The following is a 121,896-nucleotide window of genomic DNA, read 5'->3' as shown; positions in this document are numbered from 1 at the left end:
TCATCAAAGGTGTGTGCAAACTCCAATCCATTCCCACGGGTTCCAGTTCATCCTTGGAAGTTCCCAGCTTTCTGTGCTTCCTCCACCTAGCCATTTGTGATCTGACTTTTGGTAGTAGTCCTGCTCCTCTGACAGAACTCTAACACTACTTGATGTCTTTTTTCTGCCATTAAAATCTATAAGCTCTGTGAGTAAAAACGTGGACCTGCTTTGCTTACAGCTCTTACCCCAGCACCTAGAACAGGGCCTATGTATGGTAAGTAGTAGGAATTGATTACATATTTACTAATGAACAATTCTTAAAAATATAAGGCACAAAGAATAAACATCAAGGGTGGCAAGAAAAGGGAGAGACTAATAGATATTCTAGAAGAAAAGCTCCTGTAAAAAAATAAAAACTGAAATGTGTCTTAAAGGATGGCTAGGAAGGAAATATCATCTACAGTATGAAATAGCATGAAAAAAAATAGAGAGGAGCATGCTAAATGTAACAGACATTGTATGTTGTCCAGGGATGAGAAATTTGACCTGGGTAAGCCATTACAGTCTCTGTAGCAGGTGACTAACATGGAGAAAACACAATTTCATTAAATTTAACCTTTCAGGAATATACTCACTTGATTGGAAAGGGGGAATTAGAAAAGTAAGGAGACAACAGAGATATGTTATCTTAGATTAGCAGTATGACAATAGAGAAAAAGGGTAGATATAAAATTGTAAAAAAAAAAAAAAAAGGTTGTAACACTGTAACTGTATAAATCATTAGTGCTATTTGTTGACATATCTGATTCTCCTCCTAAACACATAGTATGGTTCCATTTCCCCACCCTTTTGAAGTTATGCATGGCCATGCAACTTGCTTTGGTCCCAGAAATATGAAGCAATGTGACAAGGCCCACTTCAAAATGGAAGCCTTTAATAACAAGTGTGATTCTCTGCCTTCCCTTCTCCTTTCATGTTGCCTAGAAACATTACAAAAGTGAAAGTCTCACTGGTCTGAATCCCTAAATGGCCAAGAGCATGACGAGAAACAAACCTTTCTGATTTTAAGCCACTGAGACTTTAGATTGTTCCTAACTGCAACACAGTCTCACCCATTCTGATTGTGGCAGCTTTAACTTAAGTTGACAGATACTTACATTTCCCTCTTTAAGAGATGAAGTTTAATTTCCCTCCCTTTTTGTGGAGTTGAAGCTAATAACTCACTTCTAATAAGTGTGTGCTTGTGCGTGCCAAGTAGCTTCAGTCATGTCTGACTCTTTGCGACCCTATGGACTATAGCCCACCAGGCTCCTGGGATGGTCCAGGCAAGAATGCTGGAGTGGGTTGCCATGCCCTCCTCCAGGGGATCTTCCTGACCCAGGGATCAAACCTAAGTCTCTCCTGCATTGGCAGGTGGGTTCTTTACCACTAGCACCACCTGGCAAGCCCTCTAACAAGTGGTAGTGCTTAACTTCTCCGAGTAGGTCATAAAAAAACATTGGGACTCTTTTGTCTCTTGGATCACTCACTTTGGGGAAAACCGAACTTCGGTACCTTGAGGACGCTCAAGCAGCTCTAGGGAGATTCACCTGAGGGTTTGAGTCCTCCTGCCAACTATTAGCATTCACTTGCCAAGCTGGGAGTGAGCTTGGAAGAGGATCCAAGAGGATCCCACAGCCCCAGCAACATACTGACTGCAACTTCAAAGATACACTGAGGCAACCTAGGTGCTATGGATTCTGATCTACAGAAATTGCATGAGATGATAAAAACTAATTGTCTTAATCCACCATGCTTTAGGCTAATTTGAAACTCAGCAATAGATAACAAATATGTTGAATGATATAGAAACACACTAGAAATTGAAAATGGAGGATAGAAACAGGGGCTCTGTGACAATCTACAAGGGTGGGATGGGGAGGAAGATGAGAGGATGGTTTGGGAGGGAGGGGACATGTGTGTACCTATGGCTGATTCTTGTTGATTTTTTTTTCTTTTCTCTTGTTGATGTTTGACAGAAAACTGAAAAATTCTGTAAGCAATTATCTTTCAATTAAAAAATAAAGTGGCAAAAAAAAATCTAAGATAACTCCTAGGCTTTGAGCTTGGAATAATTTGAGAAAGTTGTGATTATCACTGACTATAAGTTACTCAATTTCATTGTAGTTTTGAGGCAAGGGACATGTTTGATAAACAAACATCTGCTGGAGTCTTATAAACATTTAGGGCTTCCCAGGTGGCACTACCTGTAAAGAACTTGCCTGTCAATGCAGGAGACATAAGAGACGCCGGTTTGATTCCTGAATCTGGAAGATCCCCTGGAGGAGGGCACAGAAGCCCATTCCGGTATTCTTGCCTGGAGAATCTCATGGACAGAGGAGCCTGACTGAAAAAAACAAATGTCCAGAACTGAAAAAAACATTTCAGTAAAAATAACGGAGAAGGAATTCATTACATATTTACTGATGAACAATTTTTAAAAACATAAGGCACTAAGAGTACACATTAAGGGTGGCAAGAAAAGGGAGAGACTAAGAGATGTTCTAGAAGAAAAGCTTTTCTATCTCCTCCTGTCTAAATACTATGCTTCTATCACAATTTGTTACCAGCAGTATCACACTGCTGCTGCTGCTGCCAAGTCACACTGCTAGTGAACACCAGTTGCAAGTTTAAGTTTCCTAAGTGTCTGAATGTGAAAACAGACTCGCAGGCCATTTCCTGACTGTATTTTCCCCCACTTATCTCAACATTCATATGAGAGATGTGCAGTTATGTAAATTTTGCTTCCCTGATGATTACCAAAGTTTCTACCCTAAAACCCTAAAAGGAAGAAGGAGGTAGTATAGTTGAAGAATGAGTATTCTATAACAAATGTACAGAATCCAGTCCATGTAGCCAATGCAGAATTTAAGTATTTTCCAACCATCATTTTACCAGTCTGATGGCTCCACCTCCAGTCTACCTTTAAAGTCCTTAAACTAAACTTTACTTATAATCAATTTTTAATTCCTCTGTTGCCACATTCTCTCTCCTGAGAACTCACTCTAAGCCTCAAAGATTGAACAGCAGCTAAACTCATTAGGTATGATCTTGAATCCCCTCAAATAAATGTAGAAATACTGCCATCTTAGCCACAAATTTCACACTGAGAGATATCATCACAAATGTGCCACTTCTTAAAATGAAAATAAAATAAAAATCACGACTTTTTATCAAGCTTTATTGTAAAAATAGTTTCAGATTTACAGGAAAATGTACAAAAATGGTACAGGGAGTTCCCAGACACCCCTCATCCAATATCCCCTACTGTTAACATCTTATGACACCATGTACAACTAAGAAACCAGCATGCCTGCAGGCTCCGTCACTAAGTCCTGTCCAACTCTCTGCAATCCCATGGACTGTAGCCCACCAGGTTCCTCTGTCCATGGGATTTCCCAGGCAAGAATATTAGAGTGGGTTGATATTCCTGACCCAGGGATTAAACCTGCATCTCCTGTGTCTCCTGCATTGGCAGGCGGATTCCTGACCACTGAGCCACCTGAATGGCACATTACTGTTAACTAAAGCCCACACTTTATTCCAGTTTCACTAGCTTTCCATTAATGTCCGTTTTTGGCTTGAGGATCCCACATTGCCTTTAGTCATTACGTCTCCTCTCCTCTGGTGTTTTTCAGAATTTGTTTTTCATGAGCATAACAGCTTTGAGCACAGTTTAGAGAATCCTAAAGTATGCCCATCAATTTGATGTTTTTTCTCAGTTCAAGTTTAATAAAACTACAAAAGATCAAAAGTGATATCGTACTACTGCACACATCAGCTAGCCTGCCCCACAACACAGCTCAGGCCTTCTTCAGAGGAAGAAAGGCTGGCCTCCAGCCCCTGCAGGAAAGTCCAGTGTTGTCCCACACATCTGGACTGAGTGTGTTTTCATGACAACAGTACAAAAGAGGTTTTGCTCTCATGGCCACCTACTGCAGCCTGGCCCTAAAATGGCCCAGCACTCACTTCCGCTTAGAGAAATATTCTTTGCTCTGGGCATCAGGCTTCTTGGTATCACCACCAGGCTTCCAGCCAGCTGGGCACAGGTCCCCATGTGTGTCAGTGAACCGGAAAGGCCTGAACTAGTCTCAGTCTCTCATCCACAGAGCGGCCAACAGGAAGGTCATTTATGGTAATCTGTCGAAAGATACCTTCATCATCAGTAATAAAAAGGTTCCTGAATGAGAAGCCCTCATCAGCCTTTAAGACCCCACAGTACTGAGCAACAGTGTGCTCAGGCTCTGATATCAGGGAATGTGCATGTCCCCAGTCTTTCTTTTTTCTTGGGTATGCTGACCCACACCAGGTGACAGAAGTGAGAACCACGGAAGCACCAGTTACCTGGCAGCTGAGTTTCTTAAATTCTTCCGCCCTATCGCTGAAAGCAATGCGCTCCACGGGGCACACAAAGGCTAAGTCAAGAGGGTAAGAGACGAACACGTCGTATCTCCCTTTGTAGTCAGATGGACTGGTATCTTTGAATTGATCATCTGGCATAACGCTTGTTGCTTTGAACTGGGGGGCAGGATGCCCAATTTTCAAATTTCCTTGAAGACATATTGCTATTGGCAGTTCTCAGAAAGAAACCACACAGACCAATCAGGAGGAGGACATCCATCAATTTGCTTTTGGCTGATGCTTTTCTCATGGATAGACTGAGGTTAGGGCTTTGAGGAAGAATAACACAGAAGGAGGTGAAGTGTTCTCATCATATCTTATCAGGGTTCGAACTATTGATATGACTTATCACTGTTGCTGATATTGCTTACCTGGCTTAGATAGTATTTACCAGATTTCTCTACTGTAAAGTTATGCTTTCCCCATTTTGCCTTATCCTACCCTTTGAGAGAAAGTTGCTAAGCACAGCCCATATTAAAGATGGTATGGGGGTAGGGAAGGGAAACTAAACTCCATCTCCTGGAGATAAGTGACTTTTTAGAATAAACATAAAATTTACTAAATTTCTGAAATACATATTGAGTACCCAAAGCATCTGATAATGCAATTAAGTGCCCATTTAACATGAGTCACTCTGCTAGGCATTTCAAATAAGTGTTAGACACAGTCCTGCACCACAGGGAGTTTATAATGTAGTTAGGATACCATAAGAAAAATGCTGGTTAAGTACTAAAGCGTCACAAAAAGGGAAAAAAAATAAAATCCAGTTGGAGTAATGAAGTAATGAAAAGTTTCACAGAACAAGAAATATTTAAGCAAAGTAAAACTGAATATAATTTTGACAGATGAAAACAGATGGAAATTCACATCCATTTGCAATTTAAAACTCTCAACAGTGGACATAAAGAGAATGTACTTCAACATAACAAAAGCCATATATATCAATCCCACACCTAATATCATATAGTGAAAAACTGAAAATTTTCCTTCTAATATCAGGAATAAGACAAGGATGCCCACTCTCACCACTTTTATTAACATAGTATTGGAAGTCCTAGTCAGAGCAATTAGGCAAAGAAATAAAAAGTATTCAAATTGGAAAAAAAGGAGTAAAACTGTCACTATTTTAGAAGACATGATTTCATATACAGAAAACCCAAAGATTCCACCAAAAATTGTTAGAACTAATAAATGAATTCAGTAAAATTGCAGAATACAAAATCAACAAACAAAAATCTGTTATATTTCTATACATTAATAATAAAGTATCAGAAAGAGAAATTAAGAAAACAATCCCATTTACAACTGCATCAAAAAGAATAAAATATCTAGGGATAAATTCAACCAAAGAGGTTAAAGACCTGTACACTGAAAACTATAAACATCTTTGAAAGAAACTGAAGACACAAATAAGTGAAAAGATCGTCCATACTCATGGAGTGAAAAAATATTGTTATAATGTCCATACTATGCAAAGCAATCTACAGATTCAACAGAACAGAGACCTCAGAAATGACCCCACATATACACAATCAGTTAATTTATGACAGAAGCCAAGATTATACAATAGGGAAAGAATAGTTCTCTTCAATAAATGGTGTTGAGAAACTGGAAAACCATGTGCAAAAGATCAAAAGCGGGCCACTATCTTACACCATACACAAAAATGAACTCAAAATGGATTAAAGACTTGAATATAAGACCTGAAACTATAAAACCGCTAGGAGAAAACATAGGTGGTAAGCTACCTGACATCAGTTTTGGTGATGATTTTTTGAACCTGACCCCAAAAGTAAAGGCAACAAAAGCGAAAATAGGCAAGTTGGACTACATCAAACTAATAAGTTTCATCACAGCAAAGGAAACCATCAACAAAATGAAATGATAGTTTATGGAACAGGAAACAATATTTGAAAATCATATACCCTGATAAGGAGCTAATATCCAAAATACATAAAAACTCATAGAACTCAATAGAAAAAAAAATCCAATTAAAAAATGAGCAGAATATCTGCTCATTATATGCCTGGAGACACCTAAAAAGATGGTCAATATCACTAACACCAGAAAATGCAAATCAAAAATATAATGGGGTATCACATCACATGTTAGAATGGCCATTATCAAAAAAGATAAGAAATAACAAGTGTTGGTAAGAATGTGGAGAAAAAAGAGCTGTCATGCACTATTGGTGGGAATGCAACTGGTGTAACCACTATGGAAAACTACATGGGAATTCCTCAAAAAAATTAAAAATAGAGTGTGATCCAGCAATTCCACTCCTTGGTATTTACTCAAAGTAAACAAAAACATGAACTCAAAAAGTTATATGTACCGCCATGTTCATTTCAGCATTATTTTCAATAGCCAAGATATGGAAACAATCCAAGTATCCATTGATTATGTAATAATATGAATGAAGAAAGATGTGGTGTATTCACACACATGGGAATATTAAGCTATAAACAAGAATGAAATCTTTCCATTTGTGACAAGATAGATGATCTTAAAGGTATCATGCTAAATGCAATACATCAGAGAAAGACATTGCATGATCCCACTGATATGTGGAATAAAAAAAAAATAGATTCATACTATAAACTATCAGTTATGAAGCAAGTCCTGGGGATGTAATGTACAACACAGTGACTACAGTTAATAATACTGTACTGCATATTTGAAAGTTACTAAGAAAATAAATCTATAAAAATTTCTCACAAGGAAAAAAAAAATTTATAACTGTGTATGAGGATGAAGATTAACTAGACTAACTGTGGTGATGATTTCACAATATACACAAAAATATCAGATATTATGTTGTACAACTGAAACTAATATGTCAACTACAGGAAGGAAAAAAAAACTAGATGGAAAGACATCCAAGATGGAGAAAAGAGCATAAACAAAATATAAGAGCTCTTTCTCATTCATTCAGTGTTTTTGCACTGTAACCCAATGGAAACATTCATTTTAAGATCTTCAGTAAATTTTCATAGCTTAGCATAAATGGGTGGTGCTTAGTCTCCCCATGATTCATTATGTTGATGTTCTAACCTTTGGTACCCCATTATATGACTATACTTGGAGATAAGATCTTTAAAAAGGTAATTAAAATTAAAAGAAGTCATTAGGACAGACCCTAATCCAGTATGACTAGAGTCCTTCTAAGAAGCTATAAAGATATAGGCACAGAACAAAGATAGAACTATAGATCAATGGAACAAAATAGAAAGCCCAGAGATAAATCCACGCACCTATGGACACCTTATCTTTGACAAAGGAGGCAAAAATATACAATGGAGAAAAGACAATCTCTTTAACAAGTGGTGCTGGGAAAACTGGTCAACCAGCTGTAAAAGAATGAAACTAGAACACTTTCTAACACCATACACAAAAGTAAACTCAAAATGGATTAAAGATTTAAATGTAGGAGCAGAAACTATAAAACTCCTAGAGGAAAACATAAGCAGTACACTCTGACATAAATCACAGCAAGATCCTCTATGACCCACCTCCCACAGTAATGGAAATAAAAGCAAAAATAAGCAAGTGGGACTTAATTAAACTTAAAAGCTTTTGCATGACAAAGGAAACTATAAGCAAGGTAAAAAGACAGCCTTCAGAATGGGAACAAATAATAGCAATCAAAGCAACTGACAAAGAACTTACCTCAAAAATATACAAGCAGCTCGTCAATACCAGAAAAATAAACAACCTAATCAAAAAATGGGCCAAAGAACTAAACAGACATTTCTCCAAAGAAGACATACAGATGGCTAACAAACACATGAAAAGATGCTCAACATCACTCATTATCAAAGCAATGCAAACCAAAACCACAACGAGGTACCATCTCACACCGATCAGAATGGCTTCTATCAAAGTCTACAAACAATATATGCTGGAGAGGGTGTGGAGAAAAGGGAACCCTCTTACACTGTTGGTGGGAATGCAAACTAGTACAGACACTATGGAGAACAGTGTGGAGAGTCCTTAAAAAACTGGAAATAGAACTGCCATACGATCCAGCAATCCCACTGCTGGGCATACACACCAAGGAAACCAGGATTGAAAGAGACACGTGTACCCTAATGTTCATCGCAGCACTGTTTATAATAGCCACGACATGGAAGCAACCTAGAGGTCCATCAGCAGACGAATGGATAAGAAGGTTGTGGGACATATACACAATGGAATATTATTCGGCTATTAAAAAGAATGCATTTGAGTCAGTTCTAATGAGGTGAATGAAATGGGACCCTATTATACTGGGTGAAGTAAGTTAGAAAGAAAAACACCCATATGGTACATTAATGCATATACATGGAATTTAGAAAGATGGTTATGATGACCCTATATGCAAGACAGCAAAAAAGACATACAGAACAGAGTTTTGGACTCTGTAGGAGAAGGCAAGGGTGAGATGATTCAAGACAATAGCATTAAGACATGTATATTATCATACATGAAACAGATGACCAGTCCAAGTTCCATGCATGAAACAGGGCACTCAAGCCGGTGCACTGGGACAACCCAGAGGGATGGGATGGGGAGAGAGGTCAGAGGGGGGCTCAGGCTGGGGGCGGCCCTGGACACATGTACACCCATGGCTGATTCATGTCAGTGTATGGCAAAAACCACCACAATATTGTAAAATAATTAGCCTCCAATTAAAAATAAATAGTTTAAAAAAAGATATAAGCACAGAGAAGAGGATGTGAAGAAACAGTGTCATCTAAAGCCAGGGAGCGATCTCTGAAGAACAAACCTATGGACACCTTGATCTGACTTCTTGTCTCCAGAACTGTGACAAAGCAAATTTCTGGTGTTTAAGCCACCCAATATGTAGTAAATTGTCATATCAGCCTCAGCAAAATAACACAGATGCTCAGTTATAGATTCTAAAAATCACACCCATTTTGGCAAAATTCCCCTCTGTGATTTCTAATTTAAGCATTGTCATTCAACAGTTCTTTCCATTCAACAGTGACATGAACAGTAAAGGTAAGAAAAGTGATGTAAGGTCAGCCTTAGGAACAGCTCTAGCTCTTTCAAATTAAAATTTATTATGCCCTTATAAACTTGTCCAGTCCCAACCCTAACCATAACAAGAAATTTTACTCTAATTTCAGCAATTTCAAGAAGCTTCAGGGATCTCTTTTGTAGCACTTGATTCACCAGGTATTGTTCTTATTTAGTCACTCAGTCCTATTTCGCTCTTTGCGACTCCATGGGCTATCGACCACCAGGTTCCTGGCCATGGGATTTCCCAGGCAAGAATACTGGACTAGGTTGCCACTTCCTTCTCCAACGGATCTTCTCAATCATGGGACTGAACCTGCATCTCTTACACTGGCAGGACGATTCTTTACCACTGAGCCACCTGGAAAGTTCAGACCTCGTGATACCAGTATGCCTGACAACTGCTGCAACATAGTGCTCCAACTTGTCCACTACTAAGTAAAAGCTTCACCTAGCTCCACCTTTTTGTTTCACACGAGGTGAAAACTAAAATGGAAAACAGAAAATAAATTTCAGTGACATTTAACAAGCACAAGTGCTCACTCAGTCCTGCTGACTCTTTGGGATCCCAACGACTGCAGCCAGCCAGACTCTCCTGGGTCCATGAAATTTTCCAGGCAAGAACACTAGAGTGGGTTGCCACTTCCTACTCCATGCACATGCCTAGGACTAAAAGTATTCCTAAATATCTTTAATTTCCTTTTACAAAAAATAGATTTATGCTTTACTTTCACCCTTAAAGAAACGTAAGTCACGGATGTTAAGACCCAGGTGAACTCTTTCAAAAGTCAACAGCAGCTCTGGAGACGCTAACTGTAGACCACAAACTGTGGGCGAGCAGGCAACAGACGAAATGTCCACAGACGCACGAAAAAGCATCTCCCTCACGCTCCTGTTGTCTTCTGCTAATCTGTGTACAAATTCGTGTGGCAAGGCTTTCAAAAATGAGTGCAAATACTCCTAAGAGCTCAGACTCCCGAAAAACAAAACAAAATAACTTATTGTAGACCACTTACACCTGCGCTCAGAAACAGTAATTTCAGTGGAATACAGGAAACTATGGACTTCCCTCGTAGCTCAGTCGGGAAAGACTCTGCCTGCAGTACAGAAGACTCGGGTTTGATCCCTGGGTTGGGAAGATCCCCTGGAGAAGGAAATGGCTAACCCACTCCAGTATCCTTGCCTGGAAAATCGCATGGACACAGGAGCCTGGTGGGCTACAGTCATGGGGTCGCAAAGAGTCGGGCGCGACTGAGCGACTAACACTTACTTAGGGGAGATACGAAGTTTTTTAAGCAGAGAAAAAAAATAAAAAGGTAGTTCCACAGAAATCAACCTACCAAAAGGTTAAGAAGAGAACTATCGAACCGGGCGTTTTGGTAACAGCGACTTCTAAGGTAACTGTCCTAAAGTATACAAGAAACAACACAACCCTTCCACCTTTTTCACACAGCGTACGCGCGAGATCTGAAAGATTTCCTTCACGGGAGAACTCTGTAATGCGCATGCGTCAAACTCAGAGGCCGCGCTAGCAGGGAAGATCTAGAAGACGCGCGAGAAGAGAGGCGCACTGAGGCAGGGGGGGAGGGGCCTGTATGCGCATGCGTCAAAGTCAGACGCCGCGCTAGCAGGGCAGATCTAGAAGACGCGCGAGGAAGGCGGAGCACTGAGGAAGGGGGAGGGGCCTGCATGCGCATGCGTCAAAGTCAGACGCCGCGCTAGCAGGGCAGATCTAGAAGACGCGCGAGGAGGGCGGAACACTGAGGAAGGGGCGGGGCCATCAGGGAGGCGGTGGCCAACGGAGCGGGCGGAGCCGCGAGGGCGGGGCGGAGGGAGCAAGCGCGCAGGCCTCGCCCCTCGCGGCACCTCCCCGGAATGGCGTCATTAGCGCTATAAGAGAGCTTGTGCAGACGACTCCGGCCTTTTACATCCGGTAAGCGTCCGGTTTAGGGACAGGCGGTTGTTTGTGATTGTTTTGTGAGGTAAAGTAACAAGGAACACGGCTTTTCGGCCTAGTTTAAGATGCAGGCGATGCAGCGGTCTTGTAGTAGTAGACCGACGTTAGCTTTGAAAACGTCTAGGTTCAGAAGCTTGAGTGAAATTTCATGTTCGTTAGCGGGGCGGCCACGTGCAGCCCCGGGAGTTGAGTCGGAAGCCAGTCGCGCGTGGGTCGTGGGCCCTCCGGCAGAGGTTAAATACCGCCGATGACTCGGGTGAAGAAGGTCGTGCGTTGTACTGTCGGTGCCATGTGGCCATCTTGAATCTGTTACTCTGCCACTCTTGAAGAGCAACACGGCATCCTGACGGTTTGATCCAAGTGGTGAGTAGTATCTGTAGTTGCCTTTGCTGGTCCTTTCTGGGATTACGAACCTCCATGTATCTTTGGGACCTGTCGGCTGTGGCAGTCTCCCTTCCTAGCCATGGAAGAGCATATTCTTGTTTATTGGCAAAGCTGTCACCATTTAATTGGTATCAGATTCTGACTTGCACAAGTAACATTCTTCACTTTAAAAACCTGCAGTGTGCTGGGTTATTGGGCAAGCATTAAACTACTGTTCAAATGTTTCTAGGAAGCTGAGCTAATGGTTCCAGTGGATGATGGAAAGCATAACGAGGTACGTTCCTGTTCTATGTATCTCAAATCCTTAGAACTAAGGATTTGGAAGGCCAGAACTGGCACATTGTGCAGGCGTTTTGTAACCTACTAGCCAACTGAAGAGACTGTAACTGCTTTAGTCGCTAAAATCTTAACACTGTACACAAATCAGTCTTGTTAAGCTGGTTTTCTCTCTTGCAGATATACCAAGAAATCCAAAGTGATGTGGGTGAAGTCTGATTGAGCATCCTGCAGGACACTGCTAAATGTGATTTTAAATCTCGTGTATGGTATTTAAATAGAGAATAAGTGCATGCTGCTTTTATTTGTATAATAAAATGCTCGATTTGTACTTACAGTGTTCCAGGAGTGAATGATTTATGAGTACAATGGCAATGGTTTAGTGATTAAGTCATGTCCAACTCTTTTGAGACCCCATGGACTGTAGCCTGGCAGGCTCCTGTGTCCTTGGGATTCTCCAGGGGATCTTCCCATCCAGGGATCAAACCGAGGTCTTGTAAGTGCATAGGTAACTGCAGAGAACAGATGCGACCTGTTCTATTGTTACCAGCTCCGGTGGTGGCAATATGAGTTAGTTCTGTATATGGTATTTAGGGACCACATAGCATGTGCAGTTGACACTTGGGTCTTCAAGTCATTTAATGAGAAAAAGTTATAATAAAGGTTATATTTTATGAAGGGAGCACTCTACCTCAAGGTTGATAAAACTGAAGATAACCTGTTACCTGACCTTTTAGGTTAACCAGTCTCTGGTCTGGTTGCAAGGAGGAAGCCAATTATGACTCTATTTTATTGGAAATTTTATTTGGCTTGGCTTTTATTATAATCATACTCAATGGCTTGCCTGGAAGTCCTTGCCCACCTGTGAATAGAAGAGATTAACACACTTCTGAAGGCTAGATACTCCTTGCAAGACTGGAGACCTTTTCACTTCTCACTGTATCTCCCTCTCTATTGTGCCTTTTGACTTTAGTTCCTAATTGGTTCCTTCTCTCTGATCTATTAAAGAACCTGGCATCCAGACCCCAAGAAGATGGTTATTTTGAGGTTCTAGCCTGCCATCTCGGTCTGCTGGCTCCCCAATTAACTCTCTTCCTTGCCTCAACACCTCATTTTGGATGCGCGAGGCTGAACTCGGTAACAGTTAGAATTCCACTATGAATGTTTACACCAGCACTGCAGTTTAATTACAAGGATGGCCCATGAGAAACTAGTGAGAATTTTCTTCACCTGCACTGTTTGTTTTTCCCAGGCCCTCATGCATGTGTGCACTATGGTTCTGTCATCTCTAAATGTAAATGCTTGTATAGTTCCTTTATCAAATGTTTTGAAAAATATAATGGCTTGGCATTGCAATTCTGCAAAGTAGTAAATTATAAAGCACTTTCAGATTAGCACCAGTTTTTTACATACCTCAGTTTACAAAAGGACACAGTATGATGCAGAAGAGAAAGGAAATAAAAAGGTCCCTTTGTGATCAGCCATTTAAAAGGATTACTTAGCATTGTTAATTCTATAGTTTTGCACTCACCTCTTCACCTGTCTTATGCGTCTATCCCTTGTATACACAATTCCTTAAACTACATATTGGGACAGATTTTTGTACTGCTACCAAGAATGCCCTGTAAGGCTGCATAGATAAAGGCAGCACCAAGTCCAATTCGCGATCCCATGAACAGTAGCCTGCCAGGCCCCTCTGTCCATGGGATTCTCAGGCAAGAATACTGGAGTGGGTTGCCATTTCCTTCTCCAGCAAGGCTGCATAGTAAGCAGCTATCCCTTACTCCTTTGAGAAATGGAAAACTAGGTGGAAAGAGATTCCCTTGTCTTCCTTGTGACTCTCCTGGTGCTTGGACTGAAAACCCTCCCAATTGTCTCATTGGCCTCTGCTTGTTAACCCATTTAGAAACTAGGGACACTATAAAATCTTACCTGCCTTTTATAAATTGTCAATGAGGTGCATAGTTACCTAGTACATAACTGGCATATGGATTAAATATTGCAGTTATTTTAGAGCTTTCCCACGCTACAGACAGGAAAGCATTGTTAATTGTGTATTTTTATTAGGAACAGAATGAGATGGGTGAGCATCAGTGCCACAACAGACGTGAATTTGAGTGAGTTAGAGGACAGGAGCATGGCATGCTACAGTCCCTGGAGTTGGAAAGAAGACACAGCAACTCAGCAAAATCTTTACTAGATGGGACTGTGTCAGGATGACAGGCTTCTCTGGTGGCTCAGAGGATAAAGCTTGCAGTGTGGGAAACCTGGGTCGGGAAGATTCCTTGGAGAAGGCAGCAGTGGCAACCCACTCCAGTACTCTTCCCTGGAAAATGCCATGGACAGAGAAGTCTGGTAGGCTACAGTCAACTGGGGTCAGAGTCAGCACGACTGAGCAACTTGACTTCTTAACAGGACAGTCTTAGGAAATCTGCAGGTTTCAGTTAGTTACCAGAGAGTTGCAATAGGTGGCACTCTTACACCACAGTCTAGAAAAGAACATGCTGCTAAGGAAAAAAAATTTTGTTTTACCAAGCAGCAAATCTGAAGTCATTAAAAGTAACCATATAAATGTTGGCAAGTACACAGTGGATGAATCAGGTTATGTATTAAACTATTTGAAGATATTCTTAATGTCATCAGGAATGCCAAATTGTGCTAGCAATATACAAGGTAGCTAGAATGTTTTTCTCTAGTTGCCATAGTGCCTTGGTATAAAGGCTTCATTCAGAAATGTACTGTGACATGATATTCCTCATCCAGTCTGTTTGTAATAGGATTGCTTTACCTTTTTGGATTCTATACTTTTCTCACTTGTGAAAAGCCAGAAAGGCTCATCTGTGGAGATTGCTTATCAACCTTCAGGGGAAAAAATCAGCTTAAAAATTACATGAACAGAAAACACTGCCACTTTTATTTTAACTGTAGTAAAGGGTATTTTTTTATATCAAAGGTAGGCCCTTAATATGAATATATACCATACTAATTCAGTTACAAAGGAGTTCTCAATCCAAATACATGTAAAAACAGCCCTATTGCACAGTCAATATACAATAATCTCTGGAGAATGCTGAGAAATTGAGACAAGACAGAATAACGAATGTAGTCTCCCATAAAACTAATTTGGGTAGACAACAGTGCTAAATAAGAATAGTCATCACTACACTGAGGTATCTGTAACCAGAATGTTCACATCATGAATTCTCAAGCAGCAAAGAGGTACATCACTTTTATCAACACAATACAAAAACATAGATCTCCGCTCCCATTAGTTGGCATCTCTGGTTAAATGCCAATGTTGGAAATTTTCCTACATGTTCTTTAAATACTATCTTCTTGACATTTCCATGAAGGATTACAGTTTGGTGACCCTTTTTATCCAAGGTACAAAGGCTGAGACTTTGGTATAAACACCAGGGGAATCCTTGGCTCCACAGCCGTATCCCCAGGAGGTCACCCCATACACAACCCAGCTCCCTCCCGGTCGTTGACACACAAGTGGTCCTCCGCTGTCTCCTTGGCAACTGTCCACACGTTTGTGTTCATGGAGGTTTCCAGCACAGAGCATCCTTCGTGTAAACCGACCCTTATAACGATGTTCACAAAACCTCTTGGCAAGTAAGGGGATGGCTGCTTGTTGTAGAGTTCTTGAGTAGGCTGGTCCTATGCAGGCCAAACAACTGGATTAGATTCCAGCTAAAGATCTTAGAGAAAGAGCTATATTTAACAGTTAAATGAACATTTAAGAGTCTTGAAGATAAAAAAGCCCTATTGTGGCATTAGTGTAGTTTAAATGAGTATAACTATAAACTATAGTAGTAAACTATAAACTATAGATAACTATAAATGGTTTTTTTCTTCAATGTTTGCAGTTGAAGTGAAATGAAGTCACTCGGTCGTGTCTGACTCTTTGCAAACCCATGGACTGTAGCCCACCATGCTCCTCCATCCATGGAATTTTCCAGGTAAGAGTACTAGAGTGAGCAGTTAACCATACTCTAATCCTTCATTGATCTGATTCTCAGTTCTGAAGTTCTTGAAGAATAGTTGAGTAACATTTACGAATTTGCCTGCTAGAAAAGGGTAATCTACGGAAAGCACGTCTGTGTAGGCTTTAGAATTTAACTTCTCTGTATTAAAATGCTGAGAGTGCATTCATGCTACTTCTGTATTAGCATATCCATTGCTCTAAAACTCATCTATGTCAGCTGGCAAGTACTATCCTCAATATTTCATGAAGATGATTCAGAAACAACTTTATATACAGACAGCCTTAAGTTTAACCTTTTGATGTTAAGGTACTGTATTTACTGTAAGCTACTCATTCTTTGTTTAGGGGCTAAAATGCATAATTGGTAGGTTCTCCATGATAGCCTTTACTTGCATCTAAATTCCACCATTATTGTCCAGTATACTCAACTGCAGTGATTTTCATAATAAAATCATTTGGTGAAATTTACTTCCTGTGTTACCTCTGTTCAGATGTAGTGTCTTAAGGAAGATGATTGAACTCTCCCTGAAGAAGTAATTTTAACACCTACACTTTAATCTTTGATTTGCATCATAGCTCAGCATAGTGTTTCCTTGAGAAAGCATTTACTCTGACCGGATTTTATTACATCATCCAGGAAATGTTTCCATTTTTTATGGTTTCTCTCAGGATTGGTCCCAGTATTCTGTATCTGCTACAGGTGTTTCTACATTTTGCTGCTATGAAATAATGTTGAATCTAAAGAAAGTGAAAGTGTTAGTTGCTAGGTCTTATCTGACTCTTCACAACCCCATGGACTCCCAGTCTAAAGCCAAGATTTAACAGTTAAAATGAACACTGAAATATAATAAATTTACTAGGTAAAACCTTATTGAAATCATCACCTGTAGAAATATGTATTAGATGCTGTTTTCAAGAGTACAGTTAACAGTGTTAATTATTTTTAATGCAGAGCAGTCAGCCCAGTCATTTCTCCTTATTCAGCAGTCACTTGTGAATCGAGTACCTGATCCAAGCGAGACTTAAGAGTTCTGCTTCAAAGACTATCCTGAGCAAGCACTCTTGTTGTTTAGGACATCATGTCCAATTTTTTGTGACCCCATGGACAGTAGCCCACTAGGCTCCTCTGTCCATGAGATTCTCCAGGCAAGAACACTGGAGTGGGTTGTCATTTCCTTCTCCAGGGGATATTCCTGACCCAGGAATCAAACCCACATCTCCTGCATTGGCAGGGGGATTCTTTACCCCTGAGCTCCTGAGAAAGCACTAGCTGATGTTAACTCTAGCAAGACAATACAGAAAGCTGTTTGCCTAAGAAGAGCATAAGCTGAACACTATCTGTGGGAAGAATAGAAGGGAGAGTGGTGAAGGAGAAACCCAAGTGGGGTGGATGCTTCCTCTTCAACCTCAGCAGCTTTGTTTTGTTTTTTGGCTGTCCTTTATATAATCTCCTTAAGCTTTAGTTTGATAAAGGGCTCCATTACAAAAAAAAAAAAGAAAGAAAACCTAATACCAAAGCCCTTTGCTGGGTTGTGTGTGTGTTAAGTCACCCAGTAGTGTCAGACTCTTTGTGACTCCATGGACTGTGGCCCACCAAGCTCCTTTGTCCATGGGATTCTCTAGGCAAGAATACTGAAGTGGGTCACCATTTCCTCCTCTATTTGCTGGGGTAGCTACGTCCAAGTCATCTGGGAAAACTTTCAAACAGAGACAGCTAGGCCCAAGTCCTAAGGTAGCGTCTGCGTCCTAATGGAAACCATAGTACCCTCAGGATAGGAATCCAAACTGCATGCAAGCATCTCACACTTGGCGGAATTTCCAAACAACTAAGCCTGAACCCCCTTTTAAGATTTTGCTACCCACTGTACTGAATGGGGTACTGATGCTGTACCCCATGTACTGATGCTGAAACAAGCTCCAATACTTTGGCCACTGATGCAAAGAGCCGACTCACTGGAAATGACCCTGGTGCTGGGAAAGATTGCAGGCAGGAGGAGAAGGGGGCGACAGAGGACAAGACAGTTGGACGGTATCACCAACTCAATGGACAGGAGTTTAAGCAAACTCCAGGAGATGGTGAAGAACAGGGAAGCCTGGTGTGCCTCAGTCCGTGGGGTCGGAAAGAGGGACATGACTTAGCGGCTGAACAACCCACTGCATACCCAAATGGATAATCCAGACGCAAGAAGGTGGCCATATCTTCACTGTTTCCTTGGGTTTTCTATGTTACCTGTATCTCCCCATCCTGTTATGTAGCAGCTGGGGGCTCCCTTCTGTGGCCTCTCTTTCCAGCGTGGCAAGCAGGCCGGCAGAACGTGGCTGCTGAGTCTGGCACACTGCTCCTCCGGTCCCTGTAACCTAACCAGGGCGATGTCATAGTCGTTGCTGTGTGGGCAGTAGTGCCGGTGGGTTACGATCTGCTTGACTCCGATCTCTTCTTCAAACTCCTCTGGCACCAGCGTATGATAATCCCCAACCCGAACCACGTAGTTCCTAGTATTGTTACCGTACCTGAGAGGCAGAAAGAGCTAATGGGAGGCTTGTTTCAAACACTGTAAACTGGTCACTGCCTGCCAGGAAGCTTAACAGAGATGCTTGTAACCCTTTCTTCCAAATCATTCACTCCTTTTGTGAGTTTCACCTTCTCTCCATTGCTCTGACCCCGCTGCGCTCTGTCTGGTACTCATGTTTTCCCTTCGTTCATTTCACTGTTTAACCCATGTTACTGTCTAACTTTTGAGAAGGATCAAATGTGGAGGATGAATGGAAAGTAATCACTAACCAGTCACTTTCCCACCACGAAAAAGGATCAAAACAGGAGCGAATGCAATAGGGCAAAAGGACAATCCTGCCTTTGCTGTCATCACTTTCCTGTCATTTCCGAGATGGTGACTTTCCCATGACGTTCCATGAGGGCAGAAACCATGTTTGGTCTAACTCTGTATTTCCCAGGTCACTTAGTTAGCACAATCCACTTTACTACCCTTTCCTGTGAACTGAACGTAAACCAGAACTGTTATCTTCAGGCAACATACATTCGTTATATGCTCTCATCTCTTAAATCTTTGTTCAGACGGTGAGACCTACTTTGACGCTCATTTGAAATTATAGCCCACCTTTGTTTGTCACTCCATTCCCCCAGCACTCCCACTATCCTTATCTGCTCTACTTTTTCCTTTTCTAAAAACTCTACTTTCTAACAAACTATCTAGTTTACTTATCATATTTATTATTCTGTCTCGCCCTGCTTAAACAAAAGGTACTCAAGGGCAGGGATCTTTTATCTGTGTTCACTGATGAATCTTACACATCTAGTATAGCAACGCCAGTTAAGTAGAAATGCAGCATAGATCGGTTGATTTAATGAATGAACGCAGATTTTTAATGAATGTCTTTTTCCATAGGAACTACTCACATAAAAAATAAGCATAATATTTACTTGATTGATAGGTCTCGGCCTGTTTTTCAGCCAACATACCTTGATTCTGATACATCTACCTACAGCAGTTTCTCAAGCTCAGCACTACTGACATTAGGGACCAGATTATTCTTTAATGGAAAGGGGAGTCCTGTGCATTGTAGGATGTTTAGAAGCATCTCTGGCCTCTCTGTTCACTAGATGTCAGTTGCACACACACTCACATACACACACCCAAGTGTGACAACCAAAAATGTCTCCAGACATTGCCAAATATTCCCTATGGTGCAAACTGTCCCCCACTGAGAACCACCAACCTACAAGATCCAGTCCACGTCCTGATCACTTCCTCTTTCTCACTGAAGATACAGCACGTCGTTCACTTCCACCTGTGCGTGCGCGCTGAGTCACTGCAGTCCACTCTCTGCAACCCTGTGGGCTATGGCCTGCCAGGCCCTCCTGTCCCTGGGATTCTCCAGGCGAGAATACTGGGGTGGGTTGCCACGCCCTCCTCCAGGGGATCTTCCCGACCCAGAGATCGGACCCGTGTCTCTTGAATCTCCTGCATTGGCAGGTGGGTTCTTTACCACTAGCCCCACCTGGGAAGCCCCCACTTCTCCTGTGGCTACTTAAAATGTTCTCAACAGGACTTCCCTGGTGGCTCAGTGGTAAAGAATTCACCTACCAATCCAGGAGACAGGGGTTCAACCCCTAGTCCAGGAAGATGGAAGATCCCACATGCTGCGGGGCAGCTAAGGCCGTGCACCTGGAGCCCCAGAGCCACAGTCATGAAGCCCACTCTAGAGCCTGTGCTCCCCAACAAGAGAAGCCAGCACGGTGAGAAGCCCGCACACCTCTACTAGAGAGCAGGCCTGCTCACTGCAGCGAGAGAAAAGCCACACAGCAGCAGAGCCCGAGGTGGGCCTCCGACAACACTTCAAAATGTAAAGTGGTTTTCGTAACCATGTCAACTCAGAAACCTGAACAATGCAACAAAGATGATCACCTACTAGTGATCGATGAAACTAACAATTTCCTGCGATTCCTTGAAATTCTCCATTTTGAACATTAAATCATCACATATCTTTAAAGTACAGAACGCTTTTCATATATTGTGCTTAGACTTCTTGTGGGTTCTACTTCAAACTTTGAATTTAGGATTATTTCACATCCTGAAACTGTAAAAATTAAGTCATGAAGAATCAGATATTTAAATAACTCATTTCTACTTTCTGTGTATTGATACTGTTGTATTATAAAATTCAATGTCTCATTAATATACAGGTTTTTAAAGAAAAATCCCAAGTGATTAACTGTCACTGCATCCTTGAAAGTGCTGCTGAAAGGTTGCCTGTATCCCTGGAGTGGAATTTAAGAAATTAATCTCAAGCTTCACTGTTCAGCTCAGGAGGCAGTGGCCACATGTGCTATCAGAGCACTTGAAATGTGGATGGTCCAAAATGAGATGTGAAGTGGATGAAACTGGAGCCTATTATACAGAATGAAGTAAGTCAGAGAGAGAAACACCAGTACAGTATACTAATGCATATATATGGAATTTAGAAAGATGGTAATGATGACCGTATACACAAGGCAGCAAAAGAGACACAGATGTAAAGAACAGACTTTTGGACTTTGTGGGAGAAGGTGAGGGTGGGATGATTTGAGAGAATAGCACTGAAACATGTATATTACCGTGTGTGAAATAGGTGACCAGTGCAAGTTCAATGCATGAAGCAAGGTGCTCAAAGCCCGTGCTCTGGGACCACCCACAGGGATGGAGTGGGGAGGGAGGTGGGAGAGGGGTTTAGGATGGGGGACACGTGTGCACCGTGGCTGATTCATGTCAGTATATGGCAAAAACCATCACAATATTGTAATTAGCGTCCAATTAAATAATTTTTTAAAAAAGAAATATAGTGGTGAATATTTACTATAAAAAAAGTACAAAATGTGCACAGGATTTCAAACATTTAGTATGAAAAAGAATATGAAATATATTGTTTCTATAGATAATAGGAATATAAAATATCTCAATTTTTTATATATTTTGGATATACTAAGTTATATGAAATATATCATTAAAATTAACTTCACCCACTTAGTTTTTTAATCTTTTAAGTGGCTACTGGAAAATATAAAGTTACATATATGATTTATATTTGTGGCTCACATTATATTCCTACTAGATAGCACTGGTCTAGAGAAATAGTCTGGCATAAAGTAGGCATCCTATTTTGTTTTTTTAATGCAATCTCTTATGTTGCTTATAACTCTTAAGCTCCAGTTATGAGACATTCCCTATGTATGTCAACTTTTTATATTAAAGATAATTACATTACTGTTCAACCTAAAAACTTTTTTTACTGCAACAATATTTTCTGTTCTTCAAAAGAGGGCTTTGACACTTAGCCAAAATAACCCTTGCATCTAAAAAACCTACATAAATATGTCCTACATTATCTAAAAATTTAGCCAGTGAACAAAGAAACAGGACATTATTACCTGGAAATTTATTTTGTAAATATCCCAGTCTTAGTCTTGGACAGTCTTGCCTTCATGTGTCACTTCTTGCCTGGATTACTGCAACAGTCTGCTAAATGGCATCACTACTTCAAGTTTTAACTTTTTCAAGCCATCCTTCACATTGCAGCCAGAGCAAAATAGAAATAGCCAGATAGAAATATCTGGTAATATAACTGCTCTTCTGGATACCCTTCAAGGGGTCCCAACTGTGTCTACATGACAAAGTTCAAACTTCTTCAGTGATAACAAATCCATCCAAGAACGGCCCTTGTCCACCACTCTAATACAGCTTCTGTGCCACAGTCGTTTTAGTGGCTTGAAGAGGTGTCTGACAAACCTGTCTTTATTCAAACTATTTGCAATATTATTCAAACTATTTGCAATATCATTCCCCCCTCCTTCACCCTAAGATGGCAAAAACTGATTTTTTAACTTTTAAGTCTCAAGATCTAGGACACTCTTCCTGCCCTCCCAGAAAGCTGCCCAAGCCTTCCCCTGAACACTCCCAACAGCACTGTCAGAGCATTCACAACAGCTTCTAGGACTTGTTGGGCTTCCCGGTGGCTCAGCGGTAAAGAATCCGTCTACAGTGCAGGAGACGCAGGTTCCATCCCTGGGTTGGGAAGATCCCCTGGAGGAGGGCATGGCTTATTCTTGCCTGGAGAATCCATGGACAGAGGAGCCTGGTGGGCTACAGTCCATGGGGTTACAAAGAATCTGACACAACTGAGTGACTGAGCATGCACACACACTAGGACTTGTTAAAGTGTCAGGTCTACCCTGTTAAAGGCTCCCTAAGTGTTAAGACCATGTGATGCTCACATCTGTGAGCAAAGTCAGCACAGAGAAAGCTCTTAATAACTGTATGCTAAATGACTTCTTTTGGAAGACACACACATACACTCTCATCCCTAAATTAATGAAGTGAAAGAGACATCTCACCAATTGCTATGTTGTAACAACAGCATCACAGAAGTTTTTATTTCTTTGGAAAAATAAACAAAGGTCCCCACAAAGATCTACTGTTCTCATTAATGCTGGTTGTTCATGAGAACCACCTGTACCACTTTTTAAGACTACAAATGTCCAGGCCACACAAACTCTGAGAACGTAAAATCAACAGAGATGATGCAGGACCACAAATTCACAGTAGGACTCGAGAACCACCAAAACACAGACTGAAAGGCACCGGCTCAACTCCGTCCCTTCAGGCCTGGAATGTCACTGAAATGAAGTGAGTCTCCTAAAAGATGACTGCAATAACACGAACATGTGCACATTCCACACACACACTGTTCTCAGGCCAGGTAGATTTCAGCATGTATTTTCGTGTACTGCAGTGGTTGTTTAGTCGCTAAGTCGTGTCCAACTCTTGCGATCCCATGGACTATAGCCTGCCTCCACCCGTGGAATTCTCCAGACAAGAATACTGGAGTGAGTTGCCATTTCCTTCTCCAGGGGATCTTCCTGACCCAGGGATCGAACTTATGTCTTCTGCATTGGCAGGTGGCCTCTTTTAATGCTGAGCCACCAGGGAAGCACATTTTTGAGTATATCCCAAAATTAATATGCTCACCAACCAGGAGTTGACATTAAACTGAGAATAAAAACAAAATATTTACCTGACAAGAAGGAAGAAATGCACCACTCTTGTTAAAATGAAATTCTTTATACTTTTAAAATCCTGATTTAAGAAATGGACCAGCTAAACCCAAGAAGTGATTCCCACACTCCTTTCACTCCAGTTATTCTTAGAATAGATTTATGCTTGGAATTTGAAGGTCATCTGACATAAGACTGGATTAGTTTGCTAGCCAAATATTTGTCCCCAGTGTCACCTCTCTTAGTGGTATGACTATATACCTCACAGATAACACTCCGCTGAGGTTACCAGTATAGTCTTGGGCTTAGAAAGCATTTTCTATGGTTCTAGACTTCTCAAGAAAACTTATCAAGGAATTTGCTTTTTCAATGTATTTTAAGGTATTTCTAGTTGAACTTTTGTTATTTTGATAGATTATTTTCAAAATTGCTTCTAAAACAAACATTTCAGATTTTGGCTGACACACCATTCAGTTGTTTGCTTTGCTGAAATGCCTTCCACTCCCCCTCAAATAAAAACTGGATGAAATTCCTGGACAAGTTTGAGCAAAAGAGTATCTAAGACAGGGCAGATCCTCTATTTCAGTTTTTCTGAGACTCTAGAGTTGAACAACAATTTAAAATTCCTAGAATTAAAAAGAGAAGAGTTAATTCGGATGGCAGGGTCATTTCCTTTATGTGTGTTCTCTCTATAGATTTATCTATTCAAAAAGACAATATTTTACATCAGCCTGTACACATCTGCTACTACTAGAATCTGTCCTTGTCTGCTGTCTGAAAGTCAAAAAGTGGCTGACTAAGTTGCTTGGGTAAATGATTCCAGTTGCTCACAGGAGTGACCTTCTCTGTAGAATCTTTCACTGCCCCTTTTACACATGTGGTGTGTGTTCAGGAAATGATTTTAGCATGATTGATGCTATTGTGTACATCACCAAAGACCTTGTTCTTAAAAGAATTCTACCATGTTCCAGGTCATGCTGGAACACAGGTTTAAGTACAGGACACATTTTGTTTTTAAAAAGTAAGTGCCATTACTTCTGTGCCTCATCTTTATAATTTCTAATAATTGAGATATTTCTTATTTTCAGAGCACTAGTCTCTTGACAATTTCCAGCTGCTATGGTGTCTCTAGGCAAATAGTCAAAAAGATAAAATCAGGTCAAGCTATAATTCTTGATAAAATCAACTTTGCTGCAGAACTACAGAAATAAAAGAATCCTTTTATTGAAGTACATTCTTTTCTCCAAAATGGTGTTTGTTATCAGAACAAGCAATTAAAAGAAATTAGTTTAACATTCAGGAATTTTTCTCTCGATTATATTCCCATACTACCACAGACAGAGGATCATTTTATTGTACTTGAATAATTATTTAAAATAGGAAACAGCAAAAGCAAGCAATTTGTATTTTCTAAAATTCACAGGGTAACTACGAAACAAAAACTTCATTTATCCAGGTTTCTGCTTCAAACTGCCAATGGGATATTGCATTCCTATTAACACTAGGAAAAATGTGAAAAATGGGAAAGAAGGCCTTTAAACAGTGATTCACTAACTACCTCAGTTACCCCTGTTAGCATAAAAGAATGTTTTGGACACCTCATAACATGTGAAAGCTATGAACATAGAGCTGGTTTACTAAAATTCTGTCAGCCTGCCAATAAAGTACCTTTATCATATAGAGACGCTATAGGAAATGAGTATAACAGGATGGTGGATGTGAGTAATTGTGTTCTGATCTCATCATCCCCAGGCCATCATTCCTAGATTATTCTGATATGAGGATTACATAAAAGAGTGAATATTTTACAGAGCCAAAAAAATAAACATTTAAGAAACTGTCATCCTATAGCATAAAATAACACAGATGGTGAGAGCAATCTATGCTGTATTGTTCAGAACGGCTGTTCAAGAGCACTGGCCCACATCACTGCAAGAATTAGGCACCAAAAAAGGCCCCATGAATAAGAAACTATAGTTAAGGCTTCCCTTGAGGCTCAGCTGGTAAAGAATCCACCCACAATGCGAGAGACCTGGGTTCAATCCCTGGGTTGGGAAGATCCCCTGGAGAAGGGAAAGGCTACCAATGCCAGTATTATGACCTAGAGAATTCCATGGACTATATATATAGTCCGTGGGGTCACAAGGAGCTGGGCACGACTGAGTGATTTTAAAGCAAAGAAAATTTGGCTTTTGGGCTTCCCTCATAGATCAGTCGGTAAAGAATCTGCCTGCGGTGCAAGAGGCCAGTGACTGATCTCAGGGTCCGGAAGATCCCCTGGAGAAGGAAATGGCAGCCCACTCCAGTATCCTTGCCTGGAAAATCCCATGGACAGAGAAGCCTGGTGGCTGAGTCCATAGGGTCGCAAAGAGTCGGGCACAACTGAGTGACTGACACTTCACTGACAGTTAAAGCAGCAGAAATACAAACGGAAAGGAAACAGGTGGGAGAGCTAATTTCAAAATATGAGATCTAGGCCCCTTCCCAGTGGGCCTTAAGTTAGACTCCCCAGAATTTAAAAGGGAGTGAAAGCCGCTCAGTCGTGTCCGACTCTTTGCGACCCCCTTGGAATGCTCCAGGCCAGAATACTGGAGTGGGTAGCCTCTCCCTTCTCCAGGGGATCTTCCCGACCCAGGGATCGACCCAGGTCCCCCGCACTGCAGGGGATTCTTTACCAGCTGAGCCACAGGGAAGCCCTTAAAAGGAAGAGACCCTCTCAGAAGCTAACCACATCACGTCTACACCACAGTGGGCTGTGTGTGCTCAGTTGCTCAGTCGTATGTGACTCTTTGTGACCCCATGAGCTGTAGCCTGACAGCTCCTCTGTCCATGGAATTTTCCAGGCAAGAATACAAGAGTGGGGGACCTTCCTGCTGGTCCAGTGGCCAAGACTCCACACTCCCAATGCAGGAGGCCTGGGTTTGACCCCTGGCCGAGGAACTAGATCCCACGTATCACAACTAAGACCCAGTGCAGCCAAATAAATAAATACTTATGTATATTAAAAAAAAAAGGAATACTGGAATGGGTCTCCATTTCCCCCTCTAGGGGATCTTCCCAACCCAAGGATTGAACCCATGTCTCTTGCATCTCCTGCACTGGCAGGCGGATTCTTTACCACTGCACCAGCTGGGCAGCCCCTTCTACACTACAGTGTCTACAATTCCAGAGGAAAATTCTCTATTTTTGCACATTTCTGAGTTTTTGATTATTAAAAGAAGGTTGTTTTAATCTAAAGTCCCTGAACCTAGAAGACAAAATTTGGAGTTTGTTCTAATCACTGGTCACTGTCCTCTTAATCACTGGCTTTCAAAAAACTTACCGTAATAAAGATGTGAGTTGTAGCCTTCTTGGGCACTTGAAAACAACAGACCAAGTCAGATGGATGTGTAACACCTTTGCAAAATAGATTTCTCCCTGTTAACATTAAAGAGTCCTGCATTCTATCCAAAGCAAGTCAGAATGCTGCATACCATCAACTGCCCCTCTGCTTTTTAATCAACTGTCTTTATTTTATACTGTGCAGATAATGGGAAGAAATTCAGAATGACATATGGAACGAATTATCCAGTGATCTAGGTTTAAAATACCACCATCTTCTAAAGAGTCCAACATTCTTAAATATATCCACTATCTGGCAACTGATCCCCCACTTTCATCATGTAACTATCATTTAGGGGGTCTGTTTGTGCCAAGTAATATATTAGACACTTAGTTAATAAACACAAATGAGATGATTACTGACTTGAAGCAATAATCTAGAAGGAGCAAGCCAAGAGAGGAATAATGACCTTTAAACAAAGAAACCCAAACATGTACCTTTAAAAAAAAAAAAAAAACCTCTGAGGGAACTCAAAAGTCAGATCAAAGTTTTCAACCTCAAGTGGAATTTTTGGACAATTTCCCTACTTTAATACTCTAAGCCTTGAACCCCAAGGTCTATAACTTTTAGCAGAGAGAGATCAACTTGAAAGATAAGGAGTCCTGAGCAAGAGGAGGAAAACCTAAACTGAACATACTGAATTATTTCGCTTAAATTCTTAGCCCAAGAATCCAGTTTCTCTGCAGTTTCCTACCTTTTTCTCCAATAGTCAGTGGGATGAAACTATCCTGAATTCTCTACTTTTGTTAATAATAATATTTGCTTCCTGTTTTTGAACCCTCCCATAATAACAACCAACATTTGTTCTTAACAGACATAAAAAACCTTTACATATTTTGCAGATCATTTGTTCCTCACTGTGGAACATTATTGCCTTCATTTTACAGATGAGAAAACTGAGACTGCTGGAGGTTAAACTAATCTCCACAAAGTGCAACAATGACCAGTTGGAGGAGATGGAACTGTAACTTTGGTCTTTTTTTCTTTTTTACTGGTGGTATTAAGGTTGCCATTTATTTTTTTTAATGTATTTATTTTTTTATTGAAGGATAATTGCTTTACAGAATTCTGTTGTTTTCTGTCAAACCTCAACATGAATCAGCCACTGGTACACATACATCCCCTCCCTTTTGACCCTCCCTCCCATCTCCCTCCCCACCCCACTAGGTTGATGCAGAGCCCCTGTTTGAGTTTCCTTAGCCATACACCAAATTCCGGTTGGCTATCTATTTAACATATGGTAATATAAGTTTCCATGTTACTCCTCCATTCATCTCACCCCCTCCTCCCCTCTCCCCAGGTCCATAAGTCTATTCTCTATGTCTGTTTCTCTATTGCTGTCCTGTAAGTAAATTCTTCAGTACCATTTTTCTAGATTCCATATATAGGCATTAGTATATGATATTTCTCTTTCTCTTTCTGACTTACTTCACTCTGTATAATAGGTTCTAGATTCATCCACTTCATTAGTACTGACTCAAAGGCGTTCCTTTTTATGGCTGAGTAATATAATATTCCACTGTGTACCACAACTTCTTTATCCATTCATCTCTTGATGAACATCTAGGTTGCCTCCATGTTCTAGCCACTGTAAATAGTGCTGCAGTGAACAATGGGATACATGTATCTTTTTCAATTTTGGTTTCCTCAAGGTATTTGCCTAGGAGTGGGATTACTGGGTCATATGGTAGTTGTATTCCTAGTTTTTTAAGGAATCTCAATACTGTCTTCCATAGTAGCTGTATCAATTTACATTCCCACCAACAATGCAAGAGCGTTCCCTTTCTCCACACCCTCTCCAGCATTTATTCTTTGCAGACTTTTTGATGATGGCCATTCTGACTGGAGTGAGGTGATATCTCATTGTAGTTTGGATTTGCATTTCTCTAATAATGAACGATGTTGAGCATCTTTTCATGTGTTTGTTAGCCATCTGTCTTCTTTGAAGAAATGTCTGTTTAGGTCTTTTTCCCACTTTTGGATTAGGTTGCTTGTTTTTCTGGCATTGAGCTGTATGAGCTGCTTGTGTATTTTGGAAATTAATCCTTTGTCAGTTGTTTCATTTGCTATTATTTTCTCCCATTCTGAGGGCTGTCTTTTCACCTTGCTTATAGTTTCCTTTGCTGTGCAAAAGCCTTTAAGTTTAATCAGGTCCCACTTGTTTACTTTGTTTTTACTTCCATTACTCTAGGAAGTGGGTCATAGAGGATCTTGCTTTGATGTATGCCATCGAGTGTTCTGCCTATGTTTTCCTCTAAGAGTTTTATAGTTTCTGGTCTTACATTTAGGTCCCAGAGGTCTCTGACTATCTCTGACTCTCCTCAGTTCTCTTCCTTCTTTTTACTTTATTCGGCTCTTCAGAAGCTATTTCCACCATTTTATCTTCCAGCTCACTGATTCGTTCTTCTGCTTCAGATATTCTGCTACTGATTCCTTCCAGGGTATTTTTAATTTCAGTAATTGTGTTGTTTGTCTCTGTATGTTTATTCTTTAATTCTTCTAGGTCTTTTCTTGCATTTTCTCCATTCTCCTTTCAAGGTTTTTGGTCACCTTGACCATCATTATTCTGAATTCTTTTTCAGGTAGTTTGCCCGTTTCCTCTTCATTTATTTGGACTTCTGTGTTTCTAATTTGTTCCTTCATTTGTGTAGTGTTTCTCTGCCTTTTCTTTTCTTTCTTTTTTTTTAAGTATTGTGTTTAAGCTCTCCTTTTCCCCGGCTTCAAGGCTGAATTCTTTCTTCCCTTTGGTTTCTGCCCTCCTAAAGTTGGTCCAGTTGTTTGTGTAAGCTTCACACAGGGTGAGATTTGTGCTGAGTTTTTGTTTGTTTCTTTGTTTTTCCTCTGATGGGCAAGGCTGAATGAGGTGGTAATCCTGTCTGCTGACCATTGGATTTGTATTTTTGTTTTGTTTGTTGTTTAGCTGACATGTCCTGCACAGGGTGCTACTGGTGGTTGGATGATGCCAGGTCTTATATTCCAATGGTTCCTTTGTGTGAGTTCTCACTATTTGATACTCCCCAGGGTTAGTTCTCTGGTAGTCTAGGGTCTTGGAGTCAGTGGTCCCACTCCAAGGCTCAGGGCTTGATCTATTCCTCAAGACTGGGAGCGCTGCTGCTCAAAGGACGTCAGACCCACTACGTACTGCCCTACTCACGCTTTCCAGGGGGCAGGTCTGACCCAATTCTGGATAAAAGTCCCTGGATGCCAGACAGAGTGACAACATCAAACCCTCCCTGTCTGACTCCTTCTGTATAAAATCCGTCAACAGGCACACCAGAGGACTTTACAACTTCAGTGGCTTTCTAGACCAGTGTTGTTTTTCCAGCCCCTGGGGCCCAGTCACAGACATGTGCCGGGCCATTCTAACCTTGGTCTTAATGGCCAGATCTCATTCTCTGGTTACCCAGTACCGAGCTCTACTGATTTCTCTCGGGGTCTCTACCTTTCCTCCCTCCTCTCCTTTGCAACCTTCTACCGCTGTTACAGTAGCCTTACAACCAGTCTCCCTTCAGTTCCTACCACAGTGGGTTTAATCACTTGGTAACAGGGTCAATTTGAGTCACTCTAGAAAAAAGGATAGAAGCATGTATGCAAATATTTTTCATATAATTTGAAGCTTGTTCACAGACTCCTAGATTAATAACTTTGCTTCCCCCCTCAGATCTATCCCATATATCTCCAATGACATATCTCCTAAAACTCCTCTTGATCATATTTCAAGGCTCAAAAACCTTTAGTGGTTTTGCACTACCGAGTAAATGAAACAGAGATTCACTACCCTGACATCCCAGACCAATCCTGCTTCTTTACTGTAACTCCACTATACACATTCTGGATCCATGATCCTAGTCACTGCCATCCTTCAAATATGCTTTATGCTTTCTCACCACTGTGTTCTCAACATTAGACGTTCTCTGCCTCCAGCCTCTACCAATACATGAATTCAGCCTCTCTGCTTGAACAGACTCCATAACAGAACTCACTCTTCCTCCCACATACATCCCACTCCAGCTTGGAACTGTCCAAACAACAGACCTCTTTCCTATGCTAAAATGAAAACTACCTCCCATTAGCATCTGTGGTATTTGAAGCAACACATAATAAATTTGATCTGATTCCTGACACTCCCCCCTTCCTGCTTGCCTTCCGTGGGGCACCATGTCGCTTTCTCATAGGATGTCTCAGAACTGAGCACAGCTCTCTCTCTTTCTGCCCCGACAACAGCTTGGCCACAGCCGGGCAGAAGAGCGAGGCTCTTCACTGCTTGGTGCTGGCACTGTTCCGGCAGGGCTGCCCAAGGCTGATTAACTTCGCGGGCAGCCGCACTACCTCACTGACTCTATTAAGGTTTCGTGCGTGCTCAGTCACTCTTAGTCATGTCCGACTCTCTGCGACCCCATGGACTATATATAGCCCACCAGGCTTCTCTGTCCATGGGATTATCCCAATACTGCAATGGGTTGCCATTTTCTCCTCCAGGGGATCTTCCCAACGCAGGGATGGAGCCTGCGTCTCTTACATCTCCTGCCTTGGCAGGTAGATTCTTTACCGCTGAGGCTGCAGGATGCTAAAACCTGTAAGGTCTTTTTCACTTGTGCTGCATTTAAGTCGTGGTTCCCGAACTAAAGGCAGCATTTTATTCTTTATGCCACATTACTTGTTAGAACCAGCTTATCAAGATTCTTTGCCACGATAGACCCTATCTTCCAACCTGTTATGTGTCCCTACCAATCTCCCGGCATCAAAAAATATAATTAGCTTGCCATCGGTGTCCTTTTTCAGCTTAGCTATTAATATGTTGAATAGGGCAAGGATAAGTATCCTGCTAACTCCGTTATATTCTTTCTCATCATCTTTCTTCAAATGTCCAGACCATATGCTATCCTATCCAGGAGCAAGAGGGTCTTAACTTTTAATGTTCATAAGAATCATCAAAGAAGCTTGATAAGAATGCAAACTCCTGTGTCTTAGCTCCGAAGATTCAGAAGATCTAGGATAGTGGCTCAGGAATCTGGGTTTTTAATAAGCTGAATGTATCTAAATAATATTATGGAGAAAAGACCTCATTTTAAAAATGACACTCTATACTTTTTCTCATCCTATATGTCTCCCTCCCCTGGGTTCCTATAGCTGCAAGAAAACTTCGTGCTAACAAGGGTGCTATCTGTCTTATTCTCCAAGATATTTCTAGTGCATGGCACATTTCTAGGAATATTACAGGCTCAATAATTTTTTTGTTAAGTTAATAAATGGATCTAAAAAAAAAAAATAAAATAATAAAATAAAAAAAAAATAAATGGATCTATATTGTCTGTACCACTCATGTAACACATGAGTATATTAAACCTACTAGTATACAGGTGAACTCTCAAACTCAACTATTACCCAGGAATGACAGAAAATATGTAAAACACAGACTTGTGTCTTTCGCAGCACTTTGAGCATGGAACATTAGTCCATAAGTATTTATCAAGATAGGTAAGAGGAAATGAATAGAGATTCTAGAAACAAGGATATATGAGAACTTAACAACACAACTGACATATCAGTGGATAAAGAATGGAATGTTTAATTTTAAAAAGTACTGGAAAAATGAGCTATCCATAAGGAAAAATATTAGGTCCCTTCCTTATACCATATACCATACACACACACACACACACAAAAACTGTAACCAGATTAAAAATCTAAACAGGAAAAACAAAACTGTAAAATTTTTTGTAAAAAACTAGGATAGTATCTTCTTATGGGGCTAAAGAAGGGTTTTTAAAAAAAGATATACAAAGGTTTTATAGAAACTGACACACTTAAAAATATTAAAATTGAAATATCTTCATAAGAAAAAGACGTTAAGCTAATGAAAGCACACACCCCAGACTGGTAAAAGGTATTTTTAACACATAATAACAAAGCCTCTGTACAAAGAATATATCCCAAAAAATTTAAAATCAATTATAAAAGACAATTTAATAGAAAAATAAGCAAAGGATACAAACAAGTAATTTACGAAAGAAAACGACATGAAATCAGGAGAATAGAATTAAGAGAGAAACCCAAAAACTCTTTAATGCTGGCAAAAACTGAAATGTTGATGGTATCAAATTGAGACAGGGATGTGAGGAAACAGGAACTTACAAACTGCTGTGATATAAACTGATACCATTACTCAGAACATAAACTAGTAGTGCCCAGTAAATATTACTGGCACCCACACTCCTGGACCCAGAACGATCCTCCCACATGTATGTGCCAATCAGACACATGCATCTACTGCAGCACTCTTTTTAGTAATGACAGAATGGAAGCCACCTAACTGTCCACCAGCTGGAGAATAAATACACTGTGGTTGGTTGCATCTTACAATAGGACTTAACACACTCATATGGCAGTTAAAACGAACAACATCTACATGGATGGACTGTAAATACACAATGAAGCCACATAATCTCACAAATGAAAAAATACAAAACAAATTTTTGGTTGTAAGAATGTTTTAACACTATGGTAGTGTTCTGTTTAAAACATTTTTTGAGTATTTTTAAATACACAAAATTAGAATAGTGAAACCCCCTGTATTCATCACCTTGCTTCAGTCATCATTAACATTTGCCAAGCAACGGTACACACTTTTAAACACTAAACTCATGCTGAGGATGTGGCCACTCCCAGGGCCATTACAGAGCGCAGGGCGTGGAGAAGGGACCAGCAGGTCCCTGCAGGGCTTCCCCTCCGAACTGGAAAGACTTCCGACTGGGCTGATAAAATGCCTGGTTTAGTCGCTAAGGCACGTCCAACTCTTTGTGACCCCATGGACTGCAGCCCGCCAGGCTCCTCTGCCCATAGGATTTCCCAGGCGAGAATGCTGGAGTGGTTTGCCCTTTCCTTCTTCAGGAGACCTTCCCAACACAGGGATTTAAGGCGGATTCTTTACCAATTGAGCCACCGGGGAAGCCCAAAATGTCTGAGACAACAGGAAATAACCAGGATGCAAACTGACAGGTACACATAGAGAAGTCTTTCTCGAGAAGACACAAAACACCAAGCAGACTCAGAGGTTCTAAAATTCAAATCAAAACACTAAACATGGACTCCCTATTCCTCAGCATTCAGGAGCAAATAATTTGAGGTCTCTTCGAGCTCTGTGGGCACATGATTTCATCCTCTTACATGTTCTTGGAGAAGCAATAACATAGCTGCCTCCCCTCCAAAGACCCATCTTCTCTTCTCCCTAAACCTAGAGTTTGCTTTAATACCAGGGTAGCAAGTGACTTTCTGAGAGCTCTCTTTGCTCCTAATGTCACCCCCTTGCTTCCACGGCGCCACTGGAGGAGACGAGGAATGCCTCTAGCCTATCTCTGACACTCCAAGTGTCCAGTATGCTGTAGACCAGGAAGGGCTTGGAAGAACTGGTAAGCAAGGGCCAAACTGCATTATCTGGAAAGGTACACACATACCTCTTGAAGCAGTGTGCTGCTGTAAGGACCCAGCAGCTACTCAGAAGCGTGGCCCCACAGAGGAGCCTACCGTCTCCATGGGATGACCTCAGCCGGAGGGATACTTGCCAAGGCCAACTACCCCTAAGAAGAAAGTAAGCCACTCATCAGAAAAGCAAGGCACATCATCCAGTAAAACAATGACTTAGGCATGCAGGTAGGAGGAAAGGAGTATAAAAGGGACTTGAGAATGTGAACTCCTCTCCTACTTTGAGAATGATATTCCTACAACTTTGAGCAGAACACCCTGAAGATTTGCCTATAGCATCTGTGTGCATCGCCCCTAACTCTGACATCCTTGCAAACAATTTGTGTCTTCTTTATATTTTGTGATTTGAAGCATATTTTCTCCCTCACCTAAACACCCTAAAGAAGTTGTGTTTTTTCTTTTTTTTCTGTTGGTCATGCCACATGGCTTGCGGGATCTCAGCTGCCCAATGAGGGATTGAACCCGAGTCATGGCAGAGAAAGCGCAGTCCCAACCATCGGCACGCATGCTAAGTTGCTCCAATCATGTCCGACTCTTTGTGACCCCATGGACTGTAGCCCGCCAGGTCCAGGGAATTCCCCTGAAGACATATTTACTAAGCAAAGCACTGGTTTTCCATTTGTAAATTCAATAAACAAAAAAATTATATTAAGAATCAGTCAAGTCCAAAACAAATATATTCTAAATTAAGTAAACGTGTAGTTATACAATTTTTCAGACTTCCTGGTAAATCAGTTTGTTTCTGCAACAACAAATATATATATATATATATATATATATATATATATAATATATCAGGGGATAGTGATTTGAAGAACATGGTCTATATAAATAAATATAGGTCAAAGGGCAGTGAAATTATTGGTGTAATCTGTATTTAGTTTAGAAAATAAAATAAGAGAAATCCACTATATAATAGTAGAAAATGCCCCAATTTGTAACCCCCTCTCTGTATAAATAATTCTGTAATATGGAAAATCACTTCTGAAGAAACTTTTACCTTAAAGAATTCTTCCCACCAACGATCCGCTTCTGCCGAGGGGACAATAATCTCAAACCACAAACAGATGAGAGGGACTCTGAAGCAGAATGAGGTTTTTAATTAAACTACCACATTGCTGATACTGGAGTAGAGATACAAGTGACACATTTCCCTGCAGCTGCTTCCTCTATTTTAAAGTGCCTTTTCTCTTCAAATTATAGGCTATTTTTCTTATAATAAAAATTAAACGTTGTTTTCTCAGTTAACGAAGGCAACAATAATTCACAAGTAGACATGGAACTTTATGAGGCTTCCCACAATCAGCTCTGATGAGGTTTCATGGACTGTTGAGTGGTCTGGCCCTATCTAGTGCATCGTCCTTATGGTACCCACACCTACTCCTGTTCAGGAATTCGGAAATACTAAACAAGAGGACTACAAAAAATGATGATGATCTGAATTATTTAGTTTTCACAGACAACACTCTTCCAAGCTACATATACAAATGTAACTCAGAGAAGCAGAGCACATTCCCAGGAAGAAATTCTGACACAGATTTACATTTATTCAAATAGCATATTAATATATGGAAAGGATTTACTAAGCCAGTTTAAGTGGCAAAATGGATTTAAGGCTATACAGTCAAACATCTCAAAATAACAGATTTCTGTCAAGAGTATTAAAAAAAATCAGAGTTAAATTGAAAATATATGAAAAGGTGATGTATAAAAGAAGAGTAAATAAGGTATGACTAATTTTAAAAATAATTTTAGAAAGTGTGTGTGCGTGCTAAGTTGCTTCAGTCATGTCCAACTCCTTGTGACCCTGTGAACTGAAGCCTGCCAGGCTCCTCTGTCCATGGGACTTCCCAGGCGAGAATACTGGAGTAGGTTGCCATTTCCTCCTCCAAGGGATCTTCCCAACCCAGGGATGGGTAAGTATACATGTATAAAATACAGTATATACTGTTTTTCTATCAGAGTAGGAAGAAAGCGTAGGAATTGTGCCAAGACCACGAATGTCTAGTCAGCATTAATAGTCTCCATAATAACCAGGTAAAAGGGAGCAAACAGGAATCTCAGTACTAGGTATTTCTTCATGGAGGAAGAGGTTCAGCAATGTGTACCAAGATCACTAATTTGTCAAATGATCTCAGAGACATGCTGTCAAACCTTAATCCTCATCTCTTATGATATGAGTCCTCTACATGACCCTGTAAGTTAGAAGATACCAGAAAAACACAAGTTTCCAATAATGTTCCAAGTCAGGTCAATGCATATAATGCCAACACAAAGAATGATGTGCTATTAAGCAAGCAAAACCAAAAGTTTACATCATTCTGGGGCAAAGTACCAGATTGCAAGAAAGTCAAATTTAGTGAAAGCCATAAAATTCACTATTATAAAAAGGTTATAAAGTAAAACGAAATTCATTTATGAAAGGATCCCATCAGATGACCAAAAACTGATGGCTTGAGTTTTAATCACCTTATAGAAGTTAACAGGTCTTTCACCTCAACACAAAATCAACAAGTTAATAAGTCAGATTCAGTAATCCAGCTGGTCTAAGATAAAATCTTTTTATTTCAGATATGGTAGCATTGGGACCATGGAAAGGTATCAAAATGAGCACTGCTACACCTTTGGAAGGCATTAAAGCAAATGTATTAATAATGAAGAAATAAATATGGCATTTCATATTTTAAAATAGGTTTATTTTACATAGAAATATACTAAAATATTTCAGTTACTGAATTTTTATGTATCTCTACTGCTTAAGAAATTTTCCATAATCGAAAGACTTAGCTATGTTTACTTTCTAACTGTATTTAAATTACTGAAGGGAATTTAATTAAGTTACAGTCTATAGTTAGGAAAAACTGGCTTACCAAATCATGTTTATTTCATGTAATATATATGTGTGTATATATATATAAATATATATATATAAATATATATATATATATATATATAAAACAAAGCATAAAGGGTTGCAAATATTCTTCACACTCAAAAATGACTCTCAGATAATGAAGAATCATATTAACAATATCCAATTTATTGGATTGTCTTTAATGGTTATTAAAAGATGTTAGAAAAAGAGGATACTCAAGTATAGATATACATAAACAACTGTTCTTTTCATAAAACATAACCACAGTTTCCTCCAAAAGAGCTAGTTTTTCCCCTTCTTCACTTAAAGCAGTATTTGTTTCATAAAAATTAAGCTCAGTTTGTATGAACTCTTCTATTTATATAAGTATGAACTATCCATCACTGTATTATACTGAAAGATTACTTCTCATTTTCCTTACATTTTTAAATTTCAGAGAGTACAATCTACAAAAGATAATTTTCTTTTTGTAATTAATTTCAAAAACTATCCCTGTTAAGATATTAATAAGAGTGGAAGAAGTGCCCTTCTCTGATTCACCTTTAAATTTTCATTTCTTTCCTGCTTTTATGAAGCAAATATCATTTCTAACCTTCAAGGATACCAGCAAGTTTGACACTTTATTACATTCAAAGAAGGAATGGTTATAAATGGCTAAGAATGTCAAAGGGGGACAATCTCAGAGATTACAAAATCCTCTGAACCACTCCTTCCCCTGAACTCTGCCCTCTCTGGGAGTCCCACACAGGAAAGTTGGAGAAGAACCACTGCCTCTAAATACTAGCAGAAGGAAGAAGAGTTGAATATATTCTTATGGAAGGGAGTTCATTACCCAAGTGCTGCTCAGAATAATGACGTGGGGATGAGTATTCTTGGACCTTCAGAGACACGTCCCAGAAGGTGACATACCTTTACTACTGTTTCCTGATGCTTTTTTCCCAAAATAATCACAAATAACTCCCGCGTCTTCATTGTGGCGGCAGTTGTGATCTCCGATGTCTTGTTTGACACAGTCAGCCAGGGACCTCTCGTTTCCTGTGCACTTCACGTTGTCCATGTGGATGGGTCCCTCCCCTTCCCCAAAATACGCCATGCTCCTTGCTCTGGCTGGGCCCCTGGAAACAGAGCATTCTTGAGGATGTGGAGAGTCAGTCAATCGTACATTTGAATAAATCACAACATTCACTCTCATCCAAGTATATTTCTTAACTTTCATATATTAACATTGGCATCAATATGTGCTAAAAAAATTATTTTATGACTATCAAAAAAAAAGCTTGAGAGGTAATAACTATGCATTCTTTGTTATCATATTCCACGGCTTCTTGATTACATCTTAATTTCTAATAAGAAAGTCGCATGTCAAAATTTTAAGTAGGAAAAAAAATCTTCTCAAAAATATCTACTCTCTTCCAGAGCATAATACTCTCTTAAAAGTGGTTTCCAAGAAAATTATGAGAATTAAATAAATAATTACCTAGGGAGCTAAGAATTTTTAAAGCCCACTTTAGAAGTAAAAATGCACAATTTTTAACTGAGAAAGAGAAAACCAGGAACCATAGTTAAGAAGGCAGAATTACTTTAGGCATATCACTTTTCTTTGGTTTCTCTCTTTTTTTAATAATATATTACTTCTTATTAAATATCCAAATACAAAATTTTCAGTGAAGTATTTCAAACTAACACCATATTCAAAACTCAGTTCCTGTTAAATTAATGACATGATTATGAATGGCCAAGTTTTAATGTTTGAATTATAGGAAAATTATCCTTGTAACTTCAAGTTAGGGAAAGATTTGTTAAAAAAAAAAAAAGCATAAATGGTATACCTTAAATTAAAAGACTGATAAGCTCAACAAAAATTAAAAAATGCCACTTCACTAAAAACCACCAAAGAAAAGTGAAAAGATGAATTTTAAAGTTGATGAGTATGTATACTATATGTGTGTGTGTGTGTGTGTGTGTTGATGAATTCATTCTCTAACAGAGGAAAATAGCATATAATATACAAATAACTCAAATTTCATTTATAAAATAAAAAACCAGCAACCAGTAGAAAAGCAGGAGGGTTTTAAATCAAAAGAAACTGTCTTATTAAAAATGACAATATAGACTAGATTGCTAATATTAAAATAGTTTCTACTTAGTTAAGATAAGGTTATTATCCTTTCCTTATAGTTATGCAAGGAACTCAGGCAAAGTAGTTTATTGATATGGATTATCTGAGGAATTTGCTTGAATAATCCCCTTTCAGCTATGAGACCTGGCCTCACAGGCCTGTAGCTGGCAGTACACTCATTTCAAAAATGTACCCTAAAATTTCTTCTGTATTAGTAACAGCTACTCTGACATAAATTGCAAATAAAAATAAGATTTAACCCATCAGAAATACTTATAGTCATGGAAGATCAAATAGGCAACTTTAAAGTTACTCTTTAATTCTTTCTACATATAAAACTTTCAATAGTTGTATAAGTAAAAAATGCTCATTGTATCAAGTTTGCAAAAAAAAAGCATTAAAAAACCCCAACCACAAACTGCTAGCATCTGGAACACATTTATGGGAAAAATATTAACTACGATTTTTAATTGTTAAAAAAAAACTCTGTACAGACTAGTGGATCTCAAACTAAGTGGACAATTCTTATGAAGGTGGTTCTGCATCAAATTTCAGTGTAGGGGAAAAAAAAAGTATTTATTTCCTTACTGCTGCACATTTATTTTAAAATTTTTATAGGTTTTGCAAGTATATACATCCTTATATATTAATCTTTGTGGGCAGCTTAGATTTCTTCCCAGAAGTGAAACTTTTTATTCAACAGATATAAACATTTCTTAAGATTCTGGATATATACATTGTTTCATATAGGACAAGTCTTTGGAAAGCAAATTATGCATTTGAAATATGTACAATAAAATATGACTATTTAAAGGAAAGGTATTTTTCTGATTTACTTTGTACATCACAGTTCTGATCTGTCTGGAATTTATCTCTGTTAATATTAGTGAGGGATCTAGCTTTCTTTCTGTCCCTAAGTAACTGTCCTAATAACTCTTCCTGCTGATTTAAAGGGCATTTTTATTCACTTATTTATCATGCTTGTTAAGTACACAGGCCACCTCTCGGTCTTTATAGCTCAATAATTCTGCACATTAAAATTACCTTTGGGCACCTTTAAAATACAGCACAATCTGAACCCCACTGGATGTCAATTAAAGCAGAATTAAGATGTGAAGCACAGTGGGAGTGGGGCCAGGCCTGGGTAATATTTTTTATGTCCCAAAGTGATTTCCATGCACAACCAAGGCTGTTAACCATCACTGACCTCTTTGCCTCTTCCTATGCCAGTATCACATAGACTTGATTTCAGATGAACTTGGAAGTTAAGCCCTTCTCCCCAACCGTCAAACACACCAAGAAAAACTTGGTGTTTTTCTTCGAAGTTTTTCTTCTTTTTCATTGAAAAAGTTTTTCTTTCTTTCTTTCTTTTTCATCGAAAAAGACTTCGATGAGGAGAGCATTTAATGTACAGATTAATTTCTATTTTGTCTTCCCATTCACAGTTGTGGAGTATCACGAAGTCTTACAGCTTCTGTAAAGATTTACTAATAGCTTTTGTTCACATAGACCTCAATTTTTGTGAAATTTATTCCTTGAATTTTTTTGAGTTTTGTAGTGAACCCGGGTCTCCCGCATTGTAGGCAGACGCTTTACCATCTGAGCCACCAAGGAAGTCATAACTTTTATAAAGGACATTTAAAAAAATTTTCTACTTAGCATATAGGAACATTATTGCTTTTTAAAAAATATTTATATTTCATATTGTTACATTAATAAACACTAGTTCCAGTGTCTTTTCAGATGATCCTCCTGGGTATTCTAGGTGGACACTGCATTATTCATATAACAATTCTGGCTTTTTAAAAATTCTAGTACCTCAGTTCTTCTTAATGATTAGTGGAAACTCCAGATAATACTGAGTCATTGCAGTAAAAACGGGCAAACTTACCTGTTCCTATTTCATACTTGTTTGTGATAACACAGTTAAGGTAGTTTTATGCTATTCTCAACATCCTAGGAAATATGAGGCAGGAATATTGATTTTTATCATGTAACTTTTCAACAGTACTATGATAATCATATATGTTTTCATTTATAGACAATACGCCAAAATACAATAAATTGAGTGCTTCAGCTGAACTACTCTCATATTCTTATAGAAAACTTGTTTGAGTGATAGTGTTCTAATATACTGCTGATAAATTCATTAATATTTTGTTTAGAATTTTTAGTATAGATTCATGAGTTTTCTTTTGTGTATGAATCCTTGTCTAGACTTAAAATCAAGTTATATTAACTTCATAAAGTGAATGGAAAGACTTTCATCTGTTTTTTTGCTATACAACAACGTTTATATTAATAACTCAGGAGCAATCTGTGTCTTAAAGACTGGTCAAAACTCTTCAGCAAAGAGTCAAGAGTCAGTTCTCCTGTCATTAGTAATTTATTTTAATTTATTTGGGTTTTCTATCTTTTGTATCAACTGTAAAAATTTTTTGTTTTGGTTTGATTTTTTAGGTTTTTTTTCTTTTTTTATGGCTATGCTGCATGCTTGTGGTATCTTAGTTCTCCAACCAGGGCTTGAACCTGGGCCCCCGCAGTGAAAAACCAAGGCCAAACCACTGGACTGCCAGGGAATCCTCTTGATAATTATATTTTTTGCTGAAATGTACAGTTTCCTAGACAATTGTTCATTTCGTCCAGATGTGCAAATTCATTAGCTAAAAGCAATTTTATAGTATTCTACAATTTTTAACCGTCTGTATCTGTGCTTATATTTCTTTTCTCTAACGTTTACTTATATTCTCTCTTTTTCTTAATCAGAATTGACAGAAATTGTTATCTCATTAATCTTTTTTTAAAAATGGAAATAATTGCTGATAAATGCCTGTGTAATGAAGAGCAATTTGAAATTCAAATAGCCATAATTTGAAGAAAATTGAAAATTAATAACATCCTGAAACTAATATCCAAGATGATTCCCATCAGTTTTGGGTGTGAGGATGAGCAAAGGTAGAGAGCAAATAACAATAAGCTAAATGTCTTGGTATTTTTCAAGAAGGGGAAATTACAGATAATTTGTGAAATTGGTAAGAAAATATCTGAATATCTTTGCTAAAAATTTAAAGAGAATTTCTAGTAAAACAAGAATGCTGAAATTTCAGACAACTAGAGGTAGCAAAGAAAGAATATTAGATTGCTTGTGAATCAGAAACTGGAAGGTCATATAAAGAACCAAAAATAAAGCATGATAAATAGCATAAAAGTAGATGACAGGTGGAAATAAACATGTTGAAAATAAAACTAGACTCATTAAATAAACCAAAAGGATGATTTCTGAGCAATTTACCAATCAATGCACAAACTAAAGAGAATGTACCATTTTAGATATATCAACAAGTAGAACTAGAGAACATTCTAACTAATAAAAGTACATAATTAAAGACATTCTCAAAGATACAGTAAAATCTAATACATTTTTCTTTGACTTAAAAAAAAAAACTAAAGACTGTCTCACCTATAGGGACTTCTGAGTTACAAGCATGAAGTAATTCATAGCTGATAATTTCAGTGAGACAATAGGCTCTAATACACAAGTCTTTAAACTGAGACCTGGGTTTGATCCCTGGGTTGGGAAGATTCCCTGGGGAAAGGAAAGGCCACCCACTCCAGTATTCTGGCCTGGAGAATCCCATGGACAATCCATGGGGTCGCAAAGAGTCGGACACGACCGAGCGACTTTCACTTCACTTCACTTAAACTGAGTATCAAGTCCTCCTGGGAGCAGATGATGATTTTCCAAGAGATATGGGAACTGATATGGAGATCATCAAAATCCATGTGTATTCTCTCCTAAAACTGGTCTTGCTAAGTCAAGATCAACCTCTCTTTCAAAATTTCCCTTTCCCCACTACACAAAGGAAAGGCATGCATGCCTTTCACTCAGCCAAATCCAGCCACAGTGCACTGCTCCGAGATGTAAAAGCCTCTGAAGTGGCCAAAAGGACAGTTCAAAACAATGATAGCAACGATGCCTCCTGTATCCAAGGACCAAGAACCCAACCCACAGGTCTAGGAAAGTTTTGTCAACTTTTCTTTCCATGTTGAAAAATCATTTATCAAATTTGTTGTTCTTAATTAGTTGTGTACCAGAAATCATAAAATCCTGAGAGCAACTTGTTAGAAGAATTTTTCTCTATCTCACTCTGCATGTGTACACACACACACACACACACACACACACTTTTAAAACAGTAACATTAGGATTCTGTGGGGAAAGAAAATTTAAACTAAAATTTCAAGGACAAAAGGAACTATGCAAAATTTGTGAAGGTCAAAGAAGAACTTATTCATGTATTTTTTAAATGAATGACAGTATCAAAACACTATATTTATGTTTTACTGCATATAATTAAAAGAATGATGTAACCTCAACTTTTAAATGTCACATACAAATATGCCAGAAATTAAACTCCTTGCAGCTATTTAAATGTAAGATTAAAAATTAGATACAGTTACTTTTAGGTCTCTATTAAGGCAATAGGGATGGGCTTCCCAGGTAGTGTTAGTGGTAAAGAAGCTGCCTGCCAGTGCTAGGAAACGTTAAGAGATGCGGGCTCAATCCCTGGGTGGAGAAGATCCCCTGGAGGAGGGCATGGCAACCCACTCCAATATTCCTATCTGGAGAGAGGAATGGTACTCCTGTCATGGACAGAGGAACATGGTGGGCTGCAGTCCACAGGGTTGCAAAGAGCTGGACATGACTGAAATGACTGAGCACACAGGCAAAGCAATAAGGATACACCCTGTGAGGATTCTTTTAGGGGATATAACTCTAATAAACACAGAGTGCAAGAGCAATGTCACACTGAAGCATGCACTAATGGAATCACACAAAGTTCAAAAAGAATGGAATCTCCATCATGACTATTTAGTCCTAATGAGGTTAGCTGATAGCAACACATTCTCTCTCAACCCTCTAAAAGCAATGTGCTCATATGCTAGACTTTGTCAGACATTATGTAATATACGATTAAAGAGTGCCGTTTACTTTCTGTTCACTCTAAGTGCACCTATATTAGTTGCCATTCATGTTCCTGATTTTTATTACTTCATTTCTGTTTCTTACATTATGAAAAAGCTAACGTTCTTTTGATTCTCAGTATTTCCAAGTACTAATCCTCAGGGGCAATATAGCTGGTGGGGGAACAGTTCTCTGGTATTCTTATTAAGAAACCTCAAGTCTTCTGACATCGTCAAAGCTTTCTGGATTGATTTCTACAAATAAATGCTTTATTAAAGATTTTTAATAATTCAAAGTAGACATGGGGGAAAAAATCCCCTATTCTCATCACATACTTATTTATAATTATAAGCTCTTATATGAAATTCTATCTCCTCTCAGTGGGAAATTATAAAAACAAGTATACGTTCAAATATATGTAGACTGATCAAAAGCTAAATGATTCTCTTCTAAATACTATTTGATGGCAAATTGTAGCTTGTACACTAGAAGATGACCCTCCACTTTGTCACAGTAACATTAAATTACTGATTTATGTATCAAGAAGCTTTATTTTAGAAACAATTATAAAGTAAGGGGCTTCCCTGGTGGTTTAGTGGTAAAGAGTCTGCCTGACAACGCAGGAGACATGGGTTCAGTCCCTGACCCAGGAAGATTCCACATGCCAAGGAGCAAATAAGCCCCCAAGCCACAACTATCGAGCCTGCGCTCTGGAGCCCGGGAGCCGCAACGACTGAGGCCACACGCTGCAACCACTGAAATCCAGGCTCCAGAGCCTGAGCTCTGCGGCAGGAGAAGCCCCCACCGTGAGAGCCCACGCGCCATTCCTGGAGGGCAGCCCAGCTCGCCGCAGCCAGAGTCTGCACCACGGAAATAAACAGATGCTTTTAAAAATAAAAACCACCATGAAGTAGGATCTTTTAATGCTTTTCTTGATACTTGCTACAGAAATATTATTGAAGCAATTGGAATGGCAACTAGGTCCAAAACTGAGCAGTAAATTGAAGTAGGATCTAAGTAGTCGAAAATAAACTTTGGGTTAAAACTTCAGGGAAAAAATTTGAATTTTTATCAAAATGGAAATAGTTTTAAAAATAAAAGAATATTCTGCATGGGAATAACCAGTTAAATTTATCAATGTTTAAGATACACACAGATGTGTAATTAAGGATATATTTTAAAATTCACACCACTATTAGTAATCCAAAATAAGCCAGGCAAATTGTTTATTGGCTTAAATTTCATAGACCTCTAAACTGTACCATATTCTATATATATTTGCAACTCTAAAATCAATCAGACTTTTCACTGTCATTTGTGGACATGCATAAAGTCTCCAACGATTTTGAGTTTCCCAGTTGAGGTCTCTCAAGGAGATAAACTACCTTTCTAGTTCACCTCAAACTGGAAATAAGTGTCTGTTTCCCACCTCATTTAGTGTCACATTTTTCATGCTATATAACTCATGCCTGAATGAAGCCTAACACACTTATTTCCTTCATAAGGCACATCACAGCCTTCTTCATTCAGGAATACTAGCCAGCACGGCAGCACAATGCCTCAGTTCAGTTCAGTTCAGTCGCTCAGTCGCATCCGACTCCTTGCGACCCCATGAATTGCAGCACACCAGGCCTCCCTGTCCATCACAATGCTAAGGGGCATTTTAAACAGAGAAATCGTTAACAAAAAGGTGCAGAAATGCAGGGGAGGGGAAAGCATTAGGAGACTACAAAAAGGGCAACTGCTTGCAAGCATGAGAGTTAAAACAAGAAGGCAGAACATCGCTTGGTTTGACCTCAGCTCTAGAAGCAATGGCTCAGTATTTCCTAACTTAATGTTCACAGTGACTTTACAGAACGTAACTACTGCAAATAACAAGAACCAACTGTAATTTCAGTAACAGCAGAATCCCTTATAAAACTACTGTGTTGCAACATAAATCACAGAGAAAAGGTTAATATGTTTGGCTGACAGAAGCATTGTTAGGAATGCTGTTGTTTTTGTTTAGTCACTAAGTTCTGTCCGACCCTTTTGCGACCCCATGGACTGTAGCCGGCCAGGCTCCTCTGTCCATGGGATTTCCCAGGTAAGAATACTGGAGTGGGCTGCCATTTCCTTCTCCAGTGTTATGAGTAATCAAGAGTTATTGGACTATTTGTTATTAGATAAAAGCTATATTTCTTAAGTAACATAATGTATATGTCTTGTAAGAGTATAGAAAAATTTAAACAGACTCTACTTCATATTTCTTTACCATTCTGAATCAAGCCAGCAGGTTGCCAGTATTTTCAACTGAATCATAAATACTAATTTTATACAAGAACAAGAGTAAAAAATCATACATTTTGTCAAGCAACCATCCCAAATAATAAGGTTTTCTTACTTGTAGCCAAGTTGTCGACAGATCACAGTTGCATCCTTATCAGTCCACCCATCATCACAAACTGTTCCCCACTGGCCATTGATAAAAACCTCCACTCGTCCTTCTTTCTTATTTTCTCCATCCATCAGTCTGATGGGGAAACCTAAGTCGAAGTTAAAAGTAATACTCATTATTATTTTTATAAGAGCCAAAACAAGTTAACTGATGTTAAAGCATCAGAGACTTTATAAAATAGTATTTGCTTTTGAAATGAACTAAATATTAGATGGACAGTGAGAGAGAGAGAGGACATACCAATTTAGGAAAAAAAACAAACTGTATCCACTTCTGCAATATCTTTTGAAGCCTTGAGGTCAGAGTGCTTATCTTGCTCAACTTTATATTCCCAGCACTTGAAACAGTGCCTGGCATTATAGAGTACACATAACATCTGTTTATTGAATAAATGAATATATAGCACTGTAAAACTGTGTATTATTTTATTACCTCTAACTTCTAGTTAGTAAAAGACATTAACTTGGAATTGTTTTTGTTCTACATCTACTCACTTATCCACGAACATACCTAGAAATTATATTCCAAAGCTAGGATTTTTAAGAAGAATTTTTAGATATACTTCAGGATGCATGAGTAACTTGAATGATGGAAGAGAAGAAAAAAAAAATGCAAGCAACTAATAAGGACAATTTCCATCTCAGGCTTCCTATTTACTATTGATTCCCAAGAAAGGGCTTAAAGTCATAAAAATCATTAAAGATGTAAAAGTTGAGAAACCGATCTCTAGCAAACTGGGGATTTATCTGAATTATGCAAAAGAAATGATTTGTAGAGTTTTTCATACATCTCTACTGACACCAATAAATATGGTTTTGTTTAATTAAAAGCCCTCATTATGGCTTGCATACTGCCTGCGGTCGAATTGTGAAGCCATTAGAATGGGTTCTAATCCAATTTGTACACAGAGATACACAGAAGGAAGATGTTGTGAAGAGACAGGAGAAAACAGCCACCTACAAGCTGAAGAGAGAGGCCTGGAACAGATCTTTCCCTCCCAGTCCTCAGAAGTACCCAACCATTGTGCACACCTTGATTTTAGACTTCCAGATTCTAGAAGTGTGAGACAATAAATACCTGTTGTTTAAGCCACCCAGTGTGTGATTTGTTACAGTAGTCCAAGCAAACTAATACACTTTCTTTACATTATCTAGTTACTACAAGGATTTCCAGCTTGCATCTCTAAGATTGATAAGGATTCAAAGAATACCATCCAACATGGTGAAATTATCAGAACCTAGGGAGGTGAGGCAAGCAGCTAACAAACCAAGTATCATTCAGTATGTGTTCAACCCCATGTATGTAATCACTAGATGACATTATTTAACTGAAAGAAAACACAGTTGGCAAGATAGATACATCCTACTTTGATTGCTCGAATTCTTTGTTGCCCCAGAGTTGCTGGCTCTCTAATCTCTGATCATACCCACTTCATGGAACAGGCATCATAGTGGAATACAGCAAAGTCAAAATAACAACCTTCTCTATGCGTTGTTTACATTAGCTAAAAAATTTTTGTAACAGGCATGTTACAAAACACATTATATTTAAAACTTTACATTTCTTATTATTGTACCTGAAATTTAGGGATTCTTTGTGAGAGGAGCAAGGGGAAAAGTGATTCTCAAAGAAAAAATTTAAGGAGATGAAATTCTTCAAGTTTTCGATTTTTACACTTTTTAGATCTTTGGTGCAAAATTAAGAAATAATACACACATGGAATTAGATCTCCACATTCCATCCTAGTTGTTTTATGGGCAGTTTTTCACATTTCATAAAAATAATAATGATAAAGTATTTTTAAAGCCTAAGTTGCATACTTTGTAAAAATAATACATACAATATTTCTGAACCTAATTTTAGCCATTCATTCTATTAAATCATTGGATTTTTGATGCTTGAAGGGAAACTGAATGACAGAAACCATTCTATTAATACCACCTAAGTTCTTTTTGTTATAGCAATAATAACATATGTGATTTATTTCTAAAATCTTAAAATGCTTGGGAAAGCTAAACAGGGTATATATTACCTTTCATTATGTATCTCAAACTCTGATTACAAGTTTTCTTTATTTCAATTTTCCTATAAAACTGATTTAATACATTATTTTTAAGAAAATAATGTTTTTCCTAAATAAAGATAAAATCTAGCATAAAAGTAAAAGTTGAACTTTATACTGTAAAACTCAAGAGACAATGAAGTGTGAAAGATATCTTTGTTAAGATTTAATATTCTGACTTTAGAATTAATGCAGCAGGGCAAGTAAGTCTGAGATAGGATGTGGAAAATTCGGTAATTAATAAATTTATTTAAATTTTTTAGAAAGAATGCAGTATTAAAATAAGAAATCTACATATTTACCATCCCACAAATCTCCCCCAACTAACATAGGCATTAACCACATTGTACTAAATCACCTTTACTGACCTAGAATATTGTTTTTGAGCATTCCATCTACCACACACCTAAAATTAAGTGTCTACTGAACTACTACTAATTTTGAGAAAAGTTTCATTCACAATTAAACTTAAGGTCAATGAGTTGCCTTCAAACAGTTGAATACTCTAATAGTCTAACAGCTCTTATCATAGAGCCAAAGAAGTGAAAAAAACTCGATTGTTTTTAAAATGCACCATTCCATGATCTCTTTCCTAAACTTCTGTTTTAATTATGCAGTCCTTTTTGATAAGTGGGAAAGTAATGATCTCTTTTGGATGAATAAAGGGTAATCTGATTCTGTTGCAAAAGAATAATTTGGCTCAGATATAATGTTCTTTGGACAAATGAATAGTTAATATATTACCAAAATTAGGACCAAAGAATTCATAATAATGGTCTCATATTTTATTAATAATTATCACCCTCAACTTTTTAAATTTTTTAAAAATACATCAAAATAATCCTAGAAAATTAAAGATTTTAAGGAAATTGAAAGGATTAGTTGTCCTAATTGTATGTGTATATTTAACCACACAGATCTTCAGAGAACTGAGATTGTAGTATTTGGTATGCTTCCCAGATGCCACTAGTAGTAAAGAACCCACCTGCCAACGCAGGAGAGAAAACAGACAGGGCGGGGGGTTGGGGGGTGATTCATCCCTGGGTCGGGAAGATCCCCTGGAGGAGGGCATGGCAACCCACTCCAATATTCTTGCCTGGAGAGTCCCATGGACAGAGAAGCCTGGCAGGCTATAGTCCAAAGGGTTACAAAAAGTCAGACACGACTGAAGTGGCTTAGAATACATGCATAGTATTTATAATACTTCATCACATGGAGTTCTGATGGAATATGCCTAAATAGATCACTCCATGATCCAAATACCTGCTATCTGGGGCTAAGAGGTTCCATTTCTAGCAAACAGGCTCTATCTCTCCCAACCACATCACATAATCCTAGGAGGATCATAAATCCTTTATGGGAAGAAAGTAGCAAGGGAGGAGACCAAACAGAAACAATTTAAAATATGACCTATGAGGGACAGGGTGAAATGCTGCATTTCTACCTGGTATCATCAGTGCTCGATTAGTGGGTACATCACTATGATCTCACAGGGCAGAGTACAATGAGGAATCAACAGACACTTTGACAAATTAAAGTATGCGTGCTTAACTGCGTGCTCAGTCGTGTCCCACTCTTTGTGACCCCGTGGACTATAGTCTGCCAGGCTCCTCTATCTGTGGAATTTTCCAGGCAAGAATACTGGAGTGGGTTGCCATTTCCTTCTCCCTTTCCTTCCCGACCCGGGGGTCCAGCCCACGTCTCCTTCATTGGCAGACAGATTCTTTACCACTGTACCACCAGAAAATAGTTAATCCTGTGGGATTCAACACACCCCGTTATTTTACAACACAAAGATTCCAGCTTCAGAGTCTCAAAACAGGAGGGTATAAAAGGGGCTGACTCAAGCCCGAGGTGAGACTTAAGGACCACCAGTGGTTATTGCAACATTTATGTACCAAAGAATACATGTATAGATACAAACAGGGCTATGGTAGAGTCCTGGCAAGTCTTCTGAATATCTCCCTCTATACTTTTCATTCATATTTATTCTGGCCTCCTCATCAGATGTTAAGTCTGTCAAGGATATATAGTAGTTTCTCTCTGCTCACAAAAGGACCTTTATCTAAGAATATTTAAGGTCTTCCCTGTAGCTCAAATGCTAAAGAATCTGCCTGTAATGCAGGAGACCCAGGCTGGACCCCTGGGTCAGGAAGATCCCCTGGAAAAGGAAATGGCAACCCACTCCAGTATTCTTGCCTGGGAAATCCCAGGGACAGAGGAGCCTGGCAGGCTACAGTTCATGGGGTCAAACAAGTTGGACACGACTGAGTGATTAACACCACACACAAATATTTTAGACTGTTAGATGAGCTAAGTACCTTTTATCTGACTATAAGTCTGATGAAATTTGGAATGAGGGGTAGTAGTGATGCTAATGGGTTTTTAGTAACAGGATATCTTAGAAAGATAGGTGGGCTGTTTACTCCAATGGACCACCTTGGAGTCCAGTGAGAAACTGAAAGATCTAGGTTAGGACACAGCAATGGTTGGCTGGCAAGCAGTGAGTGACAGGGCCTCAGGACTAAAGGCAAATGAATCATGGAGGGTGGGAAAGAGACCTATGGTTTTGTTCTGATTTATTTTCAATCCTTTCTCAAACAGTTCATTAGAATTCAAGGAAAATGAGAGGCAGAATAGGTGACTAACCAGTTGGGGAATGGACACTGCAGTTTCTTTCTTCCATCTTTCAGATACATGAGAAACGCAGGCTCATAGGTAGAGAAAAACTGGAGTAAAATTTTGTAACATTGGTGGAAAGACTCAAAAGACTATTTTTCTCTGAAATCAAATTACTAAAAATTAAAGCATCTGGGGAAACAGACTTTTTGAAAAGCCAGAGACGAGAAATGTTTCACATTCTGGACCAGTGGCTAGATGTGCAGTGGCTACTGGATTTTGAATACTCAAGAGCTGTGGCAGGACCTCACCCAGGGAGAATCTGAATCCGTTCCCGCCGGGGTAGCAGGAGATGCCAACATCTTCCCGATGACTGCAGTCATGACTTCCCCAGGGTCTCCGCGAACACTGAAGGAAATTGGCTTCCTTTCCTGAGCAACTGACACCATTCAACCATATGGGTCCCATGCTCTCTTCAAAGTGGTTTGCAGAGGCTTGTTTGCCATATCTGTGGCAATAAAATAAACATCAGGCTCACAACTGCTGTCTCTTGTTTTAAGGAACCACAAACCATAAAACAAGCAACCTCATTAAGTGATGACTTCAGAGGGTATTTGTTCTTTCTCCTATCCTGAGAATTCAGTTCTAACAGTGGTGTTCACTACATCACATATTTTGATGATCTTAACAATGTTTGATTGATTGAATGGGTAACGAGTGGATGATTAATCCTATTCCCCCAACCACTCTTGTGTTTTGTCTACAATTTAACCCACCATCCAGAGAGAATGCAGACAGATAAATGTCAAATTCCTGACCGTGGAAATAAAACAGTGCACCAGATGGTGAGAACACTCATATCAGCCTCTGAAAGCCTTCTGAGGGCGTTTGATTTCAGTAGCTCTCTAAGCCCCTTTCCTATCCTGTCTTCCAAAATAAACCGTGTGAGGATTTTCCTGGAGGTTCAGTGGTTAGGATTCCACACTTTCACTGCCAAGGGTTGCTGGTTCAATTCCTGGTAGTGGAACTAAGATACTGAAAGCTGCATGGCGCAGTCAAAGAAAACAAATAAAAAATAAAAACAAAATAAATGTATGTATTGGTTCAGTGATTTCTCAAGCATCATTCCAATCCATGATGAAACCTGGATTTTAACCCATCGAAATCAGAGTAATAACAGTGTTTCTAGCTTTTTATAAGGTTACATAAATCTGATTTTTTAAACTTTCATGAATTATATTTGTGTTTCAATTGACTTTATTTGTAACACTGCCCTACTGAAAAAGTCTAAGTGTATTATATATACACACTGTAGAAATAGGAAAAATTCACTAAATTAAAAATTAGCAAATAAGTCAATCTCTACCTTCATTCATCTTCTCCCCAATTTGGTTCTTTTGTTCTATAAAATCCAAACAAGCCTCCAGAAATCCCTGGACTAAAAGATATCTGAAGAGTCTTCTGATTGGTCTATATAAATAATTAAACTCTAACTCATAAATTTTATGTTAGTCACTTCCATTTCATTTTATTATTTTTGTACTAAGAATATGAAGAGATCTTTTGGTCTGAAAGAGGAATTTTCCTAATTTTTTCCCATGCGCTTATTTATTAATTTTATTTAACATGATGAACATTGCAATAAATTAAAATGCAACTTTCAGTGTCATTCTAAGACTTCTATTTTGCTGACTAATCAATTCTTAGCTAGAAAAGTAATTATCCTAAATTCCATACTCCCATCACTTTCAACTTACACCAGGTTTCCACAAAATGCAGCAATCTGATTACATCTGTTCATGTCAATTATGTAAGAGACAGCAAGAGGCCATTTTACTTTGGGATTTCGTTTGTATGAAGAAACCCAGAGTTCACCCTCTTTTTCATTCCAAAAGAGCATTCTCTTTCAGAAATTCCTCTGTAAACTAAAATGTAAATGTAGCAGGTGCCTATTCTACCTTCTAATGCAATCACTTAGAATTTTAACAAATATTGAGAACACTTTCAGAACCATTAAGTTCTGATACTCTGTATATGCAAGAAAAACTGAAAGTATCTGTGAAACAAAAATAAAAAATGGAGAAAAAACTCAGCATTTATTCAGTTGTTTTCACTAGTAAGGAAAAATATGAGAACAGTAAACAATAATATTTTTGAATTTTTCTAAACTTGTGAAAATGGGATACAGTTCTCAGACTAACAGAGATTTACTCAGATGAAATGGCATTTTAAAGTAATTCTTATTAATTAAATACCAATATTTATTTGGCTAGCATGTCATAGCCCTTGACCTCATAATTATAATTAACTGCACTGCCCATGAAAATTCAAAATATTTGTCAATCACATACATCTATACCTTTGTGATGTCATTATTTACAACAGGCAAATTTAAACTAATTTAAATATTAAGTAAATTATAGTATGAACATCATCAGTTATGATATTAAAAATTATGACTACAGTAATATAAAGTAAAAAAGTGAATAGTAAAATTATATATCTACTACTAGAGCTGTTACAAAGTTATACACAAGTTTTAATAATGGAAAAATTAGGGGTAGTTTTTTATTTTCTCTTTTTTCCATATCTCTAAAATTTTATAGTACTTTTACACCTTCAAAAATATATGTTTAAACATAGCTTGAATGAAAGCATATTTTTAAGTTTTAATAAATATTTGCAATTAATTCTATCTCAAGAAATAATATAATTTTGCTTATTTCTTTTAAACATGAGACAATTACTTCAAGTATGACATAGAAATATGGAAAATAAGAAAGAATGGGCATTCACTGGTTTCATTCAGATACTAGCTCAAAGGCATCATTTGCAATTACTTCAAGCAACTTAGGTCTTTACTCTGGAATGCATTATGTGTGTGACATGAAATATATTGCTCAAAATGTGATACTCAGTTTTTAAGAGAATGAGGTCAAGGGTGAGTTCAAAAGGTCATCTCATGACAAGAAAGCTGTTTTTCTCAAACAAAAGTGATAATTATCATCACATTATGAGAAAGGAAATAATGTAATACCAAAGAATTTGACATTGGACTTCTCTGCAATTTTAAACACAGTGATGTTATTACTAACAGCATCCAATAGTAGCAATGCATCAGGATAAAACTGAACATTCACAGCACAGTCTCACTTAAACAGACAAAATGGGACTTAAAAGTCATCCATGGCTCCAACCAGTTATTCAAGAAGGGGGGTGGTGGCAGGAAAGGCAAATGAGAAAAACAGCAAGATATGGTTATTTATCTTCAAAGAGAATGTTATTGTTTTTTAATTGCTGAACTTCCATATATAGATAGGGAGATAAGAGGGGTAGGAAGGTAGGTAGAATAGACAGGTAGATAATGATTGAGAATATATATTGTTAGTATTATAGACATTACAAGTAAGGGTAACAAAATAAGACTTTTAAAAATATAGCTTGGCATTTAGCTATCTCGTATCAACAGATCTTACTTAAATCCCAGCTGTCGGCAAACCACATAGGTATTAAGATCAGTCCAGCCGTCACTACAGACAGTCCCCCACTGGCCCCTGTGATACACCTCCAGGCGACCCTCGTGGCTGCCTTTACCACCGGCAAGCCTGATGACGCCATCTGCGACAAGAAGGAGACACGGAGACTGAGCAAATAACGACCAGAAAAAGGCCGAGCAACGTGTTAATTTCATGACACATATCATCCGACCCAGATCTCTCTCTAGGCCTTTTTCTAAACTCCTACTAGAATTGTCCTTGGTAGCTCGGACAGTAAAGTCTTCCTGCAATGCTGGAGACCTGGGTTCAATCCCTGGGCCAGGAAGATCCCCTGGAGAAGGAAACGGCACCCCATTCCAGGATTCTTGCCTAGAGAATCCCATGGACAGAGGAGTCTGGGGGACTACGGTCCCTGGGTTGCAAAGACTCGTTCACAGCTGAAGCGCCTCAGCACACAAGCATAGGACTGTGCTCAGTGATCTGAGGTCATTAATGGGGCTGCTCCTGAACAAAGTCATAACACATATCTGTCCTAACAAAATACTCTCCCTTTTACTTGTACTCCTGTGTCTAAGTAGAAAAATATACTCTGATATAATTCCAAAGTAATTATTTAGATTTCTCCAGATTAAATAATACTTGGGAAATTTCTTACGGCTTTAATCTCCTTGCTGCTGCTGCTAAGTCGCTTCAGTCACGTCCGACCCTGTGCGACCCCATAGACGGCAGCCCACCAGGCTCCGCCGTCCCTGGGATTCTCCAGGCAAGAACACTGGAGTGGGTTGCCATTTCCTTCTCCAATGCATGAAAGTGAAAAGTGAAAGTGAAGTCGCTCAGTCGTGTCTGACTCTTAGCGACCTCATGGACTGCAGCCTACCAGGCTCCTCCATCCATGGGATTTTCCAGGCAAGAGTACTGGAGTGGGGTGTCATTGCCTTCTCCTTAATCTCCTTAAGTATGAGCACTATTTGTCATTTAAATTTAAAAAGTATAAAAACACAGTAACTTGGAAATAGCTGAAAAATTTAACTGTGAATGAAAAAGTACTGAAATATGAAGACACAAAAAGCTATCCTGGTTAAAGAGTGATCTATCATGTCAAAGTATTTATTATTATTCCTTAGGCTTTCATAAAGGATTCCCTGGTGGCTCAGATGGTAAAGAATCCACCTGCAATGCAGGAGACCCAGGTTCAATTCCTGGGTCGGGAAGATCCCCTGGAGAAGGGAATAAAAACTGGGGTGCAAGTTTTGCCTTTGTTCTTTTATCGATAAATCAAATCTAAATTTGAATCTTCTGAAATTAGATGAATACTTAATTCCCAGAAAATCCTGTAAAAAGCTTCTAAGCAGATACACAATATAATAAATTCATTCCCCAAAAAATATAAGAGGCCATTTCCATCCAAAATAATCCAAACACTGTCCCTCCTCCCAAATGAAATATATAAATAATCTTGGGGGAAAGTCATACTTTTCATGAATCTCTGGGATCATTCAAATTAAGGTCTCCTAGCAATAGAATCATTATTAATGTAAAATTTCACTGTTTGCAAAGCCTTGTTACACCTGTTACCTCATCTGACCAGCAACACTACAAGACTATCCTCATTTCAAAGAGGAGGAAATGGAGGCTCAAGAAGATGAAGTGCTCTGGCTTACCATCTGGTATAAATTTTCTATTTATTTTGTGTATAAATGTGTTATTCTAATAAAACAACAGTGTGTACAGAACTATGTAAATAAAAAAGTAGACCTTCAGCATTTCACAGTCTCTAGGAAGTATTTCATTTGACTTTTTTTAAGAAATATTAAAACCCTAATTTTTGTCTTCAAGCTCTTTTTGCTATAGAAACAACAGATTTGTGATGACCCAACTTCTCTTGCCCGTCCATTTCTCTCTTCTTCCCCCCAAACATTTAAGTACGTACACACACACTCATTTGCACTCAGACATGTCCCTCTTGCAACACAAGACATAGCTTGACAAGCACGCTGTTGTTTGGAACAGTCTGAATATTCAGCACAGCAAAGGTCAACCTGGTTCTTTAATAGTGTGCTTTAATCAACAATCCCATCAAAATAGTTTTACCAGCTATAAACACATTCTGAGAGTCAAGACAGGCTAGTAAGTGAATGGACTAAACATATAATTATAATACTTAACATCCTAAATTTATCATTGTACACCGATTCTGACTACTGGGTACTATATGTTGCAACAAGATCATATGTTCATAATTACTTTATAGGATTGTGTAGCTTTCAACTGAAAAATTCAGAAATATCTATAAATAAAGAGACAGCATTTTAATATACAGCATATATTCTTTTTATGTCTTATTTGGGGGATTTATTTGTAAGCTCATTTAGTAACATTAGCCAAATTGAGGAGGGAAGTTAAGCCCAAATAGGGGTGAAGGCAAGAGTGGCTAGGTTGACAGGGTGAAGTTCCTACCTGTTAGAGGGGTACAGGACACTCCAGCATCTTCTTTATGGTCACAGTTATGCTCTCCCCAGGAACTCTTCGGACACTGCTCAAGAGAAAGCTCATTCCCGGTGCAGCGTACTTCATCCAACATTACTGGGCCAGACCCTTCCCCAAAACGCGCCTGACTCCATGCTTCGGCAATGCCGCTGGACAAACATAAGAACAGAAGTCAGATCAAAGCTTAGTCTGACCTGTTTCTTCTTTTGCCTCTGGCAAAGGTAAACTTATGATTAACTTATAATTTTCCTTATCAATTCACTCCATTGTAGCTATCTTGGTCCATAAAGTACCAAACTAAGAATGAAAGAGCTACAAGCTAGAGTCTGGGGCCCTGATGACTGTGGAACCACCGTACCAACCTTGAGTTGACTATCTCTGGTGTCTGGAGAAAGAAAGAAACTCTTGTCTTGTTCCTTGTTGTTCAGTAACCCAGTCGTGTCTGACCCTTTGTGACCCCACGGACTGCAGCAGGCCAGGCCTCCCTGTCCCTCACCATCTCCCGAAGTTTGCTCAAGTTCATGTCCATTGCATCAGTGATGCCGGCCAGCCATCTCATCCTCTGATGCCCTCTTCTCCTTTTGTCCTCAATCTTTACCAGCATCAGGGATTTTTCCAATGAGTCAGCTGTTCACATCAGATGACCAAAATACTGGAGTTTCAGCTTCAGCATCAGTCCTTCCAAGGAGTATTCAGGGTTGATTTCCCTTAAGATTGACTGGTTTGATCTCCTTGCTGTCCAAGGGACTTTCAGGAGTCTTCTCCAGCACCAGAGTTTGAAGGCAGCAATTCTTCGGCGCTCCGCCTTCTTTACGATCCAGTTCTCACAACCGGACATGACCACTGGGAAGACCACATCTTTGACTATACAGACCTTTGTCGGCAGAGTAATGTCTCTGCTTTTCAACACACTGTCTAGGTTTGTCACAGCTTTCCTGCCAAGAAGCAAACACCTACTGATTTCATGGCTGCAGTCACCGTCCACAGTGATTTTGGAGCCCAAGAAGAGGAAACCTGTCACTACTTCCACCTTTTCCCTCTCTATTTGCCATGAAGGAATGGGGCTGGATGCCATGATCTTAGCTTTTTTAACATTTAGTTTTAAGCCAGCTCTTTCACTCTCCTCCTTTGCCCCATCTAGATGCTCTCTAGTTCCTCTTTGCTTTCTGCCATTAGGGTGGTATCATCTGCATATCTGAGGCTGTTGATGTTTCTCCTGCCTATTTTGATTCCAGCTTGTAACTCATCCAGCCTGGCATTTCTCATGTCTTGCTTAAGTTCAGTCAATTCAGTGGCTCAGTCGTGTCCGACTCTTTGTGACCCCATGAATCACAGCACGCCAGGCCTCCCTGTCCATCACAAACTCCCAGAGTTTACTCAAACTCATGCCCATCGAGTCAGTGATGCCATCCAGTCATCTCATTCTCTGTCGTCCCCTTCTCCTCCTGCCCCTAATCCCTCCCAGCATCAGGGTCTTTTCCAATGAGTCAACTCTTCGCATGAGGTGGCGAAAGTATTGGAGTTTCAGCTTCAGCGTCAGTCCTTCCAATGAACACCCAGGACTGATCTCCTTTTGGATGGACTGGTTGAATCTCCTTGCAGTCCAAGGGACTCCCAAGAGTCTTCTCCAACACCACAGTTCAAAAGTGTCAATTCTTCGGTGCTCAGCTTTCTTTATAGTCCAACTCTCACATCCATACATGACCACTGGAAAAACCATAGCCTTGACCAGACAGGCCCTTGTTGGCAAAGTAATGTCTCTGCTTTTTAGTATGCTGCTTAGGTTGGTCATAACTCTCCTTCCAAGGAGTAAGCGTCTTTTAATTTTATGGCTGCAGTCACCATCCGCAGTGATTTTGGAGCCCAAGCAAATAAAGTCTGACACTGCTTCTACTGTCTCCCCAACTATTTCCCATGAAGTATGTCTTGTTTAAGCCACGGTTATTTTCAGTTCTCTGTTACTCATGGCCAAACATCTCTTCACTCAAATTTATTTGACTAAATTTACTTCTCTCACAATTCAAAGTGATACCATATTCTCTAGAACCCCAGATTTCAATGAAGAAGATCATGATTGCCTGTCAAAATGATAAATGACTTCAGAAATTGCATCTTCAGCCCTTTTCAGCCATTTAATTCTTAGACTAGAGTATTTATATTTTTAGTTTGCTTTTCAACAATACTGCATCTATTCCCATTATTTAAGTTGTCTTTTTCTCCTTACATTATAACTATCTTGAGAATTTAAAACCAAAACAGGAATGCAATTTTAATATGTGTAATTCAAATTTTACTATCCAGAAATAAGGTTTTATCAGAACAAAGCCACACTCATTCCCAAATTACTATCTGTGGCTGCTTCTGCACTACACCAAAGCTCAGTGGAATAATTGGAAAGTCTAAAGCACTCACTATCTGTCCCTTTACGGAAAATGTTTGTTGGCCCTTGCTCTAGAGGAAGGAGATTAATGAAAGCAAATATGGAAGCTGATTTAGACAGCACTGAAAGTTGGAGGACAGAAGCAGGGGAGACAGGATGACTAATGCAGGTCACGGGGGAGCCAGACAGGAGAGCTTTGGAGAAAGGCAGATAACCGTCTCCTTGGATCTCTGCCCTGTGACAATTGCTAGAAAAGAAAAAGATCCGTTAAAGAAAATTTCAGTGAATATAATTCCTTGAGGCAAGATTAGGTGCTAAAATAAAACCAGGGACCAACATGAGAGAAAATAAAATTTGATCCCAAACTCAGAAACAAAAAATAAACTCCAGATGGTTTAAAAATCTAAATAGAAAGAAGGAAAGAAAGGGAGGAAGGAGGGAAAGAGGAAGAAGACAAGATGACTAAAAAGTTAATACAATGCAATGAAATAATAAGAACATAGTTCTTACAACTTTGGTAATAAGGGAATTTTCTGAGCAAGATAAAAAGCCAAGAAATCAGAAAACTAAAAAAAGTTAAACTTATAAATTTGAACTATGTAATAAATAAACCAATCACATAAATTTGAACTACTGTATAGCAAAATACACCACAATCAGATCAAAAGGCAAAGAAGGTTAAAGATATATTTATAATATATAGCAGCAATCAAAGATAAAAAATTCCTAGAAGTAAATAATCATAATTTATTATTATCATAATGAAATGACCAACATCAAAAATAGAGTGATGGAGAGAAACAAGCTATTTACAGAAGAAGAAATATCCATGGCCACTGAGCATATGGCAAGATGCTCAACTTACAATGATCAAATTAAAACAGTAATAGTGCATTTTTACATATCTTAAAATCCTTTGCACTAAAAATCTAGGCTAAAAGATTAAAAACTAAAGGCTTTCTATTCCCAAGAAAAAAATAACAAACCTAAAATACTCATTACTTGGGAGTGATTTGAGACAGGCTGGACAGAGTAACTGAAATACACTGCATTTCAAATATGTCAAAGATATTGTAGAGGTTCTAGGAAAAGCAAAAGGCCTGATTAATAGCCTCTAAACTGTGTTCCTTCCTTAAGGGAGGACACTAGATGGGAGATCAGAAGCCCCGGATAGTGACTCTGGGGAAAATCATCTATGTTATAATGCAGCCTTAAAACATCATTTGGGTGTTTTATTTTCTTCCTTATGTATCTCCATATTTTCCATTGCTTACAACCATTATTTTAATGATCATAAAAATGTTTAATTAAAATAAACTAATCAGAAAAATTAATGCAATAAATTCAAGAACCAAAACAAAACAAAAAAACACTAACAACTAGGAAACCATGATGTAAAACAAAGTAGGTTTCCTAGCTAATTTTTGAGTTTATTAAAATTTAAGATGATATTTATAAATACACACAGTCTTTCAGCCTATTTCCTGGTGCCCTGGACTGTACTGGCTTTCAGGGGAATACCAAAGAAATGGATGACTCTGCCCTTCAAGAGACTGTCTGATACCAGGGAGAGCAACATAAAACTCATGGTTTGTTAAAGGCTAATAAGTACGATGTAAATTTGATAAAGTTGTGTGTTCTCTTCGCTTCCGTTATGAAAAGTATGTCCACACCAGCCCTGGCAGTTCGTTTGCAGTAACAGTCCCAGTTTTACTACTTTCTTACCATCTGACCACAGAATAAATCTGTGGAATAGGGGTTCTCTGATATAATACATTGATTTATTAGGTTATTGTATGCAAAGTTGTTTGACCTACATAGCAGCAATCCCCAATAAACACTGAATTGATCCTATGTCTGATCCGTATCCAATCATTTCTAAACCTAGCTAATCTGATTGTATTCATATAAAATTTGTCTGTTTTTCACAGAAAAAGAGCAAATAAAAAGTACCACCTGACTAACTCAATCCTTGGATTTAGCTACTACTTTAAATAGAGAATTGAGTTACACAATTCTGTTGTGTAAAAAGAATTGGTTATAAAAGATTGGTTCTTTGACCACAAATATCATTTTGTGACACATAACATTTGGATGAAAAACTCATTTCTACAGGTCAATAGTCCATATTTCTTTCTGGAAAACAATCCCCTGTATCTCCAATAATGGCATTTTGAAGAGCACTGAATGATTACTGTATGCCAGACACTGGTCTAACAGCTTCAAATGTATTAACTCTTTCAATCCTCCCTCCAGCCCCATGATGCTATTATCCACTGTTTACAGATGAGGAAACTGAGGTGCAGAAGTTAAACAATTTGCCCAGCATTAGATGGTAAACTTTGCCTGGCTTTAGAGCAGACTCTGAAACACTTTGCTTTCTCTCAGTCTCTTGGGGCATCTTCAGTGAGGTGTCTGTGGCACATTAATATATGGTCTGTTTAAAACATGCTCCTCATCAATTTCCTCCCACAATAAACTTTTCTCTCTTGACTTCCCTATTTCTTTCAGCCTGTATTCATATTTATTCTTATTAATACCTGCCTATTTTGCAAACAGTGTAACATGAAAGGAAAAATCCTACTTTGGGAGCCATAAATCTCAAGATTCCAGTCTTCACTCACAGTATAATTTGGGCACTTTGAGTAATCTCAGAGAGCCTAACTTTCTCATCAATAAGGCCTCCTTTCTGCTCAATAATTCGACATACCAATAATGTTTATAAAGTATTGTAAAAATTAGTAAACAATAAAATAAAAGAACAAATAAATATTTTAAAAGAGTATGAGAAGAATTTTTATTTTGACCACTGAATAATATGATTCTGTAAGATAATTTTATAGCCAAAAAAACCTAAGAAGAAAAAAGGGTTCAAAAATGTTAAATTCTTATGTAAATTATGGCATATCTGCAGAATAAAATATGATGTCACAGTTCCATGAGCAGCTACGCTTTTAAGAGTTCTGAAAGACATAGGAAATGCTTCAATGTTAGGTGCACGAAAGGAACTCCAATTAAAATGCCTCTACCTGAAACTTCCCTGCGTATGTATGCATTCTCAAGTTCAATTTTCCAACACTTGGCTGCTTCCTTTCCTGATCCGCATGTTTCTCTGAGTTCTGGGCTCATCAAATTTAAATATCTTAAGGACAGTTATTCCTTTTGTGTTTTAGGAAGCTTGCCAGCTACCAAAATCCACAGCCACCATTAAAAGATGAGGGTCAACAAAGACAGCATCTCACAAAGAAATTGTAACCAGCACTCCAGGGAGGCATGATATAGTTTCCCTTTGGGAATTCAACAAAGCAAGTACCACTGAGATGAAACATGTAACATTAAAAATTATTTCATCTGAAAGTACTGTGCCTTTAAGTGAGCAAAACAAATTCTAAGGGAAGAGCAGTTGCAGAATACTGCTGTACTGCAAGCCTATGAGAGTAGAAAATCAAAGGAAAGAAAAATAGAGCAAAAGAACAGCATCAGCTCAGATCCTAAGGTATTTATAAAAAAAAAAGTCTCCACCAAGCTAGATCGTTGGTTATTACACAGGCTTGTGGAAGATCTTTGCTGTCTTGAATATTTGAAGATATTTTTCCTTTTCATCACTTCTCCAAACACAAATCTCCTCATCCAAAAGATAGCAATGAGCAAATGCTTGAAAAAGATGTAAACACTTTACTCAACCCACACATATGTTCAACATTAATACAGTCTTCTTTGTGATTCTATCTCTATACTCTTTCCATGTAGTAGACTATTGTTTGTCAACACAGTCTTTGTTTAAGAACCATTTATGTAAGTGAAAAAAAAAAATCTTGGCTCTCAAGAAAGAACTCTACATTACAACATGAATTTTTAGAATCAGTTTTAAAACTATGAAAGTTAAAGTGTTAGTTGCTCAGTGGTATTCAACTCTTTGCGACCCCACGGACTACAGTCTGCCAGGTTCCACTGTCCATAGAATTCTCCAGGCAAGAATACTGGAGTGGGTTGCCATTTTCTCCTCCAGGGGATCTTCCCAACCCAGGGATCGAACCCACGTCGCTTGAGTATCCTGCATTAGCAAGTGGGTTCCTTACCAGTAGCGCCACCTGGGAAGCAAATACTTGAGTGATGTTTGTCTAACCAAACTTTTGGATCTAGCCTCCCATTTCAGAAGTTACAAGAACCAGAGGAGTAAGCTAAGTGACACCAGGAGGAAGAAATGAGACAAACTCAGAAGGTAGTATATTCTACAAAACAACTGGTATTGTCTTTGGTCTCTGCAACAAGTCAGTGTTAGGAAAAACAAGAGACTGTTCTGGATTAAAGGACTTTGGGGATATGACATCCAGATGCACCACAAGGCCCTGGGCTGAATTCTGCTACAGAGAAACCATCTGTCAAGGACATGCTGGGAACACCTATGGAAATTTGAATATGACAGGATATTAAACAATGTAAGAATGATTACCACTTACATTAGTGGTGATGATAATTTAGCTATGTAGGACAATGTTCTTACTTTTAAAAGATGCACACTGAAGTATTTAGAGGTAAAATGTTGAAACATTTTTATTTTGTTTTACAATACTTTAGTATTATTAACCTACAGTTTTGAAAAAGTTGGGGGGGGGGAGGGGTCAGTTGCAAAAACAATTGCCAAAAAATCACGGTTCAAGGTTCAAAAATCACACTCCAGTATCAAATACCATGCTTAACTGGACAAAGTGAAACAAGAACTGAGAAGTTCTAATTTTGAGAAGTCTCCACATCAACCCACCCCTACCTGGCCACAACATGCTAAGTAATTTTTTTTTCAAATTTAAAGTAAAATATCAACTTTCAGAAGATCTGCCAGTATAATTTGAGAGAAACTTTTAAGCCTGCTATACCAATATTCAAAATCACTAAAGACAGGGATCAGAGGATACAAAATTATAACATACTATTCCAAAGTAACCATAACTAAAGCAACATGTAATACTTGGCTTTCTGTCTTTTTCCACAAGTTTCATTGCCATATCTAGGAATTATTTCCTTTGAACATTAATAAACATTCTTTGTTCTAAGCACATACCTAACAAATAAGGCAGCAAAGGTCAAAAGTTTAGACAATATTTGGGGGAAAGAAGCTGAACTTCAGCTAAAGCCTCACAACCAGTTTCATCATATGACTTCGGTAAGTTACTGCGGTTGACCGTGCTAGCCGCTACCTGGGAGTCCTGTAAAGGCTCCTGATAAAAAGTGGTAAAAGGCTTAAGATTCTTAAGGATACAAAATCAGTCGAATTCAGATTACAAATAGGTTAGATCTATAGGTACACAGACATTCTCTTCAAGGAGACTACAGCCGAATACAATGATCAAAAAGGTGGCTTTCTCTATTTGTTCAAAGAAATGTGCAATTTAAACACACCTACCTTTGGGTATGGAAGTAATAAACTTAGAAATGTAAGCAAAACAAAACAAGAACCACCAACCTCAGACCCAGCTGCCTGCAGACCACTTCTGCGTCTGCATCATCCCACTGGTCGTCACAGACTGTCCCCCACTGACCGGCATGGTAGACCTCCACTCGGCCCTCACGCACACTGCTGCCCCCAACAAGGCGCAGGATGGGGAACGCAGGGCCTGCAATACAAAATTAACAACAAATTAAACCTACACATTTACACTGAGCTGTAGAAGATCAGGCATATTCTATTTCTTTGCCATTCTCAATCATAAAGTTATATTTAATAAGCCACTTCAGTGATATGGACATACCCATGCATGTCTAATATATTTTATGATAATCTCAACTGATTAAAACCCTCCAAGTTGCATTAAACTCATACAAATAGCTGTCAAGAGGAAGCAGTCTAAATTCACTTTTCCCCGAGGACCTCAGAAACCAGAAAAGATACACTCAAAACTGCAGTTATTGGAAATCCATTTGATTTTTATGGTATTGTGGGGGGTAGCACTGATTTTTTACTTACAGTAACCTGAGCATTACCAACATGTAATTATTAACAATGGCACTTATATCTATGACATACTTGCTTTCAGCACAGAAATATTTTTACATTTGTAAAGATCAAGTCAAAGTTAACATTATCACAATATAAGACGCTGGTGGACATCACAGCCAGTACCTTCAAAAAACAATATTGAAGATTCATCTGCATATGAATCAGTTCATCATTTGTGTATGAATCAATTCATTCTCTGTGAAGAATACCAGAGGCTTCCCCATGCAAATTCCTTATTACAGTCTACAATGCCTATAGTCTAGCTTCATCAGTTTTTTCATTTTTCTCTCTTTTTCTTAGTCTAGAATTGAGGACACAGGGAACGCCTTTCCCTTTCACTCAAGTACTTCAGATACCTAGCTATGGAGAAGGCATGTAATAAATATGTGTTGACTGATTGGATTGGCAAGTGATGACTAAAAGCCTAGAAAGAATATCCCAAACAACGAAAAAATAACTATCGACATCCATTCCTTCAATTCTGTTTCTTAAACTGCTATTAGGCAGAGAGGCACTGCACAAATGCTGCCCTTAAGTATATTGCCTCGGGACATGGACAACAAGAGTACAGATGACAGACCACTGAGAAGGCCCTGCAGGGGCTCAGGTGCAAAAGGTGCTTGCCCACCACTAGAGGAAATTAGGGAATCCCTTCTCAAGGAGCTGCAGCTAAGAGGGCCAAGATGATGGATGGGATTTCATATGTTAGACATGGGGGATGTGCAGCTCAGACAAAATGAACCAAATGAACAAAAGCACAGAAGCACAAAGCTGTATGTGTTTGGGAAACAGAACAGCCTCTAATTTTTCTGGAATAAAGAATGTGAGATGGTCAAAGGTTCACAACAGGCTGGGTCCCTATTAGGGAATTTAGTTTTATCTTTTGCCAAAGACTCATCATTTATCCACATGAAATACGCTTCTAATTCCTCCACAGTATAAGCAGCTATCAATAAATGGTATTTGGACATTCGTATTTATATTCAAATATCACACCAGAGAAGGGATTTAGATTAGTGAACATGTACATCTACTCATATTCTGATATTTGTAACACAGTTTTCTTACATAAGTCAACTAGCACTTGTAATTTGGAAAACAATAAAGGTAGGTTTAATAAATGTAACTGTTCTCAACATTATATAGCAGCTTCTTATGATTTACGATTGCTGAATTATGTATAAGAAACCTAAATTTACATGTTATTATGTTTTTCTTTTAAGAAGCTTGGAAAATATAGATACAAACCAGTGGAAACAGCATAAATTTCTTAAATTATTATATCCTTCTCTGCCTCTCTTCTCCCCACCTCCATGGTAAGCGTGGGAAAAACAGAAAAACAAAAAAATTTAAGAGGAAATTTAAAATTATCTACAACCTAGAAACATTATGGCATAATTACCTTACATTTTTTAAAATGTTGTGCTTTATTTTTAAATGTAGTTTTTACACTGGTTGTATAAGTATTTGTGAAAATATAGAGAAGCTCAAAGACAAAATTTAGTCACCATCTCACATCTTCCCAACAAATACACTCACAAAAAAAAATCATTTGAAAGAAATTTCAGTGAAGTAGTTGACTCGTATTTAATTTGTGGATAAATAAAACTCCCAGACATTTTCATTTATATTGATATTTCCTATGTCCAATACTCAGATAAGATCTTCTACTTTCTAAGTGTTAGAAAAATACTACATGCCAAGATGCTAAATGTAAATTCCACACTAAAAGAAAGTATTAATATTAAAGGTCTACTCTGTGCCTTAAGATAGACTCAGTGTTTGCTGATTTGAGCTATTTGTTTTCATATTCTCATTTAATTTACCATAAAAGCATGTTTTTTCACTCTCACTTCTAATTTATTCTCAACCTTCAATATTTTATATATGCTTACACCAAGCTTAAATTTATCTTTGCAGCCAGAGTATAAACAAGTGGGTAGATTATAGAGAATGGACAGCTTTCTAAAAAGAAAGAGTAGACAGAGATCCTGAAAAAAAGGATTGTTTTCAAAATTTTACTTACCTCACTACGTGAAAAACGCTAACATATTTATCAGTTAGGTTGGACACAGAATACAAGCAATATCTACAAAAAGCAGCGCACTGTTGAGCCCGATTCACAGCATCCCTGATGTAGCGATGTGTAAACACGTATGTGCCAAAGACAGGATTACCAAGAGGTGGAGAGGCAAAGGAAGAAGAGGAAAAACGTACAAGGCATAAGATTCAGAACGCACCTTGCACCCACAGAGGACTGTAGCTCTGCAAGCACACACTTGTATGATATCCTGCACCATTTCCACTAGTTCTTCCAGTCAGTTCACAGGAATGACCCTAGCTTGGGTCTTCCTATGTTTTGTGGAGGAAGCGTGTCAATTCCTTCCCTGATACTTGTACTCAATCAGAATCCATTGCCCTGGCTGTCTGCTGGCATTCTAAGACTTGGGACATCTTATCACATTGCTATCTCCAAGAAAATCCAAAAAGGTGTGATAGCCACAGGCTGTGGTCACACGTTAAAACAACCATGGACCCCAGAAAACCCACCCGCCATTGTGAAACTAAAAGCCTAGAAAGAATATCCCAAACAAGGAAAAATAAGTGGCAAAGGGAGCTTCTCCTGCTGCTTCCGTTCACATGATCATACACACACCTGTATACCGAAACCATATACTAATCACCAATGCTGCAGATGGTGACTGCAGCCATGAAATTAAAGGATGCTTCCTCCTTGGAAGGAAAGTTATGACCAACCTAAGCAGCATATTAAAAAGCAGAGACATTACTTTGTCAACAAAGGTCCGTCTAGTCAAGGCTATGGTTTTTCCAGTGGTTATGTACAGATGTGAGAGTTGGACTATAAAGAAAGCTAAGCGCCAAAGAATTGATGCTTTTGAACTGTGGTATTGGAGAAGACTCTTGAGAGTCCCTTGAACTGCAAGGAGATCCAACCAGTCTTACCTAAAGAAAATCAGTCCTGAGTGTTCATTGGAAGGACTGATGTTGAAGCTGAAGGTCCAATACTTTGGCCACCTGATGCGAAGAGCTGACTCATTTGAAAAGACCCTGATGCTGGGAAAGATTGAGGGCAGGAGGAGAAGGTGACAACAGAGGATGAGATGGATGGGTGGCATCACCGAGTCAATGGAGATGAGTTTGGGTAAACTCCGGGAGTTGGTGATGGACAGGGAGGCCTAGCGTGCTGCGGTCCATGGGGTCGCGAACAGTCAGACACGACTGAGCAACTGAACTGAACTGAATGCCTAGGACATCATGCATAGAAGGAGCCCTTATCCAAGGTAGCGATTTGTTTTATGGAATGTGCTATCTTCAAAGGAGAACACTAATACTATGAGTCTATTCTATTCTATAAAGTGAAAACATTTTTTGTAGTTGCTGTATTTTATATTTGGTTCAAGATGATTTTTAACTTGATTCCAGAACAATTTTTCATTACCCAAATAAGTGTCTCAAATACAGTATATAATAATCCTATAAACAAATTAGATTAAAACAGAAAATATGTGAAATGAGGTCAGGGCTTCCCAGGTGGTCCAGTGGTTAAGAGTTTGCCTTGCAATGCAGGGGATACCAGTTCAATCCCTGGTCTGGGAAGATCCCACATGCTAGGGGGCAGTTAGGCCCAAGCTTCACAACTACTAAAGCCTGCATGCTCTAGAGCCCGTGATCCACAGCAAGAAAAGCCACCTCAAGGAGGCTTCAAGGAGAAGCCCACTTACTGCAACTAGAGAATAGCCCCCGCTTACTGCAACTAGAGAGAGCCCGTGCATAGCAATAAAGACTCGGTGCAACCAAAAAATTTTTTAATTAAAAGAAAAACTGAGTTCATATGTAAATCCAACTGTTAGATGAATTCCTTTAAAGACTAATTAGATTGTTGATAGACTATGATGATTCAGACTCAGGTCTGTATTTAAACGCTTAGGAAAACATTTAACTAAGACACGTTTTTCATCTGGAATGTTGAAAACAGAATAAAAGTAAAGCAAGAAAATAAAATTTTTTTTTCTTTTTACCATGGGAAAAGCTACACAGGACAGCAGCTGCCATCTTAGAACATGCCCCGCCCTGCCAGATGTCTTTTTCACAAAGCAGTATATTTTCTTCATCTCCTCAGCAACGGACATTACTCCAATAAATGGGAATAAGGCCCAGTTCAGAAAACAGGGCTTGTTTTGCGACTCCTTTTCCTCTGGAAGTACAATGCTCAAGGTTAGGTTTATCGAATGTAGGCTAATTTTTATCAAAGCACTAGGATTTTAAAAAATGGAAGAAATCAATAAAGGTGGATGTGGAAGAAAAAGACAAACATAATGGATTATGTAAATGTCAAGGAAATAAAAACATTAGATCAGAACAGGGTGATTACCTATGGCAATCTTTCTAATTAACCTTGAATAACTAATGCTAGGCATGTGCCTTTATCTACAGCTGATTTTAGAAGAAAATGGGCAAATACTACAGACATAAAACAGAGGAGTCTGGATGGTTATGTGAAAGAAATGTGTCTGTCCTGTGATCTAGTGGGACTTGGATTCCAGTCTGCACTCAGCTGCAAATTACTCTAACATGTCTCTAAATCCTTCCTTCTGATACACAAAAGAAGTCTGGATGCTTGAAGATTCTTTCCTACTCCAATATTTTAGGCTGTCATCTTCAAAACAATTATTATTACCACATCTAAGAAAGGTAATACCAAGAGAGGCAATCCATTCCCATTTTTAAAAATTTTATACATATATATATAATAGCATTTGCTAGCAAGACTTTGAAATCAATTAAGATAACTCATCTAGTCTACATACTTTTAACCTCTGATATGTACAAAACTGAAATTAAATTTTTAAAAGATTAAATGCTTATCTGAATAACATGATGATCTCTAGAACTGTCTCCATGCGACAGCTTCCGTTAACCCAACGATAAATATTTGGGGTGTATCTAAAATATGAATCTGTCTTGACAGCAATAAAGCCAGGTTGCTCTGCCCTTATTTGAAATTCTCTTTTATTAATGGATGACTAAGAGATGACAGAAGGAATCAGATCAGCTTATCTGAAGTTTATGTTTGCAGAAAGCTAGTTTACATTCTTTGATCAATCGAGAGAATCTCTGTAATTCACATCTCCACTACAGAGCTTGTTTTTGTTTTTAAATTTTTTAGAAAATTTTAATGGCATATAGTTGGTTTACAATGTTGTGTCTGCGTACAGAAAAGTGAACCAGCTATGCACACACACACCCATTCTGTCTGCTGTACAGAAAAGTGAATCAATTATGCACACACACACACCCCCATTCTGTCTGCTGTGCAGAAAAGTGAATCAGCTATGCACACACACACCCATTCTGTCTGCTGTACAGAAAAGTGAATCAATTATGCACACACACACCCCCATTCTGTCTGCTGTGCAGAAAAGTGAATCAGCTATGCACACACACACCCATTCTGTCTGCCATACAGAAAAGTGAATCAGCTATGCACACACACACCCGTTCTGTCTGCCGTACAGAAAAGTAATCAATTATGCACACACACACCCATTCTGTCTGCTGTACAGAAAAGTGAATCAGCTATGCATGGACATATATCCATTCTTCTTTAGATTATTTTCCCATATAGGTCATCAGAGAGCATGGAGTAGAGTTGCCTGTGCTATAAAACAGGTACTTATTAATTATCTATTTCATATATAGTAGTCTGTATATATCAATCCCAATCTCCCAATTTATCCCTCCCTACTGTTCCCCCTTAGTAATCATAGGATTGTTTTCTACATCTGTAACTCTACTTCTATTTTGTAAATAAGTTCATTTGTACCATTTTTGTTTTCTGATGTCAGTCTCACAGAAAATTTTACTCTTCCCTGATTTTCAGGGATAATAAAAGCACCGGTAGAAAGGTACATGAAGAAAGACACCGACAGGAGCCTACAAATTTGTTACACCTGCAGGCTGTCAAAGAAGAAGCACCAAGCCGACATTCTTTGTGACTTGCCCACCAGCCAAGGACTGTTTCCAACAAAATACTGGAGATAAAATCAGTAATTAACATGATAACACCATAACTCTTTGTAGGTGCTCCCCTTCCTCTTGCTTTTACCCTGATTTATTCCAACCCTCATTGTAAAAAATTAGTGAGGTTGTTGCTTAACCTAACTAATTGTTTAGTTAACTAATAACTTAACTAATCGTTGTTTAGTTGCTGAGGCATGACTCTTTGCAACCCCATGGACTGTAGCCCACCAGGCTCCTCTGTCTATGGGATTTCCCATCAAGAAAACCGGAGTGGGTTGCTACTTCATTCTCAGGGGCTCTTCCTGACCTAGAGACAGAACTTGCATCTCTTGCACTGGCAGGCGGATTCTTTACTGATAAGCCACCAGGAAGCCTAATTAAGTATTGTTGTTCAGTCGCTCAGTCATGTCCAACTCTCTGAGACCCCAAGGACTGCAGCACACCAGGCTTCCGTCTCCTTCACATCTGAACTGAAATGAACTGAGGGTGACAGCAAGGGCCAGCAGCTTCTCACGATGATGGGTGCCGCTGGGCTGCGGGAAGCTGCCATCTCTTACAGAATCTCCTCGGTGCAGAAACCTGTGTCCCAGGATATCGCACCTTACCCAGCATGGGATGAAACTGCAAATGAACTTCACCTCCTACACACACACAGACAAGAGCGGAATTTGTGGGTGGCTCAAGGTAGAAAGTTAAAAGCAAATGACAGCAACCATAGGCTGTACAGGCTACTGGGAAAATAAAACTCTTAGGACCCAGTTCTTTGTTTCCTGGCACTGAAGAATCCAATTGTTAAATCAAAGACCAAAAGATGCTTTTATTTTTGGACCACTTAGCTTCTGCCCATTTCCTAGTCAATTCAGTTCAGTTCAGTTGCTCAGTCATGTCTGACTCTTTGCGACCCCATGGACTGCGGCACGCCAGGCCTCCCTGTCCATCACCAACTCCCGGAGTTTACTCAAACTCATGTCCATTGAGTCAGTGACGCCATCCAACCATCTCATCCTCTGTTGTCCCCTTCTCCTCCTGCCTTCAATCTTTCCCAGCATCAGGGTCTCTTCCAATGAGTCAGTTCTTCGAATCAGGTGGGCAAAGTATTGGACTTTCAGCTTCAGCATCAGTCCTTCCAATGAACATTCAGGACTGATTTTCTTTAGGTAGAATTGGTTGGCTCTCCTTGCAGTCCAAGGGACTCTCAATAATCTTCTCCAACACCAGATTTGAAAGCATCAGTTCTTCAGCGCTCAGCTTTCTTTATAGTCCTACTTTCACATCCATACATGACTACTGGGAAAACCACAGCTTTGATGAGACGGACCTTTGGTAGCAAAGCAATATCTCTGCTTTTTAACATGCTGTCTAGATCAGTCATAAGTTTTCTTCCAAGGAGGAAGCATCTTTTAATTTCATGGCTGCAGTCACCATCTGCAGTGATTTTAGAGACCAAAAAAATAAAGTCATCCACTGTTTCCCCATCTATTTGCCACAAAGTGATGAGACCACATGCCATGATCTTAGTTTTCTGAATGTTGAGGTTTAAAACAACTTTTTCACTCTCCTCTTTCACTTTCATCAAGAGACTCTTTAGTTCTTCGCTTTCTGCCATAAGTGTGGTGTCATCTGCATATCTGAGGTTATTGATATTTCTCCCAGCAATCTTCATTCCAGCTTGTGCTTCATCCAGCCCAGCGTTTCTCATGATGTACTCTGCATATAAGTTAATAAGCAGGGTGACAATATACACCCTTGATGTACTCCTTTCTGTATCTGGAACCAGTCAGTTGTTCCATGTCCAGTTCTAACTGTTGCTTCCTAATCTACATACAGATATCTCAAGAGGCAGGTCAGGTGCTCTGGTATTCCCATCTCCTTCAAAATTTTCCACAGTTTATTGTGATCCACAAAGTCAATGGCTTTGGCGTAATCAATAAAGCAGAAGTAGATGTTTTTCTGGAACTCTCTTGCTTTTTCGATAATCCAACAGATGTTGGCAATTTGATCTCTAGTTCCGCTGCCTTTGCTAAATCCAGCTTGAACACCTGGAAGTTCACTGTTGAAGCCTGCCTTGGAGAATTTTGAGTATTACTTTACTAGTATGTGCAATGAGTGCAATTGTGCAGTAGTTTGAGCATTCTTTGGGCATTGCCTTTCTTTGGGATTGGAATGAAAACTGACCTTTTCCAGTCCTGTGGCCACTGCTGAGATTTCCAAATTTGCTGGCATATTGAGTGCAGCACTTTCACAGCATCATCTTTTAGGATTTGAAATAGCTCAACTGGAACTCCATCACCTCCACTAACTTTATTCATAGTGATGCTTCCTAAGGCCCATTTGACTTTGCATTCCAGGATGTCTGGCTCTAGGCTGGTGATCACACCATCGTGGTTATCTGGGTCATGAAGATCTTTCTTGTACAGTTCTTCTGTGTATTCTTGCCACGTCTTCTTAATATCTTCTGCTTCTGTTAGATCCATACCATTTCTGTCCTTTATTGTGCCCATCTTTGCATGAAATGTTCCCTTGGTATCTCTAATTTTCTTGAAGAGATCTCTAGTCTTTTCCATTCTATTGTTTTTCTCTTATTTCTTTGCATTGATCGCTGAGGAAGGCTTTCTTACCTCTCCTTGCTATTCTTTGGAACTCTGCATTCAAATGGGTATATCTTTCCTTTTCTCCTTTGCCTTTTGCTTCTCTTCTATTCACAGCTATTTGTAAGGCCTCCTCAGACAACCATTTTGCCTTTTTGCATTTCCTTTTCTTGGGGATGGTCTTGATCCCTGTCTCCTGTACAATGTCATGAACCTCCATCCATAGTTCTTCAGGCACTCTGTCTGCATATCTAACCCCTTGAATCTATTTCTCACTTCCACTGTATAATTGTATGGGATTTGATTTAGGTCATACCTGAATGGTCTAGTGGTTTTCCCTACTTTCTTCAATTTAAGTCTGAATTTGGCAATAAGGATTTCTTGGTCTGAGCCATAGTCAGCTCCAGGTCTTGTTTTTGCTGACTGTATAGAGCTTTTCCTTCTTTGGCTGCAAAGAATATAATCAATCTGATTTTGGTGTTGACCATCTGGTGATGTCCATGTGTAGAGTCTTCTCTTGTGTTGTTGGAAGAGGGTGTTTGCTATGACCAGCGTGTTCTCTTGGCAAAACTCTATTAGCCTTTGCCCTGCTTCATTCTGTACTCCAAGGCCAAATTTGCCTGCTACTTCAGGTAATTCTCTACTCCCTACTTTTGCATTCCAGTCCCCTATAATGAAAAGGACATCTTTTTTTGGGTGTTAGTTCTAGAAGGTCTTGTAGGTCTTCATAGAACCGTTCAACTTCAGCTTCTTCAGCATTACTGGTCAGGGCATAGGCTTGGATTACTGTGATATTGAATGGTTTGCCTCAGAAACGAACAGAGATCATTTTGTCATTTTTGAGACTGCATCCAAGTACTGCATTTTGGACTCTTCTGTTGACTATGAGGGCTACTCCATTTCTTTTAAGGGATTCCTGCCCACAGTAGTAGATATAATGGTCATCTGAGTTAAATTCACCCATTCCAGGTCACTTTAGTTCACTGATTCCTAAAATATCAACATTCACTCTTGCCATTTCCTGTTTGACCACTTCCAATTTGCCCTGATTCATGGACCTAACATTCCTGGTTCCTATGCAATATTGCTCCTTACAGCATCAGACTTCACTTCCATCACCAGTCACATCCACAACTGGCTGTTGTTTTTGCTTTGGCTCCATCTCTTCATTCTCTCTGGAGTTATTTCTCCACTGATCTCCAGTAGCATATTGGGCCCCTGGGGATTTCATCTTTCAATGTCCTATCTTTTTGCCTTTTCATACTGTTCATGGGGTTCTCAAGGCAAGAATACTGAAGTGGTTTGCCATTCACTTCTCCAGTGGACCATATTTTGTCAGAGTTCTCTACCATGACCCGTCTGTCTTGGGTGGCCCTACACGGCATTGCTCATAGTTCCATTGAGTTAGGCAAGGCTGTGGTCCATGTGATTTGGGTGGGGCTGTGTTCCCTCCCTGTTGTTTGGCCTGAGGCCAAACTATGGTAATGATGATAATGGTGACCTCCTTCAAAACCTCCCGTGCACGTACTGCTACAATCAATGCCCCCAACCCTGCAGCAGGCCACCACCGACCCACGCCTCCGCTGAAGACTCCTGGACACTCACGGGCAAGTCTGGGTCAGTCTCCTGTGGGGTCATTACTCCTTTCTCCTGGGTCCTGGTGCACACAAGGTTCTGTTTGTGCCCTCCAAGAGTCTGTTTCCCCAGTCCTGTGTAAGTTCTGGCAACTCCATGGTGGGGTTAACAGCGACCTCCTCCAAGAGGGCTTATGCCCCACCCAGATCTGCTGCACCCAGAGCCCCTGCCCCGCGGCAGGCCACTGCTGACCCGGACCTCTGCAGGAGACACTCATACCCAGTCTGTCTCAGTCTCCGTGGGGTCCTGGGTCCTGGTGCGCACAAGGTTTGTTTGAGCCTCTGAGCGTTTCTGGCAGGTATTTCCTAGCATCAGGGGTAGTAACAAGTGAAATGCAGTTGTACCTAAAGGAACTCACTCCTTCCATTGGGAGCCCTTCCTTTAAAAGTCTTCTGAGAGAAGTGAGAGAGGAACGTGAGAGAAGGAGAAGGAGGAGGTAGCCTCTCCAAGCTAACGGCGGGGGGCCAGCACCCCCTTCAGGCATCAGCAGACAGAGTCGGTCAAGGATGAACAAACTCAGCCCAGCTGCAGCTGGTGACGAACGACTGAAGCATCAGCGTTGTCCCAGTGGCTGCTACAAACGACGCCCCAGACGCCCTTCTCATATACTTCTACTGTGCCTTCAAAGGTGCTTTCGCCACCATGAAGCCAGACTGACCCTAAATGGAAAAGAATCCCCAAATCCTTGAATAGAACATAACTATTTGAACATACTGAACAAGTCCTCGGGTAGCAAGCTGAGAGAACCAGGCTTTCACTGTTCACAGCAAGTCCTTCTTTCTTTAAATGAGGATTTAGCAGGCTCTTTTTTTTTTTTTTAATTAACATCCTGATGTCAGTGCTAAGAATACTTTCTTTTTCAATCCAGGCAAACATAAGTCCAAAGGGAAAAAGTGGAAGAATGTGACTAATGGCTGATATTGCATCCCACATATTTGATTACATCACATATGAAGTTCTTATCACTTATACATCACCTTCCATCTCCACAAGAGGTCACAGATTAAAAAAAAACAGAAACAAACAGAATGCTGTTAACAAGTTACCTGTTATCAGCTGTTGTATCTTCCTTCTACCTGCTCTTCCACTAAAGAATAAAATGTTTTTCCCCTTTTAGCCTCTACCAGTAGTTGTGAGAAGTCTAAAGATAATGTCTAAAATTTCAGAAAGGTGTTAAGTGTCAGAAATATTGTCTAAAGGTAGTCATAGGGAAACTGCCCCTAGGGAGAGTGGTGTGGTGTAACTGAAAGGCCCTGGAACTTCACTTCTCTTTACACGTCATCCCCACTCAGTTGCTCCACAGTCCATAATTTGAGTCATTCTTCTCAGTCTTAAAAGAGTCAAAATTTAAATTAGAGCATCCCTGGGAAGATAGTATGTTAAGTCTTATCCCTTAACTGTGGATCAAAGTGGTTACTAGGCTCACTGTGGTGATTATTTCATAACATATGCAAATTCCAATCACTATGCAGTACATCTGAAACCATCATAATAGTGTAAATCAAATATATTTCAGGTTTTTTTTAAGTGTGCATCAAAGGACTACATTTCTCTTCTCACTGGCACTTGTTTTTAGAGTCAGTCCTGAGGCTGCAGTTGAGACATATGCAGAGGTAGAATCAAACTCAGACAACTTAAAAATTTCATAAAAGTCTGTGAAAAGTCACTTAAGATGACCTTTATCTCATAAGTAAATAGGTTAAGAAATTAAATTTTACTAAAAATTTCTGACACATTTTACATATTTCAAAGTAATCTATGGCTTTATAATTATTTTTCAAAAATAACAGATTCTAAATCATCCATTCATTTCATTTGCACCAGCCTAGTCACCTATCACTATTATTTTCCACACAATCATCCTTAAAAAAAAATGTGACTATTTAAGAAACACATATCTTATCTCTCATGATAAATACAAAGTGTCATTTAATTCAAACAAGAGGCAAGAACAAATGGAGGCAAAGTTGCACTGCCAAATCCTGACGACTCAGGAGAGAACATGGGCGTGCATCATTCATATGGCAGATAATCTAAAACTCATTCATATATATTCTAACCTTCTTTAATTCAGACCAAGCAAGAGGAAGCCCTGTCTAGCTCAGTGAAAATGTTAGGGGGAAACACCAACTGAAGCCGCTCGCCCTGGCCAGGCACCATGGTAACCATCCGCACAATTTATTTTATGACAGGGGGTCCTGGTAAAGAACATGAAACTGACAAGCCACCACCAACCAGAAGAATTTGGGAAAGCTCCAGAGAAGACACCAAACCCTAGGTCCTACCAACTTCCCAGAATCCTCCTCGCTGGAATCCATCTTGACTGGGCACTGCCTGTACCAACAGGAAGGACCTGAGTCAGAATGACTGGCCAGAGACGACCCGGAAACTAATCACCACAGACCCCGAGACTGAGCCATGCGGCAGAGCAGTTCTCCTGGGTTCCCTGACCCTATTGCTCTCCACCCGGGCGCCCCTTCCCAATAAAATCTCTTGCTTTGTCAGCACATGTGCCTCCTCAGACAATTCATTTCTCAGTGTCAGACAAGGGCCTTAGAAGAGGTCCCCCTTCCTGCAACCAAAAGTGTGAACTATAGAATATCTTTAAAGAAATATGTCCAAAGAGTTTAACTGAACTTTAATGATTTTTTATAATCACAAAATGTCTTCAATAGAGACCCACATAATACTAATATCATGCACAGTAAAAATGTCTTTTGATTTTTTTCCAAATCAAAGAATTCATTTGTTCAGCTCAAACACATGTTATTTGAAATCTGAAAGTTTAATCTGAAAAGTGAAAGTCGCACAGTCATGTCCGACTCTTTGTGGCCCCATGACTTTCAGTCCATGGAATTCTCCAGGCCAGAATACTGGAGTGGGTAGCTGTCTCCTTCTCCAGGGGCATCATCCCAACCCAGGGATCGAACCCAGGTCTCCCACATTGCAGGCGGATTCTTTACCAGCTGAGCCACCAGGGAAACCATTTAATCTATTATCTGTTTATTAATTCACCACCACCACAAATACCACCACCATCAAATTATTCATGTCAAAGGGTTGGACAAACGTTCTAGTAATGAAAACAAACTGGAACTCTATTTATGCATGTTAAATAATCACAATAAAATGCAAAATATTGCCCAAATCACTAAAAAGCTTTCAAAGAAGAAATGATGCAGGAATATTATCTAAATGATTAAGGCATCCACAAATGAGGAGGAGAAAACTCTGCATAATGTGTAATTGTTACCGTAACATCATTGTAACAAAAATGATAGCACTGGAAATAATTTCCAGGTCAACTATAAGTTCTACCATCATTTCTCACATGCGCCAAACATGCTGTGAAAACCTGGATTTGTTTATCTGTATTTGCTATATGGCAAGAAATGTGGAGTGCTCATCCAATTTTCCTTTTACAAATGGATACAAATATTTGCGATTCTGGAAAGGCAGTTTGCATGTCAATGAGTAACAAATTCTCTGGCAGAATCCATTCTCAACTCCAACATCCCCAAAGCACACACCTGCCTGGCAGTGCCCCTCCACATAGTTTGTCCTTTCCTCACGCCATAAAAATTTCCAAAATATCTGAGTAATCATCTACCTTGAACTCAGTATTTCTTACTGGTATGTAATTCCATGAAGTTTATACTTCTAATAATCTTTTGAAAGAACTTTAAAAAAAAAAATCAGCATGATAATATGCCTAAGATAATAAAAGCAAGAACACATAATTCACAGTACATACATTTAAGACAGGCAGTGGTTTTTGTTTGGTTTTGGTTTTACTTCGTTCTTGCTTCACTTAGCTCTCTTAGAATGCTTAAGACGGTCAAACTGTCACTGGTTTCCCTTAATTTATGGATGAGGAAGCTATGGAGCCAATCAGCTGGGCAGTTGCAGAGCCATGACAAACTGCCTCCCAGCTTCCCTCCCTTGCTACCCGTGCCTTGCCTCCGAACCTGAGCAAAGACTTGGGATGCAATAAGCACCTTTCCATAGTTCAGGTACCACTTTATGCAGTCTGCCATGTGGGCATTGACCAGCATGGTGAAATATTACAACAAATCCACCAAACATTACATGGGAATAAACTAGCCAGGCAGATCCATAAGACAGTCTTAAGAGTTTCTCTATACTACACAACATGAGACAGGTGGCTTTCTGGTGATCTATATTTGAGGCTAATCCTCCAGCGGAGGCCAGTCCCATGGGCTGTACAAATTTCTAGGACTACACATTTGCACAAATTTATAGGTATGCAATTACAAGAGGAAATACCCTTAGCTCAATGAAAAAAAAAAAAAAAACAGAGAGAGGATAAAACAATAAAGCAATCCACAAAGGCCCGAGCCTGCTAAACTCATTTCTATTACTATCTTCCTAACAATAAAGTTCTCCAGACGAATCCTAGACCAGATTCTTTGGTAAATAGTGCTCCTCTGTCCCAGCCTCTTATCACCAAAAGTCAATCTGTCTTCCTTGGTTCATACTTTCCTACCTCCGCCCACCACTTTGCGATGTTCCTTATAGTCTCAGCTCATGTCTCTCACCAACACCTCAGTGAATCCAGAGTTGCATGGTCTTAAATTCTCTCATGTGCCAATTTGATGGAAAATATTCTATTCTAAATATTCCTATTTTTAAAAAGTGTTAATAACAATAATCTAAAATTTGAAGTCTCAGAGGTTTTAGATCTCAACTATAGTGGTCATTACTAATTTACAGACTAAACCAGTAATAGAAAAAAGTCTGGAACTATAAAGCTATGCATGATGGCATGTCATGGAGAGGAGCCCCCCTCTTTCATGAAAAGGATTATTGCAAAAAACAAAGAAAATTGTCAGTTGTACCAGCCTGTTGGTATTAACAACTACCTAAAGGCAAAATGTGCCAATACACAACAATGGTCAGAATTCTACTACCTTAATTCCCTGCCAAAAATGTTGAACTTGGGGTAGGATGTGGCAGGGAGGTTCAAGAAGAAGGGGACATACATGTACCTGTGACTGATTCCTGTTGATGTGTGGCAGAAACCAACACAATATTATAAAGCAATTATCCTCCAATTTAAAATGAATACACTTTTAAAAAATGTTGAAATCACTGTCATTTTAGTTTACTACTATTTTTTATCATGTAAACATATCTCCAGTTTTATAAAGGAAAAGGAACACGAAAGATTTTTGTTACAGAAATTTGCTTTATGGATAACTTAGCTAAAAACAAATAGGGATTCCTAAAACAAAGAGACATTCCAGAGGGGTTCTCTTCTGCCATGTTATCAGTCTCACTCAAAATAAGGTAATCTAGAGAAAGAGAGCTAACTAGATTAAAATTCTCTTCACAAGTTTCATTGGTTCTCAAGGCTATTGCAGTGGGCTGAATCCTTTTCCCCCCAAAAGATGTTGAAGGACTGACATCCAGTGACCGTGAATGTGTGAATTTATTTGGAAATAGGGTCTTTGCAGAGGATCAAGATAAATGAGGTCATGAGGGTGGGCTCCAGTCCAGTATGACTATGACTTGTAAAAAGGAGAGATTTGGACAGACACACATAGGAAGAACGCCATCCGGAGGTTGCAGTTACATTTCCACAAGCCAAGGAACTACCGGAAGCCAGGAGACAGCCCTGGACCAGATCCTTCCCTGGTGTCTGGAGAGGAAGTATGGCTCTGCTGACACTGATCTTGGACTTCCAGTCCCCAGAACTATGAAATAACAAGTTTCTTTGTTTAAGCTACTCGGTCTGTGGTACTCATTACAGCAGCTTTAGCAAACTAATAGACCCGTTCTGGTATTATTCCTCCATGGACAGCTGGCAAAACCTCCCTTCTCACCGTCCACACTTCAAGAAGACCTAAAAGAAATATCAGGAAAGGAACCAAACAGGTCAGCTATCTTTGTTCTCTAAATCCAGCTCATTCCAAAATCAACCAAATGAAAAGGTATGCCGATTTAGTAAACTCCTTAAAATATACAATAGAGCTCACTCATGTGACAGAAGTGAAGTGAAGTGAAGTCGCTCAGTTGTGTCCGACTCTTTGTGACCCCATGGACTGTAGCCTACAAGGCTCCTCTGTCCATGGAATTTTCCAGGCAAGAGTACTGGAGTGGGTTGCCATTTCCTTCTCCAGGGGATCTTCCCAACCCAGGGATCGAACCCAGGTCTCCCGCATTGCAGGCGGATGCTTTACCGTCTAAGCCACCAGGGAAGTCACGTGACAGAAAAAACACCCAAAAACAAAGATCCATTCCAGTAGTATTCTGAACAGAATTAAAAATAAATATTTCTGAAATCTTGTATAAATCACAGTTTGATAAATGAGTAATAGAAACTTAATGTTATCACCCAAATCCTTTCTCATCATTAATGAACTTCACAGAGGCACAAAATAATTAATTTTAGTCAGCTCTATTGTTCTGGTGGAATCAGAAATTCATGCTGGTGACGTCAAGCTATTATTTAGATCTTTGACAAAAAGTATACTCAAAGCTGAAAGTGATGTAGAAATTTCAGTTTACGAACTACTAAAAAAACAGAACAAAGGTCCATTACATATTGGACAATTTAGCACATATATTTGACAATGAATTAAATATAATCGCATGCCTTCTACCAAAGGCAGAATTGGAAAAATATACTAAGTGATCATTTTTTGTCTTAATTATAAAATACACACAAAAAAATCACATTGCCTAAAAACAACTGAATAGAGCAATGGTTAGTTGAATTTTTCAAGTACAGTTGGGGAGGCTACATTAATTTTTATGTTTTGTTTTGTTTTTTCCTACAGCTTATTTGATAGAATTCAGGTATTCTATTTGGTCAGTGATTACACTTACCCGTAACTGAAATCAGTTTAGCATTGCAAAATAATAGATTTTATTCAAATCATGCCATGTCAAAATGAAATCATCTTTTAACATAGGAAGCAACCCCTTAAATATCCAACTGAACTATACTCTCCCCATTAGTCCACATCTATAATTCATATTAATTGTTCATCTATTATTTATGTAGATACCTTTTGTACTAAGAAAAATAAGAACTTGTCAGGTTCAAAATGAAAGCATATCTACTGAATAAGCAATTCTACCCATTTACATTGGGCTTACATAAATTTATAACCCCATCTGGGAGATGGTGAAGGACAGGATAGCCTGGAGTGCTGCAGCCCATGAGGTCGCAAAGAGTCGGACACGACTGAGTTACTGAACACCACCACCACCCGTTATTCATGCGTTTAAAACATTATATAACATTATGCAAAAGAAGAAGACAATACATGCGTTTAAATAACTTTAGCAGAAAATTTTACAAATTGTGTCTGAACTATCCACTGTTCAGTTCAGTAGCTCAGTCCAGTCCACACATAAACACATAGTGTGGGTATTAACCTTTTATTGTACAACTGTAAGTGATGAAAGTAAACTACACTTAATAGTAAGTTTATCTGTCTCCCAGAGTACATATCACAGGAAAGGTAATAAAAAATGCCTAGTATTATCTTGACATTTCAACCACAGAGTGGGCATCCTTAACCAGAGGACTTAGGTGATTTCTTATTCATCTTTCTAAGTTCTGTTCCTGGGCTTCTCTGGCAGCTCAGCAGTGAAAAATTTGCCTGCCAATGCAGGAGCCTTGGGTTCGATCCCTGGGTCGGGATGATCCCCTGGAGAAGGAAATGGCAACCTACTTCAGTATTCTTGCCTGGAAAATTCCATGGACAGAGGAGCCTGGCGGGCTACAGTCCATGGGGCTGCAAAAGTCAGACACAACTTGTCAAAAAAACAACACCTACAGCTTACAACAACAACAACAAAAAAAGAAGCAACTAATCTTAGGAAACATCTTGCTAAGAAACGCACAAAATAAACAGAAAAGGCACAGATGCTCCCAGACACAGCTCAAAGACTGGCGGCAGCCTGACGCGGACATGCTGGGTGCAGTTCCTGGAGAAGGCGCTTGGGGGCAGCACTCTCGCTGCTGAGGGGTGTGCGCCGCCTCCACAATGTTCAGCTGCTTAAGTCGTGTTCCGCTCCGCGACTCCATGGACTGCAGCAGGCCAGCTCCTCTGTCCTCCACTATCTCCCTGAGTTTATAACGGCCACTAGCAAAACAAAGTGCTTAAACAAAGTTTATAACGGCCGCTAGCAAAACAAACGCTTAAAGCACTTTTCAATTTTCACCATTTTTCATAAAAGTGAAAACTATCTTTGGATGTCTTTTGGTTAGCGAAAACAAGTACTGATGTAGGTCTTTCTTAAAAGCGAAGTGGCATAAACCAAACTTTCAGAAAGTGAGGGACACCTGTGTGAGGACTGTAAGGTCAGGCCATCCCAGACGGAGTCCCCTTGCTCTGAGGACATCCATCGGTCCCTGCGTTACCTACACCCTACTCACGTGACTGACCTTCCCTCTCAATCACATAGCCTCATCATAAACTCTTGCACACCCGCCCCAACTCCAGCTAGGGACTGTGAATTCTTAGAACAGAGCACCGCCCGATGACAGCTCATCAAAGGGGTGGCGAGAGAGCTGTGCTCCTCTGCTGGTCTCCCTGGTAACCAGGGCCAACCTGACCACTCATTCCCTCTATAACTGGTAACCTCCCTCTCCACCTCCCAGCCCCGACTCGCACCCCATTCCTCCTACCTCGCACCCCCTACACACACACGCACGCACACAGCAAAGACTTCTGCTATGCCCTGCCCACCGCCTGCCACACCTGGTGAGAAGCTGCTTCAGGGGCTGGCTGCAGACATGTAAGGTCCCCCGCATCCATTAAACCATGGACGTAGGAAGCTGGCCAGGTACCAGGGCTTGCAAGTTTGTGGTGTGCAGCCGGACAGGACAAACCTCAATCACACTTTTTGACAGACTCTGTTGGCTCTCTTGAATAACTACCTGCTTCTCGCTGCCAGGACAGGCCCCATGTGTTCAGAGGTCAATCCTGACTAATATCGGCGAAGCACGGTAACTGCATTTTCCTTCCCAGAGAGTGCCAGGAAGGCCTGACCGGTGAAATACAGGAGGAAATCTGTGCAGGAGTTCTGGGAAGGTCTCCTTGCTCTCTCAACGGGACATACATGAAGAGAACGCTCTATCTTGCGTTTTCAAGTTATTCTATCTCAATATGAAATCTGGAATAATCATTAGTCTAAGGATAAAAGCTACACTTTGAAAATAATGGAATCAAGAGAGTAGCAGAAAGACAGAGATGTACTATGTTGGAGCCCGACTTCTTGTAATATGAACAACAAACCTCCTTATTCCTTCAGTCAATTTGAATTGGGTTTTCTATTCTTTGCCACCAAAGCTACATGAACTGATCCAAGCCACACTCATATCCAAGTTCATCACCTGTTTTCTCTCCCAAATTTTCCACAGCCGTCTTTATTTGCAGTTAGCAATAACGTATATACATTTTGTGTCAATCTTTTCCCTTCAACCTTATCATGAGCATTTTTCTATCTTCTATAGACAATCTTCGCAATTATCACTTAGGAGCAGCACCACACACCGACTCTGCGACCCCATGGACTGTAGCCCGCCAGGCTCCTCTATCCATGGGATTCTCCAGGCAAGAATCCTGGAGCGGGTTGCCAGGCCTCCTCAGGGGATCTTCCCCACCCAGGGATTGAACCCAGGTCTCTTACGTCTCCTGCATTGGCAGCTGGGTTCTTAACCATTAGCTCCACCTGGGAAGCCCTTAGGACCTGCACAATATACATCCAATAAAGGGATCTCTGAGTAATCCATTATTGCTGCACATTTAGGCTTGCCTTCACAGTTATAAAACCAGTTACTTTTACAAAGGTTACCTTCACACACACTGCATAAACATAAACATGTTCATATTTATATATGAATAAATATATATATTTCATAAATATATATTCAGTAAGAGAGTGTGTGTATGTCTATCTGTATACAGTGTGTGCCCAGGATAATCAATAAAAGGAAATAGTAATTGAAAATCTAATTTTCTTCATAAAATCTTTTTTCACCTTAGTAAAGAGTCTGATAATGCCTCCAAATCAAAGTATTTTATATCTGCCTTAGCCTGTAAAGAAAATTGAGCTCAATATCTAAAATCCAGCCAGGAAATGTATCAAATCTGTTATTGCTAATAAATGATTTTAGCACCTGCTACACAGCATCAAGATGCAGCATTAAAAAATTTTAAAAAGAGACAGCTTTCAGCCAACTTTTTAATTAACCTTCACTTCAAACACCAGATGGACTTCAGAGAGCACAGCCTGTAAACAACAGCATTTATCCCACAAGTCCACTATCTCTATTTGAATCAGATTTGGGTGAACAGATTAGCAGGACACAACAAAAAGTCAGATCTATGAATCATTCTTTCTGGTAACATCTCAGTTATTAGAACACTATTGTTTCTTATATCTATTTTACACATCAGTCACTTAAGGTTGAGTTCCACTCAGTTGCTTGTAACAAAGAGGAGTTCCCAGCACAGTGCAAGCAAGTCACCCCACATGCAGGGATTTCTTGTTCTAGTCAGGAAGTCGTAAATTACTGGGGCTTCCCAGGTAGCACAGTGGTGAAGACTCTGACTGCCAATGCAGGAGACACAGGAGATGGGGGTTCGATCTAGACGATTCCTCGGAGGAGGAAATGGCAACCTGCTCCAAGTATTCGTGCCTGAAAAATTCCATGGACAGAGGAGCCTGGTGGGCTACAGTCCATGGGGTCACCGAGAGACAGACACAACTGAACAACTGAGCGCATTACTGGAGATCATCCTGTTAATTCTTCCTGTAGAAATGTAAAAAGTAATCTGGCTCACTTTCAGTTAATAAATCATTCTGGTGAACTAAGTTGGTATTATCCCACACTGGTCAAATAACAAGTGTGGTACCATTTTCTAAAACCACACAAAAAGCTCCCATAGGCCTGCCACATGTGCATGTATGCTAAGTTGCTTCTCCTTGCGATCCTACCGTCTGTAGTCTGCCAGGCTCCGCTGTCGATGGAATTTTCCAGGCAAGAATACTGGAGTGGGTTGCCATGCCCTCCTCCAAGGGATCTTCCTGACCCAGGGATCGGACCCAGGGATCGAACCTGTATCTCTTATGTCTCCTGCATTGGCAGGAGGGTTCTTCACCACTAGTGCCACCTAAATCTAGCAGGACTAAGTCACAGAATGGCAGATTCAGCTGACGTGACCACCCACCGCTATACAGCTTGGGTGGGTTCTGATGCCCTCCCCTGGTTTTCCCTGACTATGGCGATGAGTTTTCAGTTTCCAAATGACCTTGACTGCTCAGTAGAAATGCACATTCCCCAGCCAGATTCCTGAGACTACTTACACAGGATCTCAAGGCTAGAATCTAGGTATCTGCATTTTAATAAACCCCGCCCCCACCTCGCCCATGCCACAATTCTAATGCTTATTGTAAGAACTAGCTCCCGGGGCTGATTCAGGGTATTCCAATCCCCCAAAGATTCTTTGATCACTAATTTGCAAGTTTCACACAACCAGGGCCCAGGCATCATCTTCCTTGTTCTCAGACTTTTGAGCCACTGGAGTGTCCACGCCCTGAGCCAGCTCACCTGCGATCCCCCTGCCACCCCTGCAACGAGGTTTCAATCAACTTTCCACCTTGGAGGCACCAACTTCCTCATTGCTCTCCACGCAACCAGGTACATGAAAATCTGGCCTCCAGTGTATTTTTCAAAGGAGGGATTCCCTTACAATTAATCTTCTTTCCTTTTGTTGAAGCTGTTTTTTGTTTAAAAAACAAAAAGAACAAAAACCCTGGATATTTTCAAGTCATAAGACACTGGAAATCATGTGCATTAAACCAAACATAGTTTCATTTCTCTTTCCTTTTAAACTAGTCTTTAAGCTACAAAAATAGAATCATTAGACTTTTCTACAGGCTTCCCAGGAGGCTCATTGGTAAACAATCACCGGCATGGCAGGGGACACACGAAATTCGAGTTCCTTCCCTGGGTGGGGAAGATCCCCTGGAGGAGGAAGTGGCAACCCACTCCAGTCAGCGTTCTTGCCTGGAGAATCCCATGGACAGAGGAGCCTGGCGGGCTCCAGTCCATGGGGTCAAAAAGAGTTGGACACAGTTGAGCAACTGAGCACACAGACTTTCTACGTGTTCATCTAATTAAAGAGGAAAATGAGCTGTGGAGTGGAATGTGCACTCTCTTATAATGTTCCTATGAGAATTAAATGAGAAAACTAATATATAAAATGCTTAGCTCAGCCTCAATCAATTGAATGAATCCTCAATCAATCCTACCTGTTACCATCAGGCTGGGCTGTTCTGGTATGTGCTCAGTGCTAGGAAAGTCCTTTGAATAAATCTATCCCCAAACTGCCTTCCTCCAGATAAGGAAACCAAAGCTCTGGGGGTGACGAGTCCTACTCAGCACTGCATAGCTACTGGCTGAGCCAAAGTGCACACCAGTGTTTTCCAGAGCACAATTCCATATTCTTTTCACCACACCATGATAGCTTTGTTTACACTCCTAACTGAAATGCAGAACCAAGAAAGCCATCGTTTCAGAACATGTCAGTCATTTTAAGGCATGACTATGCCCAGTCAGAAAGTGAGGAGTAAATGACAGACTGGGCCTGTGAGAGTAATGAAATTAATATATAGCCAGCAGATTGTTTTCCTGTTTCTTTTTTTGGGGGGTGGTGGGGAGTGTATTTATCTCCCATCTTGGGGGGTTTCTTTTGTTTCTCTTGTGTTCAGTCACTTTATTTCAGGAAGGACACACCATTATGCAGTGCTTAGAGTTTTGTCTAGTGAGAAATTAGCTATGAACATAAAGGTATCCCAAAGAGTCTGTTCTGATGTGAGGTTTAAATTTCTTTTCAACACAAGAGGGTGGGGAAAATGAACCACCATGCTGTTCTCCTCTTTCCGGATGTAAAATTTAAAAAATTAGGTGTTAGAGAACAATAGATCATTACAGTGTTTTAACTTTGAATTCCACTTATTTACATATATATGTATACACAATAGGAAACAGGAAATATAATAACACAAAAATGAAAAAAGTGTCAGTGTTTGCTAACCATGAGCTTTTACTAGAGACAATTTCATAGTAAAGAGTGAAACAGCACTAGGGCTCTCTGCTTGACATCACCTCAAATTTTTTATAGCCACATTGGCATTCTGTCTGTGTAACAAGTATAGCGATGACTTCATTCTCTAGGATGAAGGATAATGGATCTTAACCTTCCTATCACTTCCCTTTCACTCAAAGCGCTAATGCAACTGAAGGCACAGATAAATAAAAATTTCTGAAGGCAAAGAACGGCCCTGTGAAAGTTTAACCTCCAAATCACCAAAAGGTACAAAGTACAATACATCTCAGAATCACAATTAACGAAGCCCCTGCCACAGAGCTTGGATGGAGAGCTGCCAAAAAAAAAAACAAAATTTAAGGAAAATCCAAACTTTGACGAACTTTAGGTTTTTTCCCCACAACTAATAAAGAAAAAAAAAAAAGCCCTAATAGTAAACAAAACGCCACCAACTCAAAACAAAGCACTGTTCAAAGGCAGATGATTCACTTACATTAAATCTATTAATGTGATCTTTTACATTAATTAATGTGAAACATCTTACCAACTTTATCTCTTTACCAACTAATTCCGGTTTTCCACAAATAACATATACAGTTGAATACTGGCATTCTTGAAAACAGCACCTGACTATATCAAGTTGCTTTTTCCCTAGAATAGTTACTATTCCTATCTTTTCCCTTTGTTTCTTCTCCACTCACTGATATTTACCACGGTGTGCCCCAGAACATGAACATCATTTGACAAGTCGCGTTTTGGCCCAGAAAGTTTGCAAAAACTTTTTCAAATACATGTCAACTGCCGGCAGAAATTGAGGGACGGGGGTGGTAATTGATTGTCATATTAGATTTAATATTTCCCTTTCCAAAACAGGTAATTAGAAATTATCTTCTCTCTTGCTTTGCCACTTCTCCGTAAATACGGTACCATTCTCAAGGCACAGCTGATGCAGAAAACACACATCCACGCCGCGCGCGCGCACCCCCTTCCCCGCCCCCACACGCATCACCGTGGCCGGAGCCAAGCCCGCAGCCCGCAGCCCGAAGACAAGCCCGGAGCCCAGCCCGCAGCCCGGAGACAAGCCCTCACCCAGGAGCCCGAGAGTGCAGTACCTTCCAGGGAGACTGTCACCCCAGGTAACCGCACACTAAGCGCGCCTCGCCAGTTCCAAGTCACGGTGCCAAGGGACGCGGACACTAAGTCCGTGGCCGTCCACCTTCACACCGAGCGAGGCAAACCCGCAACCCCACCGCCTCTCACTTTCTCCTCCAGGAGCACCTAACGCGCTCGCCCACCCAGGCGGGCTCCCCGCCGGCCCCCGGTCGCCGCCGCCCTGCGGCCACTCACCCCGTCTGCAGTCGCAGTAGCCCCAGTCCACCTTGCCGCGGGCGTTCCCGTAGAAGCACCAGGGTCTGCCCGCGCCTTCCGGACTCCGGCAAAAGTTGTGGCGCTGCCCTCGCAGTTGCGCCCAGCCCTCGGGGGGCGACCGCGCGAGGAACGGCGGCACGTCTGCCCAGCGCAGACAAGGGGCGCCGGAGTCCGTCACGTTGGCCCCGGGCGCGCCGGCGGGGCAGTCCCCCGGCGGCGGCCGGGGCGTGCGGAGGCCGTGCGCGCGCGAGGCGCGGAGCGCCGGCGGGGCGTGCAGGGCGCGCGGGAGCGGGGGCGGCGGCCGTGTCTTCTGTGGCCGCAGCTGGGAGGTAAGGGAATAAGGGTCCTGCGGACCCCGAGAGGGCGCATGGTGATGGCGGGGGTGGAGGGAATAACCGAGGACCGAATCAAAGCTGACCACGCCGGGGAGCGCCCCGAGAATCAGAGCCACCGCGAAGTGGGGGGGCGTCATGGTGCCGGAGCCGCGGCGTCTGGTCCATGCTCCCCGGCTCCGCCGCTTCTGAAGGGGAGGCGGGGGCGGCGCTGCGCGTCCCCGGAACCCCCGCGCCAGCCCCCTCCCGCCCTCCCGCGCGCGGACCGCCTCCCGCCGCGGGGCCCGCGGCCGCGCCCCTGCTCGCCGCGCCCGGGAGCGGTCCCGGGCGGGGAAGGCGTGCGCTCCGCGGAGCCCTGGCTCGTGGAGTGGACCCGCCGAGAGAAGGCGCGGACCCGGGCACTCTGCCCCCTGGCGGCGGGCACAGGCGCGCGGTCTCGCCCCGGAGCCGGGCTCCGCGCTGTCCTTGCCCGGCCCGGCCAGACCAGCTCGCTGGCACCCCGGCGGCCTCGGGGTGCCCGAGCCAAGTCCGAGGGTGCCAACGCGGGGGACGGTCTTGGCTGCTCCTTGCCAGCAGGCGACACCACCACAGCCCCTCCGTCTGGCTGCTGCCAAGCCTGCCGCCAGCCCCTGCAGCCCACCTCTCCTCCACCCCCTTGCCGCGCCTCATTTCCTATGTTTTGCAATATTTGTAAGTGTGAATGGGTTTAGTCCCTTGATAAGTCCCGGGGTAAAAGTTATCTAAGCCCACTTGGAATGCCGAAGCCGTTTTCCTGAGCTGTGAGCTTCTCAAGGACAAGACCACGTTTCGTTTCCCTTTGTATCCCAGTGCTTAAAACTTAAAACCGTGGGCAACACTTATTAGGCTCCGATAAACATTTGCTGAAATTAAATTCCTGAACCGACCCAGGGAAAGCAGGTCGAGCCTTTCTACTTCCTGCCACCCACTCTCCACCGGAGCCCTGAACACCACCAGTTGTTTGGTTATTATTGGGATTCAGTGAAGCCCTCTTAATACCAAATTTCCTTTCTAACCAGAGAAGACTTCATCCGTCCGGGTCTCCATCCTATCCAAAAAGCCCATCCCTCTAACACCTGCCTCGTTTTGGCCGAGCATGGGACTTGAGTTAAGCCTACTCATTTGCCTTTCCACGGTGGACTCTGTCCACCGGCAACTCTATAGCTGTTGGCTCGACCTCAGCAAAGCCTTTTCAACAGCTCCCCCGACTTGCACCGCCCCACCTCTCCGGGCAGGGGGAAAAAAAAAAAAAAAAAGTTGCTTTAGAATCTTTTTAAAAATCCCTGAAGCTGGATGTTTTAGGGATTTCCCCTTTCAGTTGTTCCTGACTATGCCACTGAAGTTAAACAAGAAACAAGGGAGGCCAATAAAGAAGGTAATGTTTTGCATCCTGGCATAATCGTGTTGAAGGGTAGGGGAGACCGGCTGTCCCACAGTATCCTGTTGTTTAGTGGCTCAGTCAGTGTCTGACTCTTTTATGACCCGGTGACTCTTTTGTAACCCACCAGGCTCCTCTGTCCATGGGTTTTCTCAGGCTAGAACCCTGGAGTGGGTTGCCGTTCTCCTCCGGGGGATCTTCCTGACCCAGGGATCCAAGCGAAGTCTCCTGCATCACAGGAAGTTTTCTTTAGTGCGAGCCACCAGGAATCCCATAGTACACTGTACTCCGAAGAAAACTTGAACATGACTTAAATGTTTATTGTTAAAACCTAGTTTCAGTTCGAAACTGAATGAATTTCCTACACCCAACTCGAATAATCTTAGTTTAACCATTCTGAATCATCTTACTGTTTTCTTAATTTTTCATTCCTGTTAATGAAATATCTGATTTCTACTTAGAGAAGTGGACAAATGAACAATATTAGGCATCCAGGAATGTGTTTATCAAATCTTCATTCAAGATGTTTTTACTCAAGATGCTTTTGCCCACTGTTTCATTTTTTTTAAACTTACACTTTTCTGATTCCAAAAGCATGGTTAAAACTGTACTTGGCGAAGAAGAGTAAAGTTAAATACATATTTGGGGGAAGTTGATTTACTTGTTTTAGTAGGGGTCAGCAGAATTCATCAATTGCAGATTCTTTTTTTTCTTTTTTTCTTTAACCACTGATTTGTACACTTTTTTTTTTTTTTTAATTACTTCTTTATTTTTATTTATTTGTCTGTGCTGGGTCTTAGTTGTAGCACATGGGATCTAGTTCCCTGACCAGGGATTGAGCCCAGGCCCCTATATTGGGAGCAGGGAGTCTGAGCCACTGTGGACCATCAGGGAAGAATCACAGATTGTGACAAATCATAGATTCTTTGCCTATAATAGGTGACAGTTCTCAAAGGAATCACGCTTTTTCTTCAAAACTGAGTCTCCACCTTCTGCCACTCACATGATGGTCCCAGAAAGGCTCACCTGGGGATTCTGAGTGGCCCGCTTAGGCCTGCTGCCCTCCTTTCTCTGCATGGCTCCCACACCCCGGCTTTCACACTTCCTGGAGTCTGGAGGCAGACCCAGTCCCAGCGCACCTATGCACCTTGGAGAGAGGAAGATAACAAGACAGAAGTGAGTAGAAGAGAAGATGGTTGGAACTGAGCTCAAAAGAGGAGGGACCCTGGTGTGGCCTCTTCTCCAGCTCGTTTCACACCTGAGAGGAGCTGAAGGTTTTCCAAGGTCCACTTAACGTTTAACAGGTTATGACGCTGACACATACGACGTAGAGTTACACACAGAAAATTCCACATCTGGATGTAATCACTTCCATTTTAAAGCGTACCCTTTCCGAGATGATAAAACAGCATGTCGGTAATTGGACTGCGAAGTCAAGGGCCTCGATTTGGGTTTTGTCCTGTATTTTACGGGAAAGTATGACTTAAGCAGACGTGCTCTTTACATATTACTCCCCTCCTCTGCTAATCTCTTCCTTCCCTCTCTTCTTTCATTCCTCCTGGCTGCTACCAACATGCAGATGTTTAGGATTTCCAATTCCCCATCCAGTGGAGTGGATTCCCCATTCTCTGACACGTGTTTCTCGCCCCTGCCTCTGACACAGTACAGTATCTGTGTTGGGGGCTGGGGAGAAGTCTCCCCCCACCCCAGAGAGGCCCCACGCGGCCACCGCTCTCCCATCAGACTGCTCACCCAGTCACACACAGCAGAACTGAAGGAAAGGGGGCGGCAACTCCATCGTGTTACAGCTGCAAGAAGCCCACTATGGATTCTTTCTCTGCCTTCCAATCCTTTCAGCAGCAATAAAGGAGCAAGGAGAAGGAACAGAAGGAAACAGATGACGCTCGGCAGGCATTTCCCAGCACAAGCCTTCGAAAGCCCCATGAGGTCCCCAGTCTCTCTTGTCACCTCTGTAACCTCCGGTCCCATCAAGCAACCTGGGTGACAGGCTCAAGAACTCAACTGTCCCCAGCCTCCCAGCCAAAAGTCTAACAAGGGAAGTGAAGAGGGCCGTCTCCCTTCCACCTCACAGCAAGGAGGGTGCAGCCTTGGGGTAGAGCTGGGCCTGAGTACTGAATACACGTGCATACCTGCACTTTACTCTGGCAACTGTGTTATACGGGGACATTTGGTTTTCCGGTCGTTTAGGGGGTCATTGTGCTTTACCCACATGATGCACTGAATACACAGAGTTCTAAAACCGATGCACCAAATAACTTTTGGATAAGTTTCCACGTACAATTTGGATAACCGCCTGTATTTGGAAAAGCTAAAAGCAGTATTTGCTTGAACAATTCCAAGTGCAAAAATATTGTTAAAAAAGAAACACTGGGCACTGTTCTTTCACATAAAAGCAAAAATCTATTAAATCATATCAATAACATAAGTCCCTGTCTAGGGACTGTGGAAGATTTAAAATTATAAGACATTATCAGGCCGTTGGTCAAGGGGGGTGGATACAATAAAATAACATATAGTATTTAGTTAAAAGTTCTAGAAAATAAAAGAAAGATCCAGAAAACAAGTAATGAACTGCTAAATGAATGGCACAGTGGTTTGGGCAAAGGGCCTCTGTTGGCAGAAGTCTCTGGCAGTAGAGGTCAGGTTTATATCTCCTCCTCGTACTGATCACCCTCTGCTTTGCCAGCCCTCTGCCATGAAGACGTCTGAGGACCCACAATGGCAACAGCCATTCTGTATATAACCATATATAACCATGTGTAAGGGCTGCCGACCTTACTTATGGTGGCCGAGAGCCAAAGAAAAGTTCTGCTTGGCTCACTGTATTCATAATGCTTTTAAGAGGCATTTGATCTCTATTTTCCTTATTGTTTTAAATAGAATTTTATAAAACAGAATACTTTTTTGTTTCCATTTATTTTAAAAAGTTCATCTAACCTTGGTGTAATCTCTACATGGAAATTAATTCTGTAGATTCACTTTCAGGCTTACTCACATTATACATAGGGTATATGAGGAATATAAATGTAAATATATAGATTTTCATTGTTGTTTTGTTGCTACGTCATGTCTCTTTTGTGGCCCCATGGACTGTAGCCCACCAGGCTCCTCTGTCCATGGGATTTCCCAGGCAAGAACACTGGAGTGGGTTGCCATTTCTCTCTCCAGGAGATCTTCCCGAACCAGGGGTCAAATCAGCATCTCCTGCATTGGCAGGAGGTTTCTTTACCCCTGAGCCCCCCCAAAAGATAAAAGGTTAATTTGGGCCTTGAAATATCTTAAGCGAGTTCCCTTCGTTTCCTAAGTCAAAGGTTCAGCATCTTCAAAAAAGGGATAGTAGTCATGTTTCCAGGATAGATCTGATGGGGGAAGATAACTGAGAAAATGCCTATAAACTAATGAGCAGAGCACTCAGAAAGTGCCAACTATAATGTGGTAGGTTAGCTTCAGTAACTGCCTTTGAGTTCTTAACACCTCAGAGTAAGTCACTCTGAAAACCTGTCTCCACAAAGCAGAAAATCCCCTCGCTCCCATGCCCCTGCCCCTTGCTGCCTCCCAGCATCTCCCCTCTAAGACAGACAAGCATGCATCCACCCTCGCTCCACTCCCCTGAGCACTAGTCCCGTCCCGTGGGCTTTCTCTCTCCTCCCCTGCAACAGGTTTGGTCCCTGAAAGCCAAAGTGTTACGAACAAACCCGAATGAACTTTCTGGTCAACCCAATACTAGATATTTTGAGTTAAAACTCTTCCTGAGCAGTCTGCCTAAGGATAATGCATAGTTTTCACATCTCTCAGTTGCAAGTGAGCTGTGGTCACTGGTAAAAGGAGTAAACAAATAGAAAAACCTGGCTAGAACTGTTTGCCCGTGATCTGGGAAGCACAGAATCTCCCCGTTGTAAAGGACTTAGAGGCCCAACTCTCTGTTAAATGCAGGAAGCCTTTCCAGAATTTCCTAACAAGTGGACTTCCAGGTATTTTTTAAAAACTGTAGGTGGGGGAAATTTCTATTTGGAAGCCAGCTCACTCCGTCTCTAGAAAATCCAAATTGTTAGGAAAATCTTCCCATCTACTAAGCCACAAGTTGCCTCCAGGTGGAAACCTACTTTATCCAGCTATGATGCTGGTTATACTCTCCTACTGATTTAGAGTCCAGCAGACCTGGGTTCAAATCCCTATTAAATTATTTATTATTTTCCTGGCCTCTGGGGGGAGAGTGGTATTAAAGACTCCTTTCTTCCCAACTTCTTTCACGTTCAAGAAAGAGATGTCCTGATTTAGAGTGTGCAGATCCAAGAACAGCAATTGATTCTCATTACTGGACTCTCTTAATAGTATTATCATGGGAGGTATAGGTCTGTATAAGCATAAATGGTCAATGTCTTATTTTCCCTCCTTCTGCTTACTGTTTTTCCTACTTCATCACTGGAATCTTAGGGACCATGAAGTTGAGATTTGGACCTGGGCTGAGGTTGGAAGAGAGGGAGAGAAGCTGTTTAGCCATTTGGTTGTTTGCCTCCTTGGAGGCTCATTGGTAAAGAATCTGCCTGCAATGCAGGGTACCTGGGTTCCATCTCTGGGTCTGGAGGATCTCCTGGAGAAGAGAATGTCAACCCACTCCAGTATTCCTGCCTGGAGAATTCCATGGACAGAGGAGCCTGGCGGGCTACAGTCTGTGAAGAAACAAAGAGCTGGATACGACTAAGTGACTAACATGTCCACCACTACTAGGAAACTATTTTGGGGTTTGGGATCAAAGCCTCAGCTAATTGTAAAAGTCTGTATTTGCCCGGCTTGTATCCTGTGCATAACCGTCCTCTGGGGAACTCATTGCCTCTGGGGAACCGTCCTCTGGGGAACTCAATGGGAGAGGGTGGGGGTGGAGATAGGATTTAGGGGTCCTGGCTGCCCACTCATCCATCAATCATTGCTAACCTCCTTGAAACTAGAGTTTCCCTGTCTGTAATATGAAGATAACTCTACTTTACGAAGCTGTAAGAGTTAGAAACAGTATATGAAGGGCTGGACAGTGAGCACATGACTATCATTTAAGTATGTGAAGACAATTATCAGGACAAATATGGCAGTAAATGGCAACTCATGGAATTAAAAACAGTACCTCAGATATTGTTTACCCATTGCAGATTTCAATGGAAAAAAGTCACTCTTCTTCCACGTACCACACTATGATTACATTAAGTTTTCCACAGCTGCATATGTGGTTGTTATACAATAAACACAGTCACTGTTGTATTTGAGTTTACTCTTTAACTTTTGTCCATCTGGCAAAATTCCCCATAGCCTGTTCAAACTATGAAATCTTCCCTAATCAAATTCTGCTCTTGAAATATAGGTTAGCCTGGCATGCCGTACACATGGAATTTCTACAGCCACACATTGTTCCAGACTTGTTTTCATTGTAAAACCCCCAATGGAAAGAATCATGTGTTCTATAGTGACTGGTCTTTAAATGAAACCAATAGGTGATGGAGTATTATTCAGCACTGAAAAGAATTACTCAGCATGAAAAGATGTGGAAGGATCTTAAAAGCATATCTCTAAATGAAAGAAGCCAATCTGAATAAACTATATACTATATGAGTTCAACTATTTGACATTCTGGAAAAAACAAACCTGTTGAGACAGTAAAAAGATCAGTGGCTGCTGGAGGTTGAGGTGTTGGGGCAGAAATGAATAGGCAGAGCTTGGGGAATTTTTAGGACAGTAAAAATACTTCATATGATACTATCATAATGCATACATGTCATTATACATCTGTCCAAGTACATGGAATGTATTACCACCAAGAGTAAACCATAATATAAACTATGGACTTTGGGCGATTATCATGTATCAGTGTAGGTTCATCAGTTGTAGCAAATACGTCACTTTGGTGGGGGATGTTGATAATGGAGGAAGCTATGCATGAATGGTGACGAGGATATGTGGAAGTCTGTGTACCTTCCCCCTCAGTTTTGCTGTAAACCTAAAACTGCTCTAAAAATTTTAAGTCAAGTTTTTAAAAACGTCAGCCAATGAACAGTGAACAAATGAGATCCTCAAATAAAATGCAAATGAGCTTTTAATGCTTTTTTATAATATGATAGTGTAGTGTCTACAAGAGAGATCACAAACTAGCCACCACCAAGATGGACATGCCATCCAGATATATTTGTTTAGTGAAGCATTACTTTAATAATTGAACTGTATGTATCATTTAAAATCAGTAGCTCATCCATGAAATTATGGGTTACCAGCCTTCCTTGTGTGAGTGCATGTTAGAAAGCTTTTGGCTGCAAGTAAAAGACGCTTCGACTCAAACTGGCCTAAAGTCAGGTATTTTCGAGGATTATATGATCTCATCCGGTAGGCAGTACCAAGCAATCCAGGTTTATTGCTTCAGTGCCTGACCTCGCCTTTGAGGTGGCAGGCTCTGTATCTCTCTGGCTATCTGAGTGTTGGCTTCATCTTCAGACCTCCAGCAAAGAACAAGACATTATTACATCTAGATAGAGTTCTTGTCCGGAAGAACATGTTCTTTCTGTGCCCCTTTTTCAGGAGCAAAATAATCTTTCCCAGAGGCGTCTAGGGATATTTCCCCGCACACCCTGTAGGCCATTCCTGGGTTCCATGCCTGTCCCTGTGGTTTCCCTGGTGGCTCAGTGGTAAATAATCCACCCACCAAAGAGATGCAGGAGACACGAGTTTGATCCCTGGGTCGGGAAGATCCCCTGGAGAAGGAAATGGCAACCCACTCCAGTATTCTTGCCTGGAGAATCCCATGGACAGAGGAGGCAGAAAGGCTGCAGTCCACGGGTTCACAAAGAGTCGGACGCAACTGAGCGTGCATGCACACCTGTTCCTGCAACGCTCACTGACTGAAGGATAGACTTAGCTGTGGTTAGCTTGAACTAACTATGTGGGCACTTGGGAAGAGATCGACCGATGTACAATACAAATTGAAAAAATCAGAAGCTCTGGTACTGTGACATCCCTAGTTCCCACACAGTGACAAATGTCTATGGCTGTTTCCGTCCTTAGACTTAGGAAACAGTCCTCAATTCACCATGGGTCCTACCTGCCTGGACTTTGTAAGCATTTGAGTTTACTACACCCAGTTTATACTTTTTTATCTGGCAGCAGTTTCATGCTAAATTATGATGTTTCACAGATATTTTAGCCTATGGATTCTGGAGACACATGATAAATGTCTACAGTGACATAACAATATTTTGTCCCACAATTTAGTGGTCTAAAACGATAAGCATTTATTATCTCACAGAGTTTCTGGGAGTCAGGAATTTGTGAGTGGCCAAACTGGGTGTTTCTGGCTTAAGATGTCTTATGAAGCTGCAGTCCAACCGGTGATGGGACTGCAGTTATCTGAAGGCCTGGCTGCGCTGGAGGAATTGCTTCCCAGATCACTCACAGGCTGTTGGCTGAAGGCCTTAGTTCCTCAACACATGGAATTCTCATAAGGCCATTCACAATAAGGCATTGGCTTCCACCGGGGCCAGTGATCCAAAAGAGCAAGAGCATGACCAAGACAGAAATCATGAAGATTCTTATGATCTAATCTTACAATAGACATACTGTCACTTCTGCCATATCCTATTGCTCACAGAGTAAACTAACTGTGTAACGGTGCAGGAGGGGTGTGAGTTCCAGGGTTGCATTCTGCAAAACTGTTCTGTGCAGGAAATTTATACATATATATATATATATTGGAATTTATAAAGTCCTTCTTTATTTATTTGGCTGCATCGGATCCCAGCTGCGGCACATGGGGTCTTTGTTGCATCATGCCAGATTGCGGCAGAGCCTGGACCGTCCAGCTGTGCCCACGGCCGGGCTGTCCCCCTGCATGGAGGATCTCCTTTCCCCAACCAGGGTTCGAACCCACGTACCCTGCATTGCAAGGCAGATTCCTAACCACTGGACCACCAGAGACGTCCCAGACAGGGAATTTAAACAGATAATTATTTACAGTATGACTACATGAATTTTCCCAATGCTAAATAACTTGGAGGTGATTGTCAATTAAACAATCATGTCAGTGAAACATAGGGTCAGCTGTAAGCAAAGGTGTCTGAATATCCCTAGAATTACATCCCCCCTCTACATTATAAGCTAACTCAGTCTTGTTTTTTATCTGTTTGCAAAGGGAAAAAAACCAAAAGATTTTATCAATGAATTCAGGTCTCCAAACTCCTAGTAAAAGACTCCTAAAGTGTACCAGCTGCCTGATAAGACTTAATGTATCAACCAGTGTGGAGATATTAACATTGTAACAGGGACAAAAGAATGCATGGAATGGACAAAGGAATTAGGGGCTTTCAGGCATCCCCTGAACTGAGTCCCAGGAGAGCAGGAATTTGGATAAGGAGGAAGCCTCCTGCAACTGTGCCTCATGTAAGGCTGTCCCTAGTAGCATACTGATAAAGAAAAAGAAACATGAAACAGAAATAGCCCTGGTTTAATTTGATGGGAGTACTTCACAGTTGCCTCAGCGGTGAAGAATATGCCTGCCAAGCAGGAGACCACAACAGGTTTGATCCCAGGGTTGGGAAGATCCCCTGGAGAAGAAAATGGCAATCCACTCTAGTATTCTTGCCTGGGAAATCCATGGACAGAGGGGCCTGGCAGGCTACAGTCCATGGAGTTGCAAAGAGGCGAACACAGCTTAGTGATGAGATCACAAAACTTCTCAGTATTCACCACAACTCCCAGAATTTTGTAATGCAGTGAAGTTTCTTGTCCAAGAAATTTAAGCTTCACCCATTGCTGTTGCTGTCCTACATACCCTCAAACCAAAAACCCCAAAGCATTAAAAAGGCTCACATTCCTGCATAACACTGCTACAACAACTAGAAACAAAATATGCTGGTGGAGTTGAGATCAGAAAGAATTTCTTTTCTCCCCCTTCCATAAAACAGTTACATTGTGAAGTACAGTTTGCCCTCATTTGGAGACTGAAAGATAGATACAGTTTTGAAACAGAGATTCATTGGCAGCATTTATAACTGAGTTGTGTAATAAACTCGGGGCATTAAAACTATTAAACTACTCTTGACTAGTCTTTATTTTTAGAAGGCTTAGAAAACCTCTCTCCAGTGTTAAAAGTCTCTACATATGACTAAATGTTCTTTGCTATCCCCTGATCATTAGAAAAATGAAACATGATCAGTCAGTCAACAAGAAAAGCAATACTAGGCCAACAGTGTCAGTTCTGTTGGAGCTCACTCCCGAGTCTGAGCAAAGGCAACTTCATGGATGTTTCTGGGTTCCATCTAGGAACCTGAAATAAGAAAAGTTAACTAACAAGGTTTTGTTCTGTGAAAGAACCACTATTAATGTAATGCTTATGTCTTGTGGAATGTTTGTCTTCAGGAATGTTTTAGGTAAATTATTTCAAAGACTCAACAATAACTTTGAATAATATTAACCTTTGGAACTTAACTAGCTCAACAGGGCATATAATGATGAAGGCAGAAAGAAGAAATCTGTTAAGAGATAGACCTCTTGAAGAGTTTTAAAATGCTTGAACACTGGAAATCAACACAAAAATCTGAGCAATAACATTAGTTTTAAGACTATAGATAATGCCATAATTTTGGTTCTTGATTGTGATACATAATAGTGTTTGAAAGTTATGATTTTATACTTCATAATTTTCTATGTTCTTTTATTTTCAAAATATGTTTGATAAAGATTTACACAGAAAGCACCAAGGGCACATTTAGTGGAATCCAAGCGAGCACTTAAAAATACATTGTCTACTTCATAATGAATTTTTCTCAAGTGGTTGGATGGAATTGTGCTGGGCTTCTATAAGCTCTTGAGTGAGGTGCTGGATCTTATTCATTTCTGGATCCTCATTACGAAGCTTCTCAATGAATATTTTCAGTGACTCTATTCTCTTGTCTAGTTCTCTTGATGGTTAGCTGTTTACCTTTGTGAGATGGTTGCCTGGGGTTAAATGCACATAAGGCAGTGAAATGCGGAGTTTTTTCCCTGCAAGTTAAATGAGTTTTTATGAAAAATGTTAATAAAAACAAAGAAGCTGGCTTTATTTACAACATCTTATTTTGCTACAGATATGTATCTTCCCATTATATTTTCTTTTTTATGCCCTTAGATGCAGATTGGATTAGCGATTCTAGAGGGACTGTGACCAAACAATTTTTAAGCATCTGGAGATGAATTTGGAGCAATGGCGATTTTTTAGAGTGCTTTTGGTGGTCAGGGTCAGTCATGCGCTTAGTCGCTGAGTCATGTCCAACTCTTTGCAACTCCATGGACTAGCCCGCCAGGCTCCTCTGTCCATGGGGATTCTCCAGGCGAGAATCCTGGAGTCAGTTGCCATGCCCTCCTCCAGGGGATCTTCCCAACCCAGGGATCGAACCTAGGTCTCCCACATTGTAGGCAGGTTCTTTACCGTCTGAGCCACCAGGGAAACCCATCATACAAGTGCAGAATCAATCGTGGAACTCACACAACCACACTGTATCCATCCTCCTGTTTTGCAAATACTGGAGAATGCTGTGATTTCAGCTTTTATAAACTTCACTCTAGCCCACCTGTCTTATGAAGTTGCAGGGTATTAAACAATCTTAAGAATGATACTGAATGAAAAAGAAATTGTTCTGTATGAATCAGCAAAAATGAACATAAGCTATGTTCAGGAAAAACAAGTAAATGGATCCAATATTTCAGGAAGTTATAAAGTTAAAAAAGAAATGTTATTAACGGCACTGCTGTATTTAAAGAAGGAAGATACGGTATTAACAATGCTGCTGTGGATGGTCCCTGACTGACAGTAGTTCAATTTAATGATTTTTTAACTTAATGGCAGTACGGTATGCATTTAGTAGAAATCATACTTCAGATTTTGAAGCTGGATCTTTTTTTCAGGCTAGCATTATATGGTATAATCTCATGATACTCAGTGGGAGCAGCTGCCTTCACGATCACGACAGTAAACAACCAACACGTGTTAATAACCATCTGTCTCCACACAGCCATTCTGTTTTTGACTTTCAGTGCAATATTCATATACATGAGCTAGTCAACACTTTATTATAAATTAAACGTTGTGTAGATGGTTTTGCCCAGCTGTGGGCTAACGTAACTGTTCTGAGCATGTTGAAGGTGAATGAGGCGAAGCTCCGATGTTTAGTAGGTTAGGTGTATTCAATGCACTTTCAACATACAATATATTCAGCTTACGTTTATAGGATATAACCCCGTGGTCAGTTGAGGAATATCTGTATTTCAAAGAGAAACTCTTATTCTATAAACTTAACTGTTCCTAAATCTAAGGGACTCTGTAGGAGTTGAGAATTTTTATGGTTGCTTGCTTTAAGAAAAGGGCTTCCCCAGTGGCTCAGCGGTAAAGAATCCACCTACCTATGCAGGAGACTCAGGTTCAATTCCTGGGTTGGGAAGATCTCCCGGAGAAGGAAATGCCAACCCACTGCAGTATTTTTGCCTGGGAAATTCCATGGGCAGAGGAGCCTGCTGAGCTACAGTCTATGGGGGTCGCAAAACAGTTGGACATGACTTAGTGACTAAACAACAATAACTTTTAAAAAAATTTATTTATTTGGCTATGTTAGGCCTTAGTTGCAGCACACAGGATCTTTGTTGCATCATGTGGCTTCTGCTTCTTTTTTTTAAAATTTTTTTCATTGAAGGATAATTGCTTTACAGAATTTTGTGGTTTTCTGTCAGACATCAATAAGAATCACCATAGGTACACCCATGTCCCCTCCCTCCCAGACCTCCCTCCCGTCTCCCTCCCCAACCCGCCCTTCACCCAGTCACAGAGCCCTGTTTGAGTTCCCACTGGCTGTCTATTTTACACATGGTATTGGAAATTTCTGCGTTACTGTCTCCTTACATCTCCCCTTCTCCCTTCTCTCCTCCCCCCATGTCCATACGTCTGTTCTCTATGTCTGTTTCTCCACTGCTGCCCTGAAATAAATTCATCAGTGCCATCTCTTTAGATTCTACATATATGTGTCAGTATACTATATTTATCTTTCTCTTTCTGACTCACTTCACTCTGTATAATAGGCTTTAGGTTCATCCACCTCATTAGAATGGATTCAAATGCATTCCTTTTATGGCTGAGTAGTATTCCATTGTATATATGTACCACAGCTTCTTTATCCATTCATCTGTTGACGGACATCTAGGTTGCTTCCATGGTCTGCCTCTTGTAAATAGTGCTGCAGTGAACATTGGGGTACATGTGTCTTTTTCAATTTTGGTTTCCTTAGGGTATATGCATAGGAGTGGGACTGCTGGGTCATACGGTGGTTTTATTCCTAGTTTTTTAAGGAATCTCTATACCGTTTTCCATAGTGGCTGTATCAATTTATATTTCCACCAGCAATACAAGAGCATTCCCTTTTCTCCACACCTTCTCCAGCATTTATTGTTTGTAGACTTCCTGATGGTGGCCATTCTGACTGGTATGAGGTGGTATCTCATTGTAGTTTTGATTTGCATTCCTCTAAAAATGAGTGCTGTTGAGCATCTTTTCCTGTGCTTTTCAGACAACTGTATGTCTTCTTTGGAGAAATGTCTCTTCAGGTCCCTTTCCCACTTTGGGTTGTTTGCTTCTCTGGTATTGAGTTGTATGAGCTGCTTGTGTATTTTGGAAAGTAATTCTTGGTCAATTGTTTCCTTTGCTATTATTTTCTCCCATTCTGAGGGTTGTCTTTTCACCTGGCTTATAGTTTCCTTTGCTGTGCAAAAGCCTTTAAGTTTAGTCAAGTCCCACTTGTTTACTTTCCTTTTTATTTCCATTACTCTAGGAGGTGGATCATAGAGCATCTTGCTTTGATTTATGTCATTGAGTGTTCTGCCTGTTTTCCTCTAAGAGTTTTGTTGTTTCTGGTCTTACATTTAGGTTTTTAATCCATTTTGAGTTTATCTTTGTGTACGTTAGGAAGTGCTCTAATTTCATTCTTTTGCATGTTGCTGCCCAGTTTTCCCAGCACCACTTATTGAAGAGGTTAACTTTGACCCGTTGTATATTCTTGCCTCCTTTGTCAAAAATAAGGTACCCATATGTGCATAGGTTTATCTCTGGGTTCTCTATCATGCAGGTTCTTTTGTTGCAACACACAGACTCTCTCTAATTTTGGAGTGCAGCTTAGTTGCTCCAAGGCATGTGTAGGATCTTAGTTCCTGGACCAGAGATCAAACCCACATTCTCTGCATTGCAAGGGAGATTCTTAACCACTGGACCACCATGGGAGTCCCAGTTGCTTACTTTTTATTTGCAAATAATAGAGGCAAGAGTTTCTTTTTTGTGTGTCACTAAGTATCTGCCACAATTTGTTCCAAACTGAACTTGTTATGAATGCCAACTCAAACTTTACATGAACTAATATGGAGCAAAGTATGAAGAATTATGAATAACAAACCTAATAAGTACTAGATCAAAAATGCATGCTTAATTCTTCAGATTTGTCTGCCTACTGAACCCTCACATTCAAAGCTTATGTTAGCAGTGTACATTTTATAGGCAAGAGAAGAGTCAAAATAACTGTCTTGACAATTTAGGTTAAATAATGAGTTGACATTAATTGAACACTTATGTTCACTAAGTGAACCACACTATTAACCGTAACATTAACCACATTATCAACCATACATTTAATACATATTTATTAATATTTCCTAAATTCCATAATAGAGGCATTAATATCCCACTGACAAGCGAAGAGAAAAGCGGCTTAGAGAGTTTGTTGTTTCCGTCCCTAAGTTGTGTCCAACTCTTCAAAACCCCATGGATTGCAGCCCGCCATTCTCCTCTGTCCATGGAATTCTCCAGGCAAGAATATTGGAGTGGGTTGCCATTTCCTTCTCTAGGGGATCTTCCTGAACCAGGGATCAAACCCGCCTCTCCTGCTTTGCAGGTGGGTTCTTTACCACTGAACCACCAGGGAGGCCCATAGATTTCAGTACAAATATAGAGTTCACCAGTTCTCAAAGCAAAGATTCAGTAGATTTGATTAACTTCCAGTGTTAAACTGAAGGCTAGAATCAGGCTTTAGTTAATTTCTGCTGTGCAGCCATAGAAAAGTGTATTTCAGGGGCTTATTTGGGTTCAGTGACTGAATTTATCAGATAGATCTTCACACTTTAGTGCCAGCTGAATACATAGATCTGACCTGTTGAAAGGCTAAAAAGTCAAATGAGAAGATGATAGCTCATGAGAGACCACCTGAGCTGTTGTCTGATCAGTTTATGATTTTGTCACACAGGTGAATTTTAATGGCATGATTTGACTGTTATCAGTGCAAGCTCTGGATTCAGACAGCTTGAGTTCAAATCCATCCCAGTAGCTTACTATCAATTTGATCATTTGGGCAAGTTGCATAACTTACATAAGCTTTATAAAATTGTTACAAGAATTAAGTGGGATGATGCTTATAAGGCATTTATTTAGGTATGGCTCTTTGAGAAAGAAAAAGAGAGGGAAAGGGATCAAAAGAATATTAATTAAAAGTGAGAAGCAGTTCGTTAAAACAGGTATTTGAAAGCTGCTGTTCATAAACAAAAACATTTTTTGAAGAAATTATGTACTTATTATCATATAAGCAAGTTGCTTACTTCTTTTAGCTCAGTTTACAATTATAAAATGAGTTCAACTCTAATATTTACCTTGGGCTTCCCTAGTGACTCAGATGGTAAAGAGCCTGCCTACAATGTGGGAGATCTGGGTTTGATCCATGGGTCAGGAAGATCCCCTGGAGAAGAAAATGGCAATGCGCTCCAGTACTCTTGCCTGGAAAATTCCATGGACGGAGGAGCCTGGTGGGTTTATGGTCCATGGGGTCACAAAGAGTCAGACACGACTGAGCGACTGACAACAGTAATACTTAACTCAAGGATACTTGTTGGTGATGATTAAATAAAATAGTGCAGTAACAGCATAATACTTGGCATACAGTAAGTTCTGGATAAATGATAGCTATTAATATTATTGCCAGACTAGGACACCTTAGGATCGGGGAGGAGCACCGAAATAGAACAGGGCTTTCTATACTGCTTTGTTGATTTTGGCCCCAGATCAGGCCATTAGACTGTCTTCTGAGAACGAGGTTCAGAAGGAAGTTTGGACATGGTTTAGGGAAGTCACAGGTTCATTAACAGTTAGACTCAGCCTGCCCAGGAGCTGGGATAACATTAGGTGCTCGGGTTTCAAGTGGTCCATGCTTAAGAGCAAGCACAGCAGTCTTCTTCCAAGCAAAAATACTGATCCATAAACCTAAATGTTACCTGAAAGAACTCATACACTTCTGTATTTATTGTGTTGTAAAGAAAGACAAAGCAGATTGCTGGTTTCTGTAAATTTTAAGGAGCTCATCCTAGGCTTCTGCATGATTTCTTCGATAGTATAATAACAGGCCAAAGGAACTGGTTTCTAAAAGATGACGGAGTAGAAGGACGTGCGCTCATCTTCTGTGACAGCTCACTGCTGAGCAACAATCACCTGGAGAATGCTGGATCCCACCAAAAAAAGGTATCCCACATCCAAGGGCAAAGGAGGAGCCCAAACAAGACAGTAGGAGGGGTGAAACTGAGTTTAGAGTCAAACCCCATACCCACCAGAGATGCTGCTGCTGCTGCTGCTAAGTCACTTCAGTCGTGTCCGACTCTGTGTGACCCCATAGAGGGCAGCCCACCAGGCTCCTCCATCCCTGGGATTCTCCAGGCAAGAACACTGGAGATGCTAGGAGGGCTCAAACGAAACCTTTTGTGCACCAGGAGACCCCACAGAGACTGAGCCAGACCTGCCTATGAGTGTCTGAGTGTCTCCTGCAGAGGTCCGGGTCAGCAGTGGCCTGCCGCAGGGGCAGGGGCTCTGGGTGCAGTAGACCTGGGTGTGGCATAAGCCCTCTTAAAGGAGGTCGCCATTAATCCCACCATAGAGCTGCCAGAACTTACACAGGACTGGGGAAACAGACTCTTGGAGGGCACAAACAGAAGCTTGTGTGCACCAGGACCCAGAAGAAAGGAGCAGTCTCCCCCATGAGACTGATCCAGACTTGCCCATGAGTGTCCAGGAGTCTCTGGCAGAGATATGGGTCAGTGGTGACCTGCTGCAGGGTCGGGGGCTCTGAGTGAATCAGTCCTTGCAGGGGACCTTTTGAAGGAGGTCACCATTCATTATCTCCACCATAGTTTGGCTTCAGGTCAAACAACAGGGAGGGGACACAGCCCCGCCCATCAACAGAAAATTGGATTAAAGGTTTACTGAGCATGGCCCTGCCCATGAGAACAAGACCCAGTTTCCCCCTCAGTCAGTCTCTCCCATCAGGAAGCTTCCATAAGCCTCTTATCCTTCTCCATCAGAGGGCAGACAGAATGAAATTCAGGATCACAGAAAACTAATCAAGCTGATCTCATGGACCATAGCCTTGTCTAATTCAATGAAACTATGAGCCATGCCGTATGTAGGGCCATTCAAGACAGACAGGTCATGATGGAGAGTTCTGACAAAATCTGGTCCATTGGAGGAGGGAATGGCAAACCATTTCAGTATTCTTGCCCCATGAACAGTATGAAAAGGCAAAAAGATAGGACACTGAAAGATGAAATCCCCAGGTTGGTAGGTGCCCAAGATGCTACTGGAGAACAGTGGCGAAGTAACTCCACAAAGAATGAAGAGATGGAGCCAAAGCAAAAACAACACCAGGTTGTGGATGTGACAGATGATGGAAGTAGTCTGATGCTGTAAAGAACAATATTGCATAGAAACCTGGAATGTTAGGTCCATGAATCAAGGTAAATTAGAAGTGGTCAAACAGGAGATGGCAAAAGTGAACATCGACATTTTGGGAATCAGGCAACTAAAATGGACTGGAATGGGTGAATTTAACTCAGAGGACCATTATATCTACTACTGTGGACAAGAATCCCTTAGAAGAAATTAAGTAGCCCTCATAGTCAAAAAAAAAAAAAAAAGAATCCAAAATGCAGTACTTGGATGCGATCTCAAAAATGACAGAATGATCTTTGTTCGTTTCCGAGGCAAACCACTCAATATCACAGTAATCCAAGTCTATGTCCTGACCAGTAATGCTGAAGAAACTGAAGTTGAATGGTTCTATGAAGACTTACAAGACCTTCCAGAGCTAACACCCAAAACAGATGTCCTTATTATTTATAGAAGACTGGAATACAAAAGTAGGAAATCAAGAAACACCTGGAGTAACAGGCAAATTTGGCCTTGGAGTATGGAATGAAGCAGGGCAAAGGCTAATAGAGTTTTGCCAAGAGAATGCACTGGCCATAGCAAACACCCTCTTCCAACAGCACAAGAGAAGACTCTACACATGGACATCACCAGATGGTCAACACCAAAATCAGATTGATTATATTCTTTGCAGCCAAAGATGGAGAAGCTCTATACAGTCAGCAAAAACAAGACCAGGAGCTGACTGTGGGTCAGATCATGAACCCCTTATTGCAAAATTCAGACTTAAATTGAAGAAAGTAGGGAAAACCACTAGACCATTCAGGTATGACCTAAATCAAATGCCTTATGATTATACTGTGGAAGTGACAAATAGATTCAAGGGATTAGATCTGATTAGACAGAGTGCCTGAAGAACTATGAACAGAGGTTCATGACATTGTACAGGAGGCAGGGATCAAGACCATTCCCAAGGAAAGAAAATGCAAAAAGGCAAAATGGTTGTCTGAGGAGGCCTTACAAATGTCTGTGAAAAGAAGAGAAGCTAAAGGCAAAGGAGAAAAAGGAAAAAATACACTCATTTGAATGCAGAGTTCCAAAGAATAGTAAGGAGAGACAAGAAAGTCTTTTTCAGAGAACAATGCAAAGAAATAAGGAGAACAATAGAATGGGAAAGTCTAGAGATCTCTTCAAGAAAATTAGAGATACCAAGGGAATACTTCATGCAAAGATGGCTCAATAAAGGACAGAAATGGTATGGACCTAACAGAAGCAGAACATATTAAGAAGAGGTGGCAACAATACACAGAAGAATTATACACAAAAGATCTTCATGACCCAGATAACCGTGATAGTGTGATCACTCACCTAGAGCCAGACATCCTGGAATGTGAAGTCAGGTGGGCCTTATGAGGCATCACTGTGAACAAAGCTAGTGGAGGTGATGGAATTCCAGTTGAACTATTTCAAATCTTAAAAGATGATGCTGTCAAAGTGCTGCATTCAATATGCCAACAATTTTGGAAAACTCAGCAGTGGCCACAGGACTGGAAAAGTTCAGTATTCATTCCAATCCCAAAGAAAGGCAGTGCCAAAGAATGTTCAAACTACTGCATAATTGTACTCATCTCACATGCTAGCAAAGTAATACTTAAAATTCTCCAAGCCAGGCTTCAACAGTACATGAACCATGAATGTCCAGATGTTCAAACTGGATTTAGAAAAGGCAGAGGAACCAGAGATCAAGTTTCCAACATCCATTGGATCATTGAAAAAGCAAGATAATTCCAGAAAAACATCTACTTCTGCTTTATTGACTACATCAAAGCCTTTGGTTGTGTGGAACACAACAAACTGTGGAAAATTCTACAAGAGATGGGAATACCAGACCACCTTACCTGCCTCCTGAGAAATCTGTATGCAGGTCAGGAAGCAACAGTTAGAATTGGACGTGGGACCACAGACTTGTTTCAAATTGGGAAAGGAGTATGTCAAGGCTGTATATTGTCACCCTGCTTGTTTAACTTTTATGCAGAGCACATCATGAGAAATCCTGGGCTGGATGAAGCACAAGCTGGAATCAAGATTGCCAGGAGAAATATCAATAACCTCAGATATGCAGATGACACCACCCTTATGGCAGAAAGTGAAGAACTAAAGAATCTCTTCATGAAAGTGAAAAGGAGAGTGAAAATTTTAGCTTAAAATTCAAGATTCAGAAAACTAAGATCATGGCATCCAGTCCCATCACCTCATGGCAAAAAAATGGGGAAACAATGGAAACAGTGAGAGACTTTATTTTGGGGGGCTCCAAAATCACTGCAGATGGTGACTGCAGCCATGAAATTAAAAGACGCTTACTTCTTGGAAGAAAAGCTATGACCAACCTAGAGAGCGTATGAAAAAGCAGAGACATTACTTTGCCAACAAAGGTCCGACTCATCAAAGCTATGGTTTTTCCAGTAGTCATGTATGGATGTGAGAGTTGGACTCTAAAGAAAGCTGAGCACCAAAGAATTGATGCTTTTGAACTGTGGTGTTGGAGAAGACTCTTGGAGAAGAGTCCATTGGACTGCAAGGAGATCCAACCAGTCCATCCTAAAGGAAATCAGTCCTTAGTATTCACTGGAAGGATGGATGCTGAAGCTGAAACGCCAATACTTTGGCCACCTGATGTGAAGAGCGGACTCATTGGAGAAGACCCTGATGCTGGGAAAGATTGAGGGCAGGAGGGGACAGGGATGACAGAGGATGAGGTGGTTGGATGGCATCACCGACTCAGTGGACATGAGTTTGAGCAAGCTCTGGGAGTTGGTGATGATAGGGAGTCCTGGCATTTTGCATGCCACGGCGTCCAATGGGTGCATCCATGGGGTCGCAAAGACTCAGACACAGCTGAGTGACTGAGCTGACTGACTGAAAGGAATTGGAAAAATTCCTTTTCCTCAGACTCTAGTGGATAATCTTCCTAGGCTCCGATGCAGGCTGTTCTTACCTTCTCCCTCCTTTCTCCAGGCCTTCTGCATCATAGACACTCTGTGAGAGGTACCTGTTGTTGTTTAGTCTCTAAGTTGTGTCTGACTCTTTTGTGAGCCCCATGGACTCCTCCGTCATGGGATTTTCTAGGCAAGAATACTGGAGTGGGTTGCCATTTTCTCCTTTCCGGGTCTTTCCTACCCAGGGATCGAACCTCCATCTCCTACATTGGCAGGCACATTCTTTTCCACTTAGCCATCAGGGATTCCCAACGGTACCTGTGTTGTTGTTCAGTTGATAAGTCTTGTCTGACTTTTTTTTTTTTTTTTTTTTTTTTTTTTGACTTTTTGACCCCCATGGACTGCAGCATACCAGGCTCCCCTGTCTTCCTCTGTCTCCCAGTGTTTGTTCAAGTTCCTGTTCATTGAGTCAGTGATGCTATTTAACCATCTCGTGCTCTGCGGCCCTGTTTTCCTTTTGCCAAGCTACCTGTATCCTTCGCCAATTTTTAATAGGTAACTTTTCCATCAGCAAAGGGGGGTGTTACAATTAAAGTGACCTTTCATCAGTTGCATTTATTAATTTTTCTTAATGTCAGCAAACAAATTTTTATCATCTCTATTACAAACATCTAAATAAGGGGATGCTGTGTAGCCTGGTGGACAGCACACAGACTGTCAACCAAAGGCTGTTATATCAAATTCTCCTTAGCCTTTTAACAACTCAGATCTTTGCTAGTTTCTCTCTGAGTTGCATCTAGGGGTGTCAGCACCACCTCAGAGTGATGTTGTGCAGGAACAAGAAAAATGCTGTGCTGACTACTTCATGACCACTGAACAGATGGTGTGTTTTCTGTTTCATTTTTCCCCCCTTTGTCTAATCTCATCCTTTGTTCAATATTATTGAAGGACTAACAGTTTTTTCTTACCAAAGCATGTTGAGTCAACATGCAGTTTTACAACCCAGACTGAAGCAGAACAGCAGGGAAAGTTGCTACACATCCTTGAGAACATGCTAACCTTTAAAAAACAAAACAAAACCCTTACCCAGTGTTCATTTGTGGCTCTGAAATCTGGTAAATAATGTGTAGTTAGTTAAAATCTCAGCTTCTTTGGGAAAGAAATGAGCTTTCTTTGCCTTTTAAATTGGTAGACAAAGGCATTCAGACCAAATTAAAGTGTTGTTAAGCCTTTGAAACATAAAACACGTAAGATATTACCTCTAAAGACTAAATTATGCACTGATACTCTTTTGGGTTCTCACACGGGGATTTTAACTTTTTTTACTTGATTAAAAATCTAAGATATTGAGGCCATTACATTTTATCTGTGTAAGTCTGCTGTTCTAGTTTAATGAAGGTATCAGTGGTAGTCATTTCCCTCTTGCTCTTGATTTAGAATACCAGCTGTGGGAACTGTAACACTGTAGTCTGGCTTGATCCCTGGGCTTCCTTACCTATGCTGCAGCCACAGCGAGGTGGTTTTTTTTGGTTTTTTTTTTACCTTTTTTTCTGGAGCACACATTTGTAAACCAAAGCTTACTGACGTTGGGTATCACCCAGGTTTTAGCTCTTGTCTTTATGATTATAGGGGCACTACACCCAGGGTTGCCCTCTTTTCTCTTACATCCTCAAAAATGCTGTTTTAATGGATTCTGTCTGACTTTTCCTGAATCTTGTCTGGATCAGAACTGGCCTCTACTTTAATCTTCCCTTTTAATTCTCTTTACAGTTACAGAAACTCTTTCCCTGTGGCCTAGCCTGCTAACTTTGTCTTGGACTTTTTGTCCTTTGTTTACTTTCTCTGGCCACATTCCTTTTCATTGTTGTTGTTGCTGACTTCTTCCCCCACTCTATCAAGCTCACTGATACTTCAGGATTCTCGTACTTGCTACTCCCTCTTCAAAGAATGCCCTTCTCTGGATCTTCACAGAGCCACACTTCAACTCTTGGGTCTCAATCAGATACCACCTCTCCAGGTAGTCTGCGAATCTGCACCCTCTAGCTAAAAACTCATCGTCAGCCTCCCCCCCAGGTCACTCTCCATCCTATTAAACTGTTCTCCTCCCTTCATAGCACCCACTGCTGCCTGAAGTGACCTTTGTCTTTTACTGTGTTTGTTGTCTGACTCCACACTCAGGAAGGTAAGCGCCATTAGGGCAGGAACCTGTCCCTTCTGCTCGCCACAAAATCCCTGATGGCACAGTTCCCATAGAAGCCTCACAAATAATTTCTTGAAGAAATAAATGAATGAATCAATGACTGTCTTCATCCTCTTCTCCAACTATTTAATCTTACCAATTAACCAAGGTCCATTTTTTCCTCCTATAAATATCCTTCAAGACGATTCTAGTCCACAATGTTGTTTAAAACAACGGTCCTCATTTTAAAAGCACTGGGCTACCTGTTGTTAATAGAATTCCTCACGACTCTGCCCTAAGTTTCAGTGGTTAGTCCACTCATCTGAATGATTAACCTTGATTTAGGTTGGAATCAATCAGTTTTGACCTCATTCAGTTCTGAGAGACTTTTTGGTGAGTGTGTGTGTGAGTGTGTGTGAGAGTGTGTGTGTGTGAGTGTGTGTGTGTGAATGTGTGTGTGTGTTAGTGTGTGCGTGTGTGTGTGAATGTGTGTGAGTGTGTGTGTGTTAGTGTGTGTGAATGTGTGTGTGCGCATGTGTGTGTGTTAGTGTGTGCGTTAGTGTGTGAGTGTGTGAGTGTGTGTGTGTGAGAGAGAGAGTGTGTGTGAGTGTGTGTGTGAGTGTGTGTGTGTAAATGTGTGTGAGTGTGTGTGTGAGTGTGTGTGTGTTCGTGCGTGTGCTTAGTCCCTTAGCCATGTTCGACTCTTTGCGACGCCATGGACTGTAGCCACCCAGGCTCCTCTGTCCATGGGATTTTCCAGGCAAGAATACTGGAGTGGGTTGCCATTTCCACTCCAGGGCATCTCCCCAACCCAGGGATTGAACCTATATATCTTGCGTCTCCTGCGTTGGCAGATGATTCTTTATCCCTGGGCCACCTGGAGCTCAGGCATTAGCCCCAAAATATAGCTCAGGATTCTCAAGAGTGCCACCAGCCTCTTTGAGACAATTCATGCTAATGTAATCCCCCCTTTTCATACCAGCCTGCTCCAGACAGTGAGGATTCCAACCCAGACCCACTCCAGAATGGCTGTTAACTGATATCAAACCAAGGTAAGCCCTATATGCAATAAAAAAAGAAATACATAAATTTGGTACTTCTTGCTTTTCCATATTCTTCCCTTTGAGCACCCTCTGTAGCAGTGTATCTCCTGAGTGGAATTCCAGGACCTGCTCTCCTAGATCCGGCACTTTCCATCTGTTCATCCCTTCATACCCAGAAGGTAGCTTCAGGAATACAGCCTCAAGGCTGCAGGCTGTCCTCTCTCTGCACATCTCCTATCACAAACACTGCCTTATGGACAATGCACACCCCTAAATCGCTTCAGTCATGTCCGACTCTTTGTGATCCCATGGACTGTAGCCCACCAGGCTCCTCTGTCTGTGGGATTCTCCAGGCAAGGATACTGAGTAGGTTGCCATGCCCTTCTCCAGGGTTATGGACAGCATCAGACCCTGAGTGTTTGCCAGCAGTTGATGTGATTCATTCCTTTGTGCTGGACTAGAACCCTCAGGGCCTCTTCTCCACCTCCAGGAGTCTTGTAATAGCTTTCTAAGATAACCATCCACAGCGGTGTGTCACCCACAGGAATGAGAGGAGAGGTTAAAATTCTGGACCAGGTAAGAGGTGAAGGAGCGTCAACAGGTTGAGACTGGTGCTTCTGATGAGGAGCTTGTTGAGCAGCTCATATTTTGCTGGGTCTGTGGCCAAGGACTTTTTCTCCCAGCTCTCCAGAACTGGATAAAGAAGTGACTTGAGCTCAGTTTGGGGGGAAAAATAATAAAATGATCCACTTGAGGCTTTAGATTTCCTATGGTGATTTCTAAACATCTACATTCCCCCGATTGTTCTCTCAGCTCTTCAGCCATTTCCCCCAAAGGCTCTCTTTGCCTCTCCCCACACCCATTCCAGTGGTAGTTCTTCTCCACGGCTTACTTACGCAGTCTGCAGTTGCTCTCTGCCTGCCCCATTTGTGTTTTCCTCGTTCCCTTACATGCTCTATCATTAAAAAAAAAAAAAAAAATCCCTCTTTTGGAATCTGTTATGTGTATAATGGACATACCACCTCTGAAATATTCCCTTTAGGAAAGGAATGCAGGGAAAAACAGGAGGAAACATGTTAAAAGAAGCTTGGATCTGTTTCTCATCCTCGCTTGTGTGGAAAGGGAAGGACAGAGTCCAGGCTTTCCCTCTCTACAAAAAACCTGCTCACCTTGGAGGTCTCCTCATCTTCCTTGATGGATTGGAGCCTAACTGTCTGTCTCAAGTCATTAGGCTATTAGATTGTTAGTTTACCTTTTATTTAGGCTCTTCTCTATTAATGCTATCATTATTAATATCAATCATAAGAAAAACAATGAAATTACCTATATTCTTTGTTATTATAACCTCCTCTAATCTTGAATTAGGTCATTAACTTTTTGCTGTCATGAAAATAGGGTAGTGTAAAATATCAGTATATTAAAAGATGAAGAAAGCTATTGCCTCTTTTAATTAGGCATTCAGTGGGTATTTTGACAGAAGAAGAATGTAAGATTTTGTATAAAATTAATTGATTCCAGTATAACTTTTCACACAAGCAAAATGAAATGTATAATTTCAGCTTTTTGAATGAAAAAATTGAAAATTAAAAAATGAAAAATTGAAAATTGAGAATGAAAAATTCAAACCTCTTTGAGGTTTGAATAATAAACTTTGTGTGCTGTGATTGTAAGATTGTATCTCAACTTTTCTAGAAAGCGTGAAAAAATGCAGCTGCATTTTTTACCACAGTAACATTACAATCACTTGGTCTGTTGAAATTACAAGTCGAGAAGAAGCCTTTTGTCTCTGCGTATAGATGAACTCTGTGGAACAGCACTGTATTTTTTCAAGCTGTTGAAGAGGGGCTTGTTGCTAAACAGATACAGGTTACTATTTAGTGAGGTTTAGTTAGTGTGATAATGAGGGCCCAACGGGGAAGTTGGGTTTTAAATACACAGCGTGAACTTAGCTGGGAAGAAGCATAGACCTAAAAAGATAGGAGCTAGTAACAGTGTTCTAACAGCGCAGTGGTGAAAGGTACCAAGAAATGAATAGTGAATGCAAATGTGAACCAGTTCAACCCAGAGTGCCAAAGCAGCACTCACATTTCTCTGATTAAGGTTCAAATAAAAAGGTAGGGAATCACTGATTTTTTAGGAACATAATGACTATGAACACGTAAATAATTTCTGGTGGAGAAAAGCCCATGAGCTCTATTCTGACTTGCAGCTTAAAAGTCTGCTTTTTGTTTTATGCCATTCGGATAATAACAGCTCCCATTACTTCATTCCCAGCAATGATAAGTGAACTTAGTATGTTATCTTGTTTGATCTTGTTGAAGGATAGACATTTTACATGAGGATACAGAAGTTTGGTGAGGTTAAGTAAGCTGTGCTGCAGCTTAGGAGGTGAAGCCAGGCCTCGAAGCCAGGTCTTCCCAGATGCCAGAGCACTTGCCCTTCCCCACTGCCCTGTATTGGCAATTTGCAGGCAGTGAGAAGGCCACAAGGCTTCTTTCAATCTGCAAACAGATGTGGACAGTACTTTGTGAGCTCCCTCGTGAAAAACTAAACCAAAGCAAAAATACGGGAGCATTAAGGTTTAAGAAAACCTAAACAAAGCCAGTGGAATTCACAATCTGAGTTTTTGTCTCATTTCTTTGATAGGTAATGAAATATGGTTGAACTTGGGAGCCTCTTAGAAAAGTGGAGACATTCGTGGGAAGAAATCTGCAAAGCACGATAATCCTTTGGACTGTTGTTCTTATAAAATATAGCTATCTCTTTCAGACAGCAACAACAATTGGTCATGACTTACACATTCTTTTTAAGATATATCAGAGTCCATTTAAAGTTCCAAAATGTAATACTCAGCACAGAAATAGAGTAACAGATGTTATAACCAAATTAAGGGTTCTTTCCAGACATCTTTTATTGACATTAGAGTGGTACAGAGGCACATTAAAGCCTTTGAATAAAGTGCTACACTCTCAATCTGAGGATTTGGTAGAAAATAACTTCTAAACTTGATGTTTCAATTTCAACGGCTTGTGTGCTGAATTGCTTCAGTTGTGTCCAACTCTTTGCAACCCCATGGGCTGAGGCCATCGGGCTCCCCTATACATGAGATCCTCCAGGCAAGAATATCGGAGTGGGTTGCCATGACCTTCTCCAGGGGATCTTCCCAACCAGGGATGGAACCCAGGTCTCTTAAATCTCCTGCTTTGGCAGGCAGGTTCTTTACCACTAGCGCCACCTGGGAAGCCCTCAATTTCAACTATTAGATTCAAATGGGTGTTTCTAACTAGTGGCTTTCTAGTTAATGAATATGTTTACAGATACTTTAATTCTTTCTTAATGCCTTCTTTCTACTCTGTTCTAAAATTTATCACATTTCTGCAATTATTTGCCTATTGTCTCCCTCCCTCACTAGACTGTGAGCTGTTGACGGTGCAGGCACTGTGTGTGGACCTTCTCTGTATATCCAGGTCTTGGTGATGCCTGGTAACAAGTAGACACTGAAATTTTTACTTTTTAAAACACATAACATAGATGAGTTTTTCAGCCTCAGCGCTGTTGATATTTTGGGTCATATAATTCTTGTTGGGGGGTGGGTGCTGTAGCATACGTTGTAGGATCTATAACAGCATGCCTCACAGCTACTCGGGGATGCCAGTGGTCCCCACCCACCTACCCAAAATACCTCCAAAAGTTCCCAAATGTCTCCTGAAGGGGACGGGGAATCACCCGCAATTGAAAACCACTGACAGACAAGAATGCACACACATGCACAGATAAAAACATGATGCTTTTAATATATTAACTTATTTTTTCAAATTTCTTTGATTAGGCAACAAGTCCACAGCATACAGGAATCTAAAGTATGAAAGGATATGTAATAAAAGGTAAATTCCTCCGCCTCTTCCATCTCCCAGTCAGTTTTTTGTATATTATTCTAGACCTGAAATATCCAACAGATGCCACTAACTACACGTGATTGTTGTGAACGTGAGCTGTTGCTTGTTCTAACTGAGATGCGCTAAGTATGAAATTTGTGATGGACTTTGAAGACTAAAAAGGTGTAAAATATATCATTAATAATTGTTTTACATTTATATGTTAGAATGACAATATCTTGGATATACTATGTAAAATAAAATATACAATTAAAATTAATTTCACCTTTAATAAAGCCATTTTACTACAGCTACTAGGAAAATTTAAATTACATATGTGACTTAATTATATTTTTGTTGTATGGCACTTTAAAATAAATTTTCTATGGAGTTATAAACATATAGATATGCATATATAATGATAAACTTTGACATGTATACATTGTTTTATTTTATACTTAGCATAAAAATTGCATATGGTACTTAGTAAATACTTAATAGATACTCACTGATTGAATCAATAAATAATTGAGTGATTATATGTATACATATGCAATTGACCCTTGAACAACGTGGAGGTTAAGTCCAAAATCCGTGTATATTTTATACTTGACCCTCCAAATATGCTTGCTACTTCTCTGAATCCGAGGTCCCACATCCCCTCATTCAGCCAGCCTTAGATAGTGTAGTACTGTAGTATTGACTGTTGAAAAAAATTCACATATAAGTGGACCCAAACAATTCGAATCCATATCACTTCCACATACTTTATTTTATTTGAATGATATAAATATTTTATTATGATCTTCATTTACTTCATCTGTAAAATGGGTATAATAACAATATTATTGTGAAAATTAAGTGTTTATATAAGAACTTAGAATAGTACCCATCAGATTACTATAATCACATATCATTACCCTTCCCTTCTTTGTTATCATTATTGTTTTTGTTGTTACTATTTTTTTAGGTAACTTTTTTAAAGATGAGGAAACCAAGTATCAGGGAGGATAATGCCCCTAGGTTACACAGCTGGCAACTTGGCTGGTCGAAACTGGAGCCTTGCGTCTTGACTTACAAATTCAAGGGCTCATCTCCATCTCATGATGCCTCATTATGGTCATTTAAAAACGCAGGAAAAGAAAGCATGCCATGCCCAGATCCTGTTTTTAGATTCATTACCTTGTATCCAGTATCCTTGCCTGGAGAATCCCATGGACAGCGTAGCCTGGCGGGCTGGAGTCCGCATGGCTGAAGTGACTGGTCACCCAAACACGCACCTTATAAAAGGTACCGGCGCTTCCCAGGTGGCACTGTGATAAACAATCTGCCTGCCGGTGCAGGAGACGTAGGGGACATGGGCTCAGCCCCTGGGTTGGCGAGATCCCCTGCAGAAGAAAATGACAACCCACTCCGGTATTCTTGGCTGGAAAATCCCATGGACAAAGGAGCCCCATGGGCTACAGTCCATTGGGCCACAAAGAGTTGGACACAACTAAGCGACTGAACACACATACAAAAAAGGGACCAAGATCCTTAGAATATAGTCTATCTCCACGTCAGGATTAGGAAAGTACAAATCTGAAATATTTTGATATGCCAGTAAGGAAGTGCTCAAAAACTGGATATGCAGGAGCTTTGTGTACATTTCTGAAACTTTCAGGTAAATTTCCAGTAATTTCAATTATTTCAAAATATGAAGTCTGAAAAATAGTAAAAACAATGAGGAAATTTTGTTTGGAATGTCAAAACACATATCTATGTAATTTATGGGTTAAAGAAGTTACAGTGGAAGTTGATATTTAGAATTGAATGAAATGAATTTACTTATCCAAATTTGTGAGATACAGCCATGATGGCAGTTGAAAGGAATTACAAAACTTTTAACACTTAGGTTAAAAATAGCATAAATATAATGGGACAAGTGGATATTATGTACCTCCAAATGTGATGCATTTAAGAAAGACATTATATCATCTTTTTAGAATTTTTGTCAAAAATATTTCAACTGCTTCTAATTCTGAGGAAGCAGTCAGACAAACTGAAATTGTGGACATTCTACAAAACACCTAGCCTAGATGTTTAAAAATGGTGGTCATGAAAGTCAAAGAAAAAAACCCAGAACCCTCTTTTAGGTAAAAAACAAAACAAAACAAAAAAAAAAACACCTTTTTTTACCTAGAGTAAAAGAGGCTAGGGTAACCTATCAGTTAAATGCAATGCATGAGCCTTGTTTGGGTCTTGAATTAAACAAACGAAACGCTATAAACATTATTCAGACAATTGGGGAAATTTGAATATAACATTAATACATAGTATTAAATTTCTTGATTGTGATGTTTGTGTAGAAGAGTATTTTTATTCTGTAAGGGTGACACATGACATCAGCAGTGATATAGATAGAAGGATGATAGATGGATAGAACAATGTGACAGATGCTAGCACTTGGACTAGGGGATGAGTACTCTCATTTTTTTGTTTCTTTAGTGGCTCAGTCATGTCTGACTCTTGCGACCCCATAGACTGTAGCCCGCAAGGCTCCTCTGTCCATGGGATTTTCCAGTCAAGAATACTGAAGTTGGTTGCCATGTCCTTCTCCAGGGCATCGTCCAGGCTCAGGAGATGAACCTTCATCTCCTGCACCGCAGGTGGATTCGTTACCACTGAGCCTCCTGGGAGGCCCTGATGTGCTGCGCTGGGCTTAGTCACTCCATCGTGTCCGACTCTTTGTGACCCCGTGGACTGCAGCCCACCAGGCTCCTCTGTCCATG

General features: G+C 40.3%; 1 protein-coding gene, 1 long non-coding RNA gene, 1 other non-coding gene and 1 pseudogene across 3 annotated transcripts; 2 read left to right on the top strand and 2 right to left on the bottom strand.

The window, feature by feature from the left end:
- Window positions 1-3,986: 3,986 nt before the first annotated feature.
- Window positions 3,987-11,141, bottom strand: LOC122673230 (annotated as a pseudogene).
- A 218-nt stretch (window positions 11,142-11,359) lies between these two features.
- Window positions 11,360-12,393, top strand: LOC122673340. The gene is made up of 3 exons (XR_006334670.1): window positions 11,360-11,764; window positions 12,015-12,059; window positions 12,242-12,393. It is a non-coding gene; the product is annotated as an uncharacterized LOC122673340 (long non-coding RNA).
- Window positions 11,815-11,945, top strand: LOC122673652. Its single transcript, XR_006334774.1, has one exon. It is a non-coding gene; the product is annotated as a small nucleolar RNA SNORA24 (small nucleolar RNA).
- A 2,554-nt stretch (window positions 12,394-14,947) lies between the features above and the next one.
- PRSS12 (serine protease 12) lies at window positions 14,948-91,229 on the bottom strand. Its single transcript, XM_043871063.1, has 11 exons — window positions 90,606-91,229; window positions 65,366-65,516; window positions 57,495-57,673; window positions 55,017-55,158; window positions 51,852-52,048; window positions 46,806-46,947; window positions 38,247-38,452; window positions 35,463-35,541; window positions 34,435-34,557; window positions 18,283-18,563; window positions 14,948-15,724 (listed from the first exon to the last, which is right to left on the bottom strand). Exons 1-11 carry the CDS (start codon window positions 91,096-91,098, stop codon window positions 15,417-15,419), a joined length of 2,301 nt encoding a protein of 766 aa, XP_043726998.1. The 5' UTR covers window positions 91,099-91,229; the 3' UTR covers window positions 14,948-15,416.
- Between the last annotated feature and the right edge of the window lie 30,667 nt (window positions 91,230-121,896).

Source organism: Cervus elaphus, chromosome 17 (assembly GCF_910594005.1).
Source record: "Cervus elaphus chromosome 17, mCerEla1.1, whole genome shotgun sequence".
In the NCBI taxonomy this organism is placed as follows: Eukaryota; Metazoa; Chordata; class Mammalia; order Artiodactyla; family Cervidae; genus Cervus; species Cervus elaphus.
Note: the sequence above shows the minus strand (reverse complement) of the source record. Positions and strands in the feature narration are given on the sequence as shown.

What these genes read in the sequence shown, in the direction of transcription:
- PRSS12 (XM_043871063.1), bottom strand. Translation starts at nt 91,098, where the DNA reads ATGACGCCCCCCCACTTCGCGGTGGCTCTGATTCTCGGGGCGCTCCCC. An exon ending in GTCCTGTACCCCTCTAACAG is followed by an intron (nt 55,159 to 57,494) that starts GTAGGAACTTCA and finishes TTCTTGTCGCAG; the next exon opens with ATGGCGTCATCAGGCTTGCC. An exon ending in TGCCGACAGCTGGGATTTAA is followed by an intron (nt 52,049 to 55,016) that starts GTAAGATCTGTT and finishes TTATTGCCACAG; the next exon opens with ATATGGCAAACAAGCCTCTG.